Raw genomic sequence first — 121,896 nt, forward strand, 5'->3', positions numbered from 1 at the left:
TGCCATTGTCTGTAGTCTCAGCTGCATCTTTTCTTTTTCTTTTTTTCCCTCCTTCTTTTTGTTAGTTCTCACAGCTTCCCACATCTGCAGTTTTGAATCCCATAGGCAATCTTCGGAAGTGCGACACTGAGCAATTCCTCAATTCTGCCTTCAAAGACCGTAACCCAATTGCTAACTATGAGTCCTGAGAGCTGGCTCTACTTAGTAATCAATAGGCTCAGCCTATATAAGTATACTCGGGCATAAAGTTCCTTATCTCCCATGGGTTATCCCCAACCATATATAACTCCCTAACCATATATAAATTGCACTGCGGGAGACTGTTAATTTAGCTGTACTGGAGGAATCAGAGGGCATCCTTAAGCAAGGCTTAACACATTACACTAAACATGCCTGACCATTTCTGCACAATTTCTCTATGTTGGAAATGCAATTGCCAGAATCCCAAGGCAATATGGTCAGTTCTGAGAATTTTATCCCAATGCTGGCAGACCCCAGCTTGTCAAAAGTAGTGCTAAGTCATGGATTACTTAACTGAGTTCCTGATGTAAGTTTAAAAAATCCATAATTAGCTGGGTTCCTATATCGCACTGAGCTATAAACGTAATTGATTCCATTCACAAAACATTCCAAGCCAAAACTAACCATGGGGGAAGAAGAACATATGTACAATGCTTCTTTTGCCTTCTTTGTTCTTCGTTTAAATGATTTAATTTTGTTCTGGTTTTGAAAGTTATGTGCATATCTATTAGAAGCTCAGAATATCTTTTTTTTATAAAATAAAAGAAGGGGTATTTGAATTACTGATAAATCACTGCATAAATAGAATGCAGTAACATTTCCTAGAGTAACTTGGTTTTTGCAAAAGAGTTCACAAGACAATTCTAATAGAATACATATTCTAAAATTGCCTCTCTGGGTAATGTGTAGACAAGAGATATAGCAACCTCGTTTTTATGGTTGTATGTCTTCCATATGTAGATGGACTCTAGTCATCGAAGCACTTATAAAACTTTCTTTTGAAAATAAAAAAGATTTATTAAAATATGATTAGGAGACTGGAGGCTAAAACATATGAAGAACGGTTGCAGGAACTGTGTATGTCTAGTTTAATGAAAAGAAGGAATAGGGGTGACATGATAGAAGTGTTCCAATATCTCAGGGGTTGCCACAAAGAAGAGGGAGTCAAACTATTCTCCAAGGCACCTGAGGGTAGAATAAGAAGCAATGGGTGGAAACTAATCAAGGAGAGAAGCAACTTAGAACTGAGGAGAAACTTCCTGACAGTGAGAACAATTAATCAGTGGAACAACTTGCCTCCAGAAGTTGGGAATGCTCCAACATTGGAAGTCTTTAAGAAGATGTTGGATAACCATTTGTTTGAAGTGGTATAGGATTTCCTGCCTAAGCAGGGGTTTGGACTAGAAGACCTCCAAGGTCCCTTCCAACTCTGTTGTAATATTCTATTGTAAAAGTGCTGAATACTGGTTAAATCACAGGTGTCAAACTCGCCGCATCACTGCAGATGTCACGTGATGTATTGTGACTTTTTTCCCTTTGCAGAAATGGGAGTGGGCGTGGCCTGCACATGATGCATCTGGCCCGCGGACTGCCAGTTTGACATCCCAGGGTTAAATCATTCACTCATTTTTATCCAGTATTTACTGACTTACCATTCATGTTTTCATATACTGATAAATGGATTCCAGTAACTATTATTATCCATTCTTGAGCTTTATAAATCTAATTCTATTGTATCACTGAGTCAGTAGAGTAAATATGTCAATTTAGATTTGTAAGGAAGTATGTGCAAGGCATATGCTTCAAACCCAAGGCATATGCTTCAAACCCAAGGCATATGCTTCAAACAGTAGTGAGATGGAGTGGTATTGCTTAAAATGTGATGCTGTTCAACCTAAAAAAAAAAAACAGCTGTCTAATGGCCAAACAGATCACACCACAGCCCCAGTCCAACCACCTCTAAATTAGAATGAATGAGCTCTCTTCTTTTCATTGGAGGTGAGCAATGCCTGTTCCCATCTCTAGGGCTGTTCTGGAGTTCCTCCAAAAGTAATATAATTCTGAAGGTGACAGGATGAAAAAGCTATTAAACAGAGAGGAATAATTTAAGTGTACTGAATTTAATTTAATTCAGTTTAAGTTTAAATAACATTACACTTAAATAGCTTTACAATCCATAAGTAGAGTGCAGATTCTTTTAAAAAAAACAAATAAGGACTCGTTAAGTGATAATAACTTAAAATAATTAAAAGAAAAAACAAAACTCTAAAAAGCATGTTAGGTATCTTCAATTGTTTTCAAAAACTCTTAAACAAGGGATGGAGGTACCAGACCAGACATGGAAAGCAACGTTAGTTTAAACCGAAGGTTAAAAGGCTTAATGCCAACTCTAATGGAACCAGGAGGGCATCTTCCATGACCAGGGCATCTTGTCCTGAGCATTTTCATTTGGGTCACCACACTGCAAATTTCCAGCAGATGCAGCAGCCTTAAGATAGTGTCTTTTCCTAGGCTCCCCTCACACATATGTGCTAGTCGTTCCCGACTCTAGGGGGTGGTGCTCATCTCCATTTCAAAGCTGAAGAGCCAGGACTTTCTGAAGATGTCTCCATGGTCATGTGGCTGGCATGATTAAAAGCCGAAGCCACAGGAACGCTGTTACCTTCCCACCAAAGGTTGCCCATATTTTTTCTATTTGCATTTTTACATGCTTTTGAACTGCTAGGTTGGCAGGAGCTGGGACAAGTAACAGGAGCTCATTCTGTTACGCGGCACTCGGGATTCGAACCGCCAAACTGCCAACCTTTCTGATCGACAAGGTCAGCCTTTTAATCACTGAGCCACCTTTCCTAGATTTTAGCCAACAGATAATTACACTGTAGCAGCAGGTGGGATGTGATGGAATGTAATAGGTTAGATTCCCAGGAGGAAGGGAGTGCCTTCAAGAGGAACAACTCAATCCAGATATATTTGTGTTGCGAGAAAGAGGTTGAAGACAGCCCCTCCCTAATAGTTTTCAGAGTTCAGGTAGTCCTCAATTTACAACAGTTCATTCAGTGACTGCTCCAAGTTGCAATGGCACTGAAAAAAGTGACTTATGACCATTTCCCACACTTAATGACCATTGCAGCATCCTCATGGTCACATGATTTACATTCAAATGCTTGACAACTGACTTATATTTATGACAATTGCAGCATTCCGGAATCATGTAATCCTGCCTGACAAGCAAAGTCAATGGGGGAAACCAGTTTCCCTTAACAGCTGTGTTACTAATTTAAGAACTGCAGTGATTCACTTAAGTGTCACAAGACTAGTTATAAAATGGAACAAACTCACTTAATAAATTTATCACTTAACAACATAAATTTGGGCTTAATAGTGGTCGTAAGTTGAGAACTATCTGTATATGGTGGGTTCAGATAGTAGAGTGGTTAGTTTGGCAAGATTCTGTCTGTGGATGTAGAAACAATAAAGAACTCCGCTTAGAAGAATCACCATATGTCATTCTTGGGTTTGGGGCCTGGCTTGGGTGCCTAAACAGAGTTTGTGCAGCTTAGAGATTTGTGCGGTATTGCAAGCAAAGGTGGTATTCAGCCATTTCTGACAGGTTCTGGAGAACCGGTAGCGGAAATTTTGAGTATTTGGAGAATCAGCAAATAGGCTAGCCCCGTCCCTGCTGCCTCCAAGCCTCCCAGCTGATCTTCTTTTGTTCCCCTCAACAGGAGAACAGAGCTGGAAAGCAGGTTAGTGGGGTGGGGAGGGAATGGGGAATATCCTTCTCCTGTCACACCCATCAAACCATTCCCACCAAGCCACACCCACAGAACCGGTAGTAAAAAAAATTGAATCCCACCACTGATTACAAATAACTGAATTCTCTGTAATGAGAAAGCAAAATGACATCAAGACTCAGAATATAAGTAACAGTCTTATCAGCAAAACAGCTTGGGCAGAGGGTGGGTCAGATAGAAGGATAATGGGTTCCCAATCTCTTGTCAACTGCATTGGAAGAACTCAGGACCACCCAAGGTCATAGAAGAGGCTGCAAGCTAAGCTATCTTGTTGTAGCCTTGTTTTTAAATCTGCATTCCTCATCCATGTTTATTTCAATTGAAATATCTGGTTTTCCTCATTCCCCCCTTTTTCCCATTCAGTGGCCTCTCATTCCCCGCTCAGGTGGTCATCATTATGATATTTCCCTCTTCCTGTTGATGTTACTTTGGCAAGCAAAAGCTTGCAAGCCTTTTGAAAATTACTTGGTACAAGCCTGCCTAATTGTTCCAGCATTGCCAATAATATACGAAATCAATAAGCTTGTGAGTGGTAGACACCCAGGAAAAGCAGCTACTGCCTGGGTGGTCATGGGAATATACATGCTGAGCAAACTGTCTTTAAATTTATCTCAATTCTGAAGTCATTTAGCTCAGCGACTGGATCTGTGTTTTGTTTAAACACGATTTGTTGATCGAGCCCCAAATGGTAGGATTTATATATAACGTTAAGACAGAGACAGTTGTGTTTGAACTACAGCATCTGAGTTAACACACTATACTAATCCAAAACCAAACAAATCACATTATGATTTAACACATTCACATTCTATATGAACTTTAGAACAAGACATTTAGGTTGTGTTCTTTATGGCTAAATGGCACTATTGGCTACTTTGGTTTATACCAGGAGATCATTCTTATTGGATTCTTACTGGATTTTGATAATCACAAGTTTTTGCCACTGATATCACTGGAATTCATAGCAATACCAATGGTACTTAAGACTTATATACTGCTCCATAGGGCTTTACCGTGCTCTCTGAATAGTTTTAAAATATCAGCATATTGCCCCCAACACTGCGGGTCCTCATTTTACAGACCTCAGAAGGATGGAGTGCTGAGTCAACCTTGAGCCAGGATCGAACTCCTGGTGTGTGAGCAGAGTTAGCCTATAGTACTGCATTCCAAGTGCTTCAACGACCCTCAAAAAGGGTCCAGCTGTCTGCAAAGAATATAAATCTTTCCATTCCCCACTGTCCTGTCAGAGCCGAAGAAGCTTCTTGGATGAGAAGTGAAATGCCCTCAAAAACCAAGAAATTCCAGTTGCCTCCTGAAAAAAAGCACCTTTGGGACAACCATGACCTGGATGACTGAGAATCCCTACAGACTTACCCCATTCTGAGAATCCCTACAGACTTACCCCATTCTTACCACTGTGTTACTATGGCTCAGGAGGTTCTTTCCAAAATTTCCAGTTTGAATCAGGACCGCATATGCTATAGTAAAAAAGAACAAGGGAATGGCTCAGCTATAGGTTGGGCATGTAACTTACCTGGGAATTCCAGAAGACCTAACCCAGCCCTTTTGCAGAGCAGTTGGTTAGGAAGGGCTGTTCCTGAGCTTGATCTAGTTTAAAGCTGTTGGACTTCTTCCTGGTCTTTAAGTCATTTTCAATCTCTCTCTATTTGGATACAGTGCTCACACACACGATGGTAGAAATATGTGGGAGTAATCAGAAGCTGCCACAACCACAGGTTAATTTATGACCACAGTTAGGACTAGAATTTTGGTTGCTAAGTGATGTGGTCATTAACTGAATCACTCATGTGACTGGACCTGATTTTACAACCATTTTTGCCCTGGTCATTAAGCAAAACCAAGTCATTTTTGCCCTGGTCATTAAGCATCCCCCAATTGACTTTCCTGGTTGGAAGCTGACTGGAAAGGTTGCTAATTGTAACTGCAAGATGCTGCAATCCTTGTAAATGCAAGCTGGTTACCAAGAGCCCAATCACATGGGGATGGTGTGATGTTTGTTTGGACCTAACCTTCCCAAGAGCATGAAGCAAACTCCTTGTCCTGATAAAAAATCCTTTTAGTAATTTACAGTGAATTCTGCTCATTCACACAAAGTCTTTCAAGAGAGGATTTACAGTCACAGACCTTATCTGGCTTGGAGAGCTGACAGGCCAATATCTGCAAAACTTGGCAAGGAGTCTCGGAGAGCCATGAACCAATTAAGAGAACTAATTGTCTCCTGCAAACTCCACTCCCCTTTTACTCCTCTTTTATTTCCTCTGGGAGGGCCATTCATTGTCCACCTGTGGCCTTACTCCCAAGTCGACTCCTGTTCTTTAGCTGTTCCCTTCATCTGGCAACTTTGCACCTGCACACACCGGGAATAGGCTCCAGCTGTTTGTCTGCCTCACTGATGTCTGCCTCTGAAGGCAGCTGATAACTGGCATACAGCTCTGCCCCCCTCTCTGCCTCTGACACACAGCTCACATCAGAGGCTTCCTCAGACTCCAGGACTGGCCCATGTTCCTCCCCAATCTCCTCACTGTGCAAATCTGCTGCCAGCTTCACTGGCCGCTGGTGGACCACAACAATGGTCTTAACTTTGAGGATGCGTCACAAGTAACTTTTTCTGAGACAGTCGTAACTTTGAACTATCATTAAACGAACTGTTGTAAGTTGAGGACTACCTGTAAAGAGGAAACAAGCATATTAACAGGGAGGACAAAAAGCCAGAAATCTTGTCTACAAGGTAGGAGTAAATAAGAAGGAAGCAAATTGTTAAGAGAACAAAGGGAACAAATGTCACCTGAACCAGACAAAGGAAGCTGGGCTTGAACACATGGAATGGGGTCCCCATCCATCCCAGCTAGTCAATAAGCAAAAATCCTTGGGGTCAAAAAGAGGTCCATAAGTCCACCCACTCCTTGAGAATGTTTTGGGAACCAAATTTGGCAGTTTCCATCCCTCTTAGCTAATGCCTGGCAGCCTAGTTGAGAAGGACGTTAGGTAAGCATGAATGAATGTATGTGCATGTGAGAAAGAGGTGTGCATAGTGTGTAACCAGTAAAGTTTTGCTGTTACTTTAAATTCACCGGGTCTCAGTGTAATCCAAAGAACCTGATTTGCCGTAATGTTCAGTTGAAAGAGATTTGTAGTTGTCCCTAGTTATTTCCAAGCTGTTGACTGGGGATGTGTATCTTGTCCACTCTCACTACATCCATTTGGAGAATCCAAGTAGAAAGCAAAGGGAAGACAACAGTGGCCCCCAACCTTTTGGGCACCAGGGATCGGTTCCATGGAGAAAGGGTTTTCTGTGGACCGCAGGGAGCATGGTTTTGCATCCTGCCTGCATCCCGTGGATGGGGCTTCGCTTGTTTGCATGAACCAGGTGCTGGCATGCCATGGACCGGTGCCGGTCCACAGACCGGGAGCTGGGGACCCCAGGATTACAAGATCTGTGTGCCTGACAGGCTGTGAAAGAGGGACCATAAACTGAACCTGTGAGCACATGTAACATAAGAACTTGAATTTTATCCATAATCCGTTCTGTAAGGCAAATTTCTGAGGCCACAAGAGAATTACCAACTTGTGCTGGCAACTTGAGAATTGGATTCTGCAAAACCTCTCCATAAAATATAACATCAATCAGGGATCCATCCCTCATTAGAATATATATTTTATTTGAAATCAATGGATTTCAATGGATCACCATTAAAGCTTTACGGAAGGGAGTCACCTCTCAGTGAAAATCAAGTTTGGATGGTGGCTATAAAAGGGATCAGACCATTTTCACTGATAGCTTCTCCCCATGGAATTCCCAAAGTTTGTTCAGATGGAGGGAAGGCCTTTGGGGATGCAGTGATAGAAGGAAAATCAGTGATATCCATGTTTTTTTCCCATGTTGCCCAGAGGGGAAAAGAAGCTTGTAATAAATACTTTCCAAGTACTGAACGCATCGTATTATTACATTCGTATTTGAAATTTTTACACGGAATATGCGCTTAGTACAGTCATCACGGCTTGAATTAAAGGTCCCTGTTCAGTTTCCATTGCTTGGATGTTATCGCTATACGGTTTCTTTGGGAACTAATAAGATATTATAAGGTGTGTTATTCAACTGTAGGGATATTAGATGAAGAGGTACGGTTGGACAACACCCCACACGTGCCAAAGCTATAGCAAGCACAGTACTAACAATGAGTTTAGAAAAGGTCCATTGCTGCACAGAAATTGTGTTGGACTAATAATATGTCTTCTTTGTTTCAGAATGGTTCCTCCCCCTCCTATTAACAAGTCCCATGTTTGCCTATCCACTACACTCATCATGAGCAGCATGGTGCTGATGGATGCTTATCTAGTGGAACAGAACCAGGGTTCTAGGAAATTGGCTATTTGCATCATGGTCTCAGTTGGAGACCTCTGCTTCCTGGTGATACTCAGGTATGTGGCTGTTTGGGTTGGGGCTGAAGTGAGGACTGCTAAGCGAGGCTATGCCATGATTCTTTGGTTCCTCTACGTCTTTGTGCTGGAAATCAAAGTCTACTTCGTTTATCAGAACTATAAGGCTGACAGGAAAAGTTTGGACCTCATAGCCCGCAAAGCATTGACCCTGCTACTGTCCATCTGCATCCCAGCCCTCTATGTGCTTTTGGTGGCTACAGAGCATATGGAGTACGTCAGGACGTTCAAGAAAAAGGAGGACCTTCGCAACCGTCTCTTCTGGGTCATTGTCGACATGCTGGATGTGCTGGACATTCAGGCCAACCTCTGGGAGCCTCAGAAGAAAGGGTTACCCATCTGGGCTGAAGGCCTGATGTTCTTCTACTGCTATATCCTCCTCTTGGTTCTGCCTTGTGTGTCGCTGTGTGAAATTAGTATGCAAGGAATCAGCATCGTGCCGCACCGCATGATGCTGTACCCAATTCTGAGCATGCTTACGATCAATATCACCACCATCTTCATCAGGGGAAGCAATATGCTATTCTTCCGGGACATTCGTGTCTCTGGTATCTTCATGGGGAAGAATGTGCTGGCCATTGTTCTTAAGGTCTGCATGTTTGTGCAGTACAAGAAACATTTGTATCACACAGCGGCCGGACATGGCACAGTAGAACCGCAGCATAATCTTCCTTCCCAACCACAGCCTGTCATGCATCTACTAAAGCCCCAGAATCAGATTCCCTGCCCTGAGGAATTGGCCCAGGAAAACACATGACATGCAGCACACCCACATGCCATGTGGCAAGGAACATCTTACGTCTATGATCATTAAGATCAAAAGCAAAGAGGAACCAAATGTATCAGGCCCCACCAAGCCAGTGCTGGTCCATCTTGAAAGTTTATCAGTGAGTGCCCCCTCCCCTTCCTTTCCTACACAGATGTACTGCTAACAGTGACCTCAGCTGAAATAAGGTCATTTCAGGAATGAGCCAGAACAAACCCCAGCCCTACTGCCAAGGAGCAAGCTAGCAAGCCGTAGAAACTGATGGGCAGATCTTTGGGAAAGTATGAGCCACTGAATCAATAATCTGCCAGTGGACGGGAGTCAGCAGCAAGTGATTAATTCCCTCCTGTGCCTTTCCTGTAGTCAATCATTCTGTAATGAAAGCTGTTTGGGCACATGGCCAACTCTGTTGCATAGAATACATCTGTGAATATGAGGAAAGCATCTTTTCACCTACCGGGGCACATACTTTCGAAATGTGACCTTCCTTTCTGGGATGGTTGAAAGGCTCTGCATCCGTGCCTGCCTGCCTATTTAATTTTCTGGGAGTGGGATGCCCAGGTTTGTAGTGGTTCCAGGACCATGTTCTCTTTCCTGTGGAAACATGCTGGCTTGTGATCCTTTTCCCATGCTTCTTTTTCATGGATATTTTTCTCTTTCAATAAAATGAAGACCAAGCTTGAAGGTTTGTCCCATTTCCCTGTGCAGGTACCTTGCAACATCTTTCAGTGATCAGGTTAGTGTTTATGCTTCATGCTGTCCTGAAGGATAAGAAGGTTGTGAGTGACTGCAAGAAACCAAGAGGAGAGAAACACACAAAACACTACCCACTTGGTTTCTCAGCTCCCGGGTTGTTTAACCCTTTTTAAAATCCACCTAAGGTACGTTTTCAAACTACACATTGAAAATTGGTTAGGATTGGCATTGACAATATTTTCTTACTGGCTCATGGAGCTGCAGGTGCAGCTATGCTTGTCAAACAATATTGTCACCCTGACAGTAATTGTGTAGAGACAGCCCTAGACATGCCAGACAGGAAGAATAAAGAGAAAATTTCCAGGCCCATCTCCTTTTCCAGATGCAAGAGTATTCTACTTTATTGCATCCGTGGGGAGGTGGTGGACAGACATTCGTCTTTTTGTGCTGTATCAGGCTCCTGTAGAATTTTATTTACAATGCAAATTCTCTGAATATTTAGGGTTTTATATATCTATATCAAAAATTCACAATTGGCCTCTTTCTACATTATAGACCCACTGTAATAACTTCCTACCTGCCTCTAGGCCAGGGATCCTTTTAATTGTGGCATAGGAGAGAATGTTGACAGATACACTTTCCTCCCTCATCTACAAGGTGAGCTGCCTTTATTCAAATGGCCTTTCCACAAAGGTTTAAGGACTCACCTTCTCCATCGGGGACAACTTTTGTTTTACAAAAACCTGAACACCCAGAAGATTGCTCTGTGGTGGCCCCGTCACTTGCTCGGGGGAAGTAGGACAGAAGGATAAGCAGCAGGGGTGGGTTCCTGCCAGTTCTAACCTCTTCTATAGAAGAGGTTCCACAAATCTACAGTGCCGTTTAGAACCGGTTCCAGCTCCCCCCACCCCCACCCATCCGCACATCATCAAGATGAAGAGCGAGAGGAGGAATTCTGGGAGTTAAGTCCATAAGTCTTAAAGCTGTCAAGTTTGAACACCCCTGGGTTTTTTTTTCTAAAGGGTTAGGAGTGCAAGGGTCTTGTAACTTGAAAGCTATAAGACATGTGCGCTTCAATTCCAGAGTTCCTGAGCCAACATTTTGGTTGCTAAGCAAGAGCGTTGTTAAGTGAGTTTCACCACATTTTACAAGTTGGCCACGCCCACCCAGTCAGATGGCCGGAAAGCCACTCCCCACCCAGTCACATGGCTGGCAAGACACTCCCACAAAGCAGGCCACACCTACAGAAGAGGTTCTAAAAATTTTTGAAACCCACCACTGATAAGCAGGCAGGTTCAGAGTCAAGAGCTCACACCTTCTCTTGTGGGTCTAGGATAACTTGCCACAACCATCTCACTGCAGCCACCTTGCTCTGTCCAACTCGCCACGGCCATCTTGCCATGACCAGTCCGGTACAGCCATTTTTACCACAGCCAACTCACCAATTCACCACAAAGAAGAAGGAATCAAGCTATTCTCCAAAGGATAGAACAAGACGCAGTGGGTGGAAACTATTCAAGGAAAAAAGCAACCTAGAATTAAGGATAAATTTCCTGACAGTTAGAACAATTAATCAGTAGAACAACTTGCTTCCAGAGGTCGTGAATGCTCCAACACTGGATGTTTTTAAGAAGAGGTTGGATAACCATTTGTATGAAGTGGTGTTGGGTTTCCTGCCTGAGCAGGAAGTTGGACTAGAAAGCCTCCAAGGTCCCTTCCAACTCTGTTATTCTATTCTATTTGCTCTGGAAAAACTTCCATGTGGGATAACTTAATGCGATAAGTGTTATCCATCACTGTTTCTTCTGCATTCTTTCCATTTTTGTCAATGGAAATGATGTTGAACAAACAGTGGTGGATAATATTTATTGTGTTGAGTTATCCCACGTGGAATTGTCCCATGGCAATTTATCCCCTGGCGAGATGGTTATTCCGGATTGGCCATGGTGAGTGGTCCTGTTCCTTTCTCTGGGGCACATCTTTATCTTCTTCCAAGCTCTCCCCACACCTTTTCTCTCCCTCACTGAATAGACTGCCAAAAGACTTGTGTAACCTTTTGGAAATGTGTATTTTCTGCCAAATGAGGGCTCTTTGTAGAAATTAAAGTTGCCAAGCTGCTTTTGTTTTTATAATACAAAGCAGAGAAGAGACCAAGAATAGCAGCTGCTTCCTGCTCTGGGGAAGAGCCTTTTCTCTTCCTTAAGTAAAGTGAGAAGATGAGCATGGTTGTTTGTTAATTACCTGGATTTAAATGCACCACAAGGAAAGTTAAACTAAAGCATTGGAAAAAGAACATTTGGGGTAAGGCACAGGGTCTCCAACTTTATAGCACCACGTTCCCCATAAATCTTGAATTATCTAATACTGCCCTCCTGAATGTTACTTCTCTGTGTGTGCAAGCCAACCTTGAACCACAGTTAAAATACATTCCAGGATCGGGGGAATCCTTTGACACACATTGTGCAAGGGCCATTGAAGGAGAACTCCAGCACCTGAATGGCCTGTATAACTTAGATTAATCTGCTCAGCACCAACAGAACAGCGAAGGCCGCCTGTGTCCAGATATAGTGGTGCAAATGCAATTCCCCTCAAATATAATGAATGTCCAGGAAGGGGGCGGGGGCCCCTCTAGTACAGGGGTCCCCAACTCCTGGTCCATGAACTAGCATCAGTCCGTGGTGTGCCAGAAACCAGGCCATACAGACAAGCAAAGCCCCCTCTGGGATGTAGGCAGCACACAAAACCACACTCCCTCCAGCCTGTGGAAAAATTTACACATAACTGTCCCTGGTGCCCAAAAGGTTGGGGGCTGCTGCTCTAGTACCTACATTTTAGTCACTCCTGGACTAAGAAGTAAGGTAAAGGTTACCCGGCACATGCGTGCTAGTCGTTTCCGGCTCTAGGGGCAGTGCTCGTCGCTGTTTCTAAGCCAAAGAGCCGGCGCTGTCTGAAGACGTCTCCGTGGTCATGTGGCCGGTATGACTAAACACCGAAGGTGCATGGAGCGGTGTTACCTTCCCATCAAAGTGGCCCCTATTTTTCTACTTTACGTGCTTTAGAACTGCTAGTTTGGCAGAAACTGGGATAAGTAATGGGAGCTCACTCTGTTATGTGGTGCTAGGGATTCGAACTGCTGAACTGCCGACCTTCTGATTGGCAAGCTCAGCGTCTCAGCCACTGAGCCACTGCGTCCCTTTAAGAAGTAAGAGAAGGAATTAATTATCTTCATTTTTGCTCATTTAAGCCAAAAGAAAGATATTTGATTTATTTGCAAAGTAAAATTTGAACAAGTATTTTCAGTGCTACCGTTGTGTCAACCTACATTATAGGTAAATATAAATAAATAAAGAGAGACAGCAAACCAAAGGACTGTCTATCCTTGATTTCTTCAATGGAATTCTTAATGCAGCCTTGTCATTCCTCTTCAAAAAAAAAAAAAGTCCAGCAGAGTTTTATAAAATCATGTGTAGCTTACAGTTTGACAGGAGAAACTTACTTTGCAGCTGATAAGAGGCTTTCTGTTCAGAAACACTCTCTGTGACTTGCAGCTTACTTTTAAGAAACTCCCACTCGGGTCAGTGGCATTTACTCCCACATACGTATTCCACAGGATTTGTAGTCAGAAGTTTAATTAACCGGAATACAGCTCATTTCTCTTTTCTTTATAATCACAGATCTTTACTCAAGTTTTTAATTGGTTTGGAACCATTTTCAGTGTCACATGCCAAAATCAGAAATTATAAATAAAAAGAAAATTCAGAGACTATACTGTATGTAAATTCTCCAGGAGAAAAAGTTGGTGTAAACTTTTTAATAAACACCTATGTACAAATGCACACCTAAATTAGGAAATTGCATTTAGGAGATCCAGCTTATGAAAACCAAACTTCATATGCAAACTGTTAGATTCTTCCGTTAACTTTTTGTGAGTGTGTATGTGTTCTGGAGAAAACACATACATACTTCCCTTCAGAGGAAATTTTGAACTGGCCAGCCAAAATTTGCAGTGTTCCTCTCCACATTTTTCAGATTCATATTATGTTGTAACTTTATTATTTATGCTTTTAATTAAATTACACATTTGAAAGAAAGAAAAACAGTCACATCTTAAAAATCAGTAAAAGAAAAAGAGTAAAAAGTAAATTTATCAACTGGATTGTGGCGCTCCAGAAGACTATTAGATGGCAACAAAGACTAAAATTTTCTGCCATATAGTAATTTTCTAGAGCAGGGGTTGTCAACTAGTGTGCCACAACACATTTATGTGTCATAAAAGGTCCACAGGTATTCAGGTGTTTCATCAGCTGGATGGTCCACCTGTGAGATGTATGCCATAATATAAAAAAGGTTGAAAAACCTAATTAACCAGGTCAATGTGCCTGAATGGTGTCAAGGTAGCACCTCCAAGGTATTTATGAAACATTCATCTACCTGGCAATGCTGGGTGGCTCACAACAATCAAATAAATCACAATTACATTGATAAAAATTTTAAGAACAGATCATTCAGAATGGAGCAGAGGGTTTCTTTTTGGTCAAAGAGCCTGAGTAAAAAGCCAGATCTTCAAGACTCTTCTGAACAACAACAGAATGGGGGACATCCATATTTCAGTGGGAGCCTAGTTCCAAAGGGCAGATGCCGCTGCAGAGATGGCACATTGGATGGCATTGTTTAATCAAAGTAACCCAGTACCAACCCTGCAAGATTGAAGTCGCCAGGCAGATGCAATGGGAGACCAAGCAACAAGGGTCACTGAAGATCCAATTACCAGGGTACACGCCAAGGACTAGACAATGGTACTGCTTTCAAGCAGCGGGCCCACTGTCCCCATCTCAGATTTCTGCCATATCACCTTCTCCCCATCGCTATCAAGATAACCCTCCCTGCCTCAGTGCTTCCTTCCCAGGTAGAGGTACACATATCCCATCCCTCCATTCCTTTCTCTTTCACACACAGGGAGAGAGAGAGAAATACTGCTAGACAATCCACCAGGAACGTGGTCAATTCTATTATAAGTAATGAAATATTGTAAGGCTGCAAAGAATCTTGGGATCATGTTGGAACCCTTGCTGTGATGTTAATCCTGAAAGCTTAAGAAAACGAAAGAAGTGATGGCTAACCTTTTTGTCATTGCGTGCTGAAAGCGCGTGTGCAACCGTAATGCAATGCGTGCACAAACCCCATGCTCCCCCTGTGCATGCGCACATGACCCCTGCACTCTCACCACCAAAAACCAGCTGACCAGCGGGAGTCGCACACGCATGTGCGGTGGAGCTGAGCTGGGCGACAGCTCGCATGCCCGCAGAGAGGACTCTGCATGCCACCTGTGGCATGTGTGCCATTAGGTTCACCATCATGGATTTAAGGTCTTTGGAAACAGAAAGTAATTAAGAAAATGGCAAGTATTTTCAGTGGGGTTTTTTTTGAGTTAGATATCATAACTTCAGACACCCAAAAAATGGTTTTGTGTTTATGACTCATGCCTTTGAGGAATCAGTAATTCCTGATCATGAAACACTTATTGCTGCACACTGCCTACTATTTATATTAGACTTCTATTGCATGTAAGAGTCAAATGCAAAGAAAAGTGAATCATGTACTTCGGCTCCTTTTGTGCAAGAAACATCCATTTTGAGAAAATGCATTTCGAATATTAAAACATTACTTTTCCTAAGGCAATTGTCCTTTCATATTTCTTGACTAAGATAATATTCTTTTTTGAGTGATTTCTGACGGGTGCCAAATATCGCTTGTGAAAGTAAAATGTGGATTTTTATCAAAACCAGATCATTGGTCCATATTTCTCTATTTTGATATCTTTCAGATCACATCATCTCCAGCCAGCATGGTTTATGGCTAATGTTATAAATGGCTACTGATATAATGTTAACAAATAATCCCTCCTAATTCATTTGGAAGATTGGGAAAGTCATGTTAGTGTCATGGTCGCCACCAAGAGAGATGGGGTCTCCATGTCTCAGGCAAAAACCATTTGCAGGCATGTTTGCCTGCTTGCCAAGTTCTTTCTAGACTGGAGACAAAGCACAGATGCTCTCAGATGCAGCTGTTCCACCATGGATGGAATACCTGCTTGTTGGACCATGGATATATTAAATGATCACATCTGCTGCAACTGCTCTCCCTCAATCTTGCTTCTTTTATCATAACAATGTAGCATTAAAAAAATTATAGAAGTACTGTATAAATTTCCAACCTGAGAAATTGCATTATAAATGTTTAATGGCTAAGAGCTCAGAAGATTGTCAAACTCATGAAATATTAGCATCTCCATTTGTGTGTTTAGCAATCTTAACAAATTTGAAGTTTTTATTTTAGCACTTGCACCAGGGACTCCTGATACATCCTCATGGGCAACTAATAATATTGGGATTGCAGGCTAGGGTCAATTGGCTTAGCCTGTTGCATAAGCCTAGTCAATACATGTTTACTGTAAATTTAATAATCGAAGAAGAAAGAATGTGCAAACAAAAAAAGGAGGTGATTGATGCAGATTCTTATTTCCGTTCATTTGATAGGTAGTCCCAAATTTTATGGATTGCTGCCAGTAACTAAGGCCAATGAGCCTAAATCTAATCTTCAACATACCCCTTTCTCTTTTTGCAGTTAACACCCAGAGTATGATTCAGAGATCGCTAGGACTCCTGAAGAATTCCTGAATGATACACTTGATGTAATAGATGCTCCACAGAACTACAAATCACTCAGTCCAGTCATCTCAGCTTAGTATGTTAATGTAAGGCTGGGAGATGGGCGGACAATTTAGGTATCTCCAGAAATTGAGGGTTACAGCTCTCTTGTTTGCTGCTGGGGCTAATGGGAACTGAAGTTCAAAACTTCTGGAGGACACCCAGTTGTCTACTTTTGGCTAGAACGTATTGTCACTGGCTCTATTTAGTGAACAGCTGCTGGAGCTTAACTGTTCACTGGTCTGGTAAACACACAAACATGAATCAACATTCATGCAAATTAACTTCTCTTCCCTCTAGTAAAACATTTACATTGCAGTCAATTTGTTTTTCAGTGCTAAAATGTATCTCATGTACATTCCTCCATTTCCCCGAAAATAAGCCTTCCCTGAAAATATTGCAACCCAGCAGCAGCCATGAGGTGACCACGCTTGCCGCCTCCTGCACCTCAAAAATAATAAGACCTCCCCAAAAATAAGGCCAAGTGCTTATTTCAGGGATCAAAAGAAAATAAGATCCTGTCTTATTTTCGGGGCAACATGGTATAAAAAGACATTCATATATTTGTCAAATTTTTAAAACTACCTGTCTCCTTCACGGATGCTAGCAATTCCTTTCAAAACATTTTAACAGCACCTCTTCGTTGTCACTGGGAATAACCTTTTTTATTGGTTTGCTCTTCAGTCTCTTCCTTCTCCTAACTGAGGGACACTTTATCTCAGCCTGAGAAAACACTATGATTTTATTAATAGCCTGACAAATCCAGAGTACAGTACCCATATTGGCTTCTCTCAAAGAAACCCTATGTCCCCAGACAGCTGCCAATCTTGAATATCTCTCCTACCAAAGGGGGGCAGAAAAGCACCCTACTCCCTTCTAGTGATACCACTGGGCCTCCTGCAGCCCTTTGAAGATTGGGAGGGAGTTTCACCTCTCTGCTCCTCAAATTGCCTCAAAGGCAGCATATAATTTCCATTGGTAAAAAAAAGGTCATTTTATCCCCAGCAATACTTTGCGGAGCATGTTCCATTGTTGTTGGGGGGGGTTGTGTGTGTATGTGGGGGGTTACTGACATCTCTTAATGAGTGTCAGAAAATCTTGCACACCGATCTTAAGGACAGACTGCGAAAGTCGATAACCCAGGGGTGTCCAAACTTGGGAACTTTAAGACTTGTGGACTTCAACTCCCAGAGTTTCTGGGAGTTGAAGTCCACAAGTCTTAAAGTTCCCAAGTTTGGACACCCCTGCGATAACCTAAAGATCCAGACCTCTCCTCAAGTGGCTAGTAAATATTTGGGGGCTTCCGAAACCCCTTTCTCCAGATTTGTGGGAAATTAGCCCTGTGATTTCTAATCAAGAGTTCAATATAAATCTTAAAATAGGTTAGGCCTCTCGCAAAGTGCCCCCTCAAAATAGACAAAAAGGAGTTACACATATCTGGTATTATTATTATTATTCTACCTGAGAGCCGAGGTAATGCTTTGGTTAGAGTGCAGCACTGCAGGCTACTTCAGCTGACTGCTAGCTGCAGATAGGCAGTTCAAATCTCACCGGCTCAAGTTGACTCGGGCTCCCATCCTTTCAAGGTAAGTAAAATGAGGACCCAGATTGTTGGGGGCAATAGGCTGACTCTGTAAACCGCTTAGAGAGGGCTGTAAAAGCACTGTGAAGTGCTTTGTAAGTCTTAAGGGCTATTGCTATTGCTACCCACAGAAGATCCAGATGTTAAACACATCAGCTGCCAGGAAAAGTTGACCTCCCTAAGTACTGAAATTCTAACACCACTGGTTTCAGTTAGCAGGGAACGAACTTTAAAAGAACACTTGTACATTGAGTACTTGTGTGCTCTGAGCTTGGTGCTTTGCCTGCAGACATTCATTATCAACTAAGTAACTGGTGCACAGGACACTGATGATGTTATCTAGTCAGGTAATGAAATGTCTGCAGACAAATAACCACACTCAGAGAGCACCAAGGACTCCACACTTCAACTCTGAGCTACAGATACTCTCATCTATTGACATCAATAGTAGTAAAGATTAAAAAAAAAACAAGAAGATGCTTCTTTACTAGTTTTTTTTACAGAAAAAAATCAAGCTTTTCAGACAGCACCCCCTAACAGGCTGCTCCAGTCCCAGTTTCCCAACTTTTCAATTTCAATTCTTATACTGGCACATTTTTCAATCCTCCATTGCTAGCCAAGTATCAAGACGCGTGAAAGATAAATTAAGAAGATGCACACAGAAAGATACGGATGCCGACACGGGGGACAATAACAAGCCTAGAATGGGCTCTGATCACCACTGCAAACTCTTCCTTCAAATATCATGTTAGGGATTAGATTAGCTTTCCCTAACATGGATCAAAAGGATGCAATCCCCAGAATTTACTGGCAATTATGGCAGATGCGGAAAATACCAGCATGTGGACAGCTGTACCTGGATGGACAACTGCTGAGAAGGAGGTAATTCACCCTGGAGATTTAATATTGCAGCTAAATTGCAGAAAGGATAAGCCCAATGTGTGGGGACCAGGGAAATCATGCTATCAGGCAATTAAGGTGTACATTTCTGTAGCTGGAACGTAAAACTCTAGGAATTGTCATTGTAAAAATGCCATCCTGTGCTGGTCGATGATGCCGTCATCTGAACTGCTCTTCATTCACTTGCTGCATTTTGAATTCCTGTTGCTGGCTGTGTGAGCAGATGCCACTGAAAAAGCAATGCACCAGGGCCAACAAAGGTTACATTCAAGTCCTAGTGTCTTCCTGCATGAATTAGTCAAACCAGCAATCTAAGAGGAAAATGCCAAGCCCCATTCAGGTCATTCAAACTGATGTGTCTTCCCAGCATTCCACCTACTCTTTAATAAAACTTTGTATTCAGAGAGGTGTAGCTCCTCGTGTTTAACCCCAATAAAGTCAAGTTCTAGTTCTTTAAAATAGGTTCAGGCAGTTGAGATGAAGTGAATATAGAAAACTTAAATCTAAGCTTTTTCCATGAGAGCTATGGATCAAGGTGCACCCACCCGCAAATGTATACATGCCCTGTCTGCTCCATGGGGTGAACTAGATCAGAAGTATGAAATGACCTAATTTTACTTTATTTTAAAACTACATGGACAGAACTTTGCAAGTCTGAAAGTACAATTCTGCCCCTTCCCCCTGGCAGCCTTTTTTACAGACTGAGAAACAAGCCACATCCATTGTCCAGTTACTGTCTGTTATCTGGCCATTCACTTCATGGTGTCTCTCTGCTCAGTCTCCCAAGGTCTTTCCCACATACTGATATAGGTCCCAAGGTCAGATATTGTTAAGGCTAAGCCTCCAATGGCACCATTGCAAAACGCAGCAAGGCACTTGAGCTGTTCTCAAGGCTGGCAGGAAAGCGAATCCGGCATCTGTTATGACAAGGGTCATCGATTCAATCAGGGGGTTGGCTTTGAAATTACATGATGAAAATAGAAGTATTGAAACCTATTCCCAAGGAAATATCCTTTGGTGTAAACTGACATCTCAGAGTGAATGTTGTGATTGCTCAGCCCCTCTTGCTAATACTTGCATTGGGGAAGCACAATCGGGTTCTCCTAGAACACAGCAGGAGACAGAATGGCCTGGAGAATGCTTGTTTTCATTATGAAAGCTCAGTGTAGGCACATCCATTTGTCAGTTTAGAAACTCTTCTCTGTTTTAAGAGACTGACTGTTTCACAGTTCCCTCATCAGCTGCTTGTAAGAGCTGCACAGAAGTCAATATTTTATCTTCTGATCCCTTTTCCCATTACAGAGCCGTGATGGACTTGAAGCTATTCATGATGGAACTTCTACTTCTCCAGCCCAGTTTATAATGCTTAGTGCAGGGGTGTCCAAACTTAGCAACTTTAAGACTTGTGGACTTCAACTCCCAGAATTCCCCAGCCAGCAGAGCTGGCTGGGGAATTCTGGGAGTTGAAGTCCACAAGTCTTAAAGTTGCCAAGTTTGGACACCCCTGGCTTAGTGGGACTGAATCTCTCTCCAAACACACACTTAGGAAACCTTGTGCGTCTGTCTGTGCATGCATAAATATGTATTTACATACTTTACATAACTTTTTACAAACAATTAATGTAAAAAGCTCATAGGGGAAACTGGAAAGGAGATCATTAAGAGTGAATTCCAAAGTACAGGTTCTAAAATAAATATTTTATTTTAGAATAACCTTTCAGATATCCTTGTACGCCCAAATCCCGTTCTCTATCTGAAACATTATTTAAGAACAACAAAAGCGAGGATACGGAGAGATTAATTTGAATTGCACTAATTTAAAAATCGTCAGAAGAAAGTTCGTAAAAACTATATGAATATGAATTTACAAAAATCATTATTTGACAATGGCTTGCAAAATTGCATCATTGAAAGCATCTGTACAAATTATCATTGGTTATTTAAAATGGCAACCTGTTGCAGAAATGTGCAAAATGAAGTCAAAGTTAGAAAAAATGAGACATAACCCACACTGTTAACAGCTTCCTAATCTGAAGGGTTCCTGATTCCTTTGAATAGCTTAGAATATCTATCCACTACTTGATTTCATGCCTCTCCAAAAAGAGGCCATGCATCCTATAAAGAGCTGCAAGCTTTAATGGATAGATTCATTAACTATGGCTTCAGTAATGGATAAAGGCATTTTAAAAAGATAAATTGCTGGACAAGATAAGGGCACAGTTGCTGATCTGAAGGGAAAATGTTATTTGATGCTAATTCTGACAAAGAATGAGAGCATTAAACATGTCTAATATCTGAATGTGGGGGCATTTGTTAATTAAATTGTAAAACCTGTTTCTTTTTGTATTACAAAATGGCATTATTTGTCCATTTTATTGAAAGATAATTATTGCATGATTCAATGGCTCAGTGAACAGACTGATTTAAAATAAAATAAAAAAACCTTATGCACAGCTTTAAAGGCTTGCCCCTACACAAAGATTTGGGATTCATTTACACTCTAACCACACACCAGTTTTAATACTGGAATAATTGTTGTTTCCTGATAGTGTTTCTTGCTTGCCTCACTGAATTCCAATTTCCAGGGTTTCTTGATGGTAGTGGTAGGAAATTATGTAGTTAGGGTTCAGTTCTAGCTGCAGATACCAGGAGTCAGACTTTTGCTGCCACTCTTGACAATCCCAGAATACTCTCTTTCCTTTCTCTTACACATTCTCTCTGCCATCCCTTTCTCTTCCCGCCCTCCCCTTCTTTTCTCTTCCTCCCCACCCAGTAGGTTACTGCAAGGAGGACCAGTCATGTTTGCTAGAAGTCTGAACAGACTGTTGCAGAGGAGTTTTGAAGTTAGGCCAAGGTGATGGGCTGGCTGCTAAAGCAAGGTCGTGGCACACACTTGAAAGTAAATCAGGAAGACTGTAATTCGGGTATGTGGGTCTGTCTGTCTCACAAGAACAAAGAATGCTTATCAACCGGAAATATGCATGTGTAAAGCTTGCAGCAATTATGGGTAGTTAGAAAGTTGATAAAAATAACAAGGATGAGACAACTTGCAGGCCTCAGCTAAAAGTTAGCAATGGAGATGGGCTTCAGCAAATGAAATGTCTATTAGATAACTTCTGGAGCATTCATTAGCTAAGGCTTAGGAATGGGACAGTTATAGACCAATGGAACAAATTGTAGAATTATTGCTAAAATGTTTATTAGAGGATATTTCTTATTATTTCACCTTATCCAGCCTTCTCCTATAGTGAAAATGTATCAAGCTTTCTTAATCCTTTGTTCTTGGTTCTTGGCCTTTTGACCAGGAACCCTTTTCCTTGGAGTAGTCCAATAAAAAACAATCAGAAAACCTGCACCTCGTGTCTGGCGTCCATCATTGGCTTCAGCACCAAGCTCAGACCCGAATTGGGGACAACAAAGGAGTCTGTGAAATTAGGCCAATAGCTCCAGGAGTCCTATTGCTGTAGGTTACACATGCCACAAAACCTCGTGTTATATGTGTTGTATACACAGCAGAGAAATATGAGTCATCTGTGCAGCTCATGAAGGGGGATGTGCTTTCATTCTCACCATGCTATGAAATCCTGTTTCACTATCATACTGTCTCTTATTCAAGGTACATTCTATGCTTCTTCTATTATCAACCTTTTTCGCTTTTTCAAAATTGCCTCAATTTGAATGCGGGCTGTCAGTTTCCATTTATCAGTGATCTTAACCCTCTTGCAGGGTTCTCAAACTTCTAACTGGAAGCTGGATCTCAGTTCTTGTACACTGTCGTGTAAAATGCAGGCTTATACATGCAAAGAACACGAGAAACAGCCAATTTGACCGTTTCACACTGCAGCAGCTGAAAAACATTTTGATGTTCACTACATAGAGCATGGTAGGGATGTTTTCAGGGAGGAGGATGACATCCATCAAGTGGGAGAAAAAAACATGCACTTGGCATTAAAAATCAGTAGAAGCCAGATGACATTTAGAATAAACAGGAATGAAAGGTGAAGTATAATGTTTGACAGCAGGCAATTTGTGAATGGTTGGGCTCTGGTTTGAGATGGTAAGTATTTAGGCGTGTGCATCCTATTCTTGTGTGAAAGAATGTATGAGGATGACACTGGTGGTCTTCCCCAGAATCTATTCTGCATACTGTGTCTTCTTCCTAGGAGACTTTTGCCACTCCCTATTGAAGGAGCACAAAAGGAATCCCTGTGAAATCGCTGCTGTAAAACCAATGCTGGCTGCCTTCCAGAGAACAGGGCAAAGAGCTGCCTGGAGACACGAGTCAGCTGACAGGCAAAATAATTTATGGAGTACTCTCTCCCTTGTATGGCCAGGGTTAATGCACAATGGTAAATTACTGCAGGCATTTGATGCTACTAGTTCTCTTTAATGACTGGCTGAACAGAAGCAATGGTGTCAGTCAGATCACTCCGTGCAGTCCAGATTCAGGACAGCATCTAGCGTTCCTTTCTGGCTCTGCAGAGTCCTGGCCTACATTCTTGACAGGGGAGTAGACCCAATACCTTTGAGTGATGAGGAACGAGAAAAGCTTAAAATCAAGGCTCAATGAAAGTACTGGAATTGGAAAGCCAAGGAAGATTAGAATTGATGGTTCCCTGGTTGGGAGACCCAGATGTTTGGGCTGTGTATGGGAAGAATAGGGGGGAAATGAAACCAAGGTTTGATCATTCTATTTTAAACAATTGGTACCAGAAAGGACATATTTAAACTCTATAGAACAGTGTTGAGATCCACCATTTTCCCCCCTTGCCCCCAACTTTTGTGGCATAGAAATGCATATACAGTAGGAAAAGCAGAGACAGAATAGCATAATACTATATTTCATATTAAAAATAAAAAAGCATAGTGTAGGTAAAGGTAAAGATTTCCCTCGCACATATGTGCTAGTCGTTCCCGACTCTAGGGGGTGGTGCTCATCTCCATTTCAAAGCCGAAGAGCCAGCGCTGTCCAAAGATGTCTCTGTGGTCACGTGGCCGGCATGACTAAACACCAAAGGTGCACGGAATGCTGTTACCTTCCCACCAAAGGTGGTTCCTATTTTTCTGCTTGCATTTTTTACATTTTTTCAAACTGCTAGGTTGGCAGAAGCTGGGACAAGTAACAGGAGCTCACTCCGTTACACGGCGCTAGGGATTCAAACTGCCGAACTGCCAATCTTTCTGATCGACAAGCTCAGCATCTTAGCAACTGAGCTACTGCGTCCCTATAGTGTAGTAAGCAGCACCACAACTGTGAGGAAAATTCACTAGTTAAATTGTCAGATGCTCACACACGCATACGTCCAATCAAAGCTCAATTCCAAATGCTGCAATCAGAACATCCTACTTTGGGGGGAGGGGGAAAATAAACCTGAATGGCTACTTTCCTAGTTCCCTGAAAGGGGGGGTGGAACCTGTGTGACAATATTACAAAAGAACAAATTCCCCAAAGGGCTGCAAGGAATAAGATGGATCCTCTTCAGTAAATGTTCAAGTGGAGTGCTAACATAGACCTCAGCAGAACCTCAGGCTGATAAAATCTAGAAGAACATCTGCCAGGTAATTTCAATGGCCTATGTTATACTCCTGGAGAATATGCACATCTGCAAAAATAAGAGATGGATATGTGACTAAAACTCTGCAATTCCTTGTTCATGCAAGCCAATTTTTTTCTCACTTTTGGGAAGATAAATAGAAGAAGACAACTCTTAAGTAAAGTCTTCACTGTGCCAATAAGATGGTGAAAAGTGGATAGTGGAACTATTGGCTCAAAGACACAGCTATTTGTGAGATCCCATATGCATCTAGATGGATAAATGGTATGTTTGTTTTCTGGCCCATATAAAATGCTTAACTCCTGCACAGATAGAACTTTTGAAGTAGTATCAGCTACCACAAATGTGTTACTGTCCAGTACTTCTGAGCCACTTGTACTTAAACTATTACAATTAGACCAGAAAGGTTAACTGCTCTCAGTTGAACTACAATGCACCCTAAAGTATACTTACTGGCCTGGAGGGCACATAATTCTTTTGGTGTTATAACTGTTCTCAGGAAGTTGGCATTGGCTTAAAAAGTGCTACCCTACTTTACAATGTTGTAAAGATTATTGGGTTAATCTCCATTCTGAAACTTTGCAGGCACTTGCACTGTATCTTCCAATTATCTCCATTTTTTTTTACTTGCTGGCTGGAGATAAGCTTGCAGATCATCACCATCAGACCCAAGTGAGGTATTACCTAGATGTGGTTGTGGGCCATATGGGCTCTGGGGAAGATGGGAGCTATGTCAGAGGTTCAATCAAAGGAACCAGATGAAAAGATTCTTTATCATAAAGAATATGGTGAGACATAATTTTGGAAAACTATTGGATCAGTCACTGCGCAAGTGAAAAAGGATCACACTAGGGGTTGGAGTTCCTGGACATCTGATGGTAAGTAGGCTATAGGATTCAGGACTGTTGCCAGAACAGCCAGGTCCAGCAGCTGCATATCTACTGTAAGAAAAGTTGCTTACCCAAAAATAAAAGTCTTAAAACAAAGAAATAGTAATTCGCTATTAGACATCAAGTCCAATGAGAAGAGGAAATCTGAAAATAAATGTACCACTCCTGGAAAGAACAACATCCATAATCAAATAAAACAGAACATAGGCTAAAAGATGGATGTCAATTTGTAACATAAAATAAAGTATTTACAGAAGTAGAATAGGGAGAACTTCAAAGGTCTACCTGGGGCAAAGAAATTGAAGCCTTGCCAGCAGAAACAAAATAAGGGGACTCAATAGTAGAGGAAGCCAGCATCACTACTGAACCAGGGGTGGATTCCTACCGGTGTTGGTACCGATTCGCTGAGCATGCACAGTTCACTGTAAATCGTTCTGCAAATAAGTGAAGACCATGAAAAACGAATAAAACACATGCCAGCAACGGCAGTGGGAAACCGGTTTGGAGGCGTGGCCAGCCTGGGTCACTGCCAGTTCTGCGACACAGGCCAGATTACCACTACCAGTCCGCCCGAACCGGTGTGAACTGGTAGAAACCCACCTCTGTACTGAACTATTTTCATTCCCTGAAACCCTCTCCTCTACCTTCTCAGAAAAAATAAAGTTGTGCAATTGAAAAAATGAAAGGAACTAAAACAAAGAGTAATTGAACATCTAGAACAGCAGAAAACCAACAGGATAAGGTTGCCTGCATTGAAGCTCATTGCAAAAAAGTATTAGGAGATGCAAATAGTGCAATATCAAATGTAAGCTCACCGCAAGAAACAAACCGTACAGCACAGTTGCAATTGGAACGGAAGATTTTGAATGAAAATTTAACAAACAAGAAAAAAAAAGCTACAAGTGCATCACCAAAATGGAAGATCAGGCTGGGAAATAAGATCAGCATGCTAAGATCAGACCCAAGCCAATTAGAACAGATGAAAGAAAGGCTGAAGAACAAGAACAATACCTGATGAAGAAATATCTCCTAGAAACAAGGAAGAAAGGAAGTACAAGAAACAATAAAGCAGCAAATAACAGCTGCAGTCAAGAAAATCAGCAGATATGATGCTCAAATTGCATATTATAGATAGAATCTCCAATTTTGGTCCAATCCATGGAGAGAATGCAATGCAGTCAATGCAGCAAAGAAGAAGCAGTACAGTTCTAGGTGTAGATATGGGACAAGTGAAAGAAATACAACAAAAATGCAGTTTACATAAGTATGATGTAACATGGACGGAAGTATGCAGTGGAGTACCCCAAGGCTCTGTTTTAGGTCCAGTACTCTTCAACATCTTCATCAATGATTTGGATGAGGGAATAAATGGGGAACTCATCAAATTTGCAGATGATACCAAGCTGGCAGGAATAGCCAACACTCCAGAAGATAGGCTTAAGATACAGAAGGATCTTGACAAACTTGAACATTGGGCACTATCTAATAAAATGAAATTCAATGGTGAAAAGAGTAAGGTTCTACATTTAGGCAACAAAAATGGAATGCACAGGTACAGTATAGGTGGTACCTTGCTCAGTAGTAGTAACTGTGAAAGGGATCTTGGAGTCCTAGTGGACAACCATTTAAATATGAGCCAGCAGTGTGAAGGCCCCAACACTGGAAGTCTTTAAGAAGAAGATGTTGGAAGTAGGTGGAGAAGGGGGAAAAGCTGAAGGGGAAAAAAGCTGCACTAAAAGAACTGTTAGTACAACAGCAGAAATAGTGGAGAAAAGGGCAAGATAGATTAAGAATTGGTCAGCACAAGTAGAGATGAAGTGCATCATTTTTGGCTGAAACTTATTGCCAAGCAGTTTAATAATATTCTACAAGGAGGGTGGAACTGAAGATCTACACATCTATCAAAACCAACCTAAAAACTATAGATTCAACAAAAGGAGCAGCACCCGGCAACCGCAGGCCAATTACCTGCTTACCATTAATTTTCAGATTGTTGGCTGGTGTGGTAGCTGTTGCAGTCCAACAGCATCTTGTTGAAAATGAGCTCTTTCTGTCTGAGCAGAAACCGAACAGCCCAAACAGCAGAGGGAGGAAGCATCAGCTCCTATTTGAAAAGACAATTTTGAAAAATTGTAAAAGAAGGAAGACCAACTTGAGTGTAGCTTGGATTGATTACATGAACGCATTTGGCTCCCTTCCATATGATTGAAATAATCAAGTGTCTAGAAATAACAGGAACACCAGAAGCTTTCTGCAAGGATCGATGGCAAAATGGAAGTCACAAGTGCTGGTCAATGGTGATAAATTGGGAGAAGGGTTACTATCAAGAGAGGAATCTTTCAGGAGACTCACTATCACCTTTACGGTTTTATCATTGTACTGATTCCCTTGCTAATAATACTGAACATGATAGGCCAGGGCTAATAGACATAAAAATCAAGTGATAGGCTATTCCACTTCCTGGAAGTGTACATGAAGCTGTATGGAAAAAACATCTGAAATGAAACCATTGCTCAAATATACAATCAAGATATTGCAATGGAGTTTGGATGGATAAATGTGCACATCATATTTAACAGGGAAAACTGAAGGAATCAAGATGTCCTATAGCTGTGGTGGCGAAACTATGACATGCTTGCCGGAAGCGGCACGCAGAGCCATTCCGTATGGGATGCATGGCCTCGCTGGCTCCTCTTCCATGTTCCTGTGCACACACGTGAGCTGGTCAGCTGGCTTTCATGTGTGTGAGAGCGCCAAAACATGTAAGAGCAGTGTTCTGGCACGCACGTGCGTGCCGTTACCCAAACTTCCAGGTTTCCGTTGCGTGCCTACATTGAAAACTGGGAGTTCGGATGCGTGCTGGAATGCTGATCTTCCGGGTTTCGGCGCTCCCGCATGTGCAAAGGCCAGCAAGGCCGCGCAGTCCAGGTGAGATGGTTTTGTGTGCCATTTCCGGCACGCAGGTCGGCACACGGTCATGTAAAAGGTTAGCCATCACTGCCCTATAGAAATAACCTCAGGAGAAGATAAATACCTGGGTATCTTTCAGGCTGATAACATTAAGCACACTGAAGTTTCCTTGAAGAAAGTGAGAGTAGTATCCTCCATCATCTAGGATTAAAAGCCTGCCCTGCCCTCCCTCCCTTCCCCAACAGCCTCCTTCCCACCTGCAGGAACACATTAGCCCCTAGATTTTGCTGTTAATTCATATCTCGGACTGTTGTGGAGAAACAGGAGCCAGACTTTACTGCTTCAGAACTGTCAAATGCATCCAGAGAGGAAATTGTTGAGCAGCAATATGAAGCGTGCAGCCTCCTTAGATGCTTCTGTATTTCCTGCTTTAATGCCAATGTTTATTTGAAATCTTTTGTTCTCGTTGAGTTGATTCAAAGCTGCCAGGCAAATGTCATTCCTATCCTTTAATCTTGTTACCAAATCAGTCATCTATTGCTTTGAGTGGATTAAGTCTTCTTGCTGCCATCCATTGCCAATGTATTTCTCTCCAGAGCTTCTGCTGCGTGCACATCTCCTGCCAAAACAATCACCAGGAGGACAACACTTTCATCCAAATGTTAGATGGGTTTAAACAATATTAATTCCTCCCCATAGCTGAAGAATAAAGGATTTGGGAGTGGGGAGCAATCCTGAAGCATTTCAGCCTCAGCCTGGAGGAGAGGAGCTGATAATCAACTGATGAATTCTTCTCATCTGCTTTGATACAAGAGCGTTACTGCTTATCTCAGGGGTGGATGGGATGGTTTACACTGGAAAACTGTCCAAGCAGCTTCTGGATCAGGAAGGTAGCTGTTTCCTACCTCCTCCTCAAATTCTGACCTTCAAAATATCCATTTCCTGAACCATATACCACATATATTCATTACAAACAACAGTTATTTCTAGCCTCAAAACAGTAAAATTTCCCCATATTTATATTTCTGATGCCCAATACCAACAGACTCTAAAGAACATCCTCTGTGGTCACAGATGCCCAAGTAACTGGAATATCTCCCCCCCCCCCGCCCACACTTCACCTGATTGAGTCCATGATTCAGCTCCATGATCAGCCATCAAGTCTGCCTCTAGAAAATTATAATTGTAATAGCCTTAATATGGGGACAAGCCCTGAAACTAGAACCCTGGCTTCATTTCAATTATGTATAAAGATAATTTATGCAAGGCAGGAATGCAGAAGTCTAGGAAGCTACAAAAATTTGGAGGCCAGCCCCTCTTCTAAAGGTTGCCACCAAATTGTCATTTTATGGTAACAAAAGAGAAAAATCACCCACTGCAGAAACCATATTGCCTGGATTTAACTTCTAAATTACTTTGTGAGAGTGAAGCTCTTCCAGTTCTTTAAACTGGTCTAACAAGATCTGACCCAAGAGCTAACTGGCCCAAGGAAGTTGCGTATCCAAGTCCTCTGATCGTTCTGCGTGATGACCAACACATTTATCATAGGACAAGTGAGGGGAGAAAGAGGCATTAATTTGCATATTAATTAACTTAGATGCAGTCTTCAGCTTTTTCCAATAATTAATATTTGAAACCAAGAAAGGAAAAATAGTAAATTCATGTCAATTTATCTATATTAAAAATTGCCTTTTGAAACATGAGCATTGCTCTGCTCAGCACATTAGTGGCCCATTTAACTCATCCCACCAACCTTGACTACAGGGGTTCAAACAATATTTTTCCCCAGCTATACTTGGAAAGGGCTAGAATTAAAAGCCTGTGTGTGTGGAAGGAGAGGGGGGAGAATCTATACTAAAGCTATCACGCTTCTTCAATGGCCAAGAAAAAAATATGCTCCATCTCTAAAATATCTTGACTAAAACCCAATCATATGCAAATCACACGCCTGATTGAAGCCCTACTCTTTGTGGGTTTATATGGACATGCTTTGGACTGCACTATAGCACGGGAGGGTGGCTTTTGTATCTTCGGGGTGTGAAGGATCCACGACATAATTGTAACAATTTAGAACTTGGACATCAGTGCCGGCACATTTGTCATTGGAAACTGTTTTGCACATTTCGGCTTGCAATCATGGACTGAGTATCTGAGTAATATCCCTGCATTTTTATGAACCACATTCAACCTTGTAAGTAGATTTCACCCGGTTGAGAACGAATCTGTAGCTGTGCTTTAATATACAGTATATAGCCTGTACCCTCAATTGCCTTTCAATCTGAGGGGAAACTCATAAATATTTGACAAACAGCATTTGAAAAATGGCCTACAAATTCTTTTTCTTACTTCAAAATTCCTGAATCACAACCTCTCGGGGGGTTTCCATGGGCATCCCATTGCCCGGCAGGCTAAATGAATCTTTAAAAAATATTTATAGCCATCTATTCTAACAGGATGGAGATTCTTACCTTTAACAGGATCTGACCTGCCTCAAGATTGAGGCCACGGTAGCACAAATGATTGATTTATGGGGTAATTCCTTTTCATTAGCTGCCATTGCTGCTCAAGACTATCACGGAAAAGAAAAGGCAGTCCCAGACCGAGCAACAGGTGCAAAGGGCCCAGACACATGAGACTCGTTCGTCTTGCCAATTAGCACCCCTCCCACCCCCACCCATCCTTCCCGTGCTACTCCAAGCTCCTGAGCAGAATGCAAAGCATGGTGTCCGCCTTCCCAAGGCAGCTAATCATTAAACTCTGACAAAGCAATGAGAAAGCTGATTAGCTAATGAGGAATCCCATCCCCGCTAATCACAGCCCTGTCAATCACTATTCTCTGGACCAGCCTAGGTGCACAGTTGTTGCCAAGTTGCTGGGAAGGGCAGAAAAAAAAGCAGCAGTAAACCGTTTGCTGCAGTTTGCATTGAAGGGGCCTCCTTTTCCCTGTGTGAATCATGTGTGCACAAAATAGCTATATCTGGCTAATTAGTTATTGAAATTGCTCTTTATTAATCACCCCAGCTGTTATATTTGCAGCTGAAGGAAGACTAGCCTTTTGGTTAAAAAAAAAAAGTGCCTTGCAGCAAGACAAAAGCACCAAGTCTGAGAAGATTCTGGCATTAAAAGAAAAAAGCTTCTAGGTAGAATTGACAGATGAATGCTTGTTTCCTTTTTAAGGCCTCTAACCAAGATGAGATGCCTTCAATATTATCTATCTTTTTTACTGAGCCTATTCTATATCATCCACTCCTCCATTTTTACTATTCTATACCCATAATCTTGCCCACCATTCTATGCCCACCATTCTATGCCCATTACATACCACTGGTCTTTCTTCAATAGTATAACTGTTTTTCAAATAGTAAATTAAGATAGCAATAGCACTTAGACTTATATACCGCTTCATAGTGCTTTACAGCCCTCTCTAAGGGGTTAACAGAGTCATATTGCCCCAACAATCTGGGTCCTCATTTTACCCACCTCAGAAGGATGGAAGGCTGAGTCAACCTTGAGCCTGGTGAGATTCGATCTGCCAAACTGCAGTCAGCCGAGGTAGCCTGCAGTCCTGCACTCTAAACACTGGCTGAAGATGCATGAACTTCAACTCCCAGAAATCCTCAATCAGCATGCTTGATTGAAATCAGCATATCTTAAAGTTGCCAAGTTTTGAAAAACACTGGAATAACTTGATGGGGAACACATAATTCTCAGGGGGTGTCCTGCCCAGACAGACCTACCTGCATCATGTACACTCAGAGCAAGTTCCTTCACAATAGTTTGCTCCATTTTAGCTTGTTAGCATTTAGAGAGTCTATGTTAGAGCAACATTTTTCTATAGAGATAGTATAATATGGGAAATCTACAACCAGATCTGAAATTGTACAATTGCTAATTTTTCAAATAATACTATCAAGTTTGTTTGGGAAGGCAGTTCTTCATATGCCACCACATACTGTTATATTGTTCACACATGATATCAAGCCAACCCAAATCACTTAGCATAATCTGCATTACATCTAACACAAAGCAGGACCTAAAAGGATTGGCAGAATTTGACAGAGCACAATCAAACTACACATTAAATTGTATAGATGAGATAGAAAGATAGATAGATAAATAGATAGATAGATAGATAGATAGATAGATAGATGATAGATAGATAGATAGATAGATAGATAGATAGATAGATAGATAGATAGATGATAGATAGATGATAGATAGATAGATAGATAGATAGATAGATAGATAGATAGATAGATAGATAGATACAATATGAAAGAAGTAAACATGCACCCATTTAACAGACATGTAATCCTACACATTTACAGCAAGAAACGGAAAAGTCACACATTAGGTAAATGTATTGTACTTCTGTGCTTTTTGACATATTCCAGGGGCTGTTGGAATTTGTCTCCAGTAGTGGCTGCAGTGATTTCAATTGTTGTTCAGTTTCCTGATTGACCTCAATTATTTTCTCTTGGCTTGGGGATGGGGGCTAAAGCACACAGGTGGTGATATGCAGCAATGGGAGCTTACATAGAGAAGGTAGAAAGAAGTTGGGATTAGCTGGCCAACCACCAATTTAATTTGAGGAAGTCAGGTACCTTAGCCTGACTGGTCTCGAAGCCATCTTGCTCTGTGACTTCACTTGTCACGCTAAAAAGATCTGTTTTGCCTACTCCATTTTGCTGCTGCTCTGTAATGTTTGATGGTCAGTAGAACCAGCAGGAGATGCTGCAGAGGGAGGAATCCACTGTTTGCCTGGATAGTGAAGGCACAGCTAGCAAGGTAATAAAAAAGAAAAGAAAAATCTCCATCACAGGCTATCAGCTTTCCACCTAACTGTCAAGGTTCTGACTGAGGAAGCCAACCAAGCCAGTGCTAGCCTTGTGAAGATCTTCCCCTTGGTCAAGTGGTTTAACATGTCCATCATAGGGAAATAAATGGGGTGGGCATCAGTTGGAACCTTGACACTAGCAGCCATTGAGGAAGCTGATCCTTTGACTCCTATTTGCACTAAAACTATCCCCCTTTTCTTGAAAGATGGTGGCACATTTAGGAGTCTTGTTCATATTCTTTCCGCGTGGTAAGTATAAGCTGAGGTGGGGACCTTATCTCTTAAGACAGAGAAGTGGGTACAGCCCACAAAGCCCTGGAAGTTGGGATTTTTGGGGGAAACAATCAGCTTTTAGACTGACTGGTCTTGGGCTTCTCTGTTTCACCTACAGCCTACTTCCGTCATGGCGAACCTATGGCACGCATGCCACAGGTGGCACGCGGAGCCCTATCTGTGGGCACTCAAGCTGTTGCCCCAGCTCAGCAGTGCTGCGCTTCCCATCCACCAGCTGATTTTCAGGTCTCTGCCGCACACGTAGGAGGCATGCGCGCATGTGCAGGAGGGTGCGCAGTGGGTATAGTGCGATCCCCGTATGCCCTGTTTTTGGTCCCAGGAGCCTGCAGGAAGGACTGCTAGGCCCAAATTGGGGTGCAGAGGGTTGTGCACGCATGCGTGGGGGGTGGGTGCACAAGGGGGTATAGGGTTTCCTGCCTAGGCAGGACTAGAAGACCTCCAAGTTCCCATCCAACTCTGCTATTGTATTGTATTGTATTGAGGGTGTCGTGCACACCTTGCATTTTGGATATGGGCGTGATCTAGTTCAGGGATTAGAGATTCAGTGTTTATGACTTCTGTCTAATCAGGCATTAGGGGGTGGCTTTTGGTACTCTACATAAATAAAAGTCTCATGGTAAATTCTTGGATCAGGCAGACATGTCCAGGCAGTGATTGTGGCTTGTTGGACTGTCATACTGACAGTACCAAACACAGAACAAACCTTCAGTCCACAGAGGGACTCACAGACAGAGCTCAAAATGTCAGGCCAGTGGCAGGGAGGAAGTTTCCTTCTAGACAGAGTAGAACCACATCATCTCTAAGGGCAGGCATACCGGCTTGGGAATTCTTAGAATTGAAGTCCACACACTGCAAAAGTGACCAAAGTTTGAAAATCTTGGGTTAAAGTATGCAAAGCACCTTTCTGCGCATTGAGAAGGAGCATGTGAAGAACTATTTCGGTGAATTACAATTTCATCAACTTCATCAGGGAGTAGAGCCAAACTAAAGCAAAGTAGTGTGGTTGCGTTATTTCAGAGCAGTATTGTGAATCTCCCAGCAAGAGCAGGTTTAGCAAACGCTTCTGAAGCCAGGGTTATGTAAGCATTTCAACTAAGAACATGCTTATTTTTAAGTAAAATCATACCATTTGAGCATCACCAAGTGTTGAAAGAAAACGGAGCATAAGCTGAAAAGTTCTGACAGCGTTGATACAATGGTCTGACTCCAGGCTCAAAAGGATAGAAACAGTGGGATAAAATGAGAATAAGGCACACTTAATGTTAACTTGAGAGGCAGTAGGGCCACTGTATTTTGGCAGTGGATGCAGAGTTATACTTCAAGAGGGATAATATGAAGCAATGCACACAGACAAGCTTATGGAGTCCAGGCCTTTAGGCAGGAAGATGTCACACCAGTGTCTGATTGCTGGGGGACAAAGAGTCCCGCATAACAGAACAAACTTACCTGGACACCATAAAATGCCCAGAATGTTTTAGCCATTGCCCATGCTGCCTGGGATTTCCAACCATTATTGCATTTATTAGGGCACCCAGTTTCTGAAAAAATATTCTCTAATTTTTACATTCCATATGAATTACCATTATGAGAAAAACCTTTTAACTTTGCCGTGCTTCTTATAAGAAAGCCATAAATTAGTCCTCGGTGTGAAGAAAGATAAAAACATTCAAATGAGAAATATTGGAGTATATAATTCCTGTCTTTTATCTAATGTAGCTGGCGTAATGGCCTATATTTTCCCTTACAAAATATATTATCACGTATCTTCCATGAATACAGGCAGAACTTCACACATCAATGTGTAATAAGAGATCAGAGTTTGTACTTCTTATAGTTACCCTTCCTGGACTGCTAGAAACCACAATGACCCAATTCCCTGAAAGGTTTTTTGTAGGTTCTCATCTTACTGTTTCAAATGTCAAAATTTCACCTCAAGAGGTATTCCATATACAAGTTCTATGGGTGACATGTGATTGATGGATCCAAGTCTTCATTCAACCCTATCTCCTAATTTTACAAATTAATATTTTCTCCTTATTAAAGACTGCCTATTGTGTAAACGTAATCCGTTTCATTTAATGCAGGTAGTCCTCGACTTACGACACAATTGATCCCAAAATTTCTGTTGAGACACATGTGTTCAGTGAGTTTTGCCCCATTTGCCACAGTTGTTAAATGAATCATTGCAGTTCATAAGTTAATAACCCAGTTGTTAAATGAATGTGGCTTCCCCATTGACTTTGCTTGTCAGGTCACAAAAGGGTCACAGGTCACATGACACAGCAACGGTCATAAATATGAACCAATTCCCAAGCATCATCATAGGGATTCTGCAAAGGTCTTAACTTTGAAAAACTGTCATCAATCACATTTTTCAGTGCCATTGTAACTTTGAACGGTCACTAAAGGAAGTGGTGTAAGTCAAGAACTACCTGTGTAACATAAGACTCCTTTAAGTTGACTTCAACTTCTGATGACTTCAAGGAATGTTTGTGCAGCTTCTTAACATTTGTTTGCTGTTATTTTCTTCCAGGATGATTTTTGACTTCACAATCTAGCCTATAGTCTTGGTATTTTGGGTGGCTCCTATCCAAGTACTAAACAGGATTTGCCCCCTTCAGTTTCTGAAGATCAAGCAAGGATGGGTGTGTACTGCCATCTAGCTAGGATCCTTTGAGTTTCAAAATTGCATAATTTATTTAGACCAAGGATAGGCATACAGACTTATTTTTTTAAAAAAGGTTGGAGCCTGCAAGGGATGGGGAATTAACAAGGTGATCCAATGTATGTGGGCAGGGGCAGGGTTTTAAAGTTTGTGGGATTAGTGTTTTTGATGAACAATCTTAAAAGAAGACTAGTACAAACACATCCCAAAATGGAGTGGTGGAGAATTGCTCTTCCTTTTGGTTTGCTACTTTGGGCATTTTTTTCTTCAGTTAAAAAAATGGTGGGGAGATGGAGACAGGTTAGGGGTCTTCTCTACTTTCTTTGTATGCTGTCCCCTATTCTATTATTTCTAAGTCCTTCTCCTAATTTTAATAAGACTCCTTAATTTGGAACTTGGAATATGAGAGCAAACTTTTGACAATCTAAGGATTTTTCTCTTTCTATATAACTACCGGTATGATGAAGCAGAGACATGAGAATATAGATGAAATTCATTCAACGTGACTGGGAATTTAACCCAATAAATTGTTCCTTTCCAGATGGAAATATAGATTCTTCCGGTTCCTGATCCGTAGACAGTAGTGAACTGAATAATGGCCACAAATGTATATTCTAGCATCACAAGCTGAAACTCTTGCATTTTATATACTAAAATGTATAGTTTGCATTTATTCTTTTCCTGGTCTTCAGACTAGGAGTCAGTGAAGTTTGGCACTGATTTGGGTTTTTTCAGTGGGTTAAAATGGTTTAGTCAAGTGTTTTATGGCGTTCATTTTATTGCTTAAATTCCTCAAAGTTTTCCCCAAAGGGCCCTAGGCTATTCATTTTTGGAGTATGATCTTGCTATAGTATACCAAGCATGGCATGATCCTCAAACCACAATAATTATACAGTTGTGACATAGCACATATCTATGTAGCTTTGCAAGTGTATATTCTGCCAGCAAACTTGAAATCTCCTCCAAGCTGGTGGCCTCTATATTCTTGGCACTAAAATCCTAAATAATCTTCTTTTACAGCTGTGAAGAAAATTAGCAGTTATTTTCCTAACTGGTGCATCCTATATAGTTCAGCTTTTCCTCAATCTGGCACACCTCAAGGTAATGGGAATGGCAGAATTCTCCCCTCTTAGAAAATAACCAGGCTGGCTTAGGAATTCTGAACTCTGTACTGCTCATACATTTGGAGGGCACCAGGTTGAAGAAAGTTGTGCTGTGGCATTCCAGGTATTAAGACAATTCTATTATCCTGGGCAAAATGAGGCATGTTACCTAAGAATCTGAAGGATTCTTACTTTATTACACTTTTGGAAGACCATGAGCAACTGGCTGTCCCCCCAGATATTGGGCTAGGATGGGAATTCAGCTGTGATGGGAATTGGTCTGGTACCCGCAGGAAGGGTGCTTTTGCTTTTATCCTTGTTTTATTGATTGTTGTGAGCTGCCTAGGATCAGTATACAAGATAGACAATCATGTAAATTCTGAAAATAAATGAATAAAGGATATAGTTTAGGCTGCAATCCCTCATACATCTAAGATTACACTCCAATAATCTCGATAGGTGCCTTTACCCAACACGGTACCTCATAAACTTTCCTGATAAATAATAGCCTTAGTCAGAAACCTTTGTTTCTAAAATTTCTTCACCCAAAGCTCGCTCAATAGAATCCAAGACATTGGGTCTCAACCCTCATCTGAAATGTAAAAACAAGTTTTACTGAAGCAAGGACTATCACAACTTCCCTAAAGTTAGTGCCTTATAGGGATGTTTGGCTGTAACCTCTATAATTTCCAACCAGAACTGCTGCTGTATACAATTGATATAAGTTATAGCCCAATAGACCAAAAGCAATAATTCCCAACCTGTGACCCAGGAGTAACAGGGAATCTGAGGGAGTAATACAGATGGACCTGGTTACAATATATAAAATGGGACAATTGTAAATATTTGAGCCAGATATCCAATGGTTTGTTTTCACACAAATAAGTTTTATTTCTCTATTTCTTTATTTAGTATTCATATTTATGTTGTAAATTCTTATTGTAATTTTACACAGGAAAGTATATTCATTCTTTGGAAACAGACAACTGACAGCAGAAAAAGACCCAATGGTATTTCCACTTGTCTCTCTAGAGAATGAACAAAACAACTAAAACCGTATGAGGGATGGTCTTCATTATAATGATCTTTGAAAGGTACTTTTTAGAGAAATACAAACACTTTTAAAATAACTATGATTTTTAAGATTTTTAAACTTTTTTTGTTGCTGTTTTTTTTTCCTTTAATATTTAAGGTACTAGTATTTTGATGATTTCTACAGGTTTCATTTAATAAAAATTGGATGGTATCTTGAGAGCTATTAAGCTATAAAGTGACTAATAAATATTTGAAATAAGAAATAAATCAATTTGCAGAGGACTTATGAAGTTGCTTTTTACAACAAATGGAGAAAGACTTGCCTCATTTTCAAACTATTGGCTGTTTAAACTTCCATCTGAAGCCTTTCGTTCATCTCTAAGCGATTGAAATAGCATCCATTCAAGAGTCATTGACAAACTTGGAAGATTTTTTTTTTATTAAGGGTTAATCTCAGCACCCAGCTAGAATGGAATCGAGTTTGAATCTCTATATTTAATTTACTGCACTACTGCTTCCCTTTTGCATGCCGACATGTAGCAGGTATATTTAGTTCTCTCCCTAACTACCTCTTCTCCTTGGGCACCAAGATTTTCATTGCTTTTTATAGTTCCCAATGGTTGCTTTAATCACATATGTTTTTCACTGAAGAAATTTTCTTATCTGGATCTGGGTTATTCATTTTCATGAGCGCATACCAAAACAGCTAATTTTATTATAGCATAGTCAGCCTACTATGTAAAATTCCTCAGGAAGTTTCCAAATAAACCCAGAAGAGTAATCTGGTTGTGGAAAGGAAAATACTCTAGAAACAAACCAACCTGGCACTTCTGCATTTCTTTTAAGGATGCATTAGGTGGCACCTATAAGGATTATTCTGTTTTAGTGGTTTAGTTGATCAAATGCATTTCAGTCAATCTATAAGAAGATGGAAGGAGAATCCTTTGTCTGAATGACTGTTAATCAAGCAAAGCTTATTACATGCCTCAGTTATGTAATGCAGGAGATGAACTTTATGCTCTCAACATCAAAATTGGTTCAAGAAAGACAGACAGCATGTACCATGTCTAACCACACCTAGAACATTCAAAAATGATAAAACTTTTATTTGATTATGAAGTTTTGCTAAGATGACTAATCTATATTCCTTCCTATATTCTATACCAACAAATAAAATATTTACTTTATAAAAATAACAAATTTATTTTTAAATCAGCCCGGTGAAACAGTGATGTTAATAATTAGTGATTCAGCAAACTCAGTCAAAATGTAAATTGCCAGTGTTGTACTGTAGTAACACTCTATATGTTTACATATATATTTGTGCACATACAAATTTTCTAAACACCTGCTAAAAACATGGACTGCTAATAGTCCACTTCAGCAGTAAAAGTAAATGCAGTCATATTACAAAAACAACAACCCAGTTTTCCCTAACCAAAGTTTAAGAAGCTGGAATATATATATATATATATCCTCTTAAGACTAGAATTCAATATGCCCATGATGGTGAACCTAAGGCATGTGTGCCACAGGTGGCACGCGGAGCCATATCTGAGGGCACGCAAGGCGTTGCCCTATGTCAGCTGCAGCGTGCATATACATGCTGGCCAGCTGATTTTCGGACTTCTGGAGGCTGGGGGGAGGGCGTTTTTGCCCTCCCCAGGCTTCAGGAAAGCCTCTGTAGCCTGCAGATGGCGAAAAACGGCCCAATGGGCCTACCCAAAATCCAAAGGTTTCAGTGAGGCCTGCATGCATGCGCGGGGGGAGCACGAGGGGTTGTGCACACATGTGCAGGGGGAGGGCATTGTATTATGGCTATTGCGCGTGCCGTTTTGGCACCCGTGCAGAAAAACATTCGCCATCACTGCATTATGTTGTTTGTGATCCTTCCATTTGCAATACTGCAAATAGTGCTTTATTGAAAATTCTACCTTGTGCAGGGCTACTGTTCACTGGGAAGTTCGTTAAGCATCAGTTATTGTTATTCTGTTAAGCTCTGCAAATAAAACAGCTGGAACCACAATCAAGCAGGACTAATGGGTAGCTGCAGGAAGGTAAAAGAGTGCTCTCCAGGAAGGCAATTCTGAAAAACGGTAGGTGGATGCCAAGCCTACACACAGTAGAAAAAATAGACTGGAAGGAGGAAGATCAGTTTTGGGAAAAGCAAAAGGGGACCGAAATCAGATTGCTAGTAATCTATTACTTCTTGCCCTGGAAGGAAAAGAAAAACAAGCAGCAGGAAATTTAATCACCAAAAATATTCCTTTTTCAAAGTTTAAGAGGTGCTTGTGAAATTGAAACAACATAATTTTGAACAATAATTTCCCCCCCCAGCAAACATAAATGACTTGGCAGAGTATCTTGAATTGTGGGATGATTCCTGGCTATTCGGCCTCACTGCCTGGCTTAAAGCTCAAGAGGTCATCTTTCCTAGATTTGCCTGTACAACTGACAAAGTATGAATCTGTGGGTGAAGTCTTTCTTTGGGGAGGGGAGTTTGGGTGGGGGGTAGCCAGACATTAGTTATCCTTCCGAAAAGGGAGTCTCCTTTTATCCTTAGCAGCATTCCTTTTCCTCTTCTTGTTCAGAAAACTCTCCAGCTTCCCACTTTTCTTCAGATCTTTGTATTTCTCAGCAAGTTCCAATTTCTGCATTTCAGCTGTAGATGTCAAGAAGGGATGGAGGTTTTAATTCAATCCATAAGTGTTCATAATACCCCAAGCAATTATTTTCTATAATCTACTCTTTTTGCTTGCCAACATCATCTTTCAACTTGGTCCTATAAATCATGTGATGCAGGTTGGTAACTAATTGCTATGAAAATAACAGGTAAAAACTCATTTAAGTACTGGCAGTGGCTATCCTAAACCACTCCTCATTCAATACTTTTGAGAATAATTCAATAATTTAGAAAATGAGTCAATAATCTAGAGAAAGTAAACGCTGCTGGTGCAGGCATGTTGGATGCCACACTCATACACACTGTTTGTGGCAGAAACAGTGCTACCAATCGATCCAACCTTTGTAACAGATGCCATCAAGGGCTCCACTGATTTGGTGATGAAGACGAAGATACACATAAATAAATACCTTATTCTTCAATCTGTACAAATCAACTAGCATAAACAGGTCTTCTAATATTTACTCTTAATACAGGAAGGGGATCATATTAAGGCTAAGGTCAGTAGAGCAGCTATTATCTTAAAGTGGGAAAAGCTTACATTTCTTTAGGAAGAACGGCTTCTTTCCTTGCTTGGCCAACTCTCTTTGCTGTCTCTTGAATGCCAGGGAATTTTCTCTCTTCTTCTGGCATTTTCTCTGTGCTTCTTCCTGTTGTGTCTAAGGAACAAAGGGGGGCAAGAACCAAAGATGTTGCATTTTCCCTCTCCCCAATTTCATTTGCCTCATGGCTTTATGATCAATGCTCTCTACAGCTTTGTTTCAGCCAGTTGCCTGTACTTCAGAAGGGTAAACGGGCTGTTTAAATTCTCTTTGGCACCAACTCACCATTCGCTTAAGGAGCTGCTGCAATTTGTTCTGCTCGTCCACATTTTGGCTTTTCTTCAGTTGCTTCTGAATAACCTGCAAAACAGGAAAGCACCAACTCTCTAGGGATACCTGTTTTCATTCTGAAGGAAGAAAACACAGGACACTGTTTCATCATTACCTCTTTCTCCTTCTTCCTCACATCATTTAAGAAACTATATGTTTTTTCAAATACTTCTGGTTTATATTCCCCAGAGAGGTCATCAAAACGAGGATCTCTGGACACCTGTGGAGGAGAAAATGGGATCAATACTAGCATCTCAGCAATGTCAGAAAATATTTGTATGTTCTAGGAAGTTCATGCTATGGGAGCACAATACCAGTCTAACCATATTCTTTTCTCTCATTTCATCCTCTTTAGCATTAATTACATAATGGCATAATTACAACTGCTACCTCCTGGTAGACTACTATTAACTGGTTATTTTAGGGGTATTGTTTTTAATTTAATTTGTGTGTTTCTTAGGGGTTTTAAAATTATATTTATATATACTGGCTAACTGTACAGTTCTTTTTAACTCTATTTTTAACCTCCTCCATATTTAACTGTACATATTTAATTTTTCTATTTATTGTATTTTGATGTATTCTTTGCATGGACTGTACACCGCCCCGAGTCCCTTTTGGGAGAGGGGGCGGTCTAGAAGCACAGTAAATAAATAAATAAATAAATAAATAAATTTTGCTTTTGAAATTAAGAGACTTCTCAAATATTGAAACCAAAGTTGTTTATTTCTTCCAAATAGGTTTCATGCTCAGATATTCGCCCCAGTATTTTTATCGCTTGTTCTTTTTTTTTTAAGCACAAAGATCTATTTTGTGTATTCCAACACAAGAATACCCACCTTTTTCTTAACAGGCACGACTTGCCGCAAAAAAGGTACTGGCAGTTTGGCTGAAGTTTCCAAAGGCCTGCAGAACAGGAAAATAAACACAACCTTTTTGGTGGGGAAAAAAAAAGATTCATAGAATTTTACATATGTTGTGGCTTCATTCTTAAAACTATTTCTCTGAATACAATAAATAAATATCAATGGGCATCAGGACACAAAATATATGCTTGTAATTGTTTTTGTGAGCCAAATGTCTTGCATTCACTAGGCTTTAGAAGGACTGAATAACCATAGTATACAGGCTTCTCTAAGAATGTGTTTCACAGAGGCAGCTTTGTATTGATCAGATAAGAATTGTTCTGTTAGTCAGTGGCCTGGTGTAACCTAATAGACCAGACAACTTCCTCTAAGCTCACACAGCTGTGCGTTGCAAAGAAGTTTCTAGCTTAAGCAAAGCTGGCAAGACTCTGTGACTAATAAAGGAAATCTAACTATATCCTTCAATATGCTTTTAGGATTTGCTGCATCCATACTACTGAAATCACTTTTCGTCAACTAAGCCTATCTTCTCCTTCATAAAGAACTTTGAAAAAAAATTGTCCTATAAGGGATCTAGTCCATGGGGTTGTCAGTTGGAATTACCTGAACCTTGCAGAGGAGACACTTGCAAAATCCAGTAATATCTCAGAATTTAAGACTGCATTGCAAGACATAAAACCAACAACTTTGGCTACAGTCATTTCCAGGAATACTGGCTCTCCAAGGCTCTTTTCAACTTCTGAAAAAAATGATAAGTCTAATTTTTTGAAGTGTGAGCTGTCCTCTTCCTTTCTTGCTTTGCTGGCTATTATAAAAACTTCAAAATTCATTTTTCTTCAACCCTATCCTTTAAAATTTAAGTTTAAAACCATGGGTTGCCTTGTTTTGGGTGATCTATTTATTAAAGAGCAGGACAAATGTATTTTAAATAAATAAAATCTAGCTTTAATGGAAGAATATGCCCAATCCCTTAAAACTCTTAAGAGGGGAGATTAAAGAGAAAGCACCATTAATGTAAGTCTGACTTTAATATCTTACAGTACAGTTGACATCAAGAGGCTCACTAGCTTCAGAAGATCTCATCTGCTACAATTACAACTCTGTTAATAATTCTCTTAAAATAGCTGTATATTCAATTAGTGTGTATCATTTTTCTAAACCTCTTGCTACATATCATCAACGTTCAGAATTTCAGTTGATAAATGGCCTTCCTTTTTAACTAATTATTGATTAACCATTAGATTCAAATGCATGACAATCTACGAAAATCTCAAAACTTTTTTGAGGTGATAGAGGAAATGCAATCTGCTTGCTGAATTTTAATTTGTCTGTCATTGTCAAAAGGGAATTATTTAATGATTTAATTTTCCTTTTTTTATTCATAATGCAAGCCTATATTGTCTTGAGAAATAAGGACATGGATCCCTATTTTTTTCATTGTTGATTGAAATTACATTCACCACATAAATTACACATGTAAAGTTAAGAATGTGTTCTATATAGTAAATTCTAGTGAGCTTTATAAACTTACTTACTAAACTAACAAACCCTTCAAATTTACTGTATAGTAAACTCCAATCACTTTTACAACCCAAACAATGCACTAAATTTCCCTGACAGTTTTCTTAGGCCTTGGATGGGACACTGCAAAATTGGTAACAGGATTAGGATTTCATTTCATTTTGATTTAGATTTAATTAAATACAATGAATGTGATTCCTCCCTACTAAACTATTTTTACTTTATGATGTACTAAAATAGAATGTGATAACAACTTTACGAGACCTCTGGATGTCCCACTTAAGTTTTGAGGTCAAATGTCAACCTGAAGCACCAGATTATGCAACTGTGCTTTAAAGCATACTTCAGAGGGGAAAAATGAACTCAGAAGACCAATGCACCCCATCAAATCAAATCAAATCCCCATCTTCTAGTGCTATCAAAGTAAGGAGAAAGCAAAGGGAACCCCTATGCCCGGGATGGCAAACCTGTGGCATGTGGAACCATTTGTCAGGGCACGCGAGGTGTTGCCCTGTTAGCTGGCCAGCTGAGTTCAGCCTTTTTTAAAGCCATTTTTCGCCCTCCCCAGGCTCCATAGGCTTTATAGGAGCCTGGGGAGGGCAAAAAGAGCTCCCTCGCCCCACGGAGGCCCTCCAGAGGCTTCAGGAGCTTCCCTGAAGCCTCCGGAGTGCAAAAAACTGGCCCTACGAGCAAACTGGAATTCTGTTCCTGAACTTCTGGTTTGCCCATAGGGCCGTTTTTTTGCATTCCGGAGGCTTCAGGGAAGCTCCTGAAGCCTCTGGAAGGCCTCCAGGGGGGCGGGGGAGGCTGTTTTCACCCTCCCCAGGCTCTTATAAAGCCTATGGAACCTGGGGAGGGCGAAAAAAGCATGCAAAAAATGGGGGGTCATGCCTGTCATGCACGCATGTGCACTGGGGTGGGTGTGTGTCACGCATTGCATTATGGGTGCGGCACAACCACACATGCCCCCCCACGTTTCCCCATTTATGGCACGCGAGCCAAAAAAGTTTCGCCATCACTGCCCTATGCTGTCCTTAGCCAAATAAGTTTCATAGTCAGATACTACCTTTCCCTGGAAGCATATACAAACCATATATATCTGATCCTTGGCAATTATCTCCTTAGGCATTCAAGGTAATTGAGAGACTGAAGCAAAGAATCATTTCAACTCTATTAATTTCCTATGGGGACAGGTTTATAGATATTATAGACTAATTCTTGGTCTTGCTCTGTTTTAGATACCACTGCCTAACAATTCTTTTATTGTCCTGTTAATATAAGAATAATAGTGAATAAATATGAAAATTGAGGGAAGTATTTTAATTCTATTGGCATAGTTAGATTCTAATAGACTGATTGTATTTCAGTAATTCCACTCTCTGTGGCAAATTAATTAATACAATCAGAGTATTGAGCAGACAAAAACACTAATAAAAAGCATTCAGACTGTGAATCTAATTACACGCTTTTATTGTTCCGTTTCCTTTCTACCTGTATTATTTCTTGAGAAGATTTCATTTTTCTTAGAAGTGAAAAGGCAAAATCTGTAACTCATTATGATGATACTGCCCAATATTGACAAGGAATGAAAATTTCAAACATACGTGACTCCGATTGAAGGCGCATTTTCATATTTAGCGAGAATCTTCTTATTTAACGTGACTCCCTAGGAAGCATGTTTAGATCAGAATTTATATTCATTTAAGTAATTTTTTTCCAGAAAACATTACACTAAAATGACAGAGTTTGACAGTTATATAAACTACACTCAAGATTAAGAAAAAAAGTAAGTGTGGCTTCCATACATTTAGGAGGAAAGCTTTTGCACTGATAAAATGTTTGTAGTACCTGCTTCCAAATCTTTAAAGAAACCAGAACATCTCCTGAGCTTGCACAGGCTCAGGAAAATATGCATTGGGGAAGCCTCTTAATGCCTTAGAGGGTATTAGATCATAAAGGATAGTAGCACATAGAACTTTGTGTGAAATCCATTCTTAACAGCCAAGAATATAGGCATCCTCCGAGGATTTAAACTGGGTTCTACAGGATCCTTGAGTTCTATAAGGCCTTGAGTGGGTTCCGGGAAGGCCTAAGCAAGAAAAGAACTCTCAGTGGGCTCAGTGGGGTGTCGGGGGAGAGGAGGAGAGATTCTATCCTCTCCCCCGACACCTCACTGACTAAAGCGCTTTCTTTCGCCCATGGCACAGCTCAGGTGGGCTAAAGAAAGCGCTTTAGTCAGTGAGGTGTTGAATCTCTCCTCCTCTCCCCCGACACCTCAATGACTAAAGCGCTTTCTTTCACCCATGGCACAGCTCAGGCGGGCTAAAGAAAGCGCTTTAGTCAGTGAGGTGTTGAATCTCTCCTCCTCTCCCCCGACACCTCACTGACTAAAGCGCTTTTTTTCGCCCACGGCACAGCTCAGGCGGGCTAAAGAAAGCGCTTTAGTCAGTGAGGTGTCGGGGGAGAGGAGGAGAGATTCAACACCTCACTGACTAAAGCACTTTCTTTCGCCCATGGCACAGCTCAGGCGGGCGAAAGAAAGCGCTTTAGTCAGTGGGGTGTCGGGGGAGAGGAGGAGAGATTCTATCCTTTCCCCTGACACCCCACTGGACACACCCAAACATCTGCTCTTTTCCTCTCATTGGCTGCATGTCATCAGTATTTGCCTATCCTACCATTTGTAAGTGATCTGTGAAGCAGGTTTTGGCTGCCTTTCCTTCATTCCACTTTTCTCTCTTCCCACATGCACGAGCATACAACTGAACTTCTTGCCTGACTCCAAATGTCAACAAACAATTTCCTCATCAGTTTTCTAACGGACAGCTGAAAAAAGAGCTAGAGATCCAGGAGTTTCTCGTAACTTGATCCAAGAGCAATTTTGGTTTGTCTCTTCTTTTTCGTTTCCCATTTTGCAAACCGTATTTGTGTATCTCTAAAGGAGAATATTTGTAGCTCAGGGTTAAAATGAGGGGTCCCTGGTGCTCTCTGAGCTTGCTTGTTTCCGTGCAGACGTTTCATTACCCTAACTAGGTAACATCATCAGTGTTAGTAAGGAGCCGTGATGATGTTGCCTGGTTAGGGTAATGAAACGACTGTAAGAAAACAAGCAAACTCAGAGAGCACCAAGGACACCCCCTATTTGTGTATGCATGTGTGCATCTGCAAGAGGCCAGCTTAATCATCAAGGTGACATCCTGTGCACACCAACTTAAAATTAAACCCAACTGAGCCACATAGGAATTAATAAAGAATTTTTGGTTACATTCAAGGGTTTGTTATTTTGTTTGTGAAAGCAAATATTAATTTTGCATTTTATAATAAACACTTTACTTTTCATTTTGTTGCCAATTTTCTATCACTCATTCCTTGCCTCTTGATTAAGTGCTTTGAGATATGATCTATTTTTTTTAACCAACATGTTTTGAAAAAACCCTTGTTCTAGCGTTATCTCTCTTCCATTTGCTCCAGAAGCAGGGCTTAGATTTGGTGTTGTTTCTCTAGGGGGATTTAGCTCAAGTCATAAAGAAAACTATGACAAAGATATCTAAAAGGTAGAAACAAATGAATTAATTATGGACTCTCTACGCTTTGCCATGGGTATCTTTACTCCCTTTTCAAAATAATAATGGGTGGCCAGGATCCTCTGCCTCTACTGTAGAAAATAAATCTTTATGGTAAGTCTAATGCAGGCAGTCCTTGACTTATGATCACAATTGAGCCCAACATTTCTGTTGTTAAGTGAAACATTGGTTAAATGGAATTTGCTCCAGTTTACAAGAGTTCTTGCCACAGCTGTTAAGTGAATCACTGCCAGTTGATAAGGTAGCAATGGGATTGTTAAGCGAATCTGGCTTCCCCATTGACTTTGCTTGTCAGAAGGTCACAAAAGGTGATCACATCATCCCAGGACACTGCAATTGTCGTAAATATGAACCAGTTACCAAGCATCCACATTTTGAGCACATGACCATGGGGATGCAGGAAAGGCTGTCTGTGAAAAATGGTCGTAAGTCACTTCTTTCAATTCTGTTATAACTTTAAACAGTGACTAAATGAACTGTTGTAAGTCGGGGATATTCCTTTTCTGCCATGGCATCCAATAACAGGACATACTAAAGTTATCCATGAACATGGGACTACAGGTTTAGATGGGTACCATTTCTTCTTAAGAACCATTTTTTAAGCATCTTCCTGCTGAAGGATGTTTGTCTTTGGAATAGGAGTTCAGTATTCAGGAAGGAAGGCAAAGCTAACTACCGTATTTTTTGGAGTATAAGACGCACCTTTTTCCCTCAGAAAAGAGGGTGAAAATCTGGGTGCGTATTATATGCAGAATACAGCATTTTTGGCCTCCCAAAACCCCGCGCCCTTTGCAAAAATGTCCGTGCATAGCCTTTAGGAGGCTTCCAGAGTGCTCCTGGGGGCTGGGGAGGGCAAAAATGAGCAAAAAGCAGGCAGTTTTTTGCTCATTTCTGCCCTCCCCCTCAGCTCCCAGGAGCACTCTATAAGCCTCCTAAAGGCTATGCATGCCTTTGTTTTCTTTTTTTTTACAAAAAACGGGCTGTTTTGGGGAGGTCTGCAGAGTGCAAATTTTTTTTTTAAATTTGCCTCTTCAAAATCTTGCTGCGTCTTGTACTCCGGTGCGTCTTATACTCCGAAAAATACGGTATATCTCTTAAGAGATTGTCAGCATCAAAAACAATAAGGCAGCTGTGCTTGTGGTGGAATGGGGCAAAATGATGGCAGAAATACATGTAACTTCCCCTGACTAGAATCTCCCTGAGGGAAACTCCTCAACATCAATGAATTTGCAAGGCATCTGCTGGATCTTTAGACAGTTAGATTCCGAGGAGAGGGAACATCCAATGGAAGGGACAAAAATGCATTGTTGCCCATGATACCGAGGCTAAACAGATCATCACTTAGCTCTCCACTGCCAAAAAACATGAGATTCAAATGGCTGATTTGAAGAACTGATACAGCTGGCTGCTGTCTGATCTGTTTTCTCTCCTTTGCAGGAAGACTGAGCCTTCTAAAACTTGTTGCCAATAACAGTGATCAAGTAGTGTATTTGCTGATTGAAGGACATTCTATGTTGATCAAAAAGGCCAGCTCCTTGAAATGTCCTCACCAGGATCTGGGCATCCTTTGAATAATCAAAGATAATTTTATCAACAGGTTATGAAGGTAGGAATATATGAGTATTTCCAGGAATCTGAGCTACAACAGTCATCATAATCTTTGCAAATAGTCTGGAAGCTGAAACAGACCGAATAGAAACACCTTGAAAAGATAGGGTGTCCTAACAGTTACATCTCAGAAACATACTGTGGGATGAATTGACTCTGTATGTATAAGTCCAGAGCACTTTTTTCTGGAAACACTATGTTTATCTCAGCGTTTTCATCTGGCATTTGTGCTATTTAGTTTAGTTCATGCCCAAGATCTTGTGCCATTATGTGGTCCCCTTGTGGATAAATAAGATATTTGAAATTAGATGGCATTTGGTCCTTTTGGACTTGGAAGATAGGGTGAAGTAATCTAGAGCTGGTGAATTCTACGGTGTAGCCCTCTTTAACTTCCATGCATTTCATATGATAGGGATCTACTGATGGGTTAATTGCATTAGACTCCCATGCACATGGAGTTGTTTGCACCTCCCAACTTGCAATGAGAAAAGGTTTTCCCTCCGCATTGGGATTAAGACTGTTGAAATTGTTCGGGGTTCCACCAACTTGAGCTGTATTCCTTGTGGCTCAATTATTTTTCTTTGAAAGAAATTGAGAGAATTTTTTTGGAATAGTCTGATTCCTGCTGTTTTTGGCTTCATATTTTTGTGTTGGTTAGGAGAATAGCTTTCTTTTGATCTATTTCCTTAGTCTCAATTAGGACATTATCTAGGGCCTGTCTGAATAGTTTGCCACCCTTGAATGGGTCTGATATGAAGACTGATTTTAATTTAGAGTACTTTCCAGTTCATCAGCTACAGCTGTCTTAAACTGTTATGTTAGCTGTAGTGCCTTCGGCCAAGAACTGCATACTGTGTTCTCCAGCAACTGCCATCAAGGGAGAGACTTTGCTAGCTTGTTCATGCCTTACATGGGCTCCCTATCTTCTAGAGCAGGGGTGTCCAAACTTGGCAACTTTAAGACTTGTGGACTTCAACTCCCAGAATTCTGAGGGTTGAAGTCCACAAGTCTTAAAGTTGCCAAGTTTGGACACCCCTGTTCTAGAGGGATTAATTGAAATAGCTGTTTGCCCCACAGGGTTGAAGCTTAGTGAAAGATGAACATTTATTTATTTATTATTTATTTATTAATTCAATTTATAGGCCGCTCCCTCTCCACAAAGGGACTCTGTTGCCCCTGTTGCCTTAGCTGAAACCCTGCATGTATTTTGTTCCAGAATCTCTGTCTCCAGGCTTGTCTAGGTCCAGGTTATCTTCCCTGTCTTCATTTACTATTACTCAGACCAGAGTTGCCAGGTGAGTATCTGCTAAGAAGTCTTCATTAGGTCTAGGGCTACCTATGAAAAGGTATTGAGAAAGGAAATGGAAGAATTTTCGTTTTCTCATTGCCCTAAGAAACTTTTACTCTGCTCTGACGATTTTGTGAAAGGTGTTAGGGAATAGAAGACATAAGACAGTAAATAGCTACAGGTAATCTTTGACTTACAATCATTTGTTTAGTGACCATTCAAAGTTACAACAGCCCTGAAAAAAATGACTTAAGACCAGTCCTCACACTTATGACTGGTGCAGCATCCCCATGGTCATATGATTAAAATTCAGGTGTTGGGCAACCAGTGTATATTAACAACAGTTGCAGTGTTCTGGGGTCATGTGATCGCCATCTGCAAACTTCTCAATCATCTTCTGTCAAGCGAAGCCAATGGGAGAAGCGACAGCACGGTTCACTTATATACAGCTACTTGTTTAACAACAGTCCAAAAAAGTCTGTAAAAATTGGATGTAACTCACTTAACAACCACCTTGCTTAGCAATGGAAATTCTGGTCCTAGTTGTGATTGTAAGTTGGAGACTCCTGTACTGGGAAACCACTGCTAATACTGGGTCCAACAAGGACTTTGTTAGGCTCAGGCATTCCAGTTCTTTCTGTCCTGAGGTCTTGCAGACTTTCTTAAACAGCTGGGGAATTCTGCTTTGGGGGAAAGCCTGATAGATTTGAGATTTGGTTTTGGACTTTATTCTCATCTAAGGAAAATCCCCCTCCTCCCTATCTGACCGGTCTTGGAAGGAAAGTATTTGAACCATATGTAATATGTACATCTCATCCTGGGAGTAGATGTCGTTCCTTGCTTTCTTGGTGGTTTGATTCTTCTCCCCCGTGATAGGGGCCTGAAGATTGACCTCTGTTGCAAATATCATGTAGTTTATTAGCCACTTATCTGATAATCTAGTCTCCTGAGGAGAGCATGGTAATGAGACAAGAGGGCATATTAATGTGCCATTCAAGGTTAGTCACTTGGCTCACTTCCAGCCATAAAAGAGGACATATTAATGGACAGCTGTCCATGACCCTGCTAGGTCTGTTTTCCCTAGCCTATGCTTGTGTAGAAGATACAAAAGAAAAAAAAAACTTGGAGATCCACCTAGACTTAGGGAGTCCCTGGCAGAGTAAATGGACTTTCACGTAGCTATTTTCTCTCTTTGGAACCAATGTTAGTTCTAATCTAAGACCTGCCTCTGGAGTAAGTGAGGAGAAGCTCATTAGAGGATGCCCTGCCTCCACTGAAAAAAAAAACCCAGAGGTTTCAGTTTGAAATTTGGAAATGGATGAGACAGAACTAAGGAAGTATCAGATCTCATCATCTTGGAAATATTTACATTAATTGATACCTGGCTTCAGAGCTATGAGCAAAGGCTAATAATGACACATAGCAAATATGCAGATATTTGGGGAGATGTTCAGAGGCAGCAAGCGTTCTATTTCCATACTTGTGTACTTTAATTTCTAAATTACCCTTCAGATAAAAAATATTTACAAAACGCACCAAAGCAGAAGGAGCTGTGATACAATAGAAGCCAGAGCTGTTAATAAATAAGAGGAAAGATTGCTAGATCAAGACAGAAAAAGCAGACTGCCAGATGGATACTTAAGCTTTTAGATCTTTACAGGTTCCGCCCAGCTGAGAAAGCTAACCACCATCCTTGTACACTCCTTTCTAGGCTGAATCCATTACATATGTATAGTTCCTGAAAGATAAACTTACAATTCCTATGCTCTGCACTAAGTAGAAACATGACATACAATCTCAAGCATGTTCAACGTGTACAGTATTATGGACTTCATACCATGTTTTCCTGAAAAAGATCATTGGTCTTACCTGAACAGTAGTTCTCTGTGCACTGAGGGAGATTTCATTCCCACTCAAAGGAAATGGGTCCAACCTTCACATGGGATTCATCCTGCGGTCAGCACAACATCCTTTTGATCTACACCTTCATTAAGAAACTGGAACTAGTCAAGCCAGGGAGGCATGTCCAAACAATTTAAGGACGGGCGACAGGCTGGTCAAGGGTCCCTTCTGCCGAATGAACCCTTTGAAGCACACGTCGTCCAAACGCCGCCTCAGCCGAGGCGAACAAGTCCAGCTTGTAATGTTTGATAAAAGGCGATGGCGAAGCCCAAGTTGCAGTCCTGCAGATCTCTTCCACTGATGCCTGTGCAGCCCAAGCGGCAGTGATGGTAGCTCTGCGAGTCGAATGAGCTGTGATGCTGTGTGGTACTAGTCTAGACTGCTGTTCATATGCTATAGTTATGCAGGCTTTCAACCATCAACCGATTGTGGACGATGACACCTTCTTACCCATGGACTCAGGTTGAAACAAGACAGAAAGGGCCTCAGTCCATCGGAAGAAGGTTGTCCTCTTTAAATACTAACAAACTGCCCATCTTACATCCAATTTATGCCATCTTTTTTCAGTTGGATGGTTCCAGGGAAAAAATCCAGTAAAAGGACCTCTTGGGATCTGTGAAACCATGAGTTCACTTCAGGTACAAAGGCCGGGTCAAGTCTGAGAATAACTCTGTCCGGATGTATGATACACAAGTTCCTCCGTACCGACAGGGCCACTAATTCGGCCAGGTAATGGCCACGAGAAAGGCCACTTTGAAGGTCAGTAGTCTGAGGCTTGTTGTTTTTAATGGTTCGAACAGTGGCAATGTAAGAGCCTACAAGACTATAGATAGATCCCATGATGGGTACTGATGCACCACTGGTGGCCTGAGATTGGTTGCCCCTTTCAGAAAACTATGCACCCATGGATGCTGCGAGAGAATATTGGTGCCCCCACCCGATAGAATGGTGGATAAGGCAGCTACCTGCCTCTGGAGGGTGTTGGGAGACAGGCCCTTGTCCAGTCCATGCTATAGAAAGTTCAGGACATGAGGAATGGAAGCCGAGAGAGCGTCGATGTGCACCCTGGTGCACCATTTGCTGAATGCAGCCCAGGTCACATCGTAAATCCGGTTGGTAGACGCCGGTCTGGATGCTTGAATAGTCTTAATAACAGACCCAGAGAAGCTGGTCTTTCTCAGGAGGTCCCTCTCAAGTGCCAGATGGTTAACTGGAGCCACTGCAATTCTGGATGGTCCAGTACCCCCTGGCTGAGAGAGATCTTGTCTTTGGGTATTCTCCAGAAGCATGATACGGATAGGTTGATCAAGTCTGTGAACCAGGGGCATCTCAGCCAATGAGGCGCTATCAGGAGGACCTCCACCCTCTGTAATCAGCTTGCAGATGACTCGCAAGAGGAAAGGAAGAGGGGAAAGGGCGTACAAGAGGCCATGCAGCCAATGGCTGCGTAGGGTGTCGATGCCTTCTTCTCCTGGAGATTGGAACCTCGAGAAAAATCTCGGTAGCCGAGCATTCTCCGGAGTGGCAAACAGGTACACTAACGGTCGGCCGAACCTCTAGGAGATGTTCTGGAACAGATCCGGATGGAGGCGCCATTCCAAATAGTCGACTGTTGCCCTGCTCAGCCAGTCCGCTTGAACATTGGCTGTTCCAGATATATGTTCCACTTGTTTGAAGAGGATGTGACTTTCCGCCCAGAGGCCCAAGCATTCTGCTTCGTGCATCAGGGCCCTGGAGTGGGTGCTGCCCTGACAGTTCACATGTGCCTTGGTAGCTACATTATCCGTCAGCAGGAGAACATGGTGACCAGATATCTTCTTCTGGAAACGATGCAGGGCCAGATGGGCTGCCCTGAGTTCTAGCCAGTTGACGTTGTTCTTTATTTCATCTGATTGGATCAAGATGTTGTCCAGGTAACATTCCAGATGTATTGGACAGACCTGAGATGGGCTGCAATCACCACCAACAGTTTGGTGAAGGTCCTGGGAGCCAATGAGACGCTGAATGGAAGGGCCCTATACTGATAGTGATGGTCTGCGTAACAGAACCCCAGGAATCTTCTGTGGGATGGGCGGATGGGAACATGCAAATATGCCTCCTTGAGATCTATGGAAGTGAAATCCCCTTCTCGAATGCAAGTGAGGATGGACCAGAGGAATTGCATTTTGAAGGGTTTGTACTTTATGTGTACATTCAGCCTCTTTAGGTCCAAGATTGCTTTCCACTCTCCCGAGTTCTTTGGGACAAGGGACAGAATTGAATAGAATACTGTCCTTTTGTGACCCCTTGGGACGGTTCTATTACCCTGATATCCAATAGGTGATGAATTTCTGCCTCAATGAGGTCCAGCTTGAATGGTCTCCTTGGGGTAGGACACCGGATAAAGTGATGAGGGGGAGGGGAGGTAAAGACTAAGACAGTGATGGCAAACCTTTTTAGCTTGGGAGCCAGAAGCATGTGCATGCGCTATCGCGTGCATTCGCATGCCCCCCCCATAATTTAATGACCCCCCACACCATACCCATATGCATGTGGGTGTGAGCTTAAAAGCCTGGGAAGGGTTAAAACGCCTCCCCCCAGAGGCCGGAAACGGCCCTTTTTCCGACTTCCGATGGGTCCAGTAGGTCTGTTTTTCACCCTCCCCAGGCTCCAGAGGCTTTCTAAGAGCCTGGGGAGGGTGAAAATGGAGGTCCTCTGGAGGCCAGAAACGGCCCATTTTCTGACTTTTGGTGGGCTTGGCAGGTCCGTTTTTCACAGTCCTCAGGCTCCAGAGGGAGTCTGGGGAGGGTGAAAAATTGCCCAACAGGCAAACCAGAAGTTCGGGAACGGACTTCCAGGTTGCCCATTGGGCCGATTTTCTCCCTCCAGAGGCTTCTGGTGGCTTCCCTGAAGCCTCCGGAGGGCGAAAAATAGCCAAACGCGCAAACTGGAAGTTCGGGAATGGACTTCCGGGTTGCCCATTGGGCCATTTTTCTCCCTCTGGAGGCTTCCCTGAAGCCTCCAGAGGGTACAAAACAGCCTGACATGCACACCAGAAGTCTGAACTTCCGGTTTGCGTGTTGGGTGTTTTTTTGCTCAACAGAGGCTTCAGGTTTTCCTAAAGCCTCAGGAGGACGAAAAACTGCCCAATGCACAAACCAGAAGTTCGGGAACAGACTTCCAGGTTGCCATTGGGCCATTTTTCTCCCTCCAGAGTCTTCAGGAGGCTTCAGGGAGAAAACAGCCCAATGTGCAACCGGAAGTCCTTCCCCAAACTTCTGATTTGCGGGTTGGGCTATTTTTCACCCTCTGGAGGCTTCAGGAGGCTTCCCTGAAGCCTCTGGAGGGCAAAAATAGCCCAACGCACAAACCGGAAGTCCATTCCCGAACTTCCAGTTTGTGCATTGGGCTGTTTTTCAACCTTTGGAGGCTTCAGGGAAACCTCCTGAAGCCTCTGGAGAGCGATGAATGAATGCCTAATTGGGAATCACTTGGATTTCTGAAAGGGTCTCTTACTAGCTCCTCAGAAGGGTCTTCTGGAGTAGGGCTATTGCCTGTCTCTATCCCGGAAGGAGCGCCTGTGCTGGGGACGGTTGGCTCTGTTGGAGTATGTCCGCTGAAACTGGGGGGCAGGGAACCCAGAGTCAGCAGACCGAAATCGCTGTCTGCGAGCATAAGGAGATGACCTGCTGTCCATTCTCCTATTGCTGGAAGGTAAGACTTTCTTTTTATATTTGTTCTCAATCAGTACTGGATCCAGAGCGTCACCGAACAGGTTGCCCCCCTTGAAGGGGGCTGACGCCAGATTCCATTTCGAAAGCATGTCAGCCTGCCAGTGGCGAAGGCAGGCAATCCGACGAGATGTAACATTGGAGGCCAAGGCCCTAGAGGCAAACTTGGCAGCGTTTAAGGTGGCGTCGGCCGAAAATTCAGTGGCTGCCACCAATTTGTTAATGTCCCAGCGGAGCCTAGTGTCCTCTGGGGGAATCCTAGCTAATATTTGGCGGAGCCAAAGTAGGGATGCCCTATTAAAGAAAGAGGCTGCTGTAGCAGCCCTAATAGCCCATGCGGAGGCCAGGTGGGTTTTGCGGAAGGAAGCTTCTGCCTTTTTATCCTCTAGATTCAGGCCCTCCATGTGATCAGAGGAGGGAACGATGGATGGAGACGTAAGAGCTGCTATGGGGGCATCAAGCTTGGGCCATTGAAGCAGCTCTTCCAATTCAGAAGCCACAGTATAAAGACGCCTGTCAGAGCCACTAGGAGAAGTGACCGAACCTGGTTCGGTCCATTGGCCCTGGATTATATCCTTAAACAACTCTGGGGAAGGAATGGAATACTGGTCAGCAGGTGGCCCAGTGAACATCCATTCAAGAGGATCCCTACGGGGAAGTGAAGGACTTTTCACCCCTCCCATGTTGGTCACATACTTAGCTTTATGCAGGATAGACTTAAATAGGGATGGATTAAACAGACCGGGGAAAGTGGGTTTGTTAGGTGGTAAGTCCTCATCTTCAGAAAATTCTTCGTCATCAACCTCCTCTTCCCCTGATAGGGAGTCCTCCTTGATAATGGAACGACAGAGAGAATTACTTTCCTGCAGGCCTAGATGATCCTTGCCTGCTGGATTGTCCCTGCTAGCTGGTGTTGGATCAGGTGGGAATGAAGCCTGTTGGCTGCTGTCCGGGAATGCTGCCTTTATCCCTTGAACAATGGCCTCAGATAGGTAGTTACACATTTCTTGAGTAAGACCAGAACTTGGGGCCGCTGGAGGACAGAGGCCCTCTGCCGGGGAGGTAGCTGCCGAGGCCATTGGTGTGCAGGATGGTTCCTCAGAGCTTCCCCCAGCTGTGGGAGAGCAATCAAATGGGGCAAAGGTGTTTTTGAAACAAGCCGCTTGTAATGCTGGGGGCTCAGGTAGTGCATCCAGAGAGAAGTCACATCTCTCCCTACTTGGCGAAGGAGAGGAAACAGCAGCGGAAGTACTTGCTTGGTGCATTGAGGTCTTTGGGGCCTTGGCAAATTGTTTTTCCAATGCCTTCTGACGTCTGGATAAATGCTTGTCAGGAGCAGCAGATGATCGTTTGTGAGATGTCTTGGCTTTAGCCTTGCTAGTGGTTGATCTATTGTCACCCATAAGGAAGATGGAATGTGCCTCTAGGCAAGGGCGTGACCCCTTCAGATGTTGAATCACCATGCTGAAATAAAGTTGAAGGGAGTGAATATTTTTTTTGACCCCCGAAATAAGCGCTTAGCCTTATTTTTGGGGGAGGTCTTATTATTTTTGAGCTGCAGGAGGCGGCAAGCATGGTCACTCCTGGCTGTTGCTGTGTTGCAATATTTTCGGGGGAGGGCTTATTTTCAGGGGAGGGGCTTATTTTAGCATATGGGCTCAAAAGCCCAACTGGGATTATTATCTGGGGAGGTCTTTATTTTCAGGGAAACAGGGTAGTAATGTACAGAATTTAGACATACATAGCAGAAGTTGTGTTTACCTGTTTTTGCTCAAACATGGTCTCTTTGTTTTTGTGACATCTGGTGGCATTTTCTTAGATGTCATTTGCTGATAAGCCTTCATCCCAACTTGGTTTCTCATTTGTAACAACTTCTCAAAAGACATTGAAGATAATTCTGAAGGAAAAGGAAAAGAAAACACAAAGATATACAAACATACATCAAAGTATCTGAAATATTTACACCAGTCTTTGGCAATGCAAGCACTCTCAGATGTATTGATTTAACATGTGGAATTTTTCAGCAATGGCCATGTTGCCTCAGATACTCAAGTTAGGAAAGCTGATTGACATTTATTTTCTATACCACTGTAATCCAGAGGCTCTCAGCAGCTTACATAAAGAATAGAATCAAATCAACACATTTATATAAGAATAAAACAACCTGCACAAAAACCATAAATAAAAACAAAAACTGAACATGGCTTGATAAAATCAGGAGAAGCAGACATGTCTTGCTGCAATTCCTTAACAGAAAAATTATTTCCTCCATGGTCTCCAAATACATAGATCAACAGATATATTTTTTCAGTCATTGTTTGATAAAAGTTCAATCAGTAAAATGACAATGCAAAACTATTCCCTAACAACAAGAACTATTAGCAACCATTTGTGGGCAAAGGTTACACATAAGGTAGTAAAATGTGTTACTTTTAGAGAAATATATATTTTATATTTAACAGATAGTGCAGATAAAAGCTATCAAAGTGGCATGCAAATTTAAATAAAAGAGGGGTTATCAACGGGCAGTAAATGTCCCTTTAGTACTGGATGGTTTACTCACTAAAACTTAGTTATTTGGAATTATATTGTGATTAAAGTAGCAATCCTTGACCTTCTATATCTTAGTACTATATTGATCTAACTTGATTAACTCAAAGGTTAAGATGGCCTCAGTGGAGAAACCATACAAATTCAGTGTCTTTTGAATCACTGTTTCCCAAGAAGGTGATTATTTTATTACTTATTTATTTAATTTTTAGGCTGCCATCTCCGCCACAGGGTACACTGGGCCGCTGATCATACTGTTATATAGTCATTTATGAGCTCTGTGTAGCAACTGTGCTTGGGCTTTAGTTGCAAATAATTTAATTGCAGCAGGGATAAGCTACTCCTCTAGAAAAATAGTAACTTTTCATTGCTTTCATTGCTCATGCAGATCTCTGTGAACAGTGGGATACATAGTCCACCTGGGCATTTCTGTTTGAAAAACTATTCCTAGTTACTCTTACATCTATGCAGGCCTATCAGAGCTATTTTTTCCATACATATCAGAGCCAGATATAAAGGGCTGCAGTATTTAAATAATATAGCTCCATAAGAGCTTGTAACACCCCAATAAAATGTTATGTGCCTTGGCTAGAGAGCTCACCCCATAATTATATTTGCTTAACTTCATGCAAAACTTCTTATACCAAAAATATTTTCTTCGCTGCTATGATTTCCCTTTAGTACCCCTAGAAGGAAATAACTGTAGTGACTAGAAATCAGCAGGAAATTGAATCACAGTCTCAAGGCAGATTTTTCTTTAATTGAAAAGTGACTTTAAAAAAAAAAAGTATGTGATATTTGTGCCTTAGGTGCCAAATCAAGCATATTCTGTTCATCTGGTCATTTAATAGCTTTGAAAAGTTTTTTTTTAAAATTATTATTTTACACATCTTAAGCCTTCCCTATGATCTGTCTTATTGGCAACAGTAATTTATATTATTGTTATGGGATTTATATAATTTGTTCTAAAGATTCAAATAATGAGAAAGCTTTCTCTAAAACTAACACATTATTTCTATGGTGATGTTTCAGAAGAAAGTTTTACCTTATTTTTTCTAAGCTAAGTCCAATGCTTGTGATTTACTATTATGGCATCAATTAGATATGTCATGTTCCTGGCTAACCTTTGGTTAACTCTTTTAGATAAAGAAAAAATGTTTATTAAGGTGACACATAATTTCTAATAACATTCATATATCCTGGTACATTACATAGCAGAGATAAATTTTAAAAATATTTTCTGGGTTTCCTACTTTGAGCAGAGAGTTGATTTGCTATCTACCCTGCCTCCACTCCTGAGTGAAGTTTTAACTCATATTTTCCAATTTTACTGTGAAATGGTAATTCTTAGTCAAGATCATGCAATATTCTGCTGAAATTAACCACTAGAGCTGATTATATACTTGTGATATAAGAATAAAGATTAATTACAATGAATCAAAATGCTGCCTCCTTTACCAAGTGCTATCTACATCAACTGGCAAATTTTTGTAGGATCAAAGTAAATTTATTTCCCACCTCTTGCCATTCAAGATTATTTTATGAACTAAATAAGAGTCAATGTGTGATCTTCCTATGTGAAAGAATGCTGCTTCCTCTATATAAAACATACCTATGGCATTTCTCCACATCTAGATTGCAAATTGAATTTGCTTTTTAAAATATTGGTTTCTTTCTCCTTCAGCTGAAAGGGCTCTTGATAGCCATTTCATACTTGCAAACGAGGTATAATTAAGTGTGTCTTTCCTATGACTTGTATGAGCAGCACTTTTCTTACAACAGAAAATTAAATAGAGAAAGAGACGCTGTAAAGTATACGCTCTATAATCATTGTAATCTTTCGGAATCTATGCCCTTCTTTTTCCTTGCATTCACATGTACTAAGTAAATGGGTGTTGACGTCACCACAGGCCAGGCAATGAAAACCAAACATGTTCTCCATATTCACTATCCAGTACTATATTGCAAGCATCTCCTTTCACTTGAAACTTCAGAGCAGAATTTTGAAGTTAGTGCTCTAATACGTCAAAACTTTTTATATTTGACTACACTTCTGAATGATTACTTACAGTATTTTTCAGAGTGTAAGATGCACCAAGATTTTGAAGAGGCAAATTTTTTTTAAAGGTTTTGCACTCTGAAGACCTCCCCAAAACAGCCCATTTTTCGTCAAAACAAAGGGCAATCATAGCCTTTAGGAGGCTTATAGAATGGCTCACGGGGGCTGGGGGAAAAAAATAAGCACAAAACAGTCCATTTTTCGCTCATTTTTCCCCTCCTTAGCCCCCAGAAGCACTCTGCAAGCCTCCTAAAGGCTGTGCATGGCCATTTTTGCAAAGATGGGGTTTCAGGAGGCCAAAAATGCTGTATTCAGTGTATAAGACGCATCCAGATTTTCACCCTTTTTTTTTGAAGGAAAAAGGTGTGTCTTATACTCCGAAAAATACGGTAGTTCATATTTTTCACACTGCTATAAACTTTTGTATTACAACTATATTCTAGGGGAATACTTTTCTTTTTATATATAAATGGAAATAAAAGCCTAAACTATTGTTGTAAAGCTTTAAGAACAAAAAGAATACAACAAACTAAATTAGAGCAGGAAAGATTTAAAAGAACAGAAAAAAATAAAAGTGCAATAAGAAAATTTTAAAAAGAGCAAGATAGAAAGTAAAATATAAAGATGTAAACAGTGGCTTCTGATATAATTTACAGCAAAAACATATCTTAACCCTTCTCTAAAACAGGGGTGTTAAACTCACGTTGTTAGGACAGTGTCACGTGACGTATTGGGACTATTTCTCCCTTTGCTAAACCGGGTGTGGGCCTGGCCAGCTAGTGATGCATCCGGGCCATGCGCCGCGAGTTTTACAGCCCTGCTCTAAAGTTATATCTCTATTCATTTTTTAAATTTGAAGCAAAATCACCATAAGGGTTTCCAGTCATCAATGAATGTAGATACTGACTTGTCTCCGAAGGGGGCATGGGAAGAGTCACAACTGGGTATTGTCCCTCTGTCCAGAGACTGAGGTAAATCTTGAGGCCACTCCCTCTGCTGCTCCTCTGACTCCCCAGATTAACCTCAGTCTTCGGCCCAGAAGGAGCTAATTTAGCTGGCTCTCTTTGGTACGAGACTTTACCTTTTTTTCCCTTTCAGGCAAGAGTAATTATCTAGCATAGCCTCCTCTCGTGCGCTCTGTAATCAGCCTGTGCACAGTAAGCGGATAGCGCTACTGAGAGGCTCCTGAGGGGGAGAAGGAATCAGGATTTTATTCAAATCTCTTTGTGCTTCCCAAGAATTCAGGAGGGTGGAGGGCCATCCTGGACCCTAAGCTATTAAATTCCAGGCTTATCTACCGCAAATTCAAGATGGCCTCCCTCAGGTCTGGAATGGATTAGGCAGGGGGGCTTCCTAGCCTCCATTGACCTCACCGAGGCTTACCTACACATTATGATTGCACCGGACCACCAGTCCTTAGGTTCTCCTATGGGGGCACTCATTACCAATACAGGGCCCTTTCCTTTGGGTTGGCCTCCACTCCCAGGACCTTCACCAAGGTTCTAGCCATGGTGGCAGGCCATCTCCACTCCACCCCGGTCCGGTTGCATTGTTACCTAGATGACATGTTAGCCACCTCGGCGCCCCGGACTAAAGGGGACCTAGGTCTCACAATCTCCACCTTAAGGTCCCTGGGGTTCTCGGTCAACCTTGAGAAAAGCCACCTGATTCCTACTACCAGACTCCAACATCTGGGAACCATCATTGACTCAGTGGAGTGTGAGGTTTTCCTCTCAGAGGAGCGTAGGGACAGCATTGTGCAATTGATTCTAGAGATTCGCAGGAACCGATCTGTTCCTGTAGCTCTTCTTTCCAGGCTTCTCGGCAAGTTCATCTCCTGCATTGGGATAGTGCCTTGGGCCCGGCTCCACGCCAGAGAGCTGCAGTGGTTCCTCCTTCCACAACAGAGAAACAGGATGAGCGACGGAGAATTCAAGGTCCTCGTGATGCCCCAGGTACTCCTGTCCCTCTGCTGGTGGATGCCCCCAGCTCTGGCCATGGGCTCCCTGGCAGACAGGTTGGCCCTGATGACAGATGCAAGCCTGTTTGATTGGGGGGGGCACACCTGGACTCCCGGCTAGCCCAGGGACGGTGGACACCGATGGACCTTTGGAAGAACATCAATTGGCTGGAGCTCAGAGCGATCCACTTGGCTCTCCAACGCTTCAAGGTGCACGTGAACAAGGGGGCACCACTCCGTGGCATTTCATGACAAGGCAGTGAGATTGGGGAACTGGGTGGAGCGGAATCTGCTATCAATCCGAGCAGAACATATCTCCAGGGTGGAGAACCATCAGGCGGACTGGCTCAGCAGAGAGACAGTAGACCACGGAGAGTGGCAACTTCACTCCAGCATCTTCGACCAGATCTGCCAGAGATTCGGCCAGCTGACAGTGGATCTCTTCACCTCCCCGTCGAACGGCAGCTTTCGAGGTTCATATCGCAGTTCCCGACACAGGGAGCGATGGACATCAACTCCCTGCGCTGCAGTTAGCCATCAGGGCTTCTCTACGCCTTCCCTCCCCTTCCCGGGGTGCTGAGGAAGCTAGTGCTAGAGAGGGAAGAGGTCATCCTGGTGGCTCCCTATTGGCCCCATTGTCCCTGGTTTGCAGATCTGATAGAGATGTCAACCTTTCCCCATTGGAAAATCCCTCGGGGGGAGGTGACCCTACTCCAGGGGAGTCTGGTCCACCCAGACCCAGACTGGCTCTAAGTGACCGTCTGGAGCTTGAGCGGGAGCAATTAAGGGAGGCCCAGATTTCCACCAGGGTCATCGGGACCATCGAGGCTGCCAGGAAGAGATCTACCACTCGCGTCTACGACGCGACCTGGGCCTCCTTTGTGTCCTGGTGCCAGTCTGCTCAGGTAGAACTGGCATCAGCCAAAGTCCTGCAGATACTGGACTTTCTCCAGGATAGACTGGAGAAAGGTCTGGCCCCCAGCACCCTCGGAAGGCAGGTCTCAGCCCTTGCCACCCTCGTGGGGGGAGTGGGTACCCAATCTTTGTCCCAACTTCCTATCATAATGCGGTTCCTCAGAGGAACAACCAACCTTCCGCCCCCGGTGATCCACCGTTTTCCCTCCTGGGACCTACCCATAGTGCTCCAGGCACTCCTAGAAGCACCATCCAAGCCCCTGAGGGAGGTGAGTCTTCAGCTTCTTACCCTTAAGGTGGTGTTCCTCATAGCCATCACTTCCGCCAGGAGGGTATCAGAGATCAACGCCCTGTCGGCTAGGGCCGATCTCTGCACCTTTCACAGCAACAGGCTTGTACTCAGGCTCGACCCAGCCTTCATGCCTAAGATTAATTCCTCCTTTCAGAGGGCTCACGAGATTGTTCTCCTGGACTTCTGTCCATCTCCCTCTAGAGGAAGGGAGAGATCCTGGCATTGTCTTGACATTAGGAGGGCACTGCACATCTATCTGAAGCGCACATCTGTCATTAGGCAATCGGAGGCCCTCTTCGTTTCCTTTCACCTGGCAATCAGGGAGCGAAGATCTCCCCAGCCACCATCAGTAGATGGAGCAAACTGGCCATCTCCAAGGCCTATGAGGCGCGGGACCTCCCGGTGCCTGAAGGCATCACCGCACACTCCACCAGGAGTGCAGCCACCTCCGCGGCCTGGGCCACCCAGGTTCCCATCGAGGACATTTGCATTGCTTCGCCCTCTCCCTTCATCAGACACTATCAGTTGGACGCCTTCGCCTCCGCGGAAGCATCCTTTGGGAGAAGAGTTCTCCAGAGAGTGTTAGACCCTCGGGGGTACTCAGGCTATATGGCTCCTCCCAGGGACACCTAGCTTTGGTATGTCCCAGTTGTGACTCCTCCCACGCCCCACTTCGGAGACTGTCAGTTGGTCTTACCTGAACTGCATGTCTCGAAGGATGGCGTTGGAGCAGTCACTTCCCACCCATAGTGCGCCCCACGCAGGGTGGGCCCAAGTTTGGATAGTTACTGGTCAGTCAGGGACCAAGGGGGGAGTGGGGGGATTGCCCTGTTCCCTTCCTTCCAGGTTCGACTTGACTGGACCATCGGTTAATCTGGAGAGTCAGAGGAGGAGCAGAGGGAGTAGCCTCAAGATTTATCTCAGTCTCCGGGCAGAGGGGCTGTGACAATATCCAGTTGTGACTGCTCCCACGCCATCCTTCGAGACATGCAGTTCAGGTAAGACTAACTGACATTTTCTGATCAAAGAAGTTACTTTATCCACTAACAGCAAGATCTGTTAATTTTGCCAATTATTCCTCTACAATGGGTTCTGCCAAGTGTTTCTGTATCTGCACATGTAATATTCTTGCTGCAATAATCATGTATTGAAATATTCTTCCATGACTCTTCAAACTTTATATCATCAATTGCTTAAAAAAATGTGCTATTTAACATTTTTGCCATATGCTAAAGATCACGTGAAGTGTTAATACCACTTTATAATGCCTTGGTAAGGCCACACTTGGAATACTGCATTCAGTTCTGGTCGCCACGATGTAAAAAAGATGTGGAGACTCTAGAAAGAGTGCAGAGAAGAGCAACAAAGATGATTAGGGGACTGGAGACTAAAACATATGAAGAACGGTTGCAGGAACTGGGTATGTTTAGCTTAAGAGAAAGAAGGACTAGGGGAGACATGATAGCATTATTCCAATATCTCAGAGGTTGCCACAAAGAAGAGGGAGTCAAACTATTCTCCAAAGCACCTGAGGGTAGAACAAGAAGCAATGGGTGGAAACTAATCAAGGAGAGAAGCAATTTAGAACTGAGGAGGAATTTCCTGACAGTGAGAACAATTAATCAGTGGAACAGCTTGCCTCCAGAAGTTGTGAATGCCCCAACACTGGAAGTCTTTAAGAAGATGTTGGATAGCTATTTGTCTGAAACGGTATAGGGTTTCCTGCCTAGGCAGGGGGTTGGACTAGAAGACCTCCAAGGTCCCTTCCAACTCTACTATTGTAAATTGTAAAATTGTAAATAAATAAATAAATCCATCAACTAAAAAAAGTTCTGGCTTCAATTGCATAATGGTAAAGGCAAAGGTTTTCCTTGCTCAGTTGTGTTTGACTCAGTGGTATGCATCTCTGTTTCTTAGTCGAGGTAGCCAGCGCTGACCGACGAGACTTTGGTGGTCATGTGACCAGCATGACTATATGTAGAGGTACACAGAACAAGGTTATTCTTCAAAACCTTGTTTCAATATGTATTTTAATCAATTTTTAAAATTGTTTTTAACCTATCACCAAGCATATCTCTTGTTCACATCTCCAATATATATTGGAAATGCCTTTATATATTCTAATTTCTCTGGCATTGTGTACCAACTAAAGAAGGGTTTTTCAACCAGAACATAAAACTGATTTAAATAGCAAATGACTCTTTTTTTCTAAATTAGGAAAGGAGCCACATGAGAGAAAGAGCAGAGAAGGTCTGAATAGTGTTTCCAGCTTCATACACTGAGCAAGGGAGCTGAACATCTCAACACAACAATGCCTTAGAAGGAGATTTGAGCTGAGAACCAAAACAAAATAATGCTTCGTGCTAGTTAACGTTGTTTCACATTTCATACTGTTTGGATGGTTTTTTTAAAAAAAATTAGGCTTTGTGGAAGACAGTTTCCGCAATGGAATACAGTATTTTAATATAGTTAGCTGTCACTGATTATTCAGAAATAGTTTTTGATTTCAGCCTAGGGGAAGATTGCTCCAGTGCCAAACATTTCTTAATTCCTCATAGTTCTCATTATTTTTTTCTGTATGCTATTAAAATTTACTGTAATTGGTTAATAAGACTGGCCAATTGTTCCAAAGTAAAAAGTGATAAAGGATTTTTAAAAATAAGTTAATATAATACATTAACAGATGAAGAAATAAGTCAATATGTAATTATCTCTAGCAATAGAGTAACATACATTTATCCAATTGACAAGTAGGAATTCTATATTTATTCATTTTATTTTTTTAGAAAACTCCACTGAACCATATCAAAGGCCTTGTCTGCAATCAAAGAGACCATCACTCCTTTTAAGTTTTCTGAATGTGCATCTAGAATACCAATTAGTAATTTAGTATTATAAAAGGCCTCCAAGTATCCAATAAGCCAGATTGTGCAAGATGGATAATTGAATGTAGTATCAGTAGTCTACATGGCAGAGTTATTTTCAATATTTTTGCATCAATATTTAACAGGTTGATTGGATACTAGCTTATACAACTATCTAGTTCCTTCCCAACTTTCAAAATTAATTATATGCTGAAGGACACTGGAAAGACTTTATTTAAAAAGCATAATTATAGTCCTCCAGTTTGATTGAGCAAAGACTTCAATGTATATTTTATGCCTCTCAGTTGGATAACCATCTGTAAAAAAAAACTCATCCTACTTTCCTAGATTTAATAACATTTTTTCTTGCAGAGATAAAGATGTAATTAAGAAACTAGTCTATGTAATCTAAGGAAGAACTAAATTATATAAGCATGTACTTTCCTCCTTAGTTGCATTTGACTATTACATCACTAGGAATTTTTTTAAAAACCCATTGTTTTTATTAAGTAACAATAATTAAATATTGTAATTGTATATTCTTAATAATAGATATGATTTACACTGCTGCTAGTGTTTCAGATGAGTGGTTGATAATTTATTAAGTTTTCGTCTTGCTCCCAATATCCTCTCTTTATACAATTCAATTAATAGTTTGTTTCAACTGCAAAGAGTGTTGAAGTTTTTATTTAGCAGTCATATATGCTTTTTTTATTGGAATGTTGATGGTGAGGGTGACAAATTTATCCAGTCTAAACTCTACTGAAATATCTTGGTTGAGCATCTATTCTGTTCCAGATAATGTTTTTTCTATAGTTTCAGTCCTCCATGTAAATATTATGGTTAGCCATGCAGGCGGTCAGATATTCAGACTAGTTTTGGCATTTTTGTCCATTTATTGAATCCTTCCCAAGAAACTGTGATAGGGAGATGTTGTTTGGTGATGTTAGAGGTATTGTCACAGGTTGTAAGCTGTTTGAAGTATAGCTGCCTTCTGCAATTGATTGATGGTGGTTTTGTCAATGCTGATAGTATTCAAGTGGTTCTCTAGTTGTTTTGGGATGGCACCCAAGGCACCTACTACTATTAGTACTATTTTTCCTTTCTTTTCCACATTCTTCTTTTCGCGGGTCTTTGTATTTTGTGATTTACTCCAGGTTTTTCTTTCTATTCTTCTGCCTCTGGTATTGATACATTTATTATCCAGTCTTTTTTGTCTTTCTTATCAGTAATTGTTAGTTATGGTTTGTTACACAGCCAGATGTTCAGACTGCATTTGGCATATATCTTTGTGTGTACACACACACACATGTCCAGTCCTGAACAATATTGGGATGGTCCATAAATTAACTTGGCTGATATACAATGCCCTGAATTGATTAGAAATTCTAGCAAGGGATGGGAGGATGCCTAAAACAGAATTGAAATTCAGTAATCTGAACAGAATATGATTTTAATGTGTGGAATCACTTACCAATCATCCACAGGTATATTATGCACACAAATATAGTTGGCTTTGTTTCAGGTGGATTAATGGCTAAAGCCCAACCTTTGCAGAAAAGGGGAATTTTGGAAAAGCAAAAGGAGATTTGATTATAATTGGACTGAAGCTAAAAGTGTATATTTTCCCTTTCCCTGCTCCATCTATGTAGTTCCCTTAGTTTCTTTGTGAAACATGCTACATGGATATTACATAATTAAAGCAATAGCAATAGCACTAAGACTTATATACTGCTTAACTGTGCTTTACAGTCTTCTCTAAACAGTTCACAGAGTCAGCATATTGTTCCCAACAATCTGGGTCCTCATTTTATCGACCTCGGAAGGATGGAAGGATGAGTCAACCTTGAGCCGCTGAGAATCGAACTCCTGGAATGAGCAGTGAGTTAGCCCTGCAGTACTGCCTTCTAACCAATGCACCACCAGGGCTCTTAAAGGCAGCAATAACACCAACTCCATCCTGGTATTTTCTCTAAGTTTGCTCCAGAAAATTAAGAACAAAATGTATTCTTTGTTTGCAAAGTTACTGCAAATGCAAGGCAAATTATATATTTTATTTCAATCTCAACAAGGAATTTGCCATATTGGCTCAAACCTATAACCGATCAAATCAACCATTCTGCTCAAGAAGGAAGGATTGAAGAGAAGAGGAAGAATATGTGTTACATTTCTTCCTGACAGAAGTTCCTTCTGTTTATCTTATTTTTAAATTTTTAAAAAAAGTGTCAAAGGTTTGTCATTTACAACCTAAAATAAATCAATTTATTTTTATGCAGCTAACCAGTGAATGCCACTTGTCATCAACATGCTTGACTGAACATTTTTCTGTCCTCACTCTAAATAATAGCCTCTCACAGTTCCCCTGGTTTTTGCTTCCCACGCCAAACACAATTATTAATTTGAAGTGCTTGTTAGTGTTGAATCAGGGTGAATACAATGGTAATATATTTGTGTTACAACCCCTGGTATGCCTATATATATATTGTTGTATTTGTACTGATAAATAAATAAAGGGAGACTAGTATAGATCTTCCTCCCATATTTAGGCATACCAGGGGTTGTAACACACACACACACACACACACACACACACATATATAATCAAGATATCAAATATATAAAAGTCTACAAAAGGAAAAGAAAAATGAAGTACATAGAGTATTGATTAGTCTACATGAGGCAAAGCATATTTTATTATGCACACTTTCTCTTACCAGTTTAAATTTCTGAACTGAAAATGTTTAAAAACGCTATGGGTAGAATATAAAAGTCCTGGGTCATATTTTCCCAATTTTGAGTCCCAGGTGATTTGGCTTACTTTAAAAAAAAAAAAATCATACATGAAAATCGATACTGCTGACTAGGAGTGGTTGCTGTAAATTCCTGACTTTAAGACAGCTGACGAACAGGACTATTTGCATTTGTCTTCCCTTCTCCCTATAAGATTACCAAGACAAACTGTTATCGATCCATAAGTGCCAAGACTACCAAGATATAAAAATATTATACCTGTACAGGACTCTCCAAAAACATAATCTACAAATCAGAAGAAATGCCATAACATAGCACTAATCTTTGCCAAAATATTTCAAAACTTCTGTAGGAGCAGTTTGCACATTGTTATGGGTGCTAATTATAACAATCTAGAGCAGCATGTCACGATGTTAAAAAGTTTGCTAGGCATGAACTGACATTCAAGAGTTAAACTAAGAAAGCTTTATTGCGCAGGTCATAAAACAAAAAGTTCTTATCTGAAAGTGATTTATTGCGCATGCGGTTACACTTCCAAAAATTCCTTTCTTCTTTGTCCGGCTGCCAAGCAGAGTTGGCAGACGGAGCTTTCATTATCAAAATGTAACAATTAGTTTATTTTACTTTTATTTACTTTTATTAAAGTTTGTTTATTAATTAGAATATACTTGTCAAAGGCTTTTATTTTATTTTTCTTAATATCTCAAAAGATATGCGGAAGGGAATCAGCCACGGTCCATTGATCTCAGATATCAGGCGTTTTTTCCCCTGACACAGCACACCTTGGTTTCTGTTTCTCTAAACAGCCCAAGAATTATTGATTACTTTTATATCTGAACATGTAGAGCCTTGAGAAACACCAAAGTTTCAACAATCACCAATTTCTACTTGAGCCTAGGTTAGCTTATTCAGCATTTCTGGTATAAGGATACCCCAGTAAATTTAACAGATAGATAAATGCCACCTTATATTAATTGTATGTCTATCTTCTTCCCCTATCTATGTAGAATAATTTATATGAATCTCTGTTAATATTAAACTCTAAAATACAACTGTATTTATTCCAATTTCTTAGAGAGGAATCACGCAAAATGATTTATATTATACATTTTAAAGCTACAATAAATTCAACTAGGTGAAATAGACTGAAAAGACCAGATTGATACTAAAGTTGCCAACTAAAAGTTATATAATGAAAACAATGCAATACTTACTAATATCATCCACTATTAAAGACATAATTCTGAACCATGGCACAGGACCAAGGTACTTGCGGGATCGTATCCTGCCCCATACATCCCTTCGACCGATCTGCTCTCACAGGGAGGGGCTCCTCCGGGTGCCGTCCACGAGGCAGTGCCAGCGGGCGACGCCCAGGAGTAGGGCCTTCTCTGTGATGGGCCCGACCCTCTGGAATGACCTCCCCCGTGACATCAGAACAACCACTGATCTCCGCTCCTTCCGTAAGATGCTCAAGACCCACCTGTTTAGTTTAGTGGGCCTGGCCTAATCCCGATCTAGTCCCTCAATTCTGTACTTTTAAATTTTTGGGGTTGTTTTAAGCTGATTTTTAACTTTTATTACCCTGTACAGCCTTATTGTTTAATTGGTTTTTAAGTGTATCTATTTTATATTAGGTTTTAATGTGGTGTCTGTACACCGCCCCGAGTCCCTTCGGGGAGAGGGGGCGGTCTATAAATTTAATAAAATAAAAAATAAATAAATTTTGCACATAAGCTTCTCTTTAACTACAAAATCTTAAGTGGCTGCACCGTAAGATAACAGTAAGCATATATCACAGGGGCTTTATTTCAGGTCTTGTGTTATTCAACATATTTTTTGCTTGGAGGGTCGTTTTGAGCACTCCAGAGGCTTCAGGGATCTTCAGGGGGCTTCCCTGAGCACTTAAAACGAATCTCTGAGCAAACCGGAAGTCTGTTCACGAACGTCCGGTTTGCCCATAGGGCCGTTTTTTTGCGCTCCGGAGGATTCAGGGAAGTTCATGAAGCCTCCGGGGGGGGGGGGGGGCTCTTTTCGCCCTCCCCAGGCTTCTATAAAGCCTCTGGAGCCTGGGGAGGGTGAAAAATGACTTTAAAAAAGGGTGAACTCAGCTGGCCAGTGCCTCGCGTGCCCTGACAAATGGCTCCGCGTCCCACCTGTGGCACGTGTGCCATAGGTTCGCCATCCCGGGGATAGGGGAAAACACTAGACAATACTTGTTAAACATAAAGCAATAGTTTGATGCAGCTCCAAAGAAACCAAATTTAATTCTAAAATCTAAACTACAGTATATCAGAATAGAGACAGTGGGAGATCAAGAAAAGGCAATGCTCCTTAAACTCAATGTACTTCAAGAAAAATATTAAAGGATATTTCTAGGCTGAAAAAGAGGTGTTAATGTGAATTTCTTTCATACTACTGTTATAAGTAGTATAGTTTATAATATATTTATACTATCAATAACTATGGCTGCTGTAAATAGATAATTATGTATAATGTTGTATCTTACATACATTTAGGTTCTGTATAATATACATGTCAATGGCCTACTCTGGCCTCTTACTTTCATGACTTTTAGTCTCCCACCATTTTCAAGAGAGGGTATTGTTGCCTTCCTACAACTCTTTCGCTCTTATGTGCATGTGTAGGGTTACAGATCAGAAGAAATTAAGTAACAGGGAGACATTAATAATTCTACGAAATCTATTATTTATTTCATTCTTAGATAGCAAACTATGGCCAAGAAATTTGCTTGGATGGATGGCTTCTGCTATGATAAAAAGGGATTGTTTCAATTTATTAAGTCATTAAGACATTTTTATCTTGCCTTTATTATTTTTATAGATAATCTAGGTGGCAAGCATACCTAATGCTCCTTTCTCCCATTTTTTCCACAACAGCAACCCTGTGAGTAAGTTGGGTTGAGGGAAGTGATTGACCCAAAGTCACACAGCTGACTTTCATGTCTAAGGCAGGACTAAAATTCACATTTCCTGGTTTGTAGCCTGGTGCCTTATCACTAGAGCAAATTAGAATCATGCAGGCAATGGTCATTCCCATGGTTCTCTATGGAAGTGAAAGCTGGACTTTGCAGAAGTTAGAAATAACAAATATATTTTGGAAATATCTGAAAATTCTTGAAACCACAATGAAAAGCTAAGAAATCAAGAGTCCTGAAGAACCAGGGTGGAAACAGATCATCTTGGAGAGCTATCTATTTGGTCAATGAGAGTGGACATTAATTTGACAGCATATAATCAGTCAATCAAACCTCCAGATACAAGGAATGCTCATAGGAACTGAGCAAATGACTTGAATAGAAAATAGTATACTATATGAGAAATGATATTGGCATATTCAGAATTGTAAACAAAGGAAGAAAAATCTGAAACTGTGTAAAGTTAATAGATACTGAATTATCTGTGACAATTCAAGGAAAACATGAAGAGTTATTAAGAGTACAGTTATTATTTTAATTTTCATAAAAAAGAAAAAGGAAAATAAAATCCTATGCCTTCATATAAACAAATGGTATGTTTCTCAATCTGATATTCTCTTCAATTTTCTCTGTTTAAAACTAATGTAGAGGAAAAAGACAAATGATGACCATACAGAAGAATTGTTTAGGCTAGAGGTAATGAAAGTTTCACAAAATAAATGGAAGAAAGAAGATGTTGAGTGCTCCTATTTATTATAGCAGAACGCGAGTTCAGAAGCACTTGAACAAAATATTAGTTATGAATCATAAAAAATTCCTTAGTAAAATCATTATCAGACCCATGAATAAATTGTGCACAGCAATAGCTGCAATACTGGTAAGTATCACACCACTGTGTTCCTTTTATATTTATGAGTTGCACCAGTACAAGTACTAGTAGGTGCTGTCTTTCCTGTTACTTCCTTTCTTTGCGAGCCCTCCAAAAATCTTCCTCTCTGGTATGGTGGGCTACAACAAATAGGCTTGCCAGTGATGGCAAGCCCCGCCTGAATCTCCCGCATACATTTTAATGTGAGCAGTTTTTCCCTTCAACCCACCCCCCACACCCACTCTGAAATAAACATACCCTATTCTGAAACTTACACAGACCTTTAGGCAAAACTTTTTTTTGCCTAACAACACAGAAATATAACACAGAGATATAAATTATTGCTCCCAATTTGCTGGAGGTAAAGCGAAATTCTTATGTCAGGTAATGATCCTTGAAATATTCAGATCCCAAGCTGTTTAGATTACATGCCCAACAATTCCCAAGAAGCTTTCAAACATGCCTAGAATATTTGTTTAAATCAATCTAACTGTGGAAGTATTTCAATATTGCAGAACATACATACTTTGCACAATTAAAAAATACATGAAACTCTCCATCAATATTTATATCAATATCAAACTTTTGACATACACAACACTATAGGAAACCTCTCTAAATATCCAGGGATCTAGCTTTGTTTCCTATTGAAAAAGGCCAGCAGTTATACTGTAATGGAACTTTAGTTTCTTATTGCAGGTATGTGGATCAGAAAGGTTAGCATAAGCATTCTGTAACACAGAAATCATATATGAAATAGCCCTTAGGTGCACAAGAAAGGACAATACTCAGATGGATTCTTAGTCTGACTTGCTGTAACAGTTTCTAATGCACAGCAGGTTTATGCAAGCTATTAGGTTGCAGTCATCTGTGACACACTTTCTATTTTAATGTGTTTTATAAAAGAATGTAAACTACCTCATATTCTTCCTTGCTTCCATTCATTTTCATTTTCTCTCCAACAGAGGATTTCCTACAAATTATTTGATGTACATTTTCACCTTTTCATTTCCTTTTAATCTAAACTCTTCTTTTCCTCCCACATTTTGCTTTTTACAAGTTCTCATGCTAGTACCATCTCCTTTCTTCTTTTACACCAAATCACTCAGCCTCAAAATTACTTCTCTCTGCTAATTAGTAATTTTAGCTCATTGTCACTCATTTGTTTCCCTGATATCTGCTTCAGTAGCAGGCTGATGTTTTCTCTCTTCACGTTGAGCTGTTTTGTATTATCCAGTCTACATTAACTGCCAAGTGTTTCATAATTGACCTATATACTTAGGAAAATGAGAATAATGTTAGACTATTCCCACCTAATCACATACTTAAAGGAGCGTACCACTACTACCCAAAGTACATTGTTTTCTAGAAGGCTCCACGCAGCTAGCTCAAGCACCTCCTTGTATCTGGACAGTTGGCAAGTAAAATATCAATTTCAGCAGCACACATGGTGCTGAAGCATGGACAGGAGTGCCCAGGCAGCAAAAGGAGGCCCTTAAGGAAACTGCATTGAGGAACACAATGCTTCAGTGCCTTGCACAGTTGCGTTCAGAAAGTGTTTTTATGAAACACTCCTCCATATGGTTTGCACTGCCTTAGGATATACAAAGATTTCAATGGGCACTCTACTCACTGATAGAAGAAGAAAAACAAGATAAATAACTTTAAATAAAGAAATTCCTATTTGTTCACATTGATTTAAATTCTGGTTTTCATTCGATCAAGTCTGTTTAATGTGCTATATGGATTAAATACGTTAATAATACATTAGAAAGAACTCCATGGGTGTCAGAACCAAATTATTCCAAAACATTCAGTTTTATACAAATGATAAATCCAGGCAATTTTGACAGCTCCAAAAGCCAAAATGAGGGTCATGATCCTGGCCTGGGTCTGATCCTGACCTGAAAGAAGGGAACTAAGAAGTTCCCATACCAAATTACAGAAATAAATACCAAATACAGTTGATATTGTGCACACTTTATTAGGAATATTCTGTTTATGTGCTTGGATATCGGAATGAACAGGCACCAAAATGCTGCAATAATAATTTCATTGCCTGGAAATATTTAATTACTTACATTACACATAAAGCTGGATAACTTTGGGCCAGTCACTTGCTCAAAGTATCAACCCACCTTACAGATTGTTGCTGCAGGAAAAACAGGAGGATCAAGGAGTATTACCGCATATGTTTCCCACCATGAATTATTTATAAAGTAATAAAGATGGAATAAAAATCTAATAAAAAATAAAAATAGGTTCCCGGTGTTCTTTGCTAAATAGCAGAAAGAAATACTAATTTTTGTGCCAAGTTCAGGAAGTCAATTTGTTTAATGGAAATGTTTACCTATCAAAATCTATGTTTCTCTTCCAGCACAAATAAATACAAATGGAGAAGGTCATTAAAAATTGATTATCCAACTCAGGGTTTCTCAGATTGTTAGCCGAAATATGTTTTAATTTAAACCTATCCACATCAATTCTTGCCTCTTAAATTGGGGAAAATTCTCATCAGAAAACACTATACTGTATGTTCTTCATCATGCTTAGAAAATAGTGATTTCCATTTCATTCAAATTTAGAAAGATATTTCTAATACAGAATGGAGTATGAATGGCAACTTCAGATTCAGTTTGAACTATAAATCAGGAGTCTGAACCACACTATAGCTCCATGATGGCAAACCTATCGCACGTGTGTCATAAGTGGCATACAGAGTCCTCTCCGCAGGCATGCAAGCTGTTGCCCTGGCTCAGTTCTGCTGCGCATACGTGCGTGCCTCCCACAAGCCAGCTGATTTTCGGGTCTCTGCCGCATATGCATAGGGGCACATGTGGGGACACATTTGCAAGGTGTGTGTGCGGGGTCGTGCATGTATGCACAGTGCACCCGGGAGGGGGGTTATGCATGCATGCGCAGAGGGTGCACATAGGGAGCGCGTTGCATTATAGGTGTGTGCTTTCGGCACTCGGTACCAAAAAGGTTAGCCATCACTGTTATAGCTTATAACTTTTAATAAAATGTTAGTCTGGAGAGTGTTACCAGACAATTCTTGATTTTAATTACCATATAATAACACAACTTTCACTTTATAAAGTTTGGTTTTGAATAACATTCCAAAGGTGGTCTCAGTTGGCAATTTTATCCATTCTTCACTGCTATAAACATCTTTTGACCAATCATTGTACTGAATTAAGTTTTTATTTACTTTATAAGTCTATATTCCACATTTTTTCTTCTTTCTCAGCACTAACATTTGCCTTATACAGGCATGTATACAGGGACGTGCGGTCAGGGGAGGCAGAGCCTCACCGCTCTCATCATGAAAAGGAAAAAAAAAGGGAAAAGGGAAAAGGGAAAAGTCACACGTGGTCCGATTCCCTGACTTCCTGAAGGGGACCGCGGAGCGTGCTCCGCTGGCTTGCGCTCCCCGGTCCCTTCATGTTGACTCAGGAAGGCAGGGAATGGGACCATGTGTGCAGGAGGCTGAGGCAGCCTCCTGAATACATGGTCCCATTCCCCGCCTTCCATAAACCTCACAGCACGTCACTGCATGTATATACTATTCAAACAGTCAATCTTCATCTAAATCAGTGGTTCTCAACCTGTGGGTCGGGACCCATTTGGGGGCCAAACGGCCCTTTCACAGGGGTCGCCTAAGACCATAGGAAAACACATATTTTCGATGGTCTTAGGAAATGAGACACCAATTTTATGGTTGGGGGTCACCACAACATAAAGTATCGCGGCATTGGTAAGGTTGAGAACCACTTATCTAAATGAACAAATTACTATCTGTAACAAATAATCCTCAATTTAGGACTGTTCGCTTAATGACAATTCTAACTTATAATCTTGGAAGAAATGATTTACAACTTGTACTTGCATTTACAACTATTGCACTATTCTCAATCATGATCATAATTTCAGAGCTTGGCAACCAGCCTGCATTTATACCGGTTGCAGCATCCTTCAGTTGCATAATTGCTATTTATGACCCTTTTTGCCAATTTCTGTCAAAGATCACCCTTTGGGGAAACTGGATTTGCTTAACAACTTTGACGATTTGCTTAACAATGAGTGTAAAACAGTTGTAAAATCCGATCCAATTCAACATATGACACAATGAGAAATTCTGATCCCAATTGTGACCATAAATTGAGGACTAGCTGTATATAAATTTCAATTATGCCATTACAGTTCTGAAGGATGGTAAACAGGAGACTGGGTACAAATTTGAATTATATTCATTTTCATGAACCAGTAAAACCAGAGATTATGTGAAGAAACAAGTTGGCTTTCAGTGAGAAATCATGGCAAACTAGATGTCCCTGAAGGAGTGAGTGTGGCATTGTAACTAAATTAGTGGCCAGAAAGCAAATTCTGATTGGCAAAATCTCTTGGAAAAAAGGTGAGATTGTGAGATTACCCACTGGTACTCTTTGACAGTTGCCCTCGGGAACAGACTGCAGGAACCAAGGATTTTACAGTTGGCTTATGAGCTGCATGACTGGGAGTTGGGGAATTTCAATCAAGCTTCACAGCTATAATGCAGCCTGTAAGCCTTATTTCTTGAACTATTTTGGATGTCCCTAATTTACAGCTACAGAGAGATTTTTCTGAGTGGCAGGATAAGAAAATTCCACTTGGTGAAATATTATTTTTTCTGGATTAGAAAGGAATAAAGAAAAAAGTTCTTAAAAGACTTAAAAACGTTCTTGTTAAAAAGCTTAACAAAGAGTCAATGTAAGGAGGTTTAAAAAGGATAAAAGGGACAATTATTTGAAAAGTTGTGGGTTTTTTGTTTTAATGAAAGTGCTTTTGAACAAACTGGAATTCAGTTAGACAAACCAATCAGTCCTCCATAGGAATGTTTTTTGTTTAATATTTACTATCAGGGAGTCCAGACAATTGGCGAATTTTACAAAACGGAGGATAAAGGTAATATGAGCCAAATGTAATGTTGACTGTAACTATAAAGATGTTGATTATGATGCTGGCAGTACAACAGAGTCCCACATGAGACAAAAGTAGAAAAAGAGGGGCGAATTGGCAGTTTCTCTTTCTCTTGTTGAGACACTTTGTTTTAAGATGCAAAGGAAAGAAGATGTTTGGGTTCACCTTATCTGAAAATATATTTTGTACCTTGCTGCTTGGTTTGAATGAAACACTGAGTGACAAACAGAAGGCTTTTAAAGTTAGAAGGACATGAGTTTTGCATGTCAAAGATATTTGTGGTAAAATAAAGTCACAATTAATGTGGATTTTTAAAATAATTATGTTAGGCATGCTATATGGAGAATATGGAACAGATACAAACCCAGGTTATGCTCTAAAACATCTTTGTTAGTTCTCAGCACAAGGAGCATTTTATAGATGGAGGAAATAATAGCAAACACAAATGTCCAGTTTATCATGAGGTACTAGAATTTTGTCAAGAGGAATGTAAAATAAAATCAAGAATTGATGGCGAAAGTATATTGTTCTCTTAGAAAAATTTAGAAATAGAAAGATTTAGATATTAGAAAGATTTAAAGTAGATAAAATAACGTATGGTTTTGAACATTTTAAGAATATGAGAAAACTGTGTACAAACGATGAACATAATTACTTAAATGCTTATTGAAATTTGAAAGAGGAACAAGTAAAAGAATATGATAAAGTGGGCTAAAAATTAGTTATACTACAGGTAAGTCCTTGACTTATAACCACAATTGAGCCCAAATTTTCCGTTGCTAAGAAAGATAGTTAAGTGAATTTTGCCACATTTTGCTCCATTTCTTGCTATAGTTGTTAAATGAATCACTGCAGATCATGTGACCAGGGAAAGTTGCAATGGTTGTGTGAAAAACAGTCATAATTCACTTTTCAATGCCACTGTAACTTTGATCATTAGACAAATGGTTGTCAGTCAAGGACTACCTCTATAAAGATAGAACAAAAGAAAATTTGTGGCTGGAAGCATTTCAATTTACAATATGTTATAATCTTCAAGTTAAGTTTTAGAAAATGATATACGGTTAGGTATATGTCACCACAAAAATTGTCTAAAATGTACAAAGGCACTCCAAATTTATGTTGGAAATGTGAACAAGGAGGAACATTATATCATGTTGGTGGACATGTAAAGAACATACAAAATTCTGGATTCAAATAAATATACAATTGAGGTCAAAGGTTTCTGGGGTTGATTGAAAGTTGGAGAAATGTTATGGAATATTTTTTTTGTACATGATAACTACAGTGATATTATTGTTTATGGAAACTGTATATGGTATATTGTATACTGTATACTGCTATCGAACCGTGGCCTATTGGGAACTGGCCATTGAAGTGGGGGGGGGGGGGGATGTGCAAAACTTCATTTGCGCATACATGGGATTTAGGTTGCATATGGGAAATCATTCCCCGCCGCTGCTGAATCCGCCAAAGCTGCCAGCAGTCTGCAGAACCAAAAAGGTTGTGAACCCCTGCTGTATATGAAAAAATTCTGCATTGCCCACAATGGAGAAATGGCTGGTGAAGGTCATGAAACTTATTGAGTTGGCTAAATTGATTTCTTTGATCAGAGAAAATTCAATATTGTTGTGGTCCACCAGCAGCCTGCAGAGCTGGCAGCAGAGTCGGACAGTGAGAAGGTTGGGGAGAAGCATGGGCCAGTCCTAGAGTCTGGGGAAAGCTTGGACGAGGGTTCTGTGTCAGGGGCAGAGATGGGGCCAGGGCCATCTGGGAGGTATGTGCCGCCGAAGCCTCCAGAGTCAACATCAGCGAGGCAGAAGAACATGCTCCCCGTTCCCAGTGCGCGCATGCACAGAGCTGCCAGAAGGCAAGAACAGTTAAGACAGAAGGGAAGACTCGGGAGTAAGGCTTGGAGGTGATTGGCTCCTCCCATAGGACATAAAGGAGGAGCAAAGGCACATGAGCCTTTGCAGGAAGCAACTTGGTTCATGCTGGTCAGTTTACATTCGGAAGCTCTGTTTTGATTCTTTGCTCTGTGTAGCCTTGCCAAGCTAATTGTCAATTAGGTCTTTGCCAGCATTTCAAGGAAGATCAAGGTGGGTGCTTATCAGCCTTATCCTGAAGGACTGTGGCAGCTCACTGGCAGACTCTTTACAAACTATTTGTGATTCATTACGGGCTGTGAATGAATATAATTCACAGCCTTTGAAATAAAAAGAGGGTTTTGGGGACTAAGTGTGTGCTTTTTACTGTATCAGGAAGCCTGGGTCAGAAGAAATATTTATGTTTATTGCTAACTGGAAACCCTTTATAGGCTTTTTGCATGAAACTAAAAAAAATAACTTGCAAATTTCTCTTAATAAAAAGAATTATTAAAAGTTTAATAAAATTATATTAAAACAAATGAAGAAGCAAGCTCACCCAAACATCCAACTACAGTATTATATTTCATTGCTTCACTCCTCCAGTTTCAACATGTTAACCTCTAGTTTTTTCCTTCTTTCAAGACTTTTATAGACCCCGCTCTCACAGTTACAGAATGGTAAAATCTCAGTTTATTGAGTTCAGGATACCGATTTCTTTCATCTTTCTGGTCATATTTAAACACATATTAGAGGCGATATTGATATAGCGTGTTTACTACCCCCTCTACTTTTTTCCACAACTAAAAATTGCTTTTCACATACAAAAGCATATGTTTTATATCAATCCATCATATAAACCTCTCACCAGACCTCTGATGTAAGTCTGAAACTAAATTATTTGTACTTATTTTGTTCCTAAATAATTTGCTGTATTCCTTGCAACAGAATTTTTGCCATGGCCAGGTTCTGTGCCTCCTATAGCCACATATTACTATTATCCCCCCACCTTCTATTTTTCTTAGACTTTGCATACGTTGGCAAACTAACAGCATAAAAAGAATCTCAATTCTCATTTGAAAAGATTTCTGGGTTCTATAATAATTATGAATGTATGGCTGCATAGCTCCAAAACAGTGAAAACAACATGGATCGACATCAAAGATCATTTAAATATATTTAATGTGCATGTCTTCTCATCTAATTTCACTGCTTTGAAAGACAGTCAGGTCAGATTCTGATCAGCCGGTTTTATCACTGCTTAATCTTTTTGGAAATCCAAACAAGAATTCAAATACCAACTTAAACCCTGCCTTAGGAAGTCTCACCCAAGTACATTTATGAACACCTTATCATATTGCTTTTTACATTTAGGAAATGTATATTCAAGATGGAAAAAGCATGCTTCATTTGTTCTTTATTAATGCTCCAGGCTGCTTCTTGCCGACAGTTTCACAATGCTCTAATAAACTCATTCTGTGAAGGAGACCCTACACTAGTTTTGGCTGAAAGCTGAAGCATCTATTTATGATCTACACTGCAGTTAATTCTCAACAGACCTGAAATGAAAATAACATCTACACAATTATCAAGAGGCAAAGTTGGCTTTTATGTGGTAGCTAAACTGATTTATTGTAAGGTTCAGCTACTTAACTGCGGGAGTCAATATGACTCATGAAAAAATGCTCATTTCCAGCACCAATGCTCATTTCCCAATATTGTTTTATTCATTAGGCTTTGAATTTTCAACAAGCAATAATATTGGGAAAGGAGATTATCAGAGAGTGTCACATCTTTTCCTGTCTGTAACCAGGGGCATGTGATTTCATATAACTATGTCAATACAGAACAGATAAACTCCAGAATAATACTTTTAAAAGGTATTAATTCTTATATGTTCTACCATTAATTTATTTTGCTTACTACTTCTTACTCTTTTTCTGCACTTTCTGCAAAGTTGTTTACCTCACAAGGAATAACATGCTAGGTGTATATGTATGTAGGAATTAATTCCTTTAATTTAACCTACTATCATAATAGTGAAGAAAAAAATAAATTGCTCCATTTTCTATAATTCATTCAGGTTTAAGAAATTTCTCACATATCATTATGAAAAAATGTTGAACATCTTTCTAAAGATAATCAGCATTATAACTGTAACACTGTTGCCTTTGCTTCAGCTGAAAAGCAATGTACAGCAATGGTTAAGTATGTGAATCTAGAAATTTTCAGTTCAATTCTTCTCATTTTGCAAGAAACCCACTTACTTTTATTACATAAGTCATTATTTTCTAAATGTTTTTTCTTTTGTCTTCTAATTTGCAACAGAATAATATTGGTAAGCTTTGCCGGGAATGCTGAATTTATTCCTGAAAAGAAGTCTGGACACTCTTATTATTCAACCATTTAAGCTAGTTGTTTCATATTTTTATGAGCCCTTATTATTTCATTCTGATCAAAACATTTAATTATAGCAATTGAAATTGAAGCTGTTAAATGATTATTCCATTTGCTTGGCATCTTTCCAACATCATGTAGAGATGTTCAACATGTCAGTATGTCATGCAGAAAGGACACCCCTGCCAGTGCTAGCAAAATAAGTGACAGATATAACAAGATAGTTATATAACATAGCCAGTAATAAAGAGAATAGTTTGAGGACAACTAAATGAAGCAAATAGTGTATATTCACTAACATGATCCCAAGATTGTTTAGAAGAAAGAAATGCTCAGAACTGCTAATCAGTGACACAGAGATGCACAATTTATTGCATTTTTCTAAGCATCAATGTTTACCTTTTGTTAAATCAGGCCTTGAAGGCTGGCCTGCGGTTTCTTCAGGATCTTCATTACTACTTTCTGATGCCTCACTGACAGTTTCATCCCCATCATCTTCATCGCTCTCTGTAGTATCACTGGCATCATTATCACTCTCCACTTTCTCATAATCGCTGTCATCTGACTCCTCTTCAGATTCTTGGCTAGGTGAATTCACATCAGGCAAGAGCTTAGGTCTTTTGGCATCATCAGCACTTCCTGCAGCACCACCTCCCATGCTGTTGAAACCTTGTAGAGATCGTTTTTGGGCCAAGAGTTTTCGATTTAAGATACTGCTCTGCCCACTGTCATCCGGAGTCTGTACTGTTGGCGTCTTACTGTCATTACCAGAAAAGGAGTTCTTCTTACGGGGCTGGCCCCCAGCTTTATTCTCATGCAGCTGTTTCATAAGGCTTCTGGTATTTTCGTATGCGTCAACTCACTAGTTCAAGTAAGAAAGAAATTTCTATTAGCCTTTCTTTCATTATAATTAAATAATAGAAAATGGGATTGGCTGTTTAATTATATTTCTCAATTTGAAATCACCTTATGCACATTCCCAGATGAAAAAAAGCTGCATTAAAATAGTTAATAAACTAGGAGCTTATAAACTGGGAAGGAATTATGGCACTGTGCTCATTTGATAATATGCTTTGCTTGTGAAGTACCCTTCTGGATTTGCTCCTGAAACAGTAAGAAGCCACTATAGTCGTTCAAAGCATCACTGCAATTACTTAAGAAGTCCTTCCAAGATCTTCTGAGTTATTCATGTGCATGCCCAGAAGACACTTCCAGCAGAATAGCTAATGAAATAGCTGTTTTGAAGAGCAGATACAGAAGTTGCTTCACTTGTGGAAAAAAAATATCTTGAATTATTTGCCCAGCCTCATATATTTATTTCCTTATCTAAGAAAAGATCTGTGGTATTAAGATTCTTCAATAAAGAACACAGATATCTTTCTCTTTTAATCTATTATATATCATCACATCTAGCAGATTCCTATACATTATATTTCAAGTATGGATGCCATCTGCTATTTGAAACATCACAAAACTAAAGAGATGAACAGTGCTCTCATTATGTTCCAAACTGAAAAGTTATATGAATATACCTTTTAAACAAAGTAACCAATGTGGAAGTCAAATAGCTTGTTCAATTCATCCAGAGTTTTGTTAACTGAGAGAACCTAAATTTAGCTCAATATTCACCAATTAATCTTACTAGCTAGAGCCAGAAAGAAGTCTTAACAATCTTGAGTAGGTACATTTTATACATGTATGACACATATATTTATACATGTATGAGACATTTTATACATGTATAATCTTCAGTTGTTCAAGAAAAAATGGTAGGAACCCAGAGTTCTTGCATCAAATGATTTAATAATTCCTTTTATCATTAATTTCAGTCACATTAAAATAAGGAGAGGAAATTATAAAAAAAGACCCAAAAAAGACCTCTCCTTTCCTAGGTCCATGAATCCTTCCAAAGCTATTACTATATATTTCTCCAGACAAATTTCAAAGTCTAATTCATAATTAACACAAGAGCAATAATGTATTTCTCTCTATGGTATTGTAGGAAAAAAAACCTTCTTACCAAAGCTGCCATTTAGTAAAATTAAGCAAGCACAAAACTGTGCTCTGAACAAGAACTTTAGTTCTCCAAGGGAAAAAAATCTAATATGTAGAATCCAGACGTTTATTTCTTGACCTGATTCCTTTGATTTGCTACTAAAAATACATTAATTGGGCAGTTTCAAACTAATTCAATGTTAATAGACAAATCTATGGCTAGTTTATTGATGTAAGAGGTTTTGTCAATATTCAAGAGTAGGATACTGCCAATTATTAGATACAAGAGCTTATTAATGAAGATTAACAAATCATTGTGTTATACTTTAGAGTGCTTTAACAGAATGTTATAATTTGGTAAATGGATTCGCTTTTTTTTTACATGGTGTATTTCTGCCTTTTAGCAAGCCCCATTTAATATCAATGGCATTAATAATTGTATTCCCAAAGAAAAAAAATATTTTCCATATTGCTAGTTTTTCTTTTAGAGGCATACCTTTATACGAATTCTATTTGTGTGTCCCCCCCCTCCCCCCCGTAACAACCTCTTTTTTGGATGCAGTGCAAGACGGATTCAAATTTCCCACTATCCTCCTAATGCTGTTACATACTTTTACATCATTAAGCACCACTATTTTATCTCATCTTATGATTTTAACGATATATTATTAGGCATATTTCCACCTTTTCCCTCCTTTTTTGGATTGGCTTTACTGTTCATGTATTGCTTCTGGGATGGAGGCAAGTTAGACTTTCTGCAATTTGCTGTAGGGCTGATTTTGATGGAGCTAAGGTGTATAAGCCAGGATCTTCTTTTTAATTGCTCAGAGATGAAGTAGGATAGCAGGAGAACCCAGTCATTTACACTGATGTCTCATACCAGGTTCCAAGAGATATGCTTTAAGCAGGCAAAACAAGGCAAGCAGCTTGGCATCGTTCAGATCATTCAGATGGACTACAATTCTTTGCTAGCTGGAACTAAAAAGTCTAAAACATTTAGATGGCACAAAATTGCTTTCCCCATTATAACAGAAAGAGGTGCCTTAAAATTTAAAGTGCTGCTTCTGTCAGACAGAATTAAATGTGCATATTTCAACACAAACATTAATTTTAAATGTTACTTGGGACTCTAGCATGCAAGGACTTAAAAGTTAGTGCCTATAAAAACATGACAGTTGGTCATTGAAGGAATTTTTCTAACATGTAGGAGCTATGATTATAAAAGCCCTCCTTTTCATATTGTTCACATAATGTGGGAAACTGTAAAAGCACCAAGAAGAGATTGGATAATCTTTTGTCTGAAATGGTGTAAGGTTTCCAGCCTAAGCAAGGGGGTTGGACTAGAAGACTTCCAAGGTGCCTTCCAACTCTGTTATTCTATTCTATTCAACACTTGCTGTTGATTTCCTCTTTGTGTTTCTAATCAGATGGATGGAGAAAATGAGTAGACAGGCCACTGCTTCACTAAAATTGTGATGGAACGCGTTATCAATGAACCCTAAAAAGACAAGTCTTGATTATTGATTTCATGTAGGAGTTTTTAAAAATCAGTTAAGAACATGCTAGACATATAGAAAAAATATCTACTGGAAGTTAAAAGTCTGGTGTAAATACACAAGGAGACATTTTAAAATATTTTGCTGTTTTACCCCTACCAGCAATCTGTTATTTCCCTATTATCCAAAATGCAAAGACAAACAGTATTGTCTCTGAACTTGGAAGCTTTAACAGATCAAGAGTTGGAAGGGACCTTGTAGGTCATCTACAACCCCCTGCCCAAGTAGGTGACCCTACACCAGGGCTCCCCAAACTTGGCAACTTTAAGACTTGTGGATTTCAACTTCCAGAATTCTCCAGCCACAAGTCTTAAAGTTGCCAAGTTTGAAGACTTCTGCCCTACACCTTTACTGACAAATGGCAGTCCAATCTCTTCTTGAAAGTCTCCAGTGATGAAGCTCCCACAACTTCCGAAGGCAAGCTTGTTCCATGGGTTGATTGTTCTCACTATCAGAAAACTTCTCCTTTATTTCCAGGTTGAATCTCTCCTTGATCAGTTTCCATCCATTATTCCTTGCCTGGCCTTCAGGTGCCTTGTAAAATACCTTGACCCCTTCCTTTCTGTGGCAGCCTCTCAACTATTGGAAGGCTGCTATCATGTCTCCCCTGGTCCTTCTGTTCCCTAGACTAGCTTCATTGTATCGCCTTAGATTTTAGCTAAACAGCCATTTTACCAGTTCTGTGACGGGCAAAGTAACGATCAATTCCCATTAGGCAGCCAATTGTCCATATGCCTCAAATGTTATCCTGGCTCACTTGCTAGTCGGTCACAAAATGGAGTCCTTGTAGGCTCCTTGAAATGGAGCCCACAAGGTCCCTTCCAGCTCTGTTAATCTGTTAAAGCTTCTGAGTGGCAGCCATTAGAGAGTGGCAGCCATTAGAGAGGAGTTCAGGGTCATCCACCGGAAGAGGCAGTTTGTAGGAAAGGATATAGGAGAACAATCGGGGTGGGGGTGGGGGAGCTGTTACACACGAGTTCTACCTGCCTGTGAGGGGCTGCCCACGCTGATGGTCACACGTTCACACACTCCGACCCTCTCCCCGGCCTGCCTCCACGATCTCTCCCGGCCTGCCGTTAAGTCACGGAGCCACAAGTCCTTTCCGTATCCTGGCAACGGCACGACGGGAGTTGGGGGGGAAAGCTGAGCTCGCGGTAGTCACAAAGAGCGGGACCTGCGTGAGTCAGTCAGTTGCGCATGCGCGCCTGGAAACCACGATTCCGGATGGGGAGGGCCGGAGGAACTTTCCGAAGGGAGCCAGCCTACCCCGGGTCCGCCCCGCCTTCCTCTTGACGTCACCGCAGTAAACAGAAAGAACTTGGGAAGGTTTTCCAATAACGGCTTTTATTTACAAACAAGTGGGCCAGCCCGCTCTCCCCCCCCCCCGCAAGAGAGCCCCGCAACAAGCTCCGCCATCGGCTATTTGCTCTCGGGAGTAGTTAGTCACAGTCATTTCGGTTTGCTCTCCGTAGCATCAGGAATAAAGAGCAAAATAAATTCAGTTAGTTCAGCTATCCGTGGCTTGATTGGGTGCCAGTTCCCTCTTCTCCTTTCTTCGGGGCCAGGGAGCTCCGTTCCTCCTGAGTTGTGCGCCACGATCGCTCCTGATTCATTCCTAATCACGCCAGCTGAAATCGGTGGGACCCAAGTCGTGCTGGAAGGCGCCTCTGTCTGATTTGCAATCGCTGACATCCCGAAGGGTCAACAAAAGGGGGCGGCTTCCTCCGATCGGACCCCTGTGGAAGAAGAATAGGAAAAGGGCCCGCTTGTTCAGTGAGATGGCAGTCCACGGGGATTTCTTTCTTCCCCTTCGAACATGAGGTTGGGAACGTGATTGGGGTGGAATATAAGTAGTCCTTGACTTACGACCCCAATTGAGCCCAAAATATATGTTGATAAGTGAGACATTTGGTTAAGTGAGTTTTGCCTCATGTTAAAACTTGTCTTGCCACATTTCCTAAATGTATCACTGCGGTGGTTAACACCGTTGTTAAGTGAATCTGGCTTCCCCATTGACTGTGTGCCAGAAGGTCACAAAAGGGGATCACATGACCCCTGAACACTGCAACTGTCATAAATAGGAGCTGGTTCTCATGCATCCGAATGTAAATCACATGACCAGGGGAATGCTGCAACGGTCATAAGTTCGAAGAATGGTCATAAGTCACCTTTTTCACAGCTGCTGTAACTTCAAACGGTCACTAAATGAACTGTTGTAAGTTGAGGACTACCTATATTCCTATGAGTCCCTACTGTATTTTTCTGACTATAAGACGCACCTTTTTCCCTCAAAAAAGAGGCTGAAAATCTGGGTGCGTCTGATAACAGCATATTTGGCCTCCCGAAGCCCCGTCCTTTCACCAAAATGGCCATGCATACCCTTATGGAGGTTTCCAGAGAGCTTGGGGAGAGCAGAAATGAGCAAAAAATGGGCCGTGTTTTTGCTCAATTTTGCCCCCCCTCCAGGAGCACTCTGTAAGCTTCCTAAAGGCTATCCATGCCCTTTTTTTTTGCAAAAAACGGGCCATTTTTTCTCATTTTTGCCCCACTCCACCCCCCTGGGAGCTCTTTACAAGCCTCCTAAGGGCTATTCATGCCTTTTTTTTGAAAAAAAAAACAGGCCCATTTTTGGGATGTTTGCACAGTGCAAAAACTTTTTTTTAATTTGCCTCTTCAAAACCTTGGTGGATCTTATACTCCAAAAAATATGGCAATTAATTCTCAAACATACCTTGGAGGCACTGTTTCAGCCAAATACTGAGTTCTCCTATTTCTAAAAATCAATCCTGCATGACCAAAGATACAACTTGCTTGCAACAAAGTCTTATAGGGAGAATATACTGGCAGAGTTTTAACCTGTCATAAACTCTTATGCTTTTTGCTGTGGTGAGGTACCATGGCAAGCCCTCTTAGTTGGGAGCTCGCTATGTTCTTTCCAGAATTGTCATCTGACAAACCTAAGCAATATTTATTTGACAGCATGTATGGGTAACTACAATGCCTTCTCCAAGAATGGGGGAGGTCAGATTTTCAGACAAATGAAAGTGACAGGTTGCTGGGTGAAATAAATAATCCACTCAAATTTGGCTTTATAAAGATCTCTGCAGAATTGTGATTTGTACAAAATAAACATCTAGAATTCTGGGAGGGGAAATTTCAAGGTTTCACTTGCTCATAAATTATATTAACCCTACTTTGGACTTAAACTTTAGTGTTTGGACAACCGTGGGATCTGGCAGGTTGAGATCTGTAAACCATAAACACAAAGCTTTTGCTGTGACCCAGCAAAACAGATATAGTGCCCTTGCTGACCTTAATGGGGATACTGAAGAGATAGGTCAAGGTAGTTGTGATAATGATGACTCAAATAAGCAGGGGATCGTGGTCCAAAATGAAGAACTTTCTTCGGAAAGGCAAAATGGGGAACCAGGTATCACACATCAGTCGCAGAAGAAGAGCAAGGTATACAAAAAGAGAAGCCACCTTCTGGTTGGTGATTCAATCATAAGGGATGTAAATTTAGGATAGGATATGGAGGTTTTAAAAGAGGTCAGGTGTCTGCCAGGTGCTACTGCCAGCAGAGACAAGAGGCGTATTCTTAAGATAGTCAAGAATGCAAGTAAGGACTGTGACGTTGATGCTATTATACATCTTGGCACTAATGTACTTTCAGAAAGTACAGAAAGATGTACTTTCTGTGCAGAATGATTTCCAGAACTTGGGGTATGAACTTAATAGTATAGGTTGTAGGCTTATATTTTCAGAGGTTTTACCAGTATATAAGGAACAAAAAGGGAAGGGCCAGCGTGTAGCAGAGTTTAATGTGTGGCTAAAGGAGTGGTGTAAAAAGGAAGGCTTTGGTTTTATTAGTCATGATGCCTTTAGCTGGTCCAATGAAAAACTGTACAAAAGAGATGGGTTGCACCCATCCAAGAAAGGGACTGAGTTACTTGGCATTAAAGCGAAACTCCAGGGCTCTCTGTTCTAATTCCCCGTGAAAACTGTTGCCTCTGAAGCGTTTGCTCTACTGTTTGAACCTTTAAGCGTCCCTTTCCCTTTTTTCTTTTCAACCCACAATGATTAGGGAGGATCCTGAAGTCGGGCGGGGACTGCCTCCTCGCTTCTCGTCCCCGCCCGACTTCAGGATCCTCCCTAATCATTGTGGGTTGAAAAGAAAAAAGGGAAAGGGACGCTTAAAGGTTCAAACAGTAGAGCAAACGTTTCAGAGGCAACAGTTTTCACGGGGAATTAGAACAGAGAGCCCTGGAGTTTCGCTGCCCACCCGGTCAGACCTTGCTTTCCTCGCATGATTGGCTAATTTGCTACTGCCTGGCTCCCCGGTTAGATTTTTGCTGGGGGGGGGGGAAGCTCCTTGGCCTCCGTCTCTTTTTCTCCCTCCTCGCTTCTTGGGGCTCCACCAATGGGGGAGCAAGGCCCAGCACCAGGCTTTGGGCTAACACAGGGGTCTGCAAAGTTGGCTGTTTTAAGACTGGTGGACTTCAATTCTCAGAATTCTGGGAATTGAAGTCCACCAGTCTTAAGAGCCAATTTTGCAGATCCCTGGGCTAATATGATTGATGCCCTTGGTGGACTTCAAGTCTCAGAATTCTGGGAGTTGAAGTCCACAAGTCTTCAAGCTGTCAGGTTTGAAGACCCCTGGGGTTTTTTTTTCTAAAGGGTTAGGGGTGCAAGGATCTTGTAACTTGACAGCTTTAAGACTTGCGTGCTTCAAATGCCAGAGTTTATTGAAACTAAAAACAGTGTACCATCCTATGTATTTTCGGTTTTAAAAATGTGGCTCTCAAAATAAATTTCAATCGTAGTTTTGGCGAGATTTGGCTCAGTTGAAAAAAAAGGTTGCCCACCACTGCAATATTGGAATTCAACATTATGCAAAAACAAGTAGTAGAACAAAGTCAACCTAGAGTCTTGGACTTTAAGAAAGCTAATTTCAATAAACTTAGAGAGAGCTTGGGAAAAATTCCATGGATGAGAATCCTCAAGGGGAAAACAACTCAAGAAGCTTGGGAAATTTTGAAAAATGAGATTACAAAAGCCCAAGCTAGCACAATACCAATGAAGAAGAAAAATAACAGCTCTCAAAAGAAACCAGCATGGCTGCATAAAGAACTATCTGAGAAACTGAAAGACAAAAAAGGTAAGTATAAAAAGTGGAAGGAGGGGGGACATAACTAAGGCAGAATATCAGCAAATAGCCCGAGCCTGTAAAGATGAAGTGAGGAAAGCTAAGGCTCACAATGAAGAAAGGCTTGCCACAAAAGTAAAAATTAACCAAAAAGGCTTCTTCCAACATGTTAAAAACAAGAAAAAAGTTAAGGAAACAATTGGTCCATTGCTAAGAAAAAGTGGCAAGAAGGTGACAAGCAACAGGGAGAAAGCAGAACTATTTAACTCATGTTTTGCATCTGTCTTTACACAAAGGGATAAAACAGTCCAACCTATCAAAAACAGCACCACAAAAATCAGATTAGGAACACAAATTGAAATAGGGAAGAAAATGGTAAGTGAGCACCTGTCTACCCTAGACGAGTTCAAATCACCAGGACTGGATAGATTACACCCCAGGGTTCTGAAGGAACTAGCAGACGAGATCTCAGAACCACTGAATTATATCTTTCAGAGATCCTGGAGCACCGGGGAACTACCAGAGGACTGGAAAAGAGCTGATGTGGTTCCCATCTTCAAAAAAGGGAAAAAAACAGATCCAGGAAACTATAGACCTATCAGCCTGACCTCAATACCAGGAAAGATTCTGGAAAAAATAATCAAGCAACGAATTTGCGAACACCTAGAAGCAAACAAAGTAATAGCCAAAAGCCAACATGGGTTTGTCAAAATTGCATTCTTTGATAATGTGACAAAATTAGTGGACCAGAGGAATGCCATCGATATAGTTTACTTGGACTTCAGTAAGGCATTTGATAAGGTAGTCCATAACCTACTAGTAGATAAAGTAGAAGAATGTGGGTTGAACAGCATCACCACCAGATGGATTCGTAACTGGCTGACCAACCGCACTCAACGTGTAGTCCTCAATGGAATTGCATCTTTATGGACGGAAGTATGCAGTGGAGTACCCCAAGGCTCTGTTTTAGGTCCAGTACTCTTCAACATCTTCATCAATGATTTGGATGAGGGAATAAATGGGGAACTCATCAAATTTGCAGATGACACCAAGCTGGCAGGAATAGCTAACACTCCAGAAGATAGGCTTAAGATACAGAAGGACCTTGACAAACTTGAACATTGGGCACTAATAAAATGAAATTCAATGGTGAAAAGAGTAAGGTTCTACATTTAGGCAACAAAAATGGAATGCACAGGTACAGTATAGATGGTACTTTGCTCAGTAGTAGTAAATGTGAAAGGGATCTTGGAGTCCTAGTAGACAACCATTTAAATATGAGCCAGCAGTGTGCAGCAGCTGCCAAAAAAGCCAACACAGTTCTAGGCTGCATCAACAGAGGGATAGAATCAAGATCACGTGAAGTGTTAATACCACTTTATAATGCCTTGGTAAGGCCACACTTGGAATACTGCATTCAGTTCTGGTCGCCACGATGTAAAAAAGATGTGGAGACTCTAGAAAGAGTGCAGAGAAGAGCAACAAAGATGATTAGGGGACTGGAGACTAAAACATGAAGAACGGTTGCAGGAACTGGGTATGTTTAGTTTAAGAGAAAGAAGGACTAGGGGAAACATGATAGCATTGTTCCAATATCTCAGGGGTTGCCACAAAGAAGAGGGAGTCAAACTATTCTCCAAGGCACCTGAGGGTAGAACAAGAAGCAATGGGTGGAAACTAATCAAGGAGAGAAGCAACTTAGAACTGAGGAGAAACTTCCTGACAGTTAGAACAATTAATCAGTGGAACAGCTTGCCTCCAGAAGTTGTGAATGCCCCAACACTGGAAGTCTTTAAGAAGATGTTGGATAGCCATCTGTCTAAAACGGTATAGGGTTTCCTGCCTAGGCAGGGGGTTGGACTAGAAGACCTCCAAGGTCCTGTCCAACTCTGCTATTGTATTGTATTGTTTGAATTTTATTCTGTAAAATGCCTGAAACGATACCAGGTTTTGGCAACTGTGTTCATACATTGTTCCAAGGAATGCAAAAGAAAAAGAAAAATGTTGGGGTGAACTCATGAGCTGCCTGCAACACTTGGCCTCAGGTTGCCCATTTCCTGAAATAAACCATGATTTACAGACACAGTGATTGTACAACATCCTAGACGTGCATTATTTATACTATATATGAGATCATGAGATGTGGACAACAGTATGTTCACTTGTAAGATAGTGTCTAGAATCGAGACCCCATATTATTTAAAGTAATATGAACATGTTTGTGCCAAATAGACCAAAATTGTCTAATACTGTTTTATGGTATTATTACTGTATTATTATTGCATTATTATTAAAGTATATTGGCCATGTTATGCATGCGAATTCATAGGAGAAGGCAATGATGCTAGGAATAGTTAGTAGACAAAGAAGAGGCAAGGAAAGAACACGCTGGCTTCATAACATGAAATCTGATGCAAAATTGAACATACAATTGAAAGAAGTTGTGCTTGATAGAAGAGCATGGAGAGCACTTGCCTAGAGAGTCACCAAATGTCAGGCATGAGTAAATGATTAAAAACAAACAAACAAACAAACTGTTCTTACCATGCTCAATGTGGAATGGGTATAATTAAGACTGGGAACTTAATCTGCGCGTTATCTTATTAAAAGCATTATATGAAAGACTCTATTAACCAAGAGTCTATGATGGGCATGTAGAAATCAACATCTATGGGTCTACGTGGTGAAGACTATGGCATATGTAAGATTGTGATTTGGGATGTAAGACAAATAAATGAGAAAGAACATGAGTTAATGAAATGAAAAAAAAAAGATAGGCATACTGTGTTACTTGTGAAAGGGGAATGATGTAGTAATCTGAATGAAGATAATCTGAATTTGTAGAATGGAACTCCAGGAAAGTTTTGAAGGGATTAAGAATGAAAGCACTAGCATATAAAAAGCATGAACCAGTGTCACGACAATTGTTGAGAATGTGTAAAAATGTAGAAATCTTCACTGAATAGTGATAAGATCTGTTCCCTGTTCTTTTTCTTCTCCTGTAGCTTTAATTTTTTTGACTTACTATCACCATGATGGCGAACCTATGGCACATGGAGCCATCTCTGTGGGCATGCGAGCTGTTGCCCAGGTCAGTTTCACTGCGCATGCGTGCGCGCCTCCCGCCAGCCAGCTGATTTTCAGGTCTCTGCTGGGAGACACGCGTGCATGCGTGGGAGTAGGGCTCCCACCTTGCATTTTAGTGCTAGCAGGCCTCCCTGAAGCCTCCTGGGACAAAAAAAAAGGGGTGTGTGGGGGTGCAGTTTCAGGGAGGCCTGTTAGCACCAAAATGGGGGTCACACATGCATGCGTGGGAGGTAAGGGGAGCGTAGGGGGGTCATGCCTGCATGTGCGGAGACAGGCCTGTGGGAGGGCATTGCATTATGGGTGTTGGCACATGCACATTTTCGGCACCCGAGGAAAAAAAGGTTCGCCATTACTTACTATCACATATTCTTTTTCTTCATTTTTGCATAACATTGTTTACCCTAAAAGAAAACAGTGTGGTGTGTGTGTGTCATTAAAAAAACAACCCAATCATATGCTACCCTAAGTCAAACAAGACAAAGTCGGTGCAGGATCGTATTAACTTCAGTGGTTGTACTGTTTTTAAAGGATACTACTGTGATAACAGGGGAGCCTTACCTTGCTGATATATGTTATAGAATTTTCCATCCCACTGGGAATCAGGCAGATCGAACTCAGACGATACAGAGAAAGACAAAGGAGTTGTTTCTGGTACAAGAGTCTGGTACATAGAAAGCTGCAACTGGGTATTTGCTAAGTGAAAATGGCCTGTTGGTCTCTGTTCAAAACTGGCTTGGTTCTGGAAATCATGATCTGAGAAGTTGTTTAAAATATTGGTGATGGTTTCTTCATCCACTGATACTTCTTTTGAAAAGTCAGTGGCTCCGTTAGCCCCCAAGTCCTGTCTTGCCACTAGAGGGGCAGCCTCAGCAGGATGCCCAGGCCAGTGAACGCCAAGAGACTCCTGAGACCTTTGCTTGTACTGAGAGAAGACTTCAGCCAGGGAATGGATTTGATCAGCTAGCATACCGATAGCCCATCTGTCTGAATCAGGGCTCACATTCATTGCTGGGAACAATCCTATAGATGGCCTTTCTGCAAATGAAGGACTAGAGTCTACAGAAAAGCTGCCGTCAGAGGAAAATGTGTATTCTGGAGAGCGGAGACCACCAGGGTTACAAGAGGTCAACCTATCCTCTCTTTCTGGGCATGAGAGACACTTCTGCCCTTCGGCAGAAAGAAAGGGAAATTGGGCTTCTTGAGACAGCTCCACACTGACGCCTTCAGTCTTCATGCTAGGGTCAGTCATACTGATTGGAAGTGGAGATTGAAGAGGAGCAGGAAGCATTTTTACATCAGAAGTCTCTGGATGTTGAGAAGAAGAATATTCAAGTGCCCCTTCCCTGGCTAGACCTGGCTCTTGAAGGAAAAAGTTGACTTCATTTGGCTTCAATGGCTGCAGTGTGTTTCCAGAACAATAGCTTTGTTTGGAGGAAGTTGGAGAAACACCTCTGGGTGTGGAAGTTGGAGAAACACCTCTGGGTGTGGAGTCTTGGTTCTGGATGTAGAGAGCTTCTTTGTCCCTGTGAAAATATAAACAGTTCCATGGAGTCGAGCATCGCTGGAAATCACACAGAGTCTCAGGCCTTGTCAAGCTAAATGTAGCTTTTATTTATCATATGTAAGAAAACTGAACTACAAGCTTCAGGGCATTTTCACAGCCCCAAATATCATTATGAACATTAATAATGCAGCATAGGAAGCAAAAGAAGCCGTTTCTAAAACCAATGTAACACTGAGCTAATTCAGATTGCAAACATAAGCAATGTGTCAGGAGAAAAATAAGGCGCCTGAAAATTAAATTCAAGCATCACTTGCAGAAAAGATTTTGATCTGATGTGACAGTTCCTTCGCAATTATAATTGTGTAGGGACAATTAACTGGGAGATTTAGAAACTCTAGTTTAAAAATGCCCGAGGAATATCAGGCTGAGACAGCGTAGTCTACATTATTTAGAAAGCATTCTGATGGTTTGTATGAGACCTAGCAGAATCTGACTGATCGTAGAAAAACTAAATATGAGTAGATTTAGTTATAGGAAATCACCATGAAATTGCAGGGTTGTAACTAGTCTCTCTCCCTCCCTCTCTCCCTATATCACTCCCCCCCCCCCCCGTATTTCTCCCTATATCTGTCTCTGCCCCTCTCTCCATGGAGTCATCACAAATCAAACTAGGTTCATAGGAATTTTTCAGTCAATTAATATCGGCAACGGAGCTGTTGATAAAAATGGCCTTTTTGATATTAGATTCAATGCAGAATACAATTTGGAAAACATGGTACACAGAACTGCTTAATATGCTTATCTCTGATTTAAGTAGTGCTTGTCCTGTTTTTACAGACACTTGAGAAAAATCACTTCTAGTTATTTTATCCAAGCTTTCCATATAAAAATCTTTCACACAGATAATGGCATTTGTGGTGGCATGTATTTCTGTGTTAGACTGGATGTCTCCAAATAGACATTTATGATTGCAGACCAGAAATCATAAATGTCTGCTTCCTTCAACTATAGCTTATTTCACCCATTATCGCTCATTTCACCCATTACTTCCATCAACTACTATCCTATTTCTGCCTGATGCCTTCTTCCAGCAGAACTGAAAATGAAAAGAATCAGGAAAGGAGCAAATGCTCTAGTGGGGAATTTTTAGTGATCTTCTATGACCTTATCATTCAATTATTGTCATCCTATACTTTGCCTAGAATGAGCCACAACTAACAGGTTCAAACTTTATGCTCAATTCAAAATCATGATTTACAAATGGTGCGTAAATCTCTATACCTTGCTAAGCCATCATGTAGTTTATTTATGGCTTAGTGGTGTCAGCTACTGTGCTTTGTAAATCATGGTTCACATAAATATATGAAACCAGTCAATTGTGGGTTATTCAGCAAACCATGGGGATTCACAGGATGACAATGATTGCAGTAGTGGGTTCCTACCAGTTAAGACCGGTTCGCCCAAACCGCTAGTGCTGCCTACAGAGAGCGAACCAGTTCTCTCTTGGTTCACCCCTGGGTTATACTTCAAAGGTGGGTTCCTACCGGTTTGGACCAGTTTGTCCGAGTAGGTAGTAACTCGGCCGGACTTGCAACCAAAACGGTTTTATTCTTGCGGCCGCCATCTTGATTTTCTGTTCTGCACATGCACAGAACAGTCTTCGTTGAAAAAATGATTTTTTTTGTTTCTTTTCTAATGTTGTGCACATGCACAGACCCTTTTAGTTGCAAATGCGCACACATGTGGAACCTGTAGTAATGCCGTCAGGAACCCACCCGTTGTATTTACCTTTATTCCAGCTTCTGAAGCCCAGCTGATCCGGGGCTTCAGCTTGAATTGCCACTCCTCAGCTGTTTTCCTTTTTTTCTGAGTAATTTTCGTTCCATTGCGCCCGCGCACTCAGCAAACCGGTAGTAAGGCTGGTAGGAACCCCCCACGGAATGATTGGGTGATATTATGATGCAGGTGATTGATGCAGCCATTTTACTCTAAACATCTATAAACACTCTAGTAGTAGTCCACATGGCACGTGTAACTCAACCACAAGTAGCTGAGTTTATGCAATATTCAATCCACAAATGAAACAAACACATTGTGGTTTAGCACAATGTGTGAACTCAGTCCTGGTTCAGAAGTACCCATAAACATCACTTGAGCTGTCAATGCTTTTACCTGAGGATGTGGTTTGTGCAAGTAATCAGCTTTCCTTTTCCATTCTCCCTCAGTGCAGTGACTTGCACCCAGACCCAGCTCAGGTCCTTGCAGCGTAAACGTATGATTACATTCTGATTGTGTTTCCCAGTGCTCTGCCCTGAAACTATAAACATGAAAAATGAATATCCAGCTAAGCCATCTAAATGTAGCAAGATGAACCTAACGTAACAGGAAGAAAGAAGGAAGCCTAGATTCATGTTTCTCAAACTTGGCAACTTTAAGATGTGCGGACTTCAACTCTCAGTATTCTTTATCCAATTCCTCAGCCAGGCTACTGGGAGTTGAAGTCCTCACATCTTAAAGTTGCCAAGCGAGCGAGATTCGAACAGCTTGACACAATGGTCAGATATGGGAGATTCTGTTCTGTACCCTACAATGAGCGTCTCTGCATTTGTGGAGCAGCAGAGGTAGGAGACCTGGCTCACATCCTATTTGATTGTTGCTTGTATAAGGGAGTGAGAGTCCTTGGTCTATATACCAAACGAATGATCCATTGGGATCCCCATATCAAAACAACTTACCTTATGTGTGGCCAGAACCGGAAAATAACATTTAAAACAGCACAGTAAACAAAATGGTTCAGTTGAGATCTGCATATGTGGAACTGATTGGGGTATTTTGCAGGGGTGACACCGAAATATAATTTTATCATATTTTATCTATATCTTAAATTATTGTATTCTATTCCAATTTCATTTTAGACTGTATTTTATTTCAATTCCATTTTAAATCGTATTTTATTTCAATTCCATTTTAAATCATATTTTATTCCAATTCCATTTTAAATCGTATTTTATCACATTTCGTTTTAAATTGCTTTTATCAAATTTTAGTAATAATTTGTTTCTGGAATTTTGCACTCTGATATGGCCCAAGGGCTAATCAATAAATCTCAATGTCTTAAAGTTGCCAAGTTTGAGAAATATTAGCCAAGAGCAGTGATTCCCAATGTGGGGCCCATGCCTGACAGGGGGGCAATTTGATTTTTAAAGGGGCAATTTGAACCTTGTTTAAACCAAGTTAATGGCCTTTTAGGCTTCCTCCGCATGAGTAGAGTTCTTTTTTTTGAGTAAAGTAAGGATTATGTCACCGGGGGCGGGGGGGAATCAGGATTTTAAAGATGCTTACGTGGTGCATGGCCAAAAAACGGTTGGGAACCACTGGCCTACAGCAATTCTTCAGAATGTTGAGATTGAATTAAACTACCAAAAATCCTTGGCTGTATGGCTAACCATCCTGGCCATATGTAATGGGAATCCAATATACTTGAAGATAACTGCCTAAGAAAGATTGCTGGTTTTATTATGTACTATTGCACAGCCAGCTTTGTTTTGTTTTTATAGAACCCATTCTATTACCATCATTTTATTGGTCTCATGTACATGCTTTTAATTTGTAACCCACTCAGAAATGCTATTATTTATTTGTAACAATTGTGTTTCCTTGGTGGTTTACAAATGTAATGAACAGAATAAAGGGACACTGTCCAATAGTTAACAAAGAATATGTTATTGAATAACGGTTCCCGCTGTCTTCAGATAATATGATAAATTATTAGGAATAATGGGATTTTTAATGGCCCATGTAAAGACTGTTCTAAGTTGCTCATTGGAAATACTTGTGATACAGCAGAAATGTGTAATCGTTTCTTTGCCAGACTCCAATGAAGGCTATTAAGTCTGTCCCAGATGCAGTACTCACTCAGGTTTTTGTGCATCTTTGCCCCTCTTTCAGTATCTTCAGGATGCAGGAGACAATACCAAGACTGACCAATTAATTCTTCTTTCTTATAACCAAGGTAATAAATAACACTGAATTGAGAAAAGAACACATATCACATAATTTAATAAATCATATCCTTGTAATATTTCTATTGTAAAATGGGCAATTATGATAGATAAAGCATCTAGTGTATATTTATTGTGGGAAAAGCTACTGCAGGTAGTCCTCGACGTACGACCACAATTGAGCCCAGAATTTGTGTTGCTAAATTAGAAATTTGCTAAGTGAGTTTTGCCTCATTTTACAACTTTCCTTGTTAAGTGAATCACTGTAGCTGTTAAATTAGTAACATGGTTATTAAATGAATCTGGCTTCCTCGTTGACTTTGCTTGTCAGAATCACGTAACCCTGGGACACTGCTACTGTCATAAATAGGAACCAGTTGCCAAGCATCCGTATTTTGATCACATGACAATGGGGATGTGCAACAATAGTAAGTATGAAAAACAGTCATAAATCCCTTTTTTCAGTGCTGTTGTAGCTACGAACAATCACTAAACAAACTGTTGTGAGTCAAGGACTACCTGTATTCAGAATAGAATTTCCAAGTCTTTACATGTAGTCCTTGACTTATGACCAGTCACTTAACAAGTGTTCGAAGTTGTGACAGACCCTAAAAACAGGATTTACAAGCTAGATTCAAAGTTTTGATGTCTCTCCACACCCCACACACCCCATGAAATCACATAACCACACTTTGGGTGTTCAGCAACCAACCCTCATTTATAGCAATAGCACTTAGACTTATATACCGCTTCATAGTACTTTACAGCCCTCTCTAAGCAGTTTAGAAAGTCATCATATTGCCCCCTCAAAATCTGGGTCCTCGTTTTACCAAAGGATGGAAGGCTGAGTCAACTTTAAGTTGGTGAGAATCAAACTGCTGGCAGTTGGCAGAATTAGCCTGCACTATAGCACTCTAACCACTGTGCCATTTATGCCTATTTGCAGTGCCCCCCATCATATAACTGCAATTTTCAAAGTTTTTGCCATTTTACTTCCCCACAAAAAACAATGGGTTTGCTTAACAACTGCCATTAAATAGGTCATAAAATTGGGTGTAATCACATGCTGACCTGCTTTATAACCATCACAAGTTATGAGTGAAATTGTGGGCTCAATTACATATATAAATCAAGGATTACCTGTACTATATTTAGCCTTGATTCTATGGGTTTTACACTTAGTAATCATCATGTATTACCAGGTCTTCATGCTACAGAAAACTTTACCTGCTAATGAATGCAAGGCAAAATATAGGCAGATTTCCCTTTTCTGGACATTTGGCAATTTTATTCATATCATTTCCAGATAGATGCACATACAAAAGTTTTGGCCTTACTTATCAGTCATTTCAGCAATCTTCATGTCTAACGTATGCTGGCTCTGGAAGGTGGAGTTCTGGGACATGTTGTCCCCTTCTTCAACCCCATGAGGGATGGGAGCACAGAAAGCAACAAAAGTCAGAGCAGGAGAGGGGGACGTCAACTGTGTGTCAAGTGGGAGGAATCTGCCTTGTATGACTATTGGACGGTTCCTTCCATACTTAACCCGAAAGGCTCTTGAGGTACGCATTTCAATGATGAATTCAATTTCTGCAGAATAAAATGGAGAATAATAACTTGAACAGATTGAAATTTGCAATGCCGGATAAAGTGTAATCATGAAAACTGTCTTGTGATTTGTTTTTGATTTAATGTGTGTTGCGTGAACTCAATCATAAGACTATTCAATAAACAAGTTACAACTTAGCATAAGTTGTAAACGGAGCCTTTCCTCTCACATTCACGGCTGACAGCTTAAGAACGGGTTATGATATTTTTCTAATTAGCTTTAAATTTTACTATAATTCTATGCATCTCACTTTACCCACAGTCTTTATAATTCTGGTTACTGAATAGCATACCTATATACAGTACACATTTTCCCAAGAAAAATGATACACTCAAAATCTTGGCCCAGCTAAGAAAAAGTAATTACAGAAAGGTATTGCTCCATATTTTTGTGATTTTAAATTATTTACTATTCAAATGTATGTAGTCGCCCATCTCATACAGTATATATGCTCTGGATGAGATCATGCTGCAAATTAACACAACTTTTTTAAGGAAGCAAAAACCTGAAACAGAAGATTAATAGTTGTTAACTACAGCACTGACTCAAGAGGAGAAATACTGCAAGTTATTTACAGGTCCTTTTTAACATTTTGCTTTTTCTATTATTGCTTGCATTATAAGGCAGTACATTGAAAAACATTTAAAATGCCTTCTTATTGCCCTAGCTGCAGTTGAAATCTCCCCTTTCTAACAGCATGACATCCTGATATCCATAACTTTTTCTCTACAGGAACAGAAAAATATAGAAATAAAATTTCCGAATGGGAGAATACCTAAAATGGAGAAAATTTAGCAGATTTCTCCTCTTCCTTTGAACAAGACAACAACTCTAATTAGTATTTGCCTCTCCTATAGACACCATGATTAAATATGGACCAGGTGTCTGCATTGGAAATAATACTGGTAGTTTAGCGTAGGCATGTTAACATACAATCATCAGAAGTTTTTTCAAGGAAAAAATGTAGGAAGAATATCCGCCATTTTGCACACAGTAACAAGGCTGGGGTTGAGGAGATGATAATACAAGTAGAGAGTTTGGTGCAAGCTGTCTGCCAGATCTGTAAGTGTCCAACTGATAGGCAGTTTGCTCTAGAAAGGTCTAGTAGTCTAATACTTTCTCAAGCAATCTGGACACTGCTGCTCCTCTCCTGATGCCATATATAGCATAAACCAAAATGGCCTTGGAGAGAAATAGGTTTGTTCACAGTAACCAAAAGCTGTCAAAAGGAGCTGGGAAGATTCCAATCCTTTCATCACCCCGATTGCAGCAGAACTAACATTGAACATGCATAAAGCAATATTGGTTTTGGGAGAAGGTGACCTATTTCCATATCACATCAGTAAAACTTCAAAATAACTGCCTTCTGCTGTAGGCTGGGAAGGAGAGCAAGCTGCATCGTTTAGATGTGTCCTTAAAGGATGAAGGCTCTTCAAGCAAAAAATAGGGGTACAGTTTGTTGGACCAGATTAATTTAATAACCCTCAGTTTGGATCCATACAGTACACTACAGGGTTCTCAAAACTCCTAATAAGATAAATGAACTAATATCCCAAACCAGTGCTGGCTCAAGGATGTATGGCACTCCTATACCATATCAACTTCCCTACCAGTGCAAAGACTTGCATTTTTAGAATGATTCAGAAGGAGATGTGGCATTGGTTTTGGTGCCCAACAACTGCCCACTGTTGGCTATCCACTATGACTTGTACTGACAAACAAAGAGCAAAGCTCAGCTTTAACAGCACTTCAGCTTTGCCTATACAGGTAAGGCAGGAGCCCCATGAAAATGTATTCCCACTTATTCTAGGCAAGGCTGCCAGTGTCTTACACAAGCAAAGAAGGAAACAGGGTTCCGTGTGAGTTAGTGACTCATCTTTAAATTGCTTGCCATTACCTAGAAAAGTTTAGGAATTCCAGTGCCAAGTCAAAATTATACATATTAGTGTAACACGCAAATCAAGAACTGATGTAGCAGAAGCAGCATACGGATTGGCAATAGGCAGCAAATGTTATGCCAGCATTGTTTTTTTGCCAGCTCCAGAATAGATGGAGAGCATTTGAACTCGGTAATTAGAAAACAAATTCTATCAGAAAAAGATTCAGTTGCCCCCTAGCTGGAAAGATCCTTTGCCAACCCCTTCTTGTCCTCACCAGTGCCTGGATGCTGATGGGCAAAGGAGAGTTTTTCTTGTATGATCTGGCTTGCTGTGCTGTTCAAGAGGTCGAAGATGGAGTTGCCTTGTGCTAGGAGTTCTACCTAGAAAGAATATATATGATAAAATACCTTATTTGCAATGATTTTTTTGATCTAAGAATGTCTTAGGAATAAATGCTATTTCAGGATGAAAATATGATCCTGGAAGTTAGGCATTTAAAAAAAAGATATTTGGATCCTGCAGGGTTCTAACAAAAGCTTCAGGGTTTTAAGCAAATGACGCTCTAACATTTAATAGTTGCTAAGAATAGCAAACATAGTTTGCATGCTAAAAACTCAACCATTTGTGTTTCAAAGAATATTGAGCAGCTACGCTAGAAAGGTTTTTACATTCAGTCTTAAACTACTATTACACAAAATGGACTAGCAGCAGAATTGAAACTTCCATTATATTCCTGCCAAGTCTAATCTCTATAAAATCCATGCTGAGTACAAGGCATTTTGGGGTGCCTCACCTTCTGTAATATTGATGCTTACCACAGAAAACCCAAGGAAATGTAGTACATTCTCAGAGACATAGGCCAATTTGCCCTTTGCAGTGAGAGCGAGAATGAACCCCGAAAGTGAATGCACCAGTTCTGGATCTACAGCAGCAGCAGCAGCAGCAAAAGGTGGTTCTTCGGATGTCATTTGATGTGAGCCTGGGAAAACAAGAGAGTGAGACATGGGTTCTACACATCATTGGGTAAAATTCTATCTAGAAAACAGCAACGATTTCCTTCTCTCGTGTACAAGGACACGCATTCAGTTTCACAGTTACTATGATTGTTGGTCGAGCAGGGAAAAAATAGTCAGAAAAATGATTAAAGCCTGGGAATTGGGTCCCTTGTCAGTCAATAGGAATGTTGATTTATTACCAGTTTATCAAGTACTTGGGAGTTGAGGGTGTGGCGCAGAGGTGGGTTGCAAATTCTGGCGCTGTTTGCTTGTGCATGCGAGTGATGCTTCTGTGCATTTCAGAAACATTTGGACAGGTGGGCGGAGCCTCCTCCTGCCGCCACTACTGGTTCGCCCGATCTGGGCTGAATTGGGAGCAACCCACCTCGGGTATGGTGGAACAAGGAAACAACAATGAAAAACTTAATAGTCAGCCATCAACATGCCAATTAACAAGTAAAAGCTACACACACCCAGGAACCATATAAATACGATGCATAGAACAGACCAGTTCACATATCCTTGAGAGAGAGAGAGAGAGAGAAGTTCCTATTGATGGGTTCCAGCAGGAGCCTGAAAGCTTGTAAAAATAAACCTTTGGTCCTGGTGACTGATACAAATTGGATCCTGCAAAAATATTTTGAATCAAGGAACCTGAAATCCTCTAACATTAATAAAGTGTACAAAATTCAGGTTTCATTACTCTCTGTAATTGAAATTTCAAAGATTTTCACACCAGTTGTGTTCACAAAGTTGTAGCCACTGCATTGTCACCATAGTTATCGTATGATCATGATTTCCGATGCTCCCCAAAAGCAAAATCAATGGGGAACCTAGCAGAAAGTTGGAATTCATTCCTGCTCCTACTCCCCCCCCCCCCCCAGCCAGCCACGGTCATTTTGTTTCTCTGTTTAGGAAGGAAATTTCCCTGAAAGGATGAGTCAATAGGTCATCAGCTGTTTAGTCAGTTTTACTAATTGAACTATTACAGTGAATTTTTCTCCCACAGGATCAGTGGTAATGAAGCAGATGCAAATCTGGCTTGTTTTCTGCCAGATGACCTCTTCTCTCATATTATAGATAGGAAAAATCTTGTTTCAGGAAATGCACTGAGCAAAACAGAGCCTGCTCATCTTTAAACACAATTGTGACAGAATATGAAGGTCATTATGCATTTCATTTTCTCTTTTTATCTAAGGATATTGCAAATATATAGATACCAGAATAATTTAAAATACAACCAAAGGAACGTTGGTTTATGCTCTGATCCTCAAAAGTAAAAAAAAAAAAAATCAAAACAAAAGGGATAGAGAAAAAGCTCTGCAGGTAGAAGACACCTTTGGGGAAGCAAGACATGATGGAAAATATGTAGGAGTTGATAATGCCAGCTGTTGCCCTATTCTATGCTTCCTTTAAGTACAAAAAAGAATGCAAATTATACACAATGCAGATCCATGTTTGAAATTCATTGAAGTTTTTTTTTTTAAAAAAAAACCAGCACCAAACATTAGTAACACATAGAATCAGATCTTTTCTCTATTTTCATTTCCTGATCATACATACAGACATATTTAAATTGCAAGTGCAAACTTTTTTTTTTCCAAAAAATTTTATTGGTTTTTTTAACATTTATAAGGAAAAGGGCAAGTGGAAGGGTATACAAATTTTGGCAGTTGCAAGTGTGGCAGGCGCCCCCTCCCTCCAAACTCATAGGATACATCTAAGTATAAAACATTAGTACATAATCATATAAAATCAGCATATTAATTCTAAAAATATTTCCAATAAGTTTATATATTGTAATATATAATCTACATATAATTTCATTACTACTTTCGGTCTGTTTATAACAATGTGGTTTTCTTATTCATTTTTGTGATCTGAGCTTTCTTGGTATTGCCCCTTCTCCCCCCGCTGGCAAAGCTCCGGCCCCTCCCGTGTCCTGCATAACCGTTGTAGAGTCTTCTATTTTTTCTAGGTTTGCTTTATTTTTTTCCATAAAGGCTTGTGCCTCTATGGGTGTATTGATTCTAATTCTTGTCTCCTCCCAGAATATCAGCATACCTTCAGGCATCAACCATCTAAACCACACCCCCTTCTGGTATAATTTATTCGCCAATTGCGAATAATTTTTTCTTTTTTCCCCTAATTTTTTTTGGGATCTGCTTCAGAATGGTTATTTCCCTCTCGTGGTATGTCAATGCTTGCTCCCTTTGTACACCCAGAATTTCGTCTCTTGTGCTTTTTCTAAGGAATTTAATATGGACCTCCCTGGGTATATTGTGTGTTCTGGCATAAGCTGAATTCACTCTATAGACCAGATCTATTTCCCATTCCATCTGTTGTTTTTCTTTATGTATGTATTCAGCTAGAATGTTAGTCATAATGTCCCTTATATTTTCCCCATCTGCTTCTATAACATTTTGAAATCTAAGATAAAAGGACATTCTCTCAAATTCTGTTTTCATTTGCTGGATATCAAGTTCTTTGTTTCCCTTTTGCACTGCTTCTACCCCCCCCCTCACCTCTGCCACCCCACCCTCCACAAGGTCCAGTCTCTGTGAGTTCTAATAGATTTGGACTTGATTCGCTTTAATTTCTTCCTTCATTTCCTTTAACTGTTTCTTAATTTCTTCCTGGTCCTGTATAAGTTGCTGAAGCATTTGTTGCAAATCCATCTCTGTGTTCTTAGGTTGCATCAGTTCTGTGATCTTTGACTGTGTAACAGGACTGGATGTTGCAGATGTCGGGGCAGAAGTAACAAAGCCAGGTTTTCCAGGGGGGTGGCCTTTTTGGGGGCATAGTTCATAAAGTAGAGAGATCAGTCAGTATGGAGAATGGACAGCTGGAGAAGTAGGGCAGACAGATGAGTCCAGGAGGCAGAAAGTCCAGGCAGAAGGGAGTTTCTTTAGTCAGTCTGGCAAAAGAGAGGAATTTTTCCCCCAGAGAGTTCAAGGAAATAACAATCCACAAGAGATTCTTCTGAGTGACACGGAGACAAAGACCGGAAGCCTGAATTTTAAAGGTGGAGTCAGGTTTCACAGTTCATGAAGACAACGGAAGTGTGCCATCTTGCCCTGCCAGCTTTGGGCTCAGAGGCATAGTAAAGTTTTAAAAGTTCACAAAGTTCTCAGGTCATCAATAAATTATGGAGCTAAGTCCAGTGAAAATCACTTTTACAGGGGTGAGGCATCATTGGTTGGCTCTCCCCCCTCCTCCTTCCCCTGGGGGCGAAAGCAAAATTTTTCCAAGCCGCTTGTCCAAGGGGGGGGGAAATCCCCCTCCCTCCAGCCGCACCTCTAAAGAAATCCGAGAGTTTAATGTTTTAAATTGCTGAAAAGTCCATCAAATCAAGAAAAAGGGAATGAAGAGAGGAAGCATCTCACCACACCGCCGCTGCTTCCTTCAATTTTACATCGTCCGATCAGCCTCTGAAGCGAGACGCACGTGCGCCCTCCGAGACTGCTCCTCGATGCCTGGAGCGAAACGGAGAAGCCCCCACCAGCCGCCGCCGGTGCCAGGGTCCTCCGTGAAGCCGCTCCTTCGGCAGGACGCCTCTCCGGGGCGTCCTGTGCCCCCCAGAAGCGGGGAAGCCCACCGGGGAGCGGGAGCGGGCAAGGAACTTGCCCGTCGCCGTCAGTCGCCGGAACCGGAAGTCGCAAGTGCAAACTTATAGTACTTAGGATGTACATGTGATATTTGAATGACTGACTTAAAACCATAAAAAATAATAAAAATCCCACAATATTGGAATAGCAATACTGCTCTGAAAAATATGTATGAAGAGTTTTAAACCTTCCAAAGGATTATAGCAGGAACATTTTTACTAGCCAAATGTTGCAAGTCATTTGATTTGGCAGCCAGAAATTTGCACTCAACTGTAAAAGTAGATGGAACTATGATGTAAAAGTGGAGCAAAAATAATAGTAGCATGTTAAAAAAAACCTCTCCCTTTTAATTTTCTAGTCAGTGAAGCATTTGAGGTGTTGAATGGGTGTGGAATTCTCAGAGAATTGCTGAAGACTCAGTAGGCATACTTGCAATCCAGAGGCTACTAGTTGTTTCTCCCCGAGTCATATCCTAAGGTTAAGGTCTGGAATGAAGTATATTATTTAAGTTAACCTCACATGTTATAAGGAAGAGCCCAAAGATAAGTGCAGATTGGAGGCTCCTTTGCAAAACAGATGTAGAGGATAGAAACGTCCATACGGAGACAGAGGAAGTATAGAGTAAAAACAGGCAAGAAGATGTTGTACAAGCAAAGGAGGGGTTAGATCACAACACAATGTCTAATATCGTGTCAACTGGGAAACCCACCCTCCCTCTTCCCCCACTGCAAATGCCGCTGTTACGTTTGCATAATGTCAGGTTAACTGTATTCTTTTATAGCAGTAGCAAAGCATAAAGGGAGGGGATTTGATTCCCAATGCAGTACAAATACAAATCCCCTCAGTTTGCAATAGCTGCAGTTTTATACAACTGCTTCAGTTATCAGTTATGATAAATGACAAGGAATCACAAGGAATCATAAGATTAAAAATGTTAGCATAGCTAGTGGGGATAGATATTGATCCCATCAGAGTAGTTAGATCCCAGGACATCTAATGTAGGCACGGTACTCTGGGATCTCTTTGGATCAGGTTGCATTCCCAGAAAACCTAATAAAATAATAGTCAAGTGACTATGCTACAGATTAGTAATAACTATTACTATACGTGGGGCGATATGTGGCAGGCAGAAAAGATTAGCATTCTAAAATAACATGCAGACTTACAGGCATTTGGGGACAGAACGACCAAAGACATGGGGTGAAGTTTGAAGAAAATGCTTATCAAATTGTTGCTCCAAGAGAACTACAAAAGATGATAGAATCAAGAAGCTAGATGATTTTGAAAGGATTTGGCTGAAGTTTCAACTGGGATAAATGTGCATTCCTATATTTAAATATGCCCCCTCCCCCCAAAAAAACTTCACAAACACACCCAAAGTGGAAGGAAACCTGTCTTGGAAACCAAAATGAAAAGGAGTGGGTGTTTTAGGCACCTTCTTTATGCAAGAACAGTGCAATCTGAGATAATGAGCCATGGTGGCACAATGGTTAGAATGCAGTGTAATTGTGGCTAACTCTGCAGACTGCCTGCAGTTTGACCCTAACCAGGTCAAGTCTGACCCATCCTTCCATCCTTCCAAAGTCAGTAAAATGAGGTGGAAACCCCCCTCATTTTACTGAATCTGTAAACCCCTTAGAGAGGACTGTAAAGCACTATGAAGTGGAATATAAGTCTAGGTGCTATTGGTACATGGGTGGGTTCCTGCCAGTTCTAACCTCTTCTATAGAAGAGGTTCCACAAATCTACCGTGCTGTTTAGAACCAGTTCCAGCTCCCTCCCCCTGCCCGTCCGCACCATGCTTGCCCCACCCGCCGCTTACTGATTGGCTGGCTCACCAATCGCCTTGCCCGCCTCTAAGAATCCTATCTAAACCTTAAAGTCTTAAAGCTGTCAAGTTTGAACATCCCTGGGGTTCTTTTTCTAAAGGGTTAGGGGTGCAAGGGTCTTGTAACTTGACAGCTTTAAGACTTGCACACTTCAATGCCAGAGTTCCTGAGCCAACACGGCTGGAGGAGGAATTCTGGGAGTTGAAGTCCACAAGTCTTAAAAGCTGTCAAGTTTGAATACCCCTGGGGTCTTTTTTTCTAAAGGGTTAGGGGTGCAAGGGTCTTGTAACTTGACAGCTTTAAGACTTGCATGCTTCAAATGCCAGAGTTTCTGACCCAACATTTTGGTTGTTAAGCAAGAGCGTTGTTAAGTGAGTTTCACCACATTTTACAAGATGGCCAAGCCCACCCAGTCACATGACTGGCAAGCCACTCCCACCCGGTCACATGGCTGGCAAGCCACTTCCACCCAGTCACATGGCCAGCAAGCCACTCCCATAAAGCAGGCCACACCTACAGAAGAGGTTCTAAAAAAATTTGAAATCTAGTGCTAGTGCAGATTACATTGTGTGAAGCCAAGAGAAAACCATGTACAGTTTAGGGAACTTATAAAGTACATGCAAACCAAATCTGGATTGGCCAGCAGAAGATTTGACTACAAATGTCTCTGAACTTTTCTGACTTTCTGTGTCTGCAGGAGAACATTTTCAAATATAGATCTAAATTCTGCGGGAAATGGGATAGATTGAGACTCTTAAACACAAATGGGAGAATGTCACATGGTAAGTAAGTGATGACTCACTACTTTCTATTTTCAGGAGCAGTGATGACTTCTTTACTTACCTGTAATTCCTAAAGGACATTCACATTCATCATAGTCAGTACTCCCTTCCATTCCCACAAACAAAATCAACACATGTCATGAACCCTTCACAATCTTAGCTATGTTTCTAAATACAGACTGGTAAACTGCTTCTGTGATTACTGGTCACATCTCAATATATATCTCTATGTATGTGAAAAACTGTATAATATGACATGGTGTGTATTCCATTGAACATTCGTTTCTTCCTGCAGTTTATCAAACTTTTATAGGAAAGTCAAATGATGTTTAGAGAAATGCAATTTGATCATGGCTAGTGAGCTGGCATTCATTAAACAAGTTAGAGAAAGAGTTGGGATTTTTCTTTTACCAGAATTAAAAAGTTGAGTCTCTCGTATATGGAAGCAGACCAGAGCCATAGTGTGAAGGTATGAAAGTTGTTCCTTCTCTTGTTCTGAGATGGGCAGAAGAGACCGAAGAGTCTGCAGCTCCACATTGATCTGATCCCGACGAGCCTTGGAAGCACCTTTTGTTGACCTGCAAGAGTGCAAAGTATGAGCTATACACATTTGTTCCGCTCCTATTTCCAAACCTATAAAATATGTTTCCTCATAGTAGATTAATGAAACATTTCTTAATTTCAGAAGCTTTAAGATGTGTGGACTTCAATTCTCAGAATTCCAAATGCTGGCTGGGGAATTCAGGGAATTGAAGTCCACATATCTTATAATTACTAAGGTTCAGAAATACTGGATTAGACAGAGGATCTGATTTACACATAGTCAACCTCTGCGGTTTTCACATTATGAACATGCACATAGTTCTAAAGTAAGAAGCACATTTATTTGAACATTATTCCATTCCTTTCTATGGATTTTGCTTTTGGTATGATATGGTGATTAACTAATCTTATGACTGATACTTTGCTTGGTAACATAGGTCTCACATAACTATATTATTATGTAGGAATTAAGGGGGGGGGGGGAATTCCAAACACATGTTTTCCATCTCAAAACTACATTGTCATCTTTCAGTGACACCTGGTTTCTTTTTTGGAGGTGTGTGGGTAAGTTGAGTCATTAAAAAGAGACAGAAAAGATAATGGGAAAAGTGGAGTAACTGTGTGTACATAGATGGAGGCATGTACACTCAAATATTCATGACTTGGGAAGAGCTTTCAAGAGAAATATCTATCTTTATTTGGATCTAATAAGGCTTTTATTTACCCGTGTCCATTTGCAATCTTCCCGTGTGTTCAGTTTCCTAGCTTTTCAGTATGAATCAACAAACACAAACCATTGTCTCAGAAAACAGCAGGCACATAACTACTCCTTGGCTGCTATCATCAGCTGCTTGAGTTGCCTCTGTCATTGTACCTAATGATAAAGGTAGCCCTGAAGTAATACTTAAAATGATCTTACCTTAGTTAATTTAATCAGAGTCAAACTGTAAATCAGAGCAGAATCAGCATGCAAAGAATTTTCGCACATATCTGCCAAATAAACGGCCAGTGGTAGCTGAGGAGGAGGTTTGGGGAATACAAAATTTAGAATGGGGACCTGGGATCAAAATGTTGGAATGTGCCCAGCAGCTTTATGTAAGCAGGGCTCATTAGCTTCAGCTTGGATGGCCAATGAAACAATGACAACCATCATCCTAAAACCTTTGGGACAAAGCTGTTTTAGAGATAGCCCATGCCCTTACCGTGTGTTTCTGTCACCAGGTATTATGAAAGCTCTGCCCATTAACAGACCTACTGGGTGGGAAACAGTTTTTAATGATTGTATCCACTGTAACTGCCACATGCAAGAAAGAGCTTTTCAACAGCATCCTCAAGGGACTCACTAACATTTGAAATGTTCCATAGTCGGAGAACTCCAAATACTACTTAACTGCGATCAGTTTGCTGCATGGCCTTAAGCAAGTCATCCAGCTTTCACAAATGAAACCAAAATGTTAATTATAACTCCTATTCTTTAAGTGTTGAAAAGGCTTTCCTTAAAATAAATATTCTGGTCACATCAAAGTGTAAAAGTCTTCCTTACCGCTGTCCTAACAGTAGAATCTAATGCAGAAATAACTCATTACATTAAATAGGACCTACTCTAAAGTAAACATGTATCAAATTGCAGGTTCAGCACAGAGCTTTCAAAGCTTTTTTTCTGTACCATCATAAAACATCTATTCTTCGAGATGGACTTTTGCATGTGAAATGCCCTGTGCCCTAATTAAGCATTTCTAGCAAACTCACAGTATGTCAGTGAAGTTTAGTGCTCATTGGTAGGTTTTTTTTTTAATGAGGAGGGGAATGCTGTGATTTGGGGAGAGTTTGAAGACTAGCAGTGCTGATCACTAGTTGCCATGAAGTCTTCGAAGGAACCACAGAGATGGAAATTCTGAGTAAACAAAAGGTAGTGTGGGAATTGCTGCCACAACATGTAGTTGTGGTTACTATGAATGTAAAAAGGGATTCAGTAAATCCACGAGAAAGACTGTCAGTGGTTTTTGGTTGTGAGGTTTATTAGGGCTGTTCAGAAGGGTCTCCAGAGAGCAAATGCAGCACAAATAGTGCACATTTTTTCCAGAACAAGGTTTCAGATTGGTTAGGGGACAGAGTGTGCCAGTTCACTTAATACAGTGTTTCTCAATCTTGGCAACTTGAAGATGTCTGGACTTCAACTCCCAGAATTCCCCAGCCAGCATTCGCTGGCTGGGGAATTCTGGGAGTTGAAGTCCAGACATCTTCAAGTTGCCAAGATTGAGAAACACTGACTTAATATAAGATTAGCTGGATTCATTAACACAATAAGCTGAGACCAAATAAAGCACCTTAGTATGATTCATAGCCTCAAATCTTCTTTTCCCCCAGGCAGTTGCTGCCATGGATGTGATGGCAAAGTTCTCCCATTACGATTCTTACTGACTGGTCTTGCGTGACATGCTCACTCTGCAGTTAACACAATTTGCTCAATTTGTCCAATTTTCAGGGTTTTGTGCATTGAATTCATTGCCTTATTTATAGTTCAGCACATCATGTGGACACAGCTAATAAGCCATTCAGTCATTCTGGATTCCGGTCTAGTGTAGGGAAGAGCAGATGAAGATGAGTTCAATAGAAGAAAGAGAATAAGAGGTTTGAATTGCTTTCCTCTCATCCTGGAGTCCACAGAAAACTATATACCAGCATGGATTTTTCTGTCCCATTGTTGATCCCTATCCTGCCAAGTTTGGCTTTCTTACAATCATTGACCACTCCATCTACTGGAGGGATCTATTCTATTCTATTCTACTTGAGGCTGTTGTCAAGGAATGGAAGAATAAAGGAGAAATGCTACTTTAACATGAGCACAAAAAAAGAATAACACAGGACTATCTCACTCAGGCTGGGCCTGATGCAAAGGTAGCATTTATTAATTATTGGATTTATACCTGCTGCAAACAGAAATATCCTCAGAGGTTTACAATATATCCATCAATATGCAGCAAAACAAAGTAAATTAAAAACAAAAAGGCAAGTAAATCAATCCTTACTCACATATATCTATAAACTGATGACATTCATGTCTCAAAGGCTCTCCAAAGTATCTCTATTTTTAATAGCTTGCAGAGTCAGCCAGCACCTGGGGGCTGATCTAATTAGGTGGGGAGGGGTGGCTAAAGTGCAGCTTTAAGAGAACACAGCAAAAAACAAACAAACTCCAAAATGTTGCCAGGGCATTCTTGTCGTACAGTGAGCTACAATAAAAAATATAGTTGGCTTAGTGTGATGTATGAAGCCAGGCAATTTGCCTGGTGTTCTTAAGGTTTTAGCAAATTAGGAATCAAGGCAGTGAGCGCTACAGGATTTTCTTGGCGATGAGATCCAGTCATTTGCTGCACTTCATCTGAAAGCTGGAAAACTGGTCAAGCTGGAAACAGCAGCCTGGCAGTTGATGTGAAAGGAGTCTGACAAAAGAGGGAACGAGGCACAAATGAGGACAAAAGGAATCCCAAGCTTTCCATGAATGAGCTGGACAATTTGCAGCTTTCACACAGGGCTCAGAAAAAGGCTACCATCTGCTACCTACCTTTTATCTATATGCAGACTAAAAGCACAGGAGGCCTGTCTGTCTCTTATTGTCTAGCCATCCCCAATTCCACTGAGGAAACATTCCTCCAGGTCAGTGTAAGCTAGCACTGGATTTTCAGAAAACCAAACATTCATTACTTTCTCTACACATTCTCTTTGTAAGGGAAGACTTTTTTAAAAAAAACTTAGAAAATGGTGATTAATGAAGAAACGACAGCAGCAAAGAATTTGGGAAACAAGGAAAGGAGCAGACTGACTCGAGAGGATTTGGCGTTATCCAAAACAGGCCACTCTGTGGGGAAATTCAGTATGCAACACACCATTGTAGCTTATGTTCCCATGACAACCATCATGCAGCCATTAATTTGTGTAAGGAATTGAAGGTAAAGAACTTAAAGTATCAAAAGAACTTGTAAGGCTTAATAAGCTCAGCTTTACAGCCAGCTGCTTTTTTGTGTGGTGTTGTTATTAAATAAAAGATGCGGGGAGCCTAAGTCCAGTTGTATTTAATCCAAAATGCTCATTGTGCATCACTAAATTAATCCAAGTCCTTGCTGGGGTCTGGGTCACACTGCAAATTATTACCATCATAAGCCTGAAGGCAAGTGCCTCTACTCTGTCACAGATATCTAGAACTTCATGTATTTGAGGTGCTTTAAAAGTAATGGTTGATGATGCTAATACAGTAACCAAAACTCAACTCCAATTAGTCAGTCAACTTTCTACCCTGAGGATATTCCCTTTAGTAGTCACTAGAGGTCTGACCAGTCCCATGTTTTTGCTTCTGGATTGCCTATTTCCGCCCATAACCTTTCCCCATGGCAACCCACAGCTTATAAAGCAACTGCATTCTGTCAGTTTCATGGGTGGGAAATTCTGGGAGTTGAAGTCTACACATCTTAAAGTCACCAAACTGAGTAACACTGCCCTAAAAAGTGAAGCCATTATAACTGAGTTTCTCTGCTCTTCATCTGGCATTCAGTGCTCGGCATGCCTCTGCCTTTCAGAAGAGGAAGCAATTGATTTTCAGAGGCTCTGGAACAGCTGTGCTAATCCTATAAAGCTGTTATGAGCAGTGTTTATTTAGTGGGCATAAAAATCTGGCCACTGAAGAAATCCTAGCAACAACAGTGCCTGGTTTAGTAAGAAGAGAATTTTCTACCATTGTCCTATAAAGGTTTACTTTGAAGAAGGTCCTATTGCATTTAGTGAGACTTACTGTCAAGGCTGCACCTTAGCCTCTTAGCTGATTGGTTGAGCTATTACATTTCCATACACCTGCCATACAACAACCTGTTAGATCAAATAGGCAAGAAATACTTTGACTTTATGCGATACATGCAGGATTGATGAAGTGTACTTTACCTTCTTCTTAGCGTCAGAATTCTGTTTTCCTCACAGAGATTAGAATGCCTACTTTATGACAGTGTGTGCTATTTGGGAATATATATCTATTTTCCGTAGTCCAAATTAGATTATTACAATGCTCTCAGGTAGAAAACGCCCTTTTAAAAGATCCCAAATATTACAGTAGGTACAGAATGGTGGGCTTCAAGATGCAGCAATTCTGGTCTCATTTCTCCTTCAGTTGCACCGAGTGCTAATGCACATTTTATAGAAGGTTGCTCTTTAAAGTCCTAAATAATTCTAATTGTTTGAAGTGGTTGCTGACCCTCTAGGAACCCGACTAGGGTTAATGAAAAGTACCGAAGCATGTCCATGCAGTCTGCATGTTAATTTCCAGTAAAGTAATTATTTGCTTGTATTAATTTTGTATTATTCAAAGTTCTTGGTTCTCCAAAAGCATTAATACTGTGCCTTTGATTCCCAGTTCCAAGGAAGCAAAGTAAGAGAAAATTACCCTCATATTCTGATTGTGGACTGCTAAAGGCATCAAAGAAGTAGGTTTTGAGGAAACAGGATATGGCAGGATATCCTGAATAAGAAGCATTCTGAATATATTTTATTTTAAAAAGCTGTATGGTGGTTGACACGCAGTTGTCCACCCAAAGTGGACAGATAATTGCATTAAAAAAACTGATATAAACAAAATTTTAAATATATAATTTATGACTCATCATAAGGACTGTCTATTCTATGTGGTCAGTAAGAGCTGTCAGTAACCTGATAGGGTATAGCTAGTTTTTATGGTATTTAATTGTCTCCTGGTAATATTCTATTCTCCAAAAATAATGATAAAAATAAATTTAAAGAGAATGATATGTCAAAGGTAATGACAAATACGGCAAAATAAATAAATAATAGAATTATAGCACCCCAAAATTAAGCAAACACTTGAGGACAGAACAAGAAGCAATGGGTGGAAACTAATCAAGGAGAGAAGCAACTTAGAACTGAGGAGAAACTTCCTGACAGTTAGAACAATTAATCAGTGGAACAGCTTGCCTCCAGAAGTTGTGAATGCCCCAACACTGGAAGTCTTTAAGAAGATGTTGGATAGCCATTTGTCTGGAACGGTATAGGGTTTCCTGCCTAGGCAGGGGGTTGGACTAGAAGACCTCCAAGGTCCCTTCCAACTCTACTATTGTATTATTGTATTATTGTATTACTTTTTTAAAAAACAAATGGAGATGCTACACTTAGTAGAACTGTTAAGAATAAAAGGTCTAGGTAAATGAAAATATATTCACTTATATTTGAAATCACAGAGACTCTAAAAATGGGTTAAAAAGTAAAATGAGAGGTAGGGTAATGAAACAACTGCTTGAAATAGGGTACATGCATCTACACCAACTTTGTGCCCTCTAAATGTGATGGAACTCAATTGGCTCATGATCTTGACAAAAGGATAGTGTTGGGGAATATTCTATGAAGGCTGTTGCCATGATTGAAAAAGTTACCTTCTTCCAATTAAAAGGAGTAATAGAAACACTGAAGAGTAGGGCCTCTGAAGATGATTTTAAGATATAGTTGAAAAAAACACTTCTCTGAGTAAATTGGTCTTGGAAACAATGGATGTCCTGTCTACTTAGCAACACAGCAGCTCTGTTTTAGACCAACTAATAGTAATAGAAGCATTGCAAACCATTGCCCTTAGGAACAGTACATGACAATGCCACCAAGATTTACTATGATTCATACTGTTTCATTGTGTCCAAAATGTAATATTTGAACACAGTGGGGGATCTTGCAGCAAGCATCTTTCCTCTCTTCTAAACCCCAGTGGAAAGAAAGGATTGCAGGATCATCTCACTGACCTGAAAGGCCTTGGAGTACAGATCTTCCTCCTAGGAACATATATAGGAGCAGAAACCTTGCGTTCTCGCCTTCTGACTGGCTTGTTGCAGTTTTCACACAAGATGGTCATAGTTCTGCAAAAGTACAGAAATTATTGAAGCAAATGAGAATAATTAGACTGCCCAAAAGAAAGCCACAATCTTCGTGGTTGGAATAGCATTTCAAATTATGTATGTACTCAAATGTTGAGCCTCCCCTAATTTGCAGTCTCACCCATCCATTGGTGTAACCACTAGTTAGGGAGGATTGTAACTGTTGTCCAACCAACACATCTGGGTAGTGCCAGATTAACAAAGATTATCCATCAAGATGTTCTGGAAAGATGGTAAAAAGGTTGCCTCCCGAAAGAGCACAGAGAAGAGCAACAGAGCTGAACAGGGAACTGGAGGCTAAAACATACAAAAACGGTTGCAGGAATTGGGTATGTCTAGTTTAATGAAAAGAAGGACTAGTGGTGACATGGTAGCAGTTCCAATGTGTTCTAATAACTAAGGGGCTGCCACAAAGAAGAAGGGATCAACATATTCTCCAAACCATCTGAAGGTAGGACAAGAAGCAATGGCTGGAACCTAATCAAAGAGAGAACTGACCTAGAACTAAGGAGAATTTCCCTAACAGTTAGAACAATTAATGAGTGGAATGACTTACCTCCAGAAGTTGTGGGTGCTCCAACATTGAAGGTTTTTAAGAAAACAAATGGACAACCATTTTTCTGAAATGCTATAGGGTTTCCTGCTTGAGCAAGGAGTTGGACTAGGAGACCTCCAAGGTCCCTTCCAACTCTTTTATTCTGTTAGTCTTGGGAAATCAGCAACAGTAGACAAGCAGAACAGGTGGTAGCTATCCACCCCCACCCCTTGATTTGCTCAACACATGTGGAAGGATTTCCGGTGTCATAAAGACCCTGATTTTCTAGGATTCTGATTTACACAGAGAAGCCCTACAGATTGCAGATTCTCTAGTATACTGGGTTGACCTTACACCCAGAGTAACAGAGGGGTTAGTGTGCTTCTCCTAACTCCCCCTTAACACAGAGACATTTTCTGCTAGTGTGATGAACATTGAAAGGGATATGAAGCAGAATTTAAATCAGTTTGAGTAGGAACAGTTTAGTAGTCAAGAAGAATTTAGGCTGTAAATCACCCATTATGATGGACAGATGTTCTCCAAATTATTAGTTAAATATACTCATCTGATTCAGAATCATGCCAGGAGAAAGATTTAGCATCATTTACAACTGATTCAAATTGAATATACTGTTTTTCTTCATTTAATTTCCCCCATGGCAAGAGTAAATTATCGGTTGTAAATCCTGCTAGATTTAAGTTCATAGAGATTGTGTGAGGCTTCTCCACCCTCTTGACTTGTAGGTATACTGAGATTATTACTAGGAAATGTGTAGCTTGGGATAGTGGAAGTGAATCCAGACATTACAATCCCAACACAACAGATTAATAAAGCCTCTTGTAAAATTACTCCACTTAATTTCAGTTCTTTTATTAGCAGTTTTGATAGGATATGAGGTTTCATGTTTAACTGGTTTGGTTGTTTGGTTATCCTTTTGTAATTGTACAGAGCAATGATTTGTATTTACTGGTAGCTGTTGATATTCTCATGTTTTAATTGCCTTTGAATTGGCTTGTTGTTATGTACCTAGTTGGAAAGTGCACTGCTACAAATAAATATTATGGCTATTATTAACACTACTGAAGTGCAATTTTCATTGTTATCAATGAAACCCTCTCCCTCAAGGGACAAATGCCAGCAGGAGGTGAGCAGTATTTGTAATGAACACATTGTTCTGTTTGTGTGTATGTGTCTGTCTGTCCGGTTAATACTTCTCCTTGCTTGTCCTTAGCTAATTGAAAATTCAGTCTCTAGTGTTTATGTATAAAATAACTCTATTCCTGTCTTAGAAAGAAGTACCGTTGGCTTGGGACATGTTGATGTTGTGGGGAGGGTGAATAGAAAATCAAGATAAAGGAATAGACAGTTATGAAAAAAGATTGATACCCAAACAGGAGCATGCTAAACGGTCACATTTGTACACCCAACAATCAGCTATACAAACATTAAACACAACTTCCCAAGGAGCATTTGGCCTTACTTTTTCAGGATTTAATATAAACAGTTTCTGTATAATTATTCTGTATTGATTGATCGTTTTTTCAGCAGTTACTGTTTGTTTGTTTTTAAATTTATTTCAAATTATCATTATATTGTGTTGATTCCCACACTACATTTTCAGCAGCAGTTAGTGAGCATCAGTCTGTTAAGGGAATAAGCAATCGTCATATTTCTAAGGTGCTCTCTGCTTAGATGTTTTAGGTTATTGGAGGTGGGAGAAAGCTTCAGATTCATACTTCAGAATTACATCAGAATTCAAAACAATGGGCTACTTTGTAAAGTAGTTTGGGAAAGGACACTGAACTCTTGTGTGGGAAAGGGTTTTTCTTACAAGGAATATATGTAGAAATCCTAGGTAAAGGGAGCACCTACTTCTGAGACAATCCACCATTCAAGAGCAGCATTAATCTATGCTGTGGCTCAGCAGTACAACTGCTTTTAATCCAAAAGCCAGCTCTACAACATCTGAAAAGGCAATAAAGCACATCTTTACATTTAAGTGATCTTGGGGAGCCTATCTGTGATTAGGGAAAAGAGCAAAAGATGTTACTTCCCGACATAATTAAGCCACCAAATTTCCCATTTCAAAAATTAATTGTGGCCTAAAATATTTCCTGCAGCAGCAGCAGTTTGGTCCACCTAAGTGATAGTTTGTGTTGATTCAGCCGAATCCCCTTCCCAATGCATAAATAGGAAGGCAACATCTATTCCTTCTATGGATTAGGATTTCTAGGCTTGGTGGTCATTGGATTCAAACTAATGACCTTCCTTCCAAGGTGCTGAATGATAGGTAGTGAATCCTATCATTTCAATGTTTCTGCTGGCCACTGGGTGGACCATATGAGACAGAATTGCTTGGAGCTACAGACTCCATCTCTGAGTAGGTCAGAAGCTAGAATGATTGCCATCCCTGGCTAAATCCTGTTATTAAGAGCCAAGAAAACCAACACCTAAAGTAGTTGAAATCCTTACAGTTCTTGGCTTTTCAAATAATAATGATGTAAATTACCCACCCATAATAGACAAAGCCTTATTTTGGGGGGGTTGAGGTGTTACCATCACCACCAACACCCTGTCTTCAGTCCAATGATCTCTTACCTCTTTGCTGTCTGGCTGGGTCTGAACTTGCTGACCCGACATCCTCTGTCTCTCCTTCTTTTATAATAACCCACTCTGGGGGAGGGGGTGGGAAAAGGGGGGGCTATGGGGCCAAACAGGGGATACAATTACCTCTTGTGACGCAATTGTAAACATCTCTGAACTATTTTTAGAAAACAGACTTCTAAAAATAGCATCCTTTCCCCTCAACACACACATATACAGCGTGCTTGTAATCTGATAGGGGAAGCAATAAAGAAAAAGCCTGGCTGCTTAAAAGGGGCTTGTTATCTCAGCAGGGAATTGGGGTTATGGGGTGGCTTGGGAGCTGCTGCTTGTGGAAGAGAATTATCGTCACTTTTGGCTCTCTAATCCCAGTGATGTGGCTGGTGATGCTGACCTGATGGCACTGAGGCCCTAGAGGAGGTGGCTCTGAAAGGCAGTCTCTCCGGCAGAGAACTGAAGGATGCACAAAATCATATTCTTAGCAGCTGAATTGAGCTTTTGGGGCTGTTAGAAAAACTTTTAATGGGTGCTGTCTCTGTAATGTTTATTACAGTCCTGTAAAGTAGGAAAACACTATTATCAGGTAGGGCCTACCATGCAGCTGAATGAGGTGGCTGTATCAGGCAATAGAAGCTGTGAGGGA

General features: G+C 40.7%; 3 protein-coding genes across 5 annotated transcripts; 1 reads left to right on the plus strand and 2 right to left on the minus strand.

Annotated features, from left to right (window-relative positions):
• Positions 1-8,082: 8,082 nt before the first annotated feature.
• On the plus strand, positions 8,083-9,710 carry LOC309387693 (transmembrane protein 121-like; the record flags this gene model as incomplete). The annotated part of the gene is made up of 1 exon (XM_081944415.1): positions 8,083-9,710. One exon carries the CDS (start codon positions 8,083-8,085, stop codon positions 9,028-9,030), a length of 948 nt encoding a protein of 315 aa, XP_081800541.1. The 3' UTR covers positions 9,031-9,710.
• A 28,334-nt stretch (positions 9,711-38,044) lies between these two features.
• Positions 38,045-87,502, minus strand: RRP36 (ribosomal RNA processing 36). Of its 3 annotated transcripts, XM_081945286.1 has the most exons (8): positions 87,197-87,490; positions 83,062-83,524; positions 58,006-58,141; positions 42,608-42,674; positions 41,884-41,988; positions 41,724-41,798; positions 41,438-41,555; positions 38,045-40,875 (listed from the first exon to the last, which is right to left on the minus strand). In XM_081945286.1, exons 2-8 carry the CDS (start codon positions 83,489-83,491, stop codon positions 40,736-40,738), a joined length of 1,071 nt encoding a protein of 356 aa, XP_081801412.1. In that variant the 5' UTR covers positions 83,492-83,524; positions 87,197-87,490; the 3' UTR covers positions 38,045-40,735. The 3 variants fall into 3 exon arrangements, 1 of the variants encoding a protein (XP_081801412.1); XR_014174731.1 differs by lacking the exons at positions 38,045-40,875; positions 41,438-41,555; positions 41,724-41,798 and adding exons at positions 45,760-45,821; positions 52,502-57,708 and having other exon boundaries at positions 41,929-41,988; positions 87,201-87,502; XR_014174732.1 differs by lacking the exons at positions 38,045-40,875; positions 41,438-41,555; positions 41,724-41,798 and adding exons at positions 45,760-45,821; positions 52,502-57,708 and having other exon boundaries at positions 41,929-41,988; positions 87,197-87,502.
• A 125-nt stretch (positions 87,503-87,627) lies between these two features.
• On the minus strand, positions 87,628-118,790 carry LOC309387272 (hypoxia-inducible factor 1-alpha-like). Its single transcript, XM_081943691.1, has 10 exons — positions 118,671-118,790; positions 117,983-118,096; positions 111,066-111,232; positions 104,256-104,419; positions 103,715-103,820; positions 101,289-101,541; positions 99,866-99,975; positions 98,123-98,267; positions 95,005-95,969; positions 87,628-87,949 (listed from the first exon to the last, which is right to left on the minus strand). The coding sequence occupies exons 2-10, from the start codon at positions 118,090-118,092 to the stop codon at positions 87,915-87,917; spliced, it is 2,055 nt and encodes a 684-aa protein (XP_081799817.1). The 5' UTR covers positions 118,093-118,096; positions 118,671-118,790; the 3' UTR covers positions 87,628-87,914.
• Between the last annotated feature and the right edge of the window lie 3,106 nt (positions 118,791-121,896).

This window comes from Natrix helvetica (assembly GCF_964273705.1).
Source record: "Natrix helvetica genome assembly, chromosome: 2".
Taxonomy (NCBI): Eukaryota; Metazoa; Chordata; class Lepidosauria; order Squamata; family Natricidae; genus Natrix; species Natrix helvetica.

Excerpts from the sequence above, each read along its gene's own strand:
- RRP36 (XM_081945286.1), bottom strand. The coding sequence starts at position 83,491 with ATGAAACAGCTGCATGAGAATAAAGCTGGGGGCCAGCCCCGTAAGAAG. Across the intron at positions 41,989-42,607 it reads TCGTGCCTGTTAAGAAAAAG|GTGTCCAGAGATCCTCGTTT; the intron begins GTGGGTATTCTT and ends TCTCCTCCACAG. Across the intron at positions 41,556-41,723 it reads AGCAGCTCCTTAAGCGAATG|ACACAACAGGAAGAAGCACA; the intron begins GTGAGTTGGTGC and ends TTTGTTCCTTAG.
- LOC309387272 (XM_081943691.1), bottom strand. The coding sequence starts at position 118,092 with ATGACCATCTTGTGTGAAAACTGCAACAAGCCAGTCAGAAGGCGAGAA. Across the intron at positions 111,233-117,982 it reads TGTACTCCAAGGCCTTTCAG|GTCAACAAAAGGTGCTTCCA; the intron begins GTCAGTGAGATG and ends GCACTCTTGCAG. Across the intron at positions 99,976-101,288 it reads ATTGCTGAAATGACTGATAA|TGTTATTTATTACCTTGGTT; the intron begins GTAAGGCCAAAA and ends TTCTCAATTCAG.